General features: G+C 40.5%; 23 protein-coding genes across 37 annotated transcripts in view; 10 read left to right on the forward strand and 13 right to left on the reverse strand.

Annotated features, from left to right (window-relative positions):
* Positions 1 to 724: 724 nt before the first annotated feature.
* On the reverse strand, positions 725 to 27,630 carry LOC6559671 (homeotic protein distal-less). Its single transcript, XM_001986704.2, has 7 exons — positions 27,016 to 27,630; positions 23,967 to 24,142; positions 21,457 to 21,650; positions 1,941 to 2,082; positions 1,754 to 1,858; positions 1,427 to 1,640; positions 725 to 1,282 (listed from the first exon to the last, which is right to left on the reverse strand). Exons 1-7 carry the CDS (start codon positions 27,147 to 27,149, stop codon positions 1,264 to 1,266), a joined length of 984 nt encoding a protein of 327 aa, XP_001986740.1. The 5' UTR covers positions 27,150 to 27,630; the 3' UTR covers positions 725 to 1,263.
* Positions 27,631 to 49,284: 21,654 nt separating this feature from the next.
* On the reverse strand, positions 49,285 to 49,772 carry LOC6559542. Its single transcript, XM_001986705.2, has one exon. The coding sequence runs from the start codon at positions 49,728 to 49,730 to the stop codon at positions 49,371 to 49,373; it is 360 nt and encodes a 119-aa protein (XP_001986741.1). The 5' UTR covers positions 49,731 to 49,772; the 3' UTR covers positions 49,285 to 49,370.
* A 287-nt stretch (positions 49,773 to 50,059) lies between these two features.
* LOC122322624 lies at positions 50,060 to 50,594 on the reverse strand. Its single transcript, XM_043215588.1, has 3 exons — positions 50,489 to 50,594; positions 50,266 to 50,433; positions 50,060 to 50,206 (listed from the first exon to the last, which is right to left on the reverse strand). The coding sequence occupies exons 1-3, from the start codon at positions 50,534 to 50,536 to the stop codon at positions 50,060 to 50,062; spliced, it is 363 nt and encodes a 120-aa protein (XP_043071523.1). The 5' UTR covers positions 50,537 to 50,594.
* A 1,190-nt stretch (positions 50,595 to 51,784) lies between these two features.
* LOC116805117 lies at positions 51,785 to 52,904 on the reverse strand. Its single transcript, XM_043216360.1, has 7 exons — positions 52,870 to 52,904; positions 52,682 to 52,813; positions 52,619 to 52,627; positions 52,302 to 52,457; positions 52,079 to 52,246; positions 51,984 to 52,019; positions 51,785 to 51,919 (listed from the first exon to the last, which is right to left on the reverse strand). Exons 2-7 carry the CDS (start codon positions 52,730 to 52,732, stop codon positions 51,884 to 51,886), a joined length of 456 nt encoding a protein of 151 aa, XP_043072295.1. The 5' UTR covers positions 52,733 to 52,813; positions 52,870 to 52,904; the 3' UTR covers positions 51,785 to 51,883.
* Positions 52,905 to 53,177: 273 nt separating this feature from the next.
* On the forward strand, positions 53,178 to 55,334 carry LOC6560425 (origin recognition complex subunit 4). Its single transcript, XM_001986708.2, has 3 exons — positions 53,178 to 53,745; positions 53,801 to 54,210; positions 54,491 to 55,334. Exons 1-3 carry the CDS (start codon positions 53,554 to 53,556, stop codon positions 55,257 to 55,259), a joined length of 1,371 nt encoding a protein of 456 aa, XP_001986744.1. The 5' UTR covers positions 53,178 to 53,553; the 3' UTR covers positions 55,260 to 55,334.
* A 7-nt stretch (positions 55,335 to 55,341) lies between these two features.
* On the forward strand, positions 55,342 to 56,316 carry LOC6560426. The gene is made up of 2 exons (XM_001986709.2): positions 55,342 to 55,713; positions 55,768 to 56,316. Exons 1-2 carry the CDS (start codon positions 55,387 to 55,389, stop codon positions 56,215 to 56,217), a joined length of 777 nt encoding a protein of 258 aa, XP_001986745.2. The 5' UTR covers positions 55,342 to 55,386; the 3' UTR covers positions 56,218 to 56,316.
* A 1,158-nt stretch (positions 56,317 to 57,474) lies between these two features.
* Positions 57,475 to 64,441, forward strand: LOC6561257 (rhythmically expressed gene 5 protein). The gene is made up of 3 exons (XM_001986710.2): positions 57,475 to 58,082; positions 63,099 to 63,285; positions 63,516 to 64,441. Exons 1-3 carry the CDS (start codon positions 57,969 to 57,971, stop codon positions 64,109 to 64,111), a joined length of 897 nt encoding a protein of 298 aa, XP_001986746.1. The 5' UTR covers positions 57,475 to 57,968; the 3' UTR covers positions 64,112 to 64,441.
* A 586-nt stretch (positions 64,442 to 65,027) lies between these two features.
* LOC6561278 (NF-kappa-B essential modulator) lies at positions 65,028 to 67,668 on the forward strand. Of its 8 annotated transcripts, none has more exons than XM_032734347.2 (7): positions 65,028 to 65,160; positions 65,521 to 65,839; positions 65,916 to 66,018; positions 66,286 to 66,593; positions 66,764 to 66,904; positions 66,962 to 67,324; positions 67,392 to 67,668. In XM_032734347.2, the coding sequence occupies exons 2-7, from the start codon at positions 65,549 to 65,551 to the stop codon at positions 67,518 to 67,520; spliced, it is 1,335 nt and encodes a 444-aa protein (XP_032590238.1). In that variant the 5' UTR covers positions 65,028 to 65,160; positions 65,521 to 65,548; the 3' UTR covers positions 67,521 to 67,668. The 8 variants fall into 8 exon arrangements, with proteins under 8 accessions (XP_032590238.1, XP_032590240.1, XP_032590237.1 ...); XM_032734349.1 differs by having other exon boundaries at positions 65,085 to 65,212; XM_032734346.1 differs by having other exon boundaries at positions 65,092 to 65,160; positions 65,913 to 66,018.
* Positions 67,669 to 67,693: 25 nt separating this feature from the next.
* LOC6561279 lies at positions 67,694 to 69,595 on the reverse strand. The gene is made up of 5 exons (XM_001986712.3): positions 68,765 to 69,595; positions 68,544 to 68,707; positions 68,374 to 68,483; positions 67,848 to 68,307; positions 67,694 to 67,782 (listed from the first exon to the last, which is right to left on the reverse strand). Exons 1-5 carry the CDS (start codon positions 69,457 to 69,459, stop codon positions 67,694 to 67,696), a joined length of 1,518 nt encoding a protein of 505 aa, XP_001986748.1. The 5' UTR covers positions 69,460 to 69,595.
* A 135-nt stretch (positions 69,596 to 69,730) lies between these two features.
* Positions 69,731 to 71,539, forward strand: LOC6560474 (tyrosine--tRNA ligase, mitochondrial). The gene is made up of 5 exons (XM_001986713.2): positions 69,731 to 69,957; positions 70,013 to 70,345; positions 70,414 to 70,988; positions 71,047 to 71,235; positions 71,291 to 71,539. The coding sequence occupies exons 1-5, from the start codon at positions 69,821 to 69,823 to the stop codon at positions 71,449 to 71,451; spliced, it is 1,395 nt and encodes a 464-aa protein (XP_001986749.1). The 5' UTR covers positions 69,731 to 69,820; the 3' UTR covers positions 71,452 to 71,539.
* On the reverse strand, positions 71,473 to 72,409 carry LOC6560925 (uncharacterized RNA-binding protein C365.04c). Its single transcript, XM_001986714.2, has one exon. The coding sequence runs from the start codon at positions 72,336 to 72,338 to the stop codon at positions 71,547 to 71,549; it is 792 nt and encodes a 263-aa protein (XP_001986750.1). The 5' UTR covers positions 72,339 to 72,409; the 3' UTR covers positions 71,473 to 71,546.
* Positions 72,410 to 73,073: 664 nt separating this feature from the next.
* On the forward strand, positions 73,074 to 73,583 carry LOC6560485 (larval cuticle protein 9). Its single transcript, XM_001986715.2, has 2 exons — positions 73,074 to 73,181; positions 73,251 to 73,583. Exons 1-2 carry the CDS (start codon positions 73,170 to 73,172, stop codon positions 73,512 to 73,514), a joined length of 276 nt encoding a protein of 91 aa, XP_001986751.1. The 5' UTR covers positions 73,074 to 73,169; the 3' UTR covers positions 73,515 to 73,583.
* Positions 73,584 to 73,756: 173 nt separating this feature from the next.
* On the forward strand, positions 73,757 to 78,449 carry LOC6560486 (histone-lysine N-methyltransferase eggless). The gene is made up of 8 exons (XM_001986716.2): positions 73,757 to 75,082; positions 75,146 to 75,263; positions 75,320 to 75,609; positions 75,670 to 75,922; positions 76,001 to 76,509; positions 76,568 to 77,317; positions 77,377 to 78,087; positions 78,156 to 78,449. Exons 1-8 carry the CDS (start codon positions 73,784 to 73,786, stop codon positions 78,360 to 78,362), a joined length of 4,137 nt encoding a protein of 1,378 aa, XP_001986752.1. The 5' UTR covers positions 73,757 to 73,783; the 3' UTR covers positions 78,363 to 78,449.
* A 217-nt stretch (positions 78,450 to 78,666) lies between these two features.
* Positions 78,667 to 86,255, forward strand: LOC6559770 (epidermal growth factor receptor substrate 15-like 1). Of its 5 annotated transcripts, none has more exons than XM_001986717.2 (12): positions 78,667 to 78,982; positions 79,085 to 79,321; positions 79,402 to 80,180; positions 80,287 to 80,608; positions 80,674 to 80,763; positions 81,012 to 81,074; positions 81,225 to 81,422; positions 81,486 to 81,929; positions 81,989 to 82,177; positions 82,240 to 82,311; positions 84,485 to 85,013; positions 85,075 to 86,255. In XM_001986717.2, the coding sequence occupies exons 1-12, from the start codon at positions 78,917 to 78,919 to the stop codon at positions 85,824 to 85,826; spliced, it is 3,741 nt and encodes a 1,246-aa protein (XP_001986753.1). In that variant the 5' UTR covers positions 78,667 to 78,916; the 3' UTR covers positions 85,827 to 86,255. The 5 variants fall into 5 exon arrangements, with proteins under 5 accessions (XP_001986753.1, XP_032591347.1, XP_032591346.1 ...); XM_032735456.1 differs by having other exon boundaries at positions 84,770 to 85,013; XM_032735455.2 differs by lacking the exon at positions 81,012 to 81,074.
* A 420-nt stretch (positions 86,256 to 86,675) lies between these two features.
* Positions 86,676 to 88,344, forward strand: LOC6559727 (glutathione S-transferase 1). Of its 2 annotated transcripts, none has more exons than XM_001986718.3 (3): positions 86,676 to 86,751; positions 87,478 to 87,580; positions 87,651 to 88,344. In XM_001986718.3, exons 2-3 carry the CDS (start codon positions 87,486 to 87,488, stop codon positions 88,228 to 88,230), a joined length of 675 nt encoding a protein of 224 aa, XP_001986754.1. In that variant the 5' UTR covers positions 86,676 to 86,751; positions 87,478 to 87,485; the 3' UTR covers positions 88,231 to 88,344. The 2 variants fall into 2 exon arrangements, with proteins under 2 accessions (XP_001986754.1, XP_032590302.1); XM_032734411.2 differs by lacking the exon at positions 86,676 to 86,751 and adding an exon at positions 87,330 to 87,403.
* A 63-nt stretch (positions 88,345 to 88,407) lies between these two features.
* On the reverse strand, positions 88,408 to 90,607 carry LOC6559508 (neuralized-like protein 2). The gene is made up of 4 exons (XM_001986719.3): positions 90,147 to 90,607; positions 89,751 to 90,003; positions 89,386 to 89,688; positions 88,408 to 89,317 (listed from the first exon to the last, which is right to left on the reverse strand). Exons 1-4 carry the CDS (start codon positions 90,408 to 90,410, stop codon positions 89,202 to 89,204), a joined length of 936 nt encoding a protein of 311 aa, XP_001986755.1. The 5' UTR covers positions 90,411 to 90,607; the 3' UTR covers positions 88,408 to 89,201.
* A 60-nt stretch (positions 90,608 to 90,667) lies between these two features.
* Positions 90,668 to 91,100, forward strand: LOC6559509. The gene has a single exon (XM_001986720.3). The coding sequence runs from the start codon at positions 90,668 to 90,670 to the stop codon at positions 91,028 to 91,030; it is 363 nt and encodes a 120-aa protein (XP_001986756.1). The 3' UTR covers positions 91,031 to 91,100.
* A 30-nt stretch (positions 91,101 to 91,130) lies between these two features.
* LOC6560323 (suppressor APC domain-containing protein 2) lies at positions 91,131 to 92,503 on the reverse strand. The gene is made up of 4 exons (XM_032743592.1): positions 92,198 to 92,503; positions 92,091 to 92,107; positions 91,571 to 92,060; positions 91,131 to 91,514 (listed from the first exon to the last, which is right to left on the reverse strand). The coding sequence occupies exons 1-4, from the start codon at positions 92,501 to 92,503 to the stop codon at positions 91,131 to 91,133; spliced, it is 1,197 nt and encodes a 398-aa protein (XP_032599483.1).
* Positions 92,504 to 93,785: 1,282 nt separating this feature from the next.
* LOC6560324 lies at positions 93,786 to 97,012 on the reverse strand. Its single transcript, XM_001986722.3, has 4 exons — positions 96,885 to 97,012; positions 95,029 to 95,348; positions 94,656 to 94,964; positions 93,786 to 94,469 (listed from the first exon to the last, which is right to left on the reverse strand). The coding sequence occupies exons 1-4, from the start codon at positions 96,903 to 96,905 to the stop codon at positions 93,830 to 93,832; spliced, it is 1,290 nt and encodes a 429-aa protein (XP_001986758.1). The 5' UTR covers positions 96,906 to 97,012; the 3' UTR covers positions 93,786 to 93,829.
* Positions 97,013 to 97,488: 476 nt separating this feature from the next.
* LOC6559677 (ubiquitin carboxyl-terminal hydrolase 31) lies at positions 97,489 to 113,299 on the reverse strand. 3 transcript variants are annotated; one of them, XM_032734210.2, is made up of 7 exons: positions 112,548 to 113,299; positions 103,785 to 103,868; positions 101,826 to 102,032; positions 101,490 to 101,759; positions 99,610 to 101,422; positions 98,615 to 99,552; positions 97,489 to 98,555 (listed from the first exon to the last, which is right to left on the reverse strand). In XM_032734210.2, exons 1-7 carry the CDS (start codon positions 113,199 to 113,201, stop codon positions 98,505 to 98,507), a joined length of 4,017 nt encoding a protein of 1,338 aa, XP_032590101.1. In that variant the 5' UTR covers positions 113,202 to 113,299; the 3' UTR covers positions 97,489 to 98,504. The 3 variants fall into 3 exon arrangements, with proteins under 3 accessions (XP_032590101.1, XP_043070787.1, XP_032590102.1); XM_043214852.1 differs by lacking the exon at positions 112,548 to 113,299 and adding an exon at positions 106,329 to 106,347 and having other exon boundaries at positions 97,490 to 98,555; XM_032734211.2 differs by lacking the exon at positions 103,785 to 103,868 and having other exon boundaries at positions 97,490 to 98,555.
* Positions 113,300 to 124,758: 11,459 nt separating this feature from the next.
* LOC6560534 (segmentation protein even-skipped) lies at positions 124,759 to 126,215 on the reverse strand. The gene is made up of 2 exons (XM_001986724.2): positions 125,987 to 126,215; positions 124,759 to 125,898 (listed from the first exon to the last, which is right to left on the reverse strand). Exons 1-2 carry the CDS (start codon positions 126,120 to 126,122, stop codon positions 124,943 to 124,945), a joined length of 1,092 nt encoding a protein of 363 aa, XP_001986760.1. The 5' UTR covers positions 126,123 to 126,215; the 3' UTR covers positions 124,759 to 124,942.
* Positions 126,216 to 134,049: 7,834 nt separating this feature from the next.
* On the reverse strand, positions 134,050 to 135,482 carry LOC6559135 (WD repeat-containing protein 89). Its single transcript, XM_001986725.2, has 3 exons — positions 135,420 to 135,482; positions 134,373 to 135,354; positions 134,050 to 134,308 (listed from the first exon to the last, which is right to left on the reverse strand). Exons 1-3 carry the CDS (start codon positions 135,448 to 135,450, stop codon positions 134,068 to 134,070), a joined length of 1,254 nt encoding a protein of 417 aa, XP_001986761.2. The 5' UTR covers positions 135,451 to 135,482; the 3' UTR covers positions 134,050 to 134,067.
* A 396-nt stretch (positions 135,483 to 135,878) lies between these two features.
* Positions 135,879 to 136,360, reverse strand: part of LOC6559136 (eukaryotic translation initiation factor 3 subunit J) — a 1,909-nt gene continuing 1,427 nt past the window's right edge. The window contains exon 6 of the mRNA XM_001986726.3: positions 135,879 to 136,354. Within this exon, the coding sequence (XP_001986762.1) occupies positions 136,292 to 136,354 (63 nt within the window). The 3' untranslated portion in view covers positions 135,879 to 136,291. The remainder of the gene's footprint in view (positions 136,355 to 136,360) is intronic.

The following is a 136,360-nucleotide window of genomic DNA, read 5'->3' on the forward strand; positions in this document are numbered from 1 at the left end:
AAATAAAACTACGGTTAACCACAAGCACTAAATACCGCTTAAATAATTAAATTACAGCTACAGCAAGCACTACATCAATATATATATATATATATATATATATAGTATATACTATATTTTGTATTTTTAGCTGCTCTAAACTTATTGATTTCTCGCGTTTTTTATATTTATATTTACTTTACATTTTATGCATTTTTATTAAATTTGTTTTGTGTTTTTCTTAAGTTGTCTAGATTTAACATTTTGTTTTGTTCTTTTAAAAATTATTTTAGCTTATGGTATTAAATGTTTTTACACAAATTTACAATACATATTTTTAAACGCCTTTTTCACACAATTTAATTTGTCTTTTTTGATTTATTTTTAATTTATGAACTTGACAGCGGCTTTTTATAATTTTAATTCATTTATTAATTATATTGCACATAACATGAAAAAGTTATTGTTTTTGCTTTGTTATTATTGTTTCCGAGTGCAGTTGGGACATTATTATGAAAATTATATGCGAAAATGTTCCGTTGAGATCTGATTTTTACTGATTCTTCTTTTTTTTTGCTCGTTCTATACAAAAAAAGGTAGCGGTAAATAAACTAAACAAATTAGATACCTTTGCGTTTGCTTGGCTCTAAAAGAAAGGCTTAAGATCAACAGCTGATTTCAATTTTTATATATTTTTTTGTGGTTTTCATATTTTTTATTGTTCATATTTATACAATATGCAATTAGCTATAGTTTACAAAAAATATATAAACAAGGTAAAGGACACGTTTCATACTCGGACAAAACAATATTGAGGAATGTCTGTCTGTGTGTGTTTGTGTGTGTGTAAGTTTATTTTTATTTTATGTATTTTGTTTTAATAGGTATTATTTCTTAAAGAGACTAACTTTAAAACGACTCATTCACATTTTAAAATTTAAATATACAAAATGTTTTACGGCCTATCAACTGCTTCATATTAATTAATATTTTACAATGTTCTGTTATATATGATCCTCAATCAATGCTCAATTAATATTCAATTATTGGCTAAGATTTGTAGTTGTGTGTTGTTTGTTTGTGTGTGTGTGTGTGTGTGTGTGACATTCACTGACCCGTCGCGACCCTTTCGCCATCGCCCACGAAAACCGCATCATTGTGATGATGATGATGATTGTGGTGCAGATTCAGTTCGGCGCAGGGCCTTGCCTCGTAGGATTGCGAATGCGCGGACTGTGATGACCACGCAGCGCAGGGCGGCGGGTGCAGCTGGTTCGGGTGCTGTTAAACCGCCGGCCACACGCTGCAAAAGAAACCATGCCAAAGAAGAGGAAACAATCGGTCAGTTAGAAAGCAACGACAAGTTTTGTAGCACAACTGTGGTGTTTTTTATTTTTTTTTCTTTTCGTTTTTTATGCTTTTTTTGTTGGGGAATTCCCATACTTACGTAAGTAATGATGGATTCGTCTCGGGCTGATACCAATACTGGGGCACATAACCGCCCATTTGGGGCGGCGGATTGTGGTGGTGCGATTGCGGATGCGGCGCCGCTGGATGAGGTGGCTGTGGTGTCATTTGCGGTGGTGGCTTATGATCAATCCAATGCGGTTTCTGATCCCATGGCGCTTGCGTTGGCGGACTAAGACCCGTGGGTGGAAATTCTGACAATATAAAAGAAATCGGGGGAGAGAGAGTTTCGTATGAAATATTATTTAAAATGTATATAAACGCGTTTAATGTTGTGTATATGTATTTTTATTAGCTTTAGACTTACCGGGTGATAACTCAGACACAGGCGTACTTGATGGCGTTGGACTATGTCCGGGAGGTAGATAATGTGAGGGTGAGCCGCTATTTGAGCCACCGCCGTTATTACCGCCTGCAAGACATAAAATATATTATATACATATATTATTATTATCGTTATAAATGTGCGGTGGTAGTACAAAAAACAAACTTACCGCTGTGCATTTGATTAGGACTATGCTGACCAGGATTGGGTCCACCGCCGCCCAGTGGCATGCCGCTGTTGGTGCCCGGACCCTGAGCGGCCTTCATCATCTTTTTGTACTTGGAACGACGGTTCTGGAACCAGATTTTCACCTGTAACAGAAAAGTAATAAATTTCAGTAAGCAATCAAAAGCAATATACATATACACATACACATATATACGTATAAATAAGTGCATTAAACTTTAACAACTAAGCATGATTCTTCATTTTTGTTGTGTATTATCGCAAATGGCGATTAAGTTGTCTACTTGGTAATAAAAAGAGCAATCGTGGCTTTAATTAAGTCGTACCCAGCATCCTTGGTAGCGTCAAATGGTGTTATCAAAACGGATTAACATTCAATATTGAATCGAATGTAAAAACATTGTGATATTGACTAAGTAAGTAACGACGACGACGACGACGGCTTTTCAAACGGCTTTTCATATGAAATTAAAAGTGAATGCCTATGAAAAGCAGCTGGCAGCTAAAATGATTCCAACACTTGGCTTGGCATCCGCAGGAACAGAAACAGAAAACAGAAAACACATTTTGGCAGCGTGTGACAATTGCAAAATGTCTTTATTCGCCAATGAGTATGAGTGTGTGTATTTGCATGAGTATCTATCAGTCGCTTTTGAGTGCAGTATAATTTCTGCGCCTTGACGATGTCGTCATTAGAGTCGCTTATTTGCAAAGCCAAAAACACTTGAAGCGACAGCAAATGAGCCAAAAATGTATCTCACAGTTACTTTCAATTTTCATTTTCGAATCGCAACGAGTCGAGACGTGTATCTACTGTTTTTGCTGTTGTTGTTATGTAGAACTAATTGTGCGCTGAGCTGTGCGCACTTCACTTTTGAAAGCCAACGGCAGCAGCAGTAACAGCGGCAACAGCAACAGCAACAGCAACAGCAGCCACCGCAGCAGCCTCACATACCCCGTAGCTGAATCTCAGACTCAGACTCAGACTCAGACTCAGACTGAAGTGTGTTGTATGTATAAATATAGATACAACAGCAACGCGTATCTAATGCTATTTATGCGCGCTTTTAACTGTATCTACAGTTTGCAATCTTACACATAGACATAACGTACAAATTGTAGCTGTAGCTATATGCAATACATACATATATTCCTATACATATATACGTATATATATCCATCTATAACCGACTTGTTCAAGGTCGTTCTTCGCGGTTGGTTGGATTTTTGTAGCGTAGCATGCGCTCTTTTCATTTTTTTGCTCTTTCAATACCCTGTACACATCAATTGGGTATGATTGCATCATTCTCTGTGGAAGCATTATTTTAATAACTAAAATGACTTATACCTTAACTTATTTATACTTTTAAAACACAAAAAAATATTCAAGAAATCTTTTCTATAAAGAAAAATAGTCGATCTTATTTCAACCAGAATATTTTTTGGTACTTCAGAGCTGGTAACAGGGTATCCCTAAATTGAGTAAGCTTGCCTAGAGCATTTCAACTTGTGTTTTTTTTTTGTGTTGCTGCCCATTGTTGCGCACTTTAATTTTGGCTTTGCTAGCGAATTTCACTGGTTGCTTTTTATGTCGCCCATAAAGAGTTTGGCAATTTTTGAGCTTGGCTTTGGTACAGCGCCTGCGCCTGATTTTTATGTGCATTCCGCTCTGCGATCGGCAGTAGTTGATTCAATTAAGCGATAACTACCGGTATTGACTATAGACATGTGCGCTAATCGCTCTGACCACCGGATTGTCGCCGGATTGTCGTAGCGTCGTCGGATCGTTGACATTGACGACGTTGCCGCTGGGCGACGGTAGCCAAAAAAAACGTTTTCATTTTCGTTTCGATTTAATGTGCAATCGAGCGGCACACAACATTATAATGGGAGCAGGGGCGCACCGCTTCAATTGAGCTACTCTCGAGCATCGTTTTTTGAATAGTTTAATTAATTCTCGCCTTGATCTATGCACCTCTTGAAATATTAGCTATATGCTTGGAGATGCTAAAGACACCATTTAGAACGGATATTATTTTTAATTTTCATCTTTTCGCTTGAATTTTCATTTGTTGCGCTGTTTTTTTTTTTTTTTGTTTGTAGTTGTTGCCGCCACAGTCAACAGTTACGCAAGAGAAACCATGCGCAAAATAAGAGTTCAATGATAAAATATTGTCGACGTACCTCAAAATAACATGCGACAGCTATAGAAAAAAAACAGACACTTTCTCAGTTATGCAGCTGCAAAAATCGACAACATTTTATATTTGGCACTGGTTCAAAAGTATTGGAATTAGAGGTAAAGTCAGGTCAACGCTCTTCAAGAAAATGGGTGAATAAGCTAAACAAATTCGGGAAATTATTGTAAAATCATTATCTAAAGTTTCTTAGTAAATTGCAAACTATAAAGTCCTAATTCAAATCATGGATGTCCCCAGACCAATATAAAATATATTTAAGATAAAGATTCGCCGGCTGAACATCAATAAGTGATTATTATCACTTGTCGTAATATTTGACGCTCAATTGTCGGATTTGTATTTATAATATTAACATGTATTGGCAGGTTTTTTTAAACTAATGCTAAGCACCATAAATTATATATCAACAAATTAAATGCAATTGACTTGAAATTTATGCCAAAAATTTTACAAAAGAAACTACAGAAAAATATGTACATACATGAATTTCTTGCATATTTCTTGAAGAACACTTTACCGCAAACTCTAGATAAATTTATTTCCCCCCACTCGAATTGCTATAAATATTTATGCAAAGCAAAAAAAAAAAAGTAAAAACCACTCACGAGAGTAAAAGTGTAGTCAGACAGACTGTCTGACAGACAGATGGACGAACAGACAGTCTGTCAAATGTCAATCAGCCTTATGTCATGGCAATGGTACTCGGTCTCCGACTCGGACTCGGACTTGGACTCTAGAGTCGCAGCCAGTGTGGTGTCCACATCTGCAGCTCCATTGGTTTTGTGGCTCTCGCATCAATTTGTACCACTTTCATATGGACAAATATGGCAAACAAACATAAGATCAAAACAAAAACAACAAAAACAAAATAACGAGAAATTAGCATGTCACTGTGTCACTTGAAGCAGCCGCAGCAGCAGCCGCAGCAGCAGCCGCTGCTGACGTGAGATCTGTCTTCTTAACCTGGCTTTTTACTTCAGAGTGTATTATAATTGTGTCACCAGCTGCGAGACATTTCTGAACTCATGCAGTGTGCATATATCTTATCAGCAGAACTGGCTGAGTCAATATATAATAGTCTATTTATCCATATCATATATATTATATTTAACTTGAAAAAAGTTATTATTGATGGATGTTTTTGCTCCAAGGAACGATTATATTTAATTTTCATATTTTGCAGCAAAATATTCGGTAGATGTGCGTGGTTATTCTTGTAATAACTGAAGCTTTATCCTTTTCACCCGCTGTCGCTACTGTATATTTATCTACTTCTGCTTTTTATGTCTTCATCACTTCCGCAATATGTCAGAACCACAATTGATGACCAGGCGACAAGCCAACAGATGCACCCCGTGATGCTTTCTAATAGCCAAACAGCAACTGTTGTAGCTGTTGCATATCACAGTCTTGAGTCTTGGGGGCAACTGCATCGTGCACCTGTGTGTGTGCAATGGAAAACTGGTTTGTCGCGATGCTGTTGCCAAAGTGCGTTGTTGGTCTTAATTCAAATGTGAATGCGCCTCGCGTTTGTGCATTTAATTCATTTGACAGTTGAGCATTTAAAACGTGGGAATAGATAACGCAATCGATTATTGTATAACTATATATATATATATATATTCGCATGTTCATGCCTGTGTTTACTTTTGATTTTTTGCTGATTTGTGTGGGAGCGCTGCTGGCCAAATACGAATATGAGTTTCTTCAGAAACTGACAAAACTCGACTTCACTTTTTCCGTTTCTATGATGAATTATCGCACTGCCACGCCCCAGACTGAGGGCCGGGAAATATAACCTGCACGGTCAGTCAGCTGGTCATAAATTTAGGCAACGCCAAGGAAGTTACCACTTTATTAGCTGAGGCTAAAGCTGCTGCTGCTAAGTAAATAGACAAGACAGCAACGCTGCGCCCGGTTAATGATAACAGCAACGCCCAAAAAAAAAAAACTGAAACAAAACCAATTCCTCTTGTTGTTGTTGCATTTTCCATTTTGGCCATTTCGAGCAAGCTGCAAATGTTGTCTGCAAAATGTGTTTATGTGTTTATTTTTTTTTTTTGTTGCGCTCGAGCGTTGCACTTGGCTGTTATTGTTTTATTGTTGGTGTTGTTTTGGTTACTGTTCACAAATTTATGGCTACTAGCAGCAGCAACAGCAGCAGGAGCAACAACAATCCGGCTGCCTGCAGTGTTTTCCCCGCATTGTTCTCAGCATTTGCTTGTTATGTAGCCAACAATAAGCTGGTCTTTTTGCTGGCCTTTTAACTGTGGCACTTGGCTTTGCCTCTTGGCTTTTCATTCATAAATTCCATGCAACAAGATTTTAACATATTTGCTGCACATTTTTGGTGAGCGAATTTGCAATTTGCTGGCCAACATTAAACCACTTCTGCCGGCTTTTGCTTTTTAGTCTGCGGCTCTTTGAATTATCTCATGCCGCATTTTCCAGCCCGCCTGCTGTTACATTTTGTAAACATTTTGCTTAGCCTGATTAATGGCACATTCAAATGCGACTTTACGAAGCCACCAAATTGACAGCAACAGCAGCCTCAGCACCAGCAGCAGCAGCAACATCTGTTGTTCCATTCATAATTTCTTTGCTTTATATTGCACATACGCACTGTTGTTCACTTTCATTTTGATACAATTTGAATAAACGTTGATTTGCTGGCTAACATGGCTTTTGTTTTCCATTTCAGTTTAACGACATCTAACCGCCATCAACTTTCCTTCCAGCCAGCACGCGCCGCGGCCAGTTAGCCACTTGTCGCTCAAGACTGGTAGTCAGGTAGTCAGTAAGACAGTTAGTCAGTGGGTATATGACTGCGACGTGCTTAGGCAGCGAAGTCATCCCCAGCGCTGGCCGGCAAGCTGGCAATCTAATTTAATCGGGCTGCAATCGCCAAGGCAGCGGCAATTTTTAATTTATGCTCAAAGAAAAAAACCATAAAAATTTCAAAAAGAGACAGAGTAGAAGAGCGGAAAAGAGAGAGCGACAGAGAGACAGAGAGCGAGGGCAAGAGAGAGCGTGAGCGCGCGAGCTAAAAATCTGTGGGGCTGCGCGAAATAAAATAAAATTTTGATTTATGATCTTGTCGCTAAAGTTGTTCGTCAACAGCCGGCGACTGCCAGCCGTAGCAGCAACAACAATAACAAGTTGAAGCTGGCGCAACAAGTGCTTTTCGGCCAGCCAACCAGCGGGGATAGGAGAGGATAGAGAAGCGAGGGTAACAGCTGGCGATCATTCATAAAACGCGGCAACTTTGCGACGCGGCCAAAAGATTTTTATCTGCTCAAAAAGTAAAAGCCAAACAATCACAAAATATGTAAGAAACAAAGCAAAAACGCATTTATTATTATTATTTAATGTTTCAGAAATAGATTGCAAATTTGCGATTGCTGTTAGCAAAAACAACAACAGCAGCTACTTAATATTGCTCTTGTCTCAGTTGTTGTTGCGGGCGTTTTGCATGCAGCGCAATTGTGTGCGAGTGTGTGTGTGTGTGTGTATGTATGCTTAAGCTACACAATTGTTGCGTGTGTTTGCTGTGCAAGAGAAACCGCAACAAGTTCCAGCTCCACCCACCCCCCAAACAAAACTAACTAAACAGCAATGGGCACAGCCATTGGGCGACTGGGCGACTAAGATTGTCTTGCCTTAACTTCAATGTTGTTGGTGTTGTTGTTGCTGTTGTTATTGTTGTTGTTAATATTTTTCTCGCTGCGTTGCTCTTTTGACTGCCATGGTTGACGGATTACGCAACTTGCCGGCCGTAGCATTTTCATTTTATTATTGTTATTATTTCTCTGGCTGTTACTGGTGTTGTTATTGATGTTGTTGCTGCCTTTTCATTGTTGGAAAATTTGTACATTGCATGCGATTTTCTGTTGTTGCTGTTTTACTTGCTAACAACGGCAAAATTTGCTTATAACTTCGTATGCAGCCAGCAACATCAACAGCAGCCGCTGCAAACAACAACAACAACAACAACGACGACGGCGCCGCAGGGCAGGCAATGACTTTAAAACGTAGCACAAAAATTTTAAAAACGAAAATGGAAAAAAATGATAATGAATACAATGCCATGTCGTGGCAAAAAAAAAAAAAGAAAAAAAAAACTTTTCTTTTGAAAAGCGTTCTCCGCGCTCCTCACTCCATCCCGATGTCTGTGTTGAGCTGTGCCATGCCCTAGAGTCAAGTGTCACGCACATGCTGTACAGTTGGCCACCACTTCAGTTTCAGCTTCAGCTTTTAAGCTACAGCTCATTAAAAGCCACATGCAAACGTTCTACAGTCAAGGCGAACCGTTTTTTTTTATTTCAAGTTCGTTGTCTAAGTCTTTCGTTTGTTCAGTCGCTTGTTAACGGCCGCTGCTTAACCCCAAGAACAAAAAAACAACAACGACATCAGCATCAGCATCAGCGTTCGCTGAGCAAACAGGCAACAGCAGAAGCTTCAGCTTCAGGTCCAGCTCTGGCCCTGGCTCTGGAACTTTAGGTCTTGGTAGGTGCAACAAAAGTGATTTCCAAATAAAATCGTTGCGGGCTGTTTGGGGCAACGCCTACCCCATGTGCATGCCAAAAGCGCCGAAAACACAAGTAAAATAAAAAAAAAAAAGCAAAACCAAAAAAAAAAACATAAAAACAAAAAAAAAAGTAGAAAGCAACAGTTTCAACAAAAAACGCTCAAGGGCTTCAAGGCCAGTCCAACAACGCAACAGTAACGCCTGGGCAGCCGCAGCATCTCTGTCTGAAATGAAAGCAAGTTAACACCGCTTGGCTAGCTTTGCAGCCAAACAAATTGAAAGCAAATCGATGGCAACCCGTGCTCCATAAGCAGCAGCATCATTATCAGCTGAAGCAACAGCAGCAGCAGCAACGTTCAAAGTTGAAACACGTGGCCAGCGGGGCATATTGGTTGCGAGGTAGTCAGCTATTTGACCCCCAACTCTTTGACTTGATTTTCATGGCACGCACGTGTCTGCAACAGCGGCTAACTGCTGCTCAGTGAAGCTCACTGAAGCTGCGAGCTGTAGTCATGCAAAATATGCACCGAGTTGACCATTTTGGGATTTGTCTACAGCTGAGAGGGAGAGTGAGAGAGAGTGAGAGAGACGCGATTGCGACAACGACTGCGATCGCCGACAACGGTCTTCCTCCCTGGGGAGAGTTGTGTTGTGTATGTGACGTTGTCTCCGCTATGCCATTGATCTTTATCAATGAGCAGCTAGACGCAGTGCAATGAATGGCGCGCGCTTCATTAATTTATGCATATATAGGCAATGCGTAAAAGTGAATGAGACGCAATAACAACAGAAACAGCGACAGCAAAAGCAACAGCAGCCAGGAGCAAGTTATGAGCTTGCCCCGCGGGAAGCTATATTTAATAAACAATAAATATGCAATTAGGCAAGGCCGGTGCTGCAGCTAAAGACTCAAGACTGAAGACTGTGCAAGAGACTGCGGTCCGTTTATATAACGCAACGCGTCTCTAATACAGCAACAACAATTAACAAGTTGATGTTGCTGTTACTGCTGGTTGTTGCTGGCTTTGCGGTTAATGAGAAATGAGTGCACTCCTTGAAGGCAGCCACGTAAAACAATTTATAAATAAAAATAAAGATATTGATCTAATTTCTATATAGGCTGCACTTGCTGCTGCTGTTGCTACGGTGATTGCTTAATAGCTGCCACGCATGAGCATTTCACTAGCTGCTGCTGTTGCGGGTTAGCTTTCAGTCACGTACTTGAAGCGAGCCATAAAATGCGACAGGAGAAAGATGCACACATTCAGATACTTTCAACAAGTTTCGATTGAACGTCGTCAATTGCACCTTGTTTAATTTATGCGCTAATAATGGCTGCAACCTGAGTAAGTTGTTAGCTGTTTGCGTAACGGCCAATCCACTACAAATAACAGTAACTTTTGGGTTTTCTTTCAGCGGATTCGCTCGAAGTCAAGCTCGCAACATGCCAACCACATGCCAATTGCCAAATTAAGAGAAGCTATAGCAGCAAATCGAGCATTTTACTAACTCTATTAGTACTTTAATGGCGCAGAAAATGCGCCTTTTTCCATTTCTAGAAGAATACGGAGAATCAATTAAACAGCCAATCGCGACTGAGATAAATCCCGTAGCTGTTTACATACTGTCTACGGTGACCAGCGGATGATGCGCATCCGGCGTTGCTCGTTGCCCATTCTTAAAGCCGTGTTTGTTGTGCAACAATGTTGTCAAATCCGGAAACTGTTCCCATATTCGTTCCAGTCACAGTCGCTGTGAACTATTGAAAATTGTACAACAACAGCAGTAGCGAGTGGCATGCAATGCGAATTGCGAATAGCGAATACGTTAACGAATACTACTGCGAATTCGTATTCTCATTCGCTTTTGATTCACCTGCAAGGCCTTGAAATTTTGTAATTCTAATTTGTTGGCAGCAACTAAAACTGAGTCAGTATTGCAGTTGTGCTTTTGTAATCCATCAACAGCAACAGCAGCAGCAGCAACAGCAACAACAGCATAACGCACAAAATTATGATGAAAAACAGCAGCAGCAGCAGCAGCTGACGTAAAAATTTTTCAACAATAAATCGGCGGCAGCATTTGATCAACAATTGTCAAGGTGAGATTCTAAGCAGATACAACAGAAGCAGCAGCAGCAGCAGCAACTACCACAGCAACAAAGGGGTCGCGGGGCAGTGGCTGCTGCAGTGCCAAGTTCCAAGTTGACGTCGCCTCGCTTGCTGGCTTGTGAGGAGGGCGTGACGGGGCGGAACGCTCACAGCAACAACAATAACAACAACAACAGCAGCAAAAGCAAAAGCAACAATAAAAAGATTTTTGTCGAACAAAACTCGAGAGCGCGACGCGCATTTAAGTTTTACTTAGTCAACGTTGCTGTAGTACTTTCTGTCTCTGCTTGTTATTGTTTTTGTGTGTGTGCTACAGTCACTGCAAAATATTAGTCATATTTAATTTAGTTTCGGCTTCGTTGCCTGCAGCAGGTGACAGTCAGCTCTGGCTAAAAGTACGTTTCAGCTCGCAACTTGCTGCTTATGTCATGGCAAGTCTTATGTGAGAGGGGAACGGGGTCTCCACCAAATCGCAACTAACTGACAAACTAACAAATAGCATTTTTTTTTTTTTGGTGGGACACCTCTTAAGATACGGCGTCGCAGCTGCTGCTGTTTTGGGAAATACTTTAAGCCAAGTTGTCTGTTTAATATTAATGCGATTCTATTAAAGAAATACTTGTATATCGATTTTTTATGTATAGTATATGATTTATCACGTGTTATTATTGACGTATCCATTCGAAAGTAACGACTCTTATGAGATTTGAGATTTCTGGGAAGTCCCACTCAAGCTGCAAATGTAACAATGACTTAAGGCAAAAATATTCCTATACGTAACTATGAGAACAATGAGAAGTGCTGAACTATAAACTTTGATCAAATGATGATGCTATAAGCAATGCGATCAATGTTATAAACGATTACCACATCAGGATGTTGAAATTTTCGATAAAGATAGAAGTATTAAAAATAAAATTAAAATACTTTTTTATCGATCGTTATTAATTTTAAATACTAATCAAAAATATTTATATTTTATGTCATTAAAATCACTTTGCTAACTTATATAAAACTGACTATTCTTAAGTAATCACCATAACTAGTCGCCATAAATAATCTTCTAGCTAAATATTTGTAATTAATAATAATAATATTTTCTTACATACTCAGAACTTCTTATAAACGAATATCAAGTTGCAATTCTAATGCAATAAATGCATTTTTATGGATATCTGTTTTATATGGATATATTTCAATTTTTCTCCCTTGCCATAGCTGCTATGCACTTAGTCAATTATTTAACCACAACTTTAATTACCGCTATTTAAATTGCTGCTCACTCAAATTCTTTTGCCGCACTGCATAGCCACAAAATTAAAGAGCGCTCATAAAAATGCACTTGAAACATTTTCCAGGCCGCCGCACACAGCTCCACTAAATTGGAACGAGTTAGGGCTAGGAACAAAAAAGAGTCTATACTATGTCAAACAGGCGAACAAATTAAGTGAAAAGGGCAAAAAGCAGAAAACATTAAGACTAAACATTTAAATATGAAGCTAGCATGAAAATAAGGAAAGTATCAGACCAGAATATACCCTGTAAGCAATGTACAATGCTTCGAGCTATTAGGATTTGTGAGTTCACATCTTTGCTTCAATGGAATCAAGAAAATATAATTGTTAAAATATGTATACATAAACTTTGGTCTGGTATACACTATGTTATAGCATGCCTAGCCTACTTCAAATGGGTATTCGGGGAATGCAAATCATATTTGTGGTCAGCACTTCATAATTACGCGATAGTGACGATCTCGTTTCACTTTATAAGATCTTAACAAATAGATAACTACAAAAAAAAAGTGTGGCGGGTAATTGCACAATTTATATAAGCGCATTCTTTGGGGTTTTTCGTTTGTTTTTTTTTTCTTTCTGTTTTGTATTATGTTTTGTTTAGCCGTAATTTAAATAATATTTTTTACCGAGCAAATGAAATCATGGTCAGCTAACTATTATTTGTCGCTTTATTTTAGGTACTGTTGTTGTTGTGCCTAGATTTTTCTATGCATTTTCACACAGCGCAAGCGGATATCACAAAACAGCGATCATGATAATGGAAAAACAGCACGAAAAGTACAAAAACAAACAAAAGAGTGGAAAAATGTACAAAATTAACCAAGCGTTAAAAGTTGTCTGCTATTGTAGTAAATGTTTTTATTTGTTATTGTTGTTGTTGTAACAATTGCTGTCTCTAAAGATTTTCACTGCTCGCATCTCCCATCGAATCCAAAAAAAAATAAAATTAAAAAAAACAAAACATTAATTGGAGTGTCAAAGTACATGGCCCCAGCAACAACAAGATATATTCGAGCAGTTTAATTGGCATCGCATTTACAAGGCCAGTAAGAGCAGGCAATAAGGAGGGGAAGGAGAAGGAGCTGTGAGCTTCTATAAGGGTTGCAACGGCTTCAAATTGCGAACTATTTAAGAAGCACACATTTTGCAAATTTGAGAACCAATTATAACATGAGCTCTCGCTGAGTCATCCTTAACGTCAGCGCCTTCGTCGTCGTCGTCGTTGTGGTTGTCGTTGTGGAGCACCCACCCACAGCCAGAGGGTAGCGCAGCCAAAAGGAGCGCGCACAAATCTCAATGCATCGATTAAAAATACATCATAAAGCAGAACATGGATTTGCGATTTTTTTTTTTTTGTTTTTGGCCCCGACTTCAGCTCCAATTTCTGGTTCTGGCCTGCCTTGGCGGGTGTTGCCAAGTTGGTTGCTGCCTGGAACGAGTGCCGTCAATGCCTCGTCTTCATAAAGTTGATTTTTTTTTGTTGGTTCATAATAAAATAATAATTATTGTGATTATCGCGTAACTGAAATCTTGAGACGCAAACTCAACGGCAGGCGTAGACACAACGACTGGCACGCATCCTTGAGCCACAGTCGGAGGAAGCACACTCAATGTTGTTTACAACTTGTAGTTGTTGTTGTGGTTGATGGGTGTGTGTGCGAGTGCTCGTAATTAACCCGCCAACCTCAAACGCCAGCGTTAGTTGCCTTTAGCCACGTAATATTTGTCAATAGTTTGGGCCATGCCCAAAACTGCGATCAGCGCCAGAGCCAGAGCCAGACACGCTGTCGTCTGCTTGCCTCTCTCCCACTCCCTGGCTCCTCCCTTTCTCGCTCTGGGCACACGCAATAATCATAAAATTTTATTTATTTGAATACTCTCACTTCGCTTCAAGACTTCAAGACAGATCTGCTGTTCAGGCTACAAGTTTCTGCCTAGTTTCTGTTTTTTACTTACTTTATTTCAATTTTTATTGCAACGTTTTATTTTGTAATTTCCTGCGCTGTTGTTGTCTAAGTTGACGATGCTGCTGACCAGTTTTGCACATTTTGAAAGCCCACAAAATATTGTGAATGAACTGGGCAACTTGCTTTTAACGCCGGCGACAAGCGTTAAATCCGTTCAGCTGCCTGGACCACTCTTGAGGCTGCTAATAGGAAGTGGATGCGGCTATCGGACGCCCAGCCACAGGATGTTAAGGCTATGCTACCCGATTGTAAAAACACAAACTTAATTATAAGCAAAACTAGAGCATACAACAGCCCAACTTGCTTTCTATTGCTATTAAGATAGATGCAAAGATATACTTGTAGATAGTTACATGGTATGAAGTTGATGTTGCCGGCAAAGCAGATGAAAAAAAAAAAAAAAACGAAGCCAATGGATGTCAGCCTGTTCATATAACTGGTTATAAACAAGACATGCAAATCTCAAAAGGCGAAAAATTAGTCGGGAACCAAGCGAAAAGTGAGAGGAAACATTCATGTTTAGCAAAGTGTAGTTGTCATGTATAAGGAAAATTTCTTAAAAATAATTTGTAATGGTCTATTATAAATTTCTAATTCTATAACAAAAAATATGTATATATTATGTTGTCGAAGTTACAGTGTAGTCACTACTATTGTTAAAAACAAAGGTGAATATTCGACTCCACAAGTTATAGAACGAGCTTGGAAAAATCCTGTTAAATAATATTGATTTTTGGTTTTTTAACAGCAAACAAAGAACTTTTTGTTTATTGATTATTGATGCCATAAATAATTCCATCCGAAAACTTATTTTTAAAGCATCTAAGTACTATTTTCCAAATGATCATTGGCACACATATTGTGACTGATTTTGAAAGATCTATCAACACCTGAATCTTCATAGCCTTTAGTTGTTTTCGTTTGTTCATCAAATTATGTCAACCACAATCAAGATTGCGCAAACAGCACGTAAGCACTGAAAACTAAAACAATACTACACAAATGTCTAAATGTAATAAAACTATGAGGCATGCTCTTGAAAGATACAAATTGTAACTGTACGAGTTGAAGATACTTTTCAAGATGAGCTGTGCATTAGATTCGCTCAAAATATGCAAATGCGGTCACTTGTCACTCGATGAGTTCAGAGTGGAGAGATTGAGATTGAGAGATGAGGCGACACCAAAAGTGAAACGAGTGTCGAGTGGGAAATTGAGTACCCACCCCACCTGTACCGCCCGACTGTTTCCCCGTTGTTATCCGTCTGCTGTCTGTGCCTCTCGCTGGCTCCGGTTCGAGCAATGCATCATTGTTAATGGCAACTGGATTGTTGTTGTCGCTGCCAGCTGTTGAGCGTTTGATGCTGCTGTTGCTGTTGCTGCTGCTTCTGTTGTTGTTGCAGCTACTGTTGTAGTAAGTACGAGTACCAGCATCAGCATCAGCATCGGCTACAACAACAACAGCGCTGATCAAACTTAATTCAAAGTTCCTGTTACGCGAGCGTACGGTGCAAAATTTCGACATAGGGAGGCGACAACGACGATCAGCAGCAGCAGCAGCAGCAGCAATATCAACTGCTGCTGGTGGGTCACACAAAGTTGTTGCTGTTGTTGTTCTTGCAATGTGCGTGTGATTAAGACGTGTGTTGTTATTGTTGTTGCAGGCTGAGTTACATAGTATTATGTGCCATAATTTAATTGACATTGCGCGCGTAAATCAGGCAATCACTGATATACGATGTGTTGTTGTCATTGTTGCTGCTGCTGTTGTTGTTGCTGCCGTCACATTCATTTCATGCCGCTGCCTGAGCATTTAAATGCGGTCAGCCAGTTTTTCATTTTCATTTTTTTGTTCGCTATACGGCTGTCGCTCCAAGTTAGCCGCTGATACTAACTCGACACTTGTATTATTTAAATCAAGTTGTGCTAGTTTTTTATTTTATTTTGTTTGTATTATTTTTTTTTTTTGTTTAATTTTGTTTTGCACACTTTAATACAATAAAACTATTTGCGCACATTAAACGCAATGCGGTGGCTGTAGAAATTAATTTTAATTTTAATGTTTGCAAGTATTTCAAATCCGTAAATGTTTATAGAAGTTGCTTCGAAATTCTTTAGAATTTTTTTTGTGTAATTCGTTCCTTTTTGTTTTATATATATATATATATATATATATATATATATATATATTCTTTTTTATTTTAGTAAAGTCCATGACCTTTGCTGTATTTCAGTGCCAGTGCTCTTTTTGGGGCTAGGGGAGGAGTAGACTTATCGCTGGCAGCAGCAACAACAACAAGAGTAACAAAGGCTGCTGCGAAGGTGTGCACCGTGGGCGATGCGTCTACCTTTGCGTCTGCGTGCAGCAGCCAACACACAACCAAACACACTCGCACACACACAGGGACACACACTCATGCATACACACACACACACACACACACGCGCACATAAAGCAGGCGATGTTGATTTTTACAGACAGGCCAGAGCAGCCGAGCAAGTCAGTTGCAAAATGTTAGTACAACATACTCACTGATAAGAGATAACTAATGGATATTAGTTCTTAAACTAAGTTCTTAAACTAAATTTGAACAAAAATTTGATTCATATAAATATATCTATATTTAATTGGCAACTTTTGTGGACTATGAATTTATAAAGAATACAATTTATTGTCTTTTTCCCTTTTCCAATCATGCAGACACTTGTTGCCTGAGAATTCATCTCGTATTGAGAATATATAGGACATTCAAGCTTCATTAATCGATCCCTCGAAAGCATTCTCACTTAACATCATTGTGTTTGTATTTGAAATTATGTCTGATAACTACAACATGTCATTTTTTGCACTATTATTCACTGTGAATGGGATTCAGCAATAGTTACTCTTTTATATTATTTTGAGTTGCCTGTCAGTCTTTACCTGTTTAGAGCACGAACATTTTGTATAGAGTCTTGCGTTCTGCAGAGCTTCCACAAGCGCCGTTTTGGCAGTTCATCTGCTAAACATAAACTTGATGTTGCTGCCAAAATCCTCAAATCCTTTGTTTTCGAGTCAACGTGGCCTCCTACAATTTTTCAGCCGTTGCGCCCTTTTCTGCCCGGCCTTTTGTGGTTGTTGTTGGAGTAACCACAACCAGATCAAAATGTGCCGATATGAGCTCATAAACACGCAGTTTAAAAGGTTCTTTTTCGCTTTCCGATCAGCTCGCTGAGCGGTTCGCACGGACTGCAGCGTAGTTTAAAATTTGGCGTTTTTTCTTTTTTCGAATTTCGAAATATTTTTCTTAGTGTTTGCGTTTGTCTCGCGCTGTCAGCTTTGAGTTGAAGTTTTGGGCTTGAGATTTTTATGTTTTTTGGTGAGTTGCTTGATATTGAAGCATTGGCGATCAGCTGCCAACGTTCTATGTAATTATTCAATTAAGCAGTAGCTGTGTAAGCCAATAACCAGTAAAGGCAACATATGAAAACAGTAGCCAGCATTTAGCTTTAATCGAAACTTAAAGAGATCACACACAAATGCATGACTACTTGTTAGTATATGTGTTTATATACATAAACGTATACAAATATGTATATGTATATATATAAATTGATCTGGCGCCCAGCAGCCACCGGATGCACTTTCAAAATCAAACTACAAGTGCGCGTACTTAAAGCCAAGTGAAAGATGCAACTCAAAAGGTGGACGGGCAGGCGGTGCGAAACCGGGCTAGCTGCTGACGACCGGCAACAGAAACAAGTTTATTTTTTTTTAAATATATTTTGCACCAGCAACAGCAGAAGACGCAAAAAATAATAATAATGAAATTACCATAATTATATTTTGCAGGCAGCACCACAAAAGATAAAACAAAACCAGCGACTATAAAAAAGCGATACAGTGAAGAAAAAAAATCGAGTATAATGTGCCATAGTTTTGAGCAAAGTATATTATCGTACAGTTTCTATAACCATATCCATAGTTATAGATATTGCTGCTGCATTTTCATTAGCAGGTGTTAGAACATGTCGCTAGATTGAGGCTATGCCAAACAACAATCTGTCAGTGTCAGCTGGGAGTTGAGGCCTGAGAGCTGAGAGCTGAGAGCTAAACGTTGCCTGGCTGCATTTTAAAAATGCGAATGCGAATACGAGTATTCAACATGCAAAACTTTAGGAACAACAAATTGTACAATAACGCCCCAAAAAACGCAAGCAAACACACAAAACTTATGACGAAAATTAAATACTCTTACATGCATATTCATGAAATGCATATAACTGCTGTGAGACTAACTCAGATTTACTTGAAGTTATGGTAACAAGCTAAAGCTACAGGAGGGAAACACCCACAGCTAGTTGGGCTTTCCACTGGATTTTTTTTAACAAAGGTTTTAATTTTGCAAGGGGGAAAAAAGAATAGAGAATATAATTAATTTGCTGGAAAACCTTAAACTTCAAAATTCCATTTTGTTTTATTTGTTGAATACAGAATTATTATATTTGATTTTCTTAGAAATTTAACTATTTATGTAGAGTATCGTTACATATTCCCTGGGAATTCCCTCTATAGTTACATATTCCCTGGGAAACTTATAAAGCCCAGCGCAAGTATTTAGCTAAACAGCAAAGCAACAAAATAAACTTAATGTTTTGACTTGGCAAAGTTGACCTGCGTCCCGATGAAGGCCATTAAGCCATGGCAGTTGGTGGCCAATGCAGTTGTTTGTGTAACGCATAAATCTTGAGCCAAAGCACAATAGTTTGTTTGCACGGGTCAAACATTGGCGTGGCTTGGGCACTTGGCCAGCACTTGGCTCCGCAGCAACAACAACAACAACAACTACAGTTGCAAGTTGTAGCTATAACTATAGCTCGCGCGCTGGCAAATCAATAAAAAACTTCCGTTGCGGGTGCCGAACTGAAATGCGAGGGCGGTTTTAATTAACACGCGCGTGGACGAAATCGAAAGTTATCCCGGGGCGCCCAGGACAGCCAGACGGGACTAGGGAACTTAGCAAGTACTAGTTGGTCCGAGTGACTTGATCAGCTTGGAGAAACAGTTAGTTTGGGGCAACACCCTTTGGCTCAGTCATAAATTAAATTTGCGTTTAACCCCCTTTTTTTTAATGCCGCAGGGTCAGCAGATAAAGCAAATTGATTGTGTCGCCTGCCTGCTGCAGTTCAGTGGGCGTGGCTGTTTGTTTAGCTAGCCGTTGTTGCTGTTGCTTTTGCTGTTTTCGGCTAGCGCCCAAAACTGCATTCGCTGACAATGCTGACATCGATTGACAGCTGCCAGGTTTGGCTGCCACATATTGCGGACGCTTGGAGTCGAGGACTTGGCACGAGGAACTGAGCCTGGCTTATGTGGCTTTGCCCCCAATGTAAATCAGCGTTTATGGGGTGACTAAGTAAACTGCTTTTGGCCTGGGTACAAATTTATTGCACAGCCGCCGTGTGGCACGCCCCGCCTCAGACTTGGGACTCGACGCTCGAGAGTTGTGTCTGTGGCTTGGCAGCAACGCAGCCGTATTCAAATAACTATCTTGATAAACAACTTGCGGCCGAGCAACACCCACGCAGCAATACACACACATATATATATATATATATATACAAAACCGCAGCAGCAGGGTCTTCAACTTGTTTTACAAGTTTCATTTTAGCTGACTTACAATATGCCTCAGTTGTGCTCGGTATGTGTGTGTGTGTGAGTGTGTGCGTGAACTTTTGTGGCACACTAATTCAATTAGGAAGCCCACGCCCACTATCAATAAATTTCTCAAAAACGAGACTCATTCACATCTACTTTTTATTTATTTTTTTCTCTATTTTTTTTATGCAATAGTTTTTGCAGTTTGTTTTTTGTTGCTTTTGCTTTTCATGTGGAAAAACTATTGTACAAAAACAATGCGCCATTCAGACAGTTTGACGTGGACGGGAACTTGAACTGAAAACTGGGTGGGTGTCGCCAAGCAGCCACAATGGCAGGCCTTGTTTTTGCCTTTTCATAACAATTATATTTTTTTTATTTATTTATTTTTCTTTCTTTTATTTTTTTTTTTTTTTTTTGTGTCTTTCTCTCTTTCCGTGGGCAGTAGCGCGTGCATTTAAAAGATACTCGTTGTTGTTCTTGTTGCTATTGCTGTTGCTGAGTCGTCATACAAAAGTTGACATTGACACACGTGCAAAATGAGTGAAAAAGCAACAGCAACAACAAGAACAACAGCAGCAGCAACAACAGCAACGAGAAGAGCGCACACATTACGTTATTAAACGCAGTCGTTAGTACCCGTCTGCTATCTATGTGTACATGTGTGTGTGTGTGAATATTTGTATGTATGTGTGTGTGAACGCCAGAGAGGGTCACAGGCGTGGGCGGTAGTTTGCGTCTAGCTTGTTATTGTTGCCTTGCTGCGGCTTGGTTGCTGCCTTGCCTCGTTTGTCAGTCAACATTAGAGGCATGTCAACAATTCAATTTGGAATGCATTTACTGCTGCTTAATGTTTTTGCCAGGGGCAGGACTCTATCGCCAGGGAATTGAGTCAGTTGATGCATATAACAAATGCCTGCATACCTAATGAAACTTGCTATTTACAACACTCAACTTTCAGACATGGCTAGCTTTTAAGTTAAGAGCTTGCAAAACATATTAATATCCTTATAAAATAGGAGCTGTAACGATTTCAATAGATAAATATGGGCAAACCCCTTAGTAAAATAAACAGTTTGATAGAAGATATAAAGCTGATTGAGAGCTTGTGTGGACTCCATTCCGAGATATCCTACTCGCTTAAGCCAAAGCATTTTCCAAATAACGTAATGAAAAATATTTGCATTATTTACTATATTATTTTATCAACACATATATACTTATATATTAAGATTTTAAAAACGTACGTTATACAAATATTTTGGCTTTTTATCTAAATACATAGCTATATATCAGCTTATGCAGATCTTATGTCTAACCTATAAATAATAGCTTTAAACAACTATCAACAGGACTGTTAAAAAACGACTTGTAAATTGACTTTATATGGCTTAAACCTATTTTTGCACAACCTATTTTGGCTTTGTTAGTAAACTAACTGGGAAGTCTGATATGGCTAATATAAGTACCACAATAAAGTAAAATACTATGCAAATTATTTTAACAATCATCCTTATATAAATACATAAACGTGGGATAAAATAAGCTGTCGTTTGATAATCAACTTATTTTTAATTACCAACTTCATTGCTAATCATGGATTTTTTTTTGCTCACACTAAGATAATGCAACAAATACTAAAAACTTTATGTATTTATTTTATATCCCTATATATTATGTTTGTATTTGTATTTATAATACTAAAATTCGTATATAAAAGGATTTTTTATATATTCTAGATATATATGTATAGAACTCACCTGCGTTTGCGTTAGGCCCAAACTCGCTGCAAGCTCAGCACGTTCGGGCAGAGCCAGATATTGGGTGCGTTGGAAACGTCGATTCAGTTGCTGGAGCTGCAGTGAACTGTAAATGGTGCGTGGCTTGCGCATTTTCTTGCCCTTGCCATTGACGCGTAGGCCGGAGTCCTCGCATTTGTCGGAGATTGAAAAGTCTGCGAGAGACAAACGAAGCCATTTAGAAGAATAAATAAAGTAAAAAAAAACTAAGAAAATACCAAATGGTAGAGAGCCACAGAAGCAGGCAAAAGCATTTACAGCCAAATGCGGCATATGATGAATTCATAACTATACATAAGAATTATGGCAACAATTTACCCAGTCTGGAACTGGAACTGGCATAACTTCCAACTGCAACCTATGCATATTTATGAGTAGTGCGCCCTGACTTTGGAATGTATAACAGCTGCCCAACTGCAAACCACATCAGCGCTAAAGAGCAAAAGAGTCGACGAGTTGACGACTCTCATTTTGGGATCGCCAAATCGAACGCTAAGTAACTTGTAAGTTGAGTCGTAATTAAGTTTAATTAACAATTACGGCCATATAAACAAAAGCAAAAGTTCAAAGCACTCGCACAACGCATAGCTTTTGTGCACAAGTTCAGTGAGCAGGGGCAAGCGGCAAGCGGTAACTGCAACTCATGACGTTGCGACGCGTCGCTAATTGTTCAAATAAATATCGCGAATCCAGCAACTAGTATTAAGCGCCCATATATAGTTGTAGTATAGTCGTTGCTGTTACCTGTCCAAGTGCATGTGTATGTGTGTGTGTGTGTGTGTCGAAAATATTGGCGCCTTGCAGCACGTGCTGCGGCTTTAATGACAAAATGGCTACGTGCGAGCGAGATGGCGAGATGATTTTATATTTTCAGTGACCACCCAAAGCCGGCATGCCATATGGGCCATTAGTCAGACTGACACCAGGTCCCTAATGCGTGCGTATATGTGTGTGTGTGTGTGAGTGTGTGCGAGTGTGTGTGTGCGAGTGTGTGTGTGTGTCCGAGTGTGTGTGTGTGTGAGAGAGCAGCCATTGGATCGCTGCCACTGCACATGTCTCTTGCGGTAGCGACTTCACCAAAGAATGGTGTAATTAATTACGCCAAACGAAAACGTAATTACAGCAATTATGATTACTGTATATATACATGTGTATGTGTATGTATGTGTGTATGTGGCAGTAGGCCATTTATTATTGGCCATACATTTAGCATTTTTATATAGGAGTCTTCCAGTCTTTTTGGCGCGCAATTACTTAACTTGGCCAACGATCAGCTGTCTCGGCTTTCGTATAAACAGCTGCTCAATAACAATTTTCAAGTGCTGAGAGTCAAGTCAAGGTTAATTGGCCGCCCGCTCAGCCGATGCGTCGTATGTGTGATAAATGTGTGCCAAAAAGTCAAACTGCGTTTCTCATCGCACATCATATAGATATATACTATATTTGTATATATTGCTTTTTGTCTGAGTTGTCGGCAACAATAGCTGGCAAAATGAATTGCTTTTCACTTACGTACAAAACTGCTCAACCAAAACGCATAAAAAAAAAATAATAATAAAAAATCCAACAGCAGCAACGAAAAAAGCAACAAAATTGTTTAACAAAATGCGATGGTTAACAAAATGTCACAGTCAAGCGCGCAATAATGCTAGGCATTTATTATCGAAATAAAAAGAATATATGTGCATTTATCTAATGGAACTACATGTGTCTAAAGGCACAAGAATTGTGTAAAACAAATTATTTATAAATCTATTCACATACATTTTTGATTTATTGATATTTAGAAAGACTATTCGTGCTCTATAAAAATAAAGCAAGTGAACACGTACTAAGCACTAAAAGCTAATTGTCTATGAAATTAAATTTAACCACTTCTGTCAAGTAAAACAGTTTTATATAAGCCAAGAAACAGTTTAAATTAAAAAACTTACTTGCCTACTCTATTAGCTAATGTTAATTAAGTAATAAAATATACTATACTATACAATAAATTATAAAATGTCAAGCGTTTGCTTAGAGTATATTAAAATAAATATGAATTAATAATAAAAGTAAATAAAAATCTAAACTAGTTTTAGAAGCCAGCGTCAAATACCCTGCAAGGTGTATTAATTGATATTCAATTTAAATGTGCAAATAAATAAAATAGAGTTGGTTTCTGAAACTGTCAAAGTCAAGTCTTTTGACACGACAACAAAAGCGCTCGAACGAGCGTTGCCCACTCGAGTTCAAGTGTCGCCAAAAAGTGCGAATTTAAAGAGCTTGAGCTTGAGATCTTGGGATCTTGAGCTGAGGCCAAAGGCTATGCATAAAGAGATGCTCAAGAGATCTTCAGACAAGAGAGGGCAGGCAACAATACCAGATGAACTTTAAATGATGTGTACAGACAGACAACTGTAAGGGGGTTGGCGACAAGTTTTTGTATATATATTTTTTTCTTATTGAATTCAATGAAATTTAGTACTTACCATCCTTGGGCGGACTTGCGCAGGGCGGCGCGTAGCTGCCTAAATGATAGCCAGAGTAGGAATTCTGATGCATGGGCGGGAACGGATAGCCGAGGGCGCTGCGTGGACTCGGAAAACCCGAATCCTGACCGCCCTGTGGACCAAAATGCTGGTAGGTGCTGCGTATGCCGCCGTAACTGCAATGACAAATCAAAATATCAAATCAGAATAGTGCAATTTTAATTAAGGATATCGTAGAAGCCGTGATATTTAAAGTTTTAATTTGTATATTCTTGTAGCTTATGTCTCATATAATATTCATTGTTGGCCTTTTGGCACGCCAGTTTAGGTCAAAGAACAACAAATGACTGAAAACCTAAATCGAACAACAGAGAACAACAAAATAAAAGTGAGTCAAGCAAAGTTTGCGTGTTTTGTCTACACTTTTCAGTGCTGTACAACGTCCATTAAATTCCAGAGCCCCAAAATAAAACCTCAGTTCAACTGAAATATCATGTTTAATGCAGAAAGCGTCGAAACGAAACTTTTTTTCTCACAACAAATGTAAAAGCTGGGAAAAAAACAAAGTTTTGCTAACTTTATTTTGTTAAAGCCCTGAACTTTATATGGAGAAAAAATCAATATAAATGTTGTACTACCGGGAGTGTGGCTACCCAAACAGGTAGTAAATATTTTGTTAACACTTTTTTGGGCACAACCAAGACTACTTACTAGCGAGTAGAAAAGGACTCAAACAGTTGAACAGTTTCCCAGGGGTCGCCGAGTATTGAGAATGCGACAGAAGTCTAACATTTTCGTTGGGCCGTGCTTTCATTTGAACATTTCCAAACAGATTGCCCAATAAAACGGCATGAAATATTTAATGCAGCGGGGCCAAAAGGCAACACGGAAACGGAAACAACACACGAAACGCCGCAACTGACAACTGGCAACAACTGGCAACTGGCAACTGCAACAGCAAAGAGAAAACCGCAACTCAACTCCGCAATATGGCAAGCAGCTAACTAACCAACGAACGAACCACTTTGGAGTTGCACACACGCACCACTACAAAAATGACAAAATGCCAAACCGCAAAACACAAAATACAATGAAATATGTATAATGAAAAATCGAATCGTGCGTTGCAAAAACATACACATAGTGCAAGAGACAGAGACAGAGAGAGAGGGAGAGAAACTGCACCACAAATAACATAAATAATATTTACAGTACCCTAAGAATTTTAACGCACCCCTGCAAAGCATATATATGCGAGTACTTACACTCATATTATATACTGTGCAGTCTAAACTGCACTTAATTGAATTTATTTTTGGCTTCCGTTCATTGCCGCTGGCTTTTCAAGCAAGCAGGGAGCCAAAGCTAAAGCGAGAACAGAAAACCAGCATAAGCCAAACCCGGAAAAGTTGCCCTGATATATACATAAATATGCGAGAATCCAATAACTACATAAAGTGACTTCTTAAATCAAGAAGAAAAAAAAACAACAAAAACCAGGGGAGCTTTTAAAAAAAGGAATTATTTACAAGACCGAGTATATATGTACTTAAATATTCAGATAGATGTTTTCAAAACATGATAAAAACTGATCACATGTGAATAAATATGTTCGCTGGCAATCAGATAATGGAAATTTCGTATGTTTACCATATAGCCAGAGGTCAGCTTTACAGCTATCACAGCGATTTTAGGTCTGATTATAGTAAATATTATGACAGCTGCATTTAATTGACTTGGTTTCTAGGAACATTTTATATATTGTTCAATTTTTCAACTGCATCTGACAAGTTTAAATATGTAAACTAATTCGTGGCTGAAGTGAATATAGTAATGATAGTATATATCAATGAAAGAATAAAGCCCGAAAACAGGGTAGAAAAAAATAATCACAGCTTTTACTTCCAATTGACTGCTAATTTATTTTATCTATCAAATTTCTGGATTGCAAGAAAAAATAAAAGAAGCAAGGAAATAAACTCTAAACTCTAAATAAAAAAATTTATTTTTAGAGAACATGACAACAACAGAATAAGATTTAATCTTCAAATCACTTCAAAATATTTTTTTTTTCAAGTAAATAAAATAAAATATAGAAAAGATTTAACTGAACTTTATTCACTTTTTGATCAAGCCTATTGATATAGCCTATAGAAAAACCAATTTTACTTTAAAAATATAACATTAACATTTGATTCTAAAAGGTAAGTTTTTTAGTCCAAGTGCTGGGATTTTGTTTCTCATATATCTTTTTTTTATAAGTATTTCAGCAGCATTTTAAGCGATCTAGTTTTTTTTATAATTATTTAATAAATATGTTTATCATTGGAAACAAAATCGGCCAAATCATTTTTCTAAATAATTGTATCACATTATTTATTCTATTTATGTGTATTCTGATTTTTCAAACCTATTTTGGTATTTGTTTAATAATCAAAAAATATTTTAAATGAATCATTTTTATATTTATGTATCCTATATGAAGGTTTCTAACTCGAACTATAACTTATGTACTTTAAATAACTACCATTTTTCAGTTAGAACTTCTTGTGAAGTCATTTTCTTCATATATAATATGACAATATTTGAATTTTGCATATTAAGCTTGGATAAGAAAAGGAAATATTACAATTAACTGAGCCAAATTAAAGTATCTTAAAGAGCCGGCTACGCCCTAAAGTCAATTTTTTGGGTGTGTCGTATTTAGAGTTGATGGCGCGGGCCTGATAACAAAAGTAAATCGAAACTGCAACCGAGTCGCAACTGAAACTGAAACTGAATCTGAGCTTTGCCTGAAGGGGCAGGCAGTTGTCAGTCAGTCAGTAAGTCAGTCCGTTTGTCAGTCACTCAGGTCGTTAGACAGTCAGTCAGTCATTCAGATCGTGAGTTGTGTTAGAGCGTGTGTCCTTCATGCGAGCACTTTTGACATTTTTGTTGGTTGATTCTGTGGCGCTGATAAGCAAACAATGAACTCAAACTTTGTATGGCGAACTAAACGCTTGTGGCATATTGCATGTGGCGGCATGCATGCATTGCATTGAAGACTCACCCGGCGGCGGCATGTTGCTGCAGCTCCACAAAGGCGGACTTGCCCGGTATTTGAACGCCGGGCGTGATGCTGGCGGCTGAGGTGCTGCCACCGTCCATATATTTGGGCGTATGTGGTGCGTCCGGCGCATCCATGCCCGATTGTGGGGTGCTGGGAGGCCCCTCGTAGGGGCTCCCTAGATCCGTAAAATTGAGCGTGTTGGCGCCTATTGAGGCCACTTTATCAAGAATTTTGGCGGCTTTTCTTGGAAACGCGCGTGCAGAAAAATTTCAAAACCAATGACAACAACGGCAGCTGTCTGTATGTGTGTGTGCGTGTGTAAGTGTGTGTAGGTGGGTGTGATATGTGGTGTGAGTGTAATTCAGTTTTAATTGCACATTGAAAAAAAGTTTGTAGAGTATTGATTGTTATTTTTGTTAATACTTGAAGACGATCGCGTAAATCCTTAGCTGCACTTGTGTCGAACACTCAAACTTTTCAATTTATTTATCTTTATTTATTTGTTGGTTTACACTCGAAACTGTTGCACTCGCAATTGGGTCAGCCTTTAATAATGATGCTGGATATTGATGATGCTGTTGCAGTTGTTACTGTTGTTGCGGTTGTTGTTGTTGTTGCTGTTGTTGTTATTATTGATGTTGCTGTTGTTGATGCTGTTGATGTTGATGACACCACTTGTAACAATTTGTATTTGAATGCTTTTTGTTGTGTGGTGGCGCATTTAATTGGCATTCAGATGGAAAAAATGCACACACTCCAAGACAAGAGACACTGAACAAGCAATCCACAAATAGCAATCCACAAAGCAACAATCCGATGTGCAATTTGTGCAGTTTGCGCGACGGCAAGCAAAACGCGCAAAACGAGCGAGCGAGCGAGCGACGAGCAGCGCGAAATCAGAATCGAAGAGAATCGCTGAGAAACGGCAGAATCGTAAATCGTAAATCGAGACTCGAGACGAACCCGGCGAACGGCGCTGCGACGAGCGACAGCAACAACGACCAACCACGAACAAAGTGCGTATACGACTAGGTACGAGCTCAGCGCTGCGATTGCGCGCTGCCCCGGTCCGCAGTCGTTGTTGGCACTCCGCGCACAGCCTGTCGCTTTGCGGCGCTGTCGCTGTCGCGTGCGAGCGCAACAGCTGCGCTCTAACTGTGCTGTGTGCGAGCGAGATGCCACTAGCGGCCCGATTGTGCTCACAGCCCAAAACCAATGGCAGGGCTGGGAACCGGTTTGACGTCGCGTCGCTGCCGCCGCACAGCGTCGGTGTGTGCGTCTGTGTGAGTTGTCGCGGCAGCGGTTGGTGTTGAAACCGCACCAATACCATAAATTTCATCAATGAAGAGACGACGCAGGTGGGGGGCGCCCATAGCCTATGCGGTTGTGTTTTTGTTTTTCCTTGTGTTTATTGTTTTTTTTATCGTTTGTAGTTGGCAGTCGTCTAGTTTTGTGGCGCCCCCCTCCAGCCACCCACTTGAGGCGTGGCCAGCAGCAGCAGCAGCAACAGCAGCAGCTTTGCTGCCCTCTTTGGGGGACTTACAACATTATCAACATTTATTTGTATGCAAATTTGTTTTTTGTTTCTTTTTGGTTTTTTTTTGTCTTTTTTTTTTTGAGCAGGCATTCTTTGGGTTTTACGGTTTTTGGACAACGACGACGACAACGGCGACGGCGACGCGTGCTGCCATTGAAAGTGCAAATATTTTGACATTTTAAATAATGTTGATTAAATGCAAAGGTCTCAATTATTAAATTGATTGTTGAACCTGTAATTTCATTTTGTGTGGCACGCAACCAACAGTTGCATTTGAAAGCGACCGCGCTAATAAATTGTGCATTTACTAAGTTAGTAAATATCGACGATTCCAATCGATACAACTGGGAATTTAAAATGGTTATTCCATTTGTACGCATATCGAAACTATATATTTATCAGCTGGAACAAACAACATATAAAATTCAATGGCTTAAGTCTCAGGACATTACTTTAAAATTAAAGCCACTTCAAGACAGCTAGCGCCATCTACTTGCCCAAACTTAGCAACTTGACAGGCAGCAACAGCAACAACAAAAGCAATAAACCAGTCAAACTGGCCAGCAACTTGACGTCGCTCAACTGCACAGGTACAAAATACAAATGCACAATACACTCACACATAACACATAGCATGCTCACCAATACATTTGCACGGCGCTAGCACGCCCACTGCACAACGGCATTCACAAACATCACTCACACACACACACACACACAAACGAATCCATGCCTGCATTGTGAGAGCGCCTGCGCTCTCTCACTCGGCCGCTGACGCCGCCCACTGCTGAGCAAGAAATTCAAAATGGCGACACGTCGCTGTCGCTTTGCTGCGATGTCGGCAACAAAAAAAAAAGGGAAAAAAAACGTGCTCGCAACAAAATGTATTTCATTCACAAGACGGCTCACTTTTTGAAAGAAACACAAGACAAACAGAACCTTTAACAGCGGACCGCGAACTGGCCCGACTCCGACGCAACCCCCGCCCGCTCGCCCAGCGAACTCAACAAAAGTTGTCACCTGTGCGCCCGAGGAGGATTTCCGCTTTGGCTTGACGGGGCTTTTTTTCTTGTTCGTTGTATAGATAGCTACCGTTGCTGGTGCCGCTGGTTAAGCTGCTGATGCATATTCATAAGCAGCCGCTGGGGCAATTAGCGATATCTTATTGTTAGACAAGAAACGTGCAATGATCAATAACGGCTAAAACTATTGGGCACCCGTACAATGATCCAATTCAAGTTGTAATCTATGGCTCAGCGGCTCCACAGCACTAATTTGATGGCATAACGTAAAATGCTTGTAATTGATGCAATTAGTCAATGAAATATTTATTAAATGCAAATTATTATTGACTATTGCCACTGTTTACTTTGCATCTGTCCCACTGTGAGCTCTGTGTTTGTGTGTGTTGTGTGCTTGTGTTTGTGCTGAGTCTTTCCCAAATAATTACACATAAATCGATTTAATGTCGTCACACGTGCAGTGCAAATATTTGATATATATTTATATATAAACGCATTTGCAAGTCAATTCAATTGTCCATTAAATTAATTCATATGACAAGAACATAGTTAACTATACAACTGGTTAACCTAAACAAAAGTTTTAATTCAAGACAGATATATTATCGATTTCAAACAAGATTTGATGATCAGTCAAATTTGAGAATTGTATCAAAGATTTGAGAACAACTTTGAAAGTAAAGTCACAAATAATGTTATCGTAAGCCGCAACTAATAATTGATTTGGACTAAATTCGTATAAATAGATTTCAATGCTCCATTAAGTCGAATATCGTGGCAATAATAAAATAATAAATATTAATAATACATTTACATTCTAACTATAAAATAGTTGTTAATTTAAAAAAAAAAAAGTGAGATACGAAATCAGATAATTTTTTGTGTTATTTGTAAAATCATTCATAAAATGTAGAGTTCCTCAAATCAAATAACAAAACAAATGAAAAGCAGACAAAATCCCTCAATTGCCTATCAAATGCCTATCAAATGCAATATAATTTACATGACAATTTAATTAAAATATAAATGTAAGTAAATTGGTCGTCTACTAAGCAAGTAAGTGGGTCTGCACTTTACCCATTGATGGCTCACTTTCTTCTGACGCCCAAGTAACTAAAGTGGAGTAAAAATCAGCGCTATATAAACGTAGCATTCAAATACGGAAGCCTAATCGATTTTATTACTAAATAACATTAATGCCCAAATTAAAGCCAAGCGCCGCAATGCTGTTGGACAAATGAGGCGATTAATATTGTTAGCGGGCACGGTCGGTGCTGGGCTTATAGGTCTAGTCCAAGAAAGAACACTCAAAGCGACCCCAAAATCAACGGAAAATTTGAAATGCACAGCAAAACGCCCACGTGAAAAGGCAGCAAAGAAGAAACAGCGAAACGTCAAGGGTTCTTCAAAATGTTGTGGATGGATGGATGGATGGCTGGATGGACGAAAAGAGGGGGGAGGTCAACGGTGAAGGCGACCAAAAGAAAACAACAAAAAAAAAAAAAGAAAAGGCAACACGGAAACACCTACAAAGGCGGGCAATAAAAGCAAAGGGACTGAGCGGGGACCCCAAAAAGCCAAAGTTCCCGGGCAACACAATTTATCATTTAAATAATAATGTGCCACAAATGAGTCGACCGAGAGAGAGTGGGAGAGAGAGAGAGAGTGAGAGAGGGTGAGAGAGGGGGAAGAGAGGCGAAGGACATTGCACAAAGTAACTCAAGAGCGCAAGGCAAAAGGGACGAAGTGAATGAGATGGCATGCGTCTATAAATCAATCAAATACTGTGCAGGCAACGGCAACAGTTAGAGCGAGACGGGCAATGTTCATGAGTACACAGGACATAGAATGTTTTTATTTTTGGGGGTTGCTGAATGAAGTGAAATGAAATGAAAACTGACGCTCACTTGTCCAAATGAAATGCGAAACAGCGCGCTCAAATTACATTTTAATGAGTCCAGCTGACCGCGCACTCTTTTACTTGCAATAATTGCACGCTGACCTCAGCAGCAACAACAAACTCAACTAGTAAGGAGGTATATATATAAAACAAAAATAATAATAATAATAATAATAATACAAAATCACATTCGATGCGCCTTTCAACGCCATAAATTTTATGAATGCAGCTTCGAGTCGACTCAAGAATGGAGCTGGCAACGGCTACGACGACGGCGACTTTTATGAATTTGTTTATGATGTACGAGGCGACTGATGAAAGCGCCGCAGCAGGCGCCAAATTGGGTCAGCCAGTGCGCGCACACAGAGCAGAGGCGAGCAGACCGCCCGTGGTTGCGCATTAGCTTTTAGTCCATTGGCGCTGGGGGAGCTGCTCCCGTCTGTTTGCCATACAATTCGAAATAAATCAGACTTTACGACTACGACGAACGACTTCATTGCACGCCGAGCTGAGGCACCGACGCTTGCCTGGCGGCATCTTTCAAGCGAACGTCGCTGGTGGCGTTGGCGCTTCAAGCATCCTGCGTTAATTGGCCGCCATTGGCCGTCACTGCTAATAAATTTTCAGCGCCAACGGCGACGGCAACGACTTACGCTCATTGTTGATGTTTTCATTGAAAAGAATCAATACTGCTGTGGTTTTTGTTGTTGATGTTGTCGTTGTTGCTGCTGTTGTTCGATTTGATTCAGCAGCCGGCTCCGATGCAAGTGCAACTTTATCATGCCCGCACGAGCGCCAATTAGCAAAAAAAAATAAATAAAATAAATAAGTCGACATTATTCCAATTTCTTTCTTGACTAGTTGTTGGCTATATAAATTGATGAAATCAAAAGACTTAGGTAACAAACTTGCTGGTAGCAGAAGGCTGGTAAAGGATTTTTGCTTCAGCAAACACACCAGCACTCCTCGCTCCCCACGCCCCCCTCCCCACCCATACTACTTCAATCTGCTCTTCTGCTTGAGCCTAAATTCAACAACCCCCAACTATCAAACAATTTCACACCTGGGAAACCTTTTAAGCAGCGTCACCCAAAAGGCCATCAACGGCAACGCCGAAATGAAATGTTTTAAAATTTGAAAATAATTGTTGACACTTTTTTGTAGTACTTGTAGTACCAGAGTTGTTGTTGCTGCTATTGTTGTTGCTATTGTTGCTGCCTGGCCATCCACGTAACAAGTGCTCGTGTGCGCCTCTTGACTGCACATGCGCATACGAAAATAGGAAAAACTTCCGGCACACAACGACAAAACTCAGCCACGAAAATTTAGTTGTGTCACATTAAAAAGCAATTATCACCTTAAATTAACCAACGTATGTACAACGTGCCATCAAATATTCAAATTGCTTGGCTCACATTTTTTCTAATGACTTTTCAAAAATAAAAACACCAAAAAAACAAAAAAAAAAAAAAAAAATTAGAAATGTTTACTTTTTTTTGGGTGGGACGTTTGGCTCAAATTAACTTGTTGCTATTTTTGATTGGGTGCGTCACAACTGGCAGCTCTCACACCGGGAATCTAAAACTGTGACCATGCCACCGGGTGCGGGGGGTTTCAAACGGCTGCGCTTTTAATTCGTTTTAAATTATATTGTAGTTGATGTTTTTTGTTCTCCCATTTTTTTTTTTGAGTGATTGCCTTCCTTGCTTGGCTATCTAAAGTTTAATTTAGCATCGTATTTGACAGACTGAAGCTTAAAGCCGAACAGCACCAGCACATAGCTCACTGTGTACTGTGCACAGTGTCAAGCAACTGTCGAAGTTGCAAAGCAACTTGTTTATTCAAAATAATTGGCTGTCATTAATCTTATGATAATTTGCATTCACTGTCAAAACCACATACTAGCTGTGAAATTTTAATAATTTAGGAATTATAAGCATATATGCATATGTTCTACTCAATCGAATAATCATTACTTGTGCTACATATGCATCCGGATCAACGAAAATGGAATACAAATTAAAACCGTTTTTTCGAGTTGCTAAAATACATACTTCATAAAACAATATATAGTATTTTTCGGAATGCACAAATCCAAGCGTTGGTTTATTAACTTTTTAAAGGACTTACGCTCCACTGTGCATTGCGCCCTGTGCTCTATTATCAAACAGCTTAGGCAACAGCTAAACAACCACAACTCAGGTGAAATTGGTGTTTTGACGGAAACATTTGTCAGCGTTTTTTCAGCCATTCATAGCACCCAATGGGCGACATAAGCCTCCCCTCCCCCACTGGGCGTCGCACGGCTGCACAGATACTCAAAAAAAAACAGAACAACAACTCGTTAAAAATATTTGTACAATTTAATTAGATATGCGCCCTCTGTGCAAACACTTTGTGCGAGATGGAAAATGATTCAAATCAAATTATCAAATTATTATGTCAACCGAAGGCGAAAGAAAGACGACACAATAACAAAAACCAAAACAATTGCAGTTTGACTTGTGCGCAGCGTGTGTAAATTTTGTTTTGCCCTTTGATTCAATGTTTCACGGCGATAGTTGTTGCAACTGCAAACGCTTATGCAATGAGCAACCTGGCTGCCAGCCAAAAGAACACAGTCTCCAGCAGCACAATGCAATTGTTCGGTTTCAAGCGTTTCGCCGTGATACTTTGCATGGAGTTCAGCCTCGACCACGCCGCACAGCACTTTTGCTGGGCGACAACATATGTGGCTGTGGTGTTGTCCACATGATGACCCTTGCTATCGTCCAGTAGCAGCAGCAACAGGAACAACAACAGCAGCAGCAGTAGAAACCTAAACGGCAGCATGGATTTAACTCGACTCGAGCCAATTCAAACCAAATATAAAGTTAAAACTCAAAGCCTTTTTGATTGGATTTGAAAAATGGTCTGTCATATTGAATTCGTATATATTTTTACCATTTTTATATTTTATATACATAATTAATTTCTAAGTAGCCAGTCTGCCACACTCAGAAAAAAATTTAGATCACACTGAAAAACTGAATAAATGTAGGTTTTTTTCAACAGTTTTTTGATGTATAAGAAAAATAAATTGCGAGTAAAAACTTGGCCTTTTAACTCAACTTTTCATAGATAATTTATACATTTCAAAAATATTTCTTAGTATTTGAAGTGAAAATCCTTGTATTCTGTGTATTTATTAATACTTAGACTCAAAATATTAATTAAAAAATGTTTTAACAAAAAAAAAAATAATAATAATACATATACAAATAATTTATATATATATAATCAAAAGGATATTTCTTTTTCTGAGTGCAGGATATTAGGCAGTGGGACTGGGTACCCTTTTGGGCCGTATGAGTGATATGATTTATATTGTCTTGCACGGCGGCGCCACAGTCGACGTCGTCGGCATCTTAAAAGTCTGGCTGTATGTGTATGTGAGTGTGTGCGATTGTGATTGTGTATACGAGTGTGTGTGTATTTCCGTGTGTGTGTGGGTTGATGATGATGAGAGGCGGCTGCGCTTTTAATTTCTTTTTCAACCCGTATTTTTAGAATTGGTGCGCAGACAACGCCGACACCCTCAACTGTGCTGCGTGCACAACCTGTACACAACCTGTACAGGTTTCACACTTTTGCGCTCCAGTTACAATACCCTGTTGCTGCTAATCCGCAGCACAATGTTTGTTCGCCTCGTCAATCGCAACGAATCGTATGCGAATTCGCCATGCACTCGGAAGGGTTTTTGCTAATTATAATGAGTTGTACCTGTACAGGTGCAAGCTGTGCGGGCGTTTTCGTTAATGAGCCTGCGCTGCCTGCTCTAATTTGAGCTTGCCGCCGCAGGTTGCCGTATCAGTTGACTGATCCGATCGACTGCAGCAAGGTCATTGCTAGCGCCAGGCTGCAATTGTCTGCTGCGGACTGCCAACTGGGTTATTGCTGATGCGCAGCAAGCAGTTTTTGGCCCAGTTTGCGTTACCATGCAAATGAGGCCTAAGCTCACAAGTCATCTAACGGTTACTGCTGCTGCTGCTGCTGCTGCTGCTGCTGCTGTTAATGTTGCTGATGTTGCTGTTGCACGCCGGCAACGCCCCAGCACTGCAAAGCATCTATCAAGGCAGCGACGACGCCTGCTCCCCATGGCCAAAACATGGCCATGTTGTGTATTATAAAGTGCACTACGGCTACCAGTTAAGTGCATGTTGCTGCCGGCAAAACGGGCCTGACTTTTATTTTGATTTTGGTAGGTGTGTAAACTATGTTGCTGCCGCATGTTGCCGTGCAAATGTTGCTCTGCGCAGGCTGGCCAACAACAAAAATAAAAAATAAATAAATAAATAACGCCACGGGGCGAAAACCTTTTTTATTGCCAGCCTAAGCGCTAACCGAGTGGGCGCGTTAACCTGATGTTGCTGTGTCCCAACCAGCAGCAGCAGCCGCCACAGCAGCAGAAGAGCTTCTGTGCAACATGGCCAACTTGGCTGGCCAGAAGATGCAGCTCGAAAACTGGAACTGTGAATCTCACTGTGGCTACGGCTGTGGCTGTAGCTGTGGCTTTCTTTTCACTCATGTAGCTTGGCGTGCTTTTGTTCCAAGCGGGCTTGGCAACAAGTTGCCAAGCTATAATTACCGCATCCATGTCGCTGCAAAGTTGCTACTTCATAAATTAGCATGCTGCCAGGCCCGCTGACTACACGACGCTCCATTTGCAGTCGCTTTGTCATTGCCATTGCACAGCTCATAGAATGCCAAGAAGTAGTTTTCTCGCCAACGTTTTCCATGGAAACTGGCAGCGGCAGCAGCAGCAACAGCCAGAAAATACCAAAACACAAATCACAAATCACATTGGCAGCAGCCATTAGGCTTCCGTGCTGCCTAGTCGCCCATGTGGCAGCCCAGACGAGGCCAATCCCGACAAGATCCGCCTGCGGCCAGTAAGTGTACCCAAAGAACAGCATCGCCGCTTGCTCGTTTTCCTTGAATTTGTGGTACTGCAGACACAGCTTTTGGAGCACCAACATTGCAACGCCCTCCGTTCACTGCTTCGCTTGTTAGGGCTGCCTAAAAACTCGTCTGCTCCTCTTCTACTTTATTTTTGCGCTTCTTTTTTGTACGCTCTTCTTGGCTGACCCACAAACAATTTGTTTTTGCATTTCGCTGGCGGGGCTTAAACAGCGACCGGCTATGATAGCCACCACCCAAAAAAAAAAGAAGGAGAAGATAAAACAAGAAAATGTCCAAAAAGGGAGTATTAATGCGTTGCATGCACCAAACAAAATGTACTCTAGCTTAAAAAGATCAGCGAGCAAGTATTGTTTTACTATGAAACGGTTTGATGCAAGTAACATTTTTTATGCAACGTTTTGTGTTTTACAAAAATGTATTTGAAAACATTTACAACAGTATTGCTACTGATCATAATATAATTTATTAAATTTGCTAAAAAAAATAGTTAATATTTTTGTCGTTAAACAGTTTTATATTACAAATTTATATGGCAAACTTTTAAGATTTTATATATTTTAAATGACAAGCTGTGTAATTCTTATCGTCTAATTGAAGTGTGTTACTTATAATATTAATATTATTATACATATTTCTTGTTACTTGGTTTACTTGACTTGTTTTACTTGATGTATCGATACTTTCATTAGTCAATTACTTTTACTTTTAGTGTGGATTAATAATATTAAGATCTAGAATATGTAAGTCTTTAAAAAACGAACATTTGAAATTTCCATTTTCCATTTAATATACATATATCTGAAAGCACAACGGAATTTGTCTTCATATTTTAGCTGTTAAGTGTAGGGCTGACCACAATTATAAAGCATCATTTATGTTAATACAACTTTAATTACTTTAATCAAAATTTAAGCATTCATTACATTGTTTATTTAGTCACTCGCTCACTCTTCGTTGAACTACTTTATGGACCAAATTAGCGTACTTTTCTAAGCAAAACAAACATGTTAGCAAAGTGGTTAAGCCCATTGGCAAGTAAACAAGGAGAGACTGTAGACTGGACTGGAAAACATGGGGCTGAACACCACGCACTCAACATCATTATCACGATCGGGGCATGATTTGGAGTCAGGTTGAGTGGGGCGAACTGGTTCCCTGGACGGACTGCTCATTGCGTGACTGCGTTTCAAGGTTTTAGCTTCGGTTGCGGCGCATATCAGTCGGAAATATTGTGCGAAATACTGTGGATTTCAGGAAATCAATCTGCCAGCCATTAAAAATCGCATGGCATTCAACATACGGCATTTGAGACTTTTTAGCATTGCGTATTGGGTATTTTTTATTTATTTTTTTTTGGTATTTCGTTTTTATTGTTTTACAACAGCAGCCAAAGCAGCAGCCCTTAACTTGAAATTTGAGGAACTGAGTCGCGCTCTTAGCCAACAACAGTGCTCTCATCATTAGCCTGGCCAAAACAGACAGCAGCAAGATGGGAAGCAGGGGCATGGGCAGGGGCAGGGGCTGGAGCAGCTCTTTGGCGTATTTGTTCGCTCAACATGACCGCAGGCATGAAGGCTTCAGCTTTAGCTACAGCCTGTTGCAAGTCTTGATCTTGGCTTGGTCGTTTTCCGTGGCCGGTTAACACCCAGTGCCACAGCCCCAAAATGAATGGGATCTGGCCACAAAGCAGCAGACAGGCGGCTGCCACTGCTGCTTTTGCTGCCACTGATGATGTGGATGTGGATGTGGATGTGGAAGCAAACCTAGCCGCTGGGCATCAACTCGTAAGCGTTTTTGAAGACCTCCAGTGCAGCACGCGATTTATATACGACACCCATTTGGGACATGAAAAGGAAATGGCACAAAGACACAAATGCCATCGAGGCCGCACAGCCGCAGCACGAGTCGCTCGGGGTGTTTCCTTACGGTTCTATAAATCTCCACAAAATGAAAAAAAAAATAAAACGAAAATAAAAAAAACTTTATTTTTATTAATGATTTCACTTGAATTTGTCTGAGCAGTGAGCAGTTTAGTTTTTTTTCCTTCATCTTTTTTCTTATTCTTGGCAAATGGCGACCGAGTTTTTAACCAGCGGTCTATGAAAAAAATTATCGATGAAAAATGTACTTTTAATTGGATTAATTGGATTAGTCAAAGTCACACACAGTCAGCACACAACAACTGTATAAAAGTCCAAACAAGTCATTTAGCGCAACACGTGCAACACACTCACAAACACATCCAACACACTCAACATGAGTCTGGAAATGCTAATAAAAGATAGATTTATCATCTGCCGTGCAGCAGGCGCTACCATAATGATTTAAGCAAATACATTCGAGTTGAAGATTTTGGCTAGGGGAGACAACAAAAAAAAAACGCTGCATCATTGCGCATAGCACACAACTACTCAGCATCTGATGAGGGTACGCCGGAGTTAGCAGTTTGCAGTTTGGAGCTAACATGTCCAGAGACAAGCCAAACACTTGCGTGTGTCACTGCACTGACTCTCAAGTTCTCAACGGCACCAGCACTAACTGAGTCCACGACTCCGTCCCCATCATCAACTCTGACTCCATTTCCAACGCCAACTGCAGGCAGACAGCAGGCAACAGTCAGAGGGCACCTGTAGCAGCTGCTGCTGTTAGAGAAGCTTCAGCTACAGCTTGTCGTAGGCCCTCTACAGCCAGCAGACTGAAATGAAAATTAAGTCATCAAGGCAGTCAGCCAGCAAGCCTGCCAGCCAGCCAGCCAGCCAGCTAGTGTCTCTTCAGTTTGAAGTGGGTGCTGTAAGTCCCAAAATCTATAAAGATACAAACAGTTGTAAATATGATAATAAAAAATACACTTATCAAAATGAAAGTCTATTTATTTATTTTTTATTATTTATTTACAGCGATAACTGTTGGAGTTTTTACTCATTGGTAAGCCAAAAATTATATTGATAATATTAATGTTGACGAAAAACTTAAAATAAAAATATCAATAATAATTTTCTGATTTATTTATTTCTTTTTTTAGCTACAAACTTATCTTATAAGTTACTTTAATAGTCTGGCATATGATAATGATTTATAAAACAAACCAAACAATGTAGTAAATAGCATATTTAAATAGCATACTGAATAGACAACCAGTAATTCTGCTGGTTAGAGATATCGAAGGACCTCTAAAATGATCTTTTATGCTCACGGTTGGCCCAACAGCTTAAAAATTAGTTTGTCTACAAAAAAGGTTCCGCTTGATATAAATAAGAAAATTAATTTAACTTAACTTTGCTTCAATCAACATTGTGAAATAAGCATTTATTCCAACTGTAGTAATTAATTCGATATTATGAAACAATAAATTTCTTTAATTTTTTTCATAAAGTTATCAACGATGGAGCAGCCGCTCAGTTTTCAGAGTGTAGATTTAAGCGTGTAGCTTGTAGCTTGATGCAGACACTTCTTGATGAGATTTCAGCTCATCAGCGTTTTGTGTCTGCGAACGTGAACTCGGGACAAGTGTCTGGCGACGGAATATCCGTCCCTGTCCCAATCTCAGACGCAGTCCCAACCTCAGTCTCAGTCGCAGTCTCAGTCTCAGTGTCTACGCCTTGGCGTATTATGATGAATGGGCCAAGTTGACATATGAGGGTTTTAATCGTTATAGAAAACCTACGCATGCGATTCAAGCATTAAACTGAAACAAAAACCAAACACTTTTGGTCCTACAAATCTTAGCAGATACAATAAAAGCTGAAGCTGTTGCTGTTGCTGTTACTTGCTTGCTTGCTTGTTACTGGCCTTGATTAGGGCGTCTCTCACGCTGCCATGTTATCCTGTTGGTGTTCGGCTTTCTCCTTGCTGCGGCATCCTTTTCAACTGGCCGCGCCACATACTTGACTTTGCAACACGTCATGGCCTTAGACGGTGCTGAGCGCCTCATCAAAAGGATAAAACGGCTTTCAACAAGTTTCGCTGCCTTTTGTTAGATGAAATGCCCAAATCGAACAAAGCCTTTGTGCGAGCAAATAACAATAACAATAACAACAACAGCAACCAGTTCAATTCAAAGCGGCAAAAAAGGAAAAGCTGAGCTCTGAGCGCACAAGCAGCGGCAAATGTCAGTCAGCCATTGATTATGATCATCAAATTATTGTGCGCCTATGAGCGAGGCTCCGTCTCTGACTCTGACTCTGACTCCGAGTCTGACTGGGATTGGGTTTGGGATTGGGCACAAAACGCCCCCTTCCGCAACAAATGCTGCCAGGCTGTCGCTGCTGCTACCGCTGATGAAGACAACTTACAACAAGAAATCTATATACATATATAAACACAAAAAAAAAAAAAAAACTGCTGACACAATCGCAGCAATTAAATCGTATGACGCGGCGGCAATGCCAATGCAATCGAAGTCAATCGAAGACGACCAAAAAGACATGGCCAAGATAGAGACAGTGAGGCAGAGGTGAGGGAGTCGGCACAGCTCTCGAGGAGCGGATCTCGACAGCGATAAATGATTTTGGTTGCATCTTTACAACCTTAACAGGTGAGAAAATGCGTTCAACTTCAACTGCAGCAGAATGTTTGTATATATATAGAAATATGTTTGCATGTGTGTGTGTGTGTGTGTGTGTTCATTCATTCATGAGTCCTGCTTCAATTGTCCAGCTTGTTGGGCACTCTTTGGCGCTATGACTGGCCACAAATTAAATGGGCAGCAGCCGGGCAAGTGCAGAGCGGCAAGGGGTAAGGTTCAAGCGAGCAACCAATGATTGTAGTAGAAAAGATCAGATCACAGTCCAGTCTCGTTTCATTCGCTCCAATGGACCATTTATTTGAAACAACACAGCAAGATCTGCATGCCCGATGAGCTCTGCTTTTCAAGTTCCCGTAGATAATTTCACCAATCAATTGAACTGAACTTCCGTTTGGATTGCGTGCCAGCGATAAAAATTGATTTTTAGTATTTTTTTTTTTTTTTGTATAAGGGGGGGTTTTTGTTTTGCGAGGTCGCGTTGCTTTATATGATTTTTGTGAGCTGATTGCTCAATCATTCGCTCTTTAATGTATTTCTGTGCTTTAGAAAATGTTGGCTTATGTAAGTTTTGCGAGGGGTTTTTGAAAACCGTCTTTGTCAACTTTCAATGCTTGCCACAATTGTTTGACCATTTTCAAATTTTAGTATTCCCATACATATAAGATACTAATTTTAATATCTTATTTTTTATTGTTAAACACTTATAAAAGCTAAGTGTGTTTTAGTGCTGTGTTTGTTATTATTTTAATTTTGTTCTTCTGACTGCATTAAAATAAATTATATAAGAACAATCTTCTCCAACTTTTGCAAGACGATTTTTATGACACCAGTGATTTCAATTAATTATTGGAAGTTTTTACAGCAAAGCATTCCTTTGTTTATGCTATTGTATAATTATTGAGCATAAGTGCAAAAGGCGTAATAATAAAAATTCGGCTTGGGCTAGTCTGACTTTGATCCAAGAGTCCATGAGCTAGTTGCTTGAAAAAGTTTCCACGCTTCGCAAGGCTGGCGGCAAATTGGCAGCAATTTATTAATTCACAAAACCAAAATGGCCTGCACAACAAAACAAAAAACAATCATAACATTCAAATGGAAATGAAAATGGAAAATAGACAAAACGCAAATCCTATTTGTCAATTTATTTGCCCAAGTATGCGTGCAACGGGCAACGGGCAACGAGCAACAACAACAACAAACAAACAAAATGTCAATTGCTTAAGCAAATTGCGCATAATTGACTTTTTTTTACCCAATTGCTCAACGGGCATTGTTCAGCTCCTACACGGAGGCCACAGTTATAGCTATTATAGGCTATAGTAGAGATTCCCGCTTAGAACCAGCGACTGCTGCCGTTGCCGCCACCGTCACGGGCCTGGCCCATAAAACTGTCCGCGGCAATGATTTAATTTCCCAAATATGTTTTGGGGGCATAAATCTTGAGTTAGCTGGGCTGCCTGCCACAAGTGTCAACAGACGTTGTAGGTGGGCTCAAAAGAATCTTTGCCGCCGCAGCAGGTTGCATGAGATGCAATGTGGCACCTTTTTACATCTTTTATGGTTTGTTTTCGCTGTCGCTCATTAGTTGGTCCACAAAGGAACGGACTGCGAGAGCATGAGTGAAAGAGAGAGCGAGAGAGAGAAAGAGATACTGAGATAGAGTACATTGTTGCTGGCAGCCACACCTACAGATTTGTGGCTGTGTCGCATTGTGTGTTAAGAGGCACTAACAATTATGGCCCTTTTGTTGCTCAATCTGCCGCAACACTTGTGCGGCATTGTCCTGTTTCATAATTTCCACCTAAAAGGATTTCACAGTTCACAGGCATTATGAATGCGATTGTCTATATATATATATATATAAATATATGTGTGTGCGTGTGTGTGTGTGTGTGGTGTCCATAGATAATCCCATTGGCATTATAATGAGCCGCTTTTGTGTGACTCTAAGCACTTATGTCATTGCCAAAGCCACCCAGTGCTGGCCAACTTGTTCTCCTCTGACCAAAGACACGCAAGAGCCCGCCGAATGCCAGCTGGAGAGTGGGGCGGCCAAGAGCTGAGTGGGGCTGAAAGTGTCGCCATGTTGGCGTATTTGAAACGGAAGCGTTACCCAAAAATACGAAAAGACGAAAAGAAATACTTGTTGTTGTTTTTGAGGCAAGTTAACAAATATACACACCATACACACACACACACACACACACACATGGCGTGTTGCGTGGCGGCAAAATTGGCCCCTATCATTATAGCTGTCGTCTTAGCTACAATTTTTATTTTTTTTTTTTTTGGTTTTTGAATTGGGCAGCAACTTTGTCTGGCGGATGCGCTTCCAGACGCCGCTAGACACCAGCTCAGCAGCTCAGCAGCCACGCTCTCTCACAGATTTCTAGGCCCAAACAACAAAAAAAATGTTGCATGTAGTTTTTGTTATTTTTTTTTATGTTTTGAGTGGGGGTTACTCGAAAAGAAAAAAATTGATTTACGACTTCCGCTGGTAATGAAAATTCACTTCAAGCCATTTTTTGAGCTACTTCATTTTGTTGCTCGGACCACTCGAATTTCAGTGTTTGGTTTTATAGACTCATTTAAGGCGATTATTTAGCAATTTTTAACGTTTGCCATACAAAATTTATGACAACAATGGAACATTCTGTGAAAGAGCCTTAGGGGGGTGGGTCGGGGGTTTTTTTTGATGGGGAGGAAGAACGCGAAGCTTGCAGATTTAAGGCAGCATCTCAACGCCAGCATCGGCTCCAGTTAGTGGCGAAATTTATGGGGCAGAAAGTGAATCATTTAAGTTAATGACTTTCAAACGTGATTGCCCGTTGTTGCTTTTTGATGCCTGATCGACTTGGACACGTTTTCTCAACCAACAGCCAGAATCTCCGAAACCGTCTGCAGCTGGATGATGCTGTTGCTGTTGCTGCTGTTGACGCACTGGCCAAGACAAGTAGCTCAGTGATTGATAATCCGTTGATTGAATTATGAGCGCAACTCTAATTTGGCCAGACTTTGCTGTGTCTGTGTGTGAGTGTGTGTGTGTGTGTGTTGGTGAGTTGGTGTGTCGGTGTGTCTGCCAAGAGTCTAGGCAATACTAGTTTGTACCATCTAAATGTTGGCCCGATCAATTCGGATTTGAGCCCTTTAGCGCTTTTGGCGGCAATTCAAACTAAGACTTAACCAAGTCCAAGAAATTGGCAAATTAGCTTTTGGCAGTCGGCACAACTTGAAACGTTAAAACGTTGCCGGCCAAAAGAGCTGCTCTTGCTGTTGTTATTGCTGATATGCTCTATCAAAAGGTATAACACTTTTCAGTCATCGCAACTACCCATCAATAAACGAATTTTGTATGAAAAAATATGGGTAATATATCTTCCAAACAGCTCTAACATAAAACAATCTGCCGAAAATTAACTAAGTGTTATATGTTAACAAATTTTATAAATTGAATCCTTTTAAATTGAATCGTTTGTATTCAAACTCTGCAGGATCAGTCGAAACGTCTTTTACGATCGGCTAACAATTTTTAGCTGTTAAAGATATTTTGACCAAATCTCAGAAATAATAAATATGTATTCAATTTTCTCCGTGTAATTAAACTTATCCCAATAGAACTGCAAATTATTAATCTTAAAAACTTGATGTAATGATGAAAGCAACTTGTTCATTTTGTAGTTTGGAAAGTTATATTCTAAAATAAATGTAGAAAATTTATAAAAACGGTAAATGTAATCAATGACCAAGCAACAACACAATTTGCACCTAGAAGAATTTTGGTAAATTATTTTGAAATATTGCCTCAAATTTTCTGATTTTGATTTTGATTGAGCTTCCAGATGAATAGTTAAAAAGAAAGCTTAATCACTTTATCATTATTAATCTAGTAACTTAGTAGCTTACTGTGATGGACAAGTGAGTATCAAAATGGCTTGCATAAGAAAAATCTGACGAAGATTGAGTTCTCGTTTAAGAGCAGCGCTGTGTGGCCAAGATAACAGGCATATCTACATATAATTGATATATGTATCCAAAGGGTATTCAATTCTCGGCAGCTCAAAGAAATCTGCTTATTTTTTATTGTTGATGCTTTTGTTGTTTTTATTGTTGTTGTTCTTATGACTGATGAGCGGCTCCACGTCTGCGTCTGCTTCTGAGCCTGTCTATGCGTGCCAAAATGCCAATGGCGTTTTAATTTGAAGTCACATTTGGCCGTCAGCTGCTGCTCCAACTATCTTGTTTTTTGTTTTTTATTATTTAACATTTATGAGCTGCCGCATTTTGTATATATATATATATAATATATTTCTTTTATAATGTTCAAGTTTGCCCGGCAGTTTTTTGTTGCTGCTTTTATTCGTTTATTTGGCTTTTCCGGGAGAACGAGAAACCAACGGAGAAGTTGATCAATTTTTGAGGCAGCATTTTCGACACTTGTTGCACAGGCTACCTGCTGGCCAAGTTAAGCAAAACTGGATTAAGTCCCTTTTCCTTCTTTTATTTTATATTTTTGTGTTTTTGCCGGACGGTAATCCGCCTTCGTGTAATTGCGCGCAGACATGGCGCCAGTCAGTCAAGGGCTGACCATTGTCATTGGCATTGCACCGGCTAATAGGATCAGCAATGCTCTCTCTATCCTGATCCTGGCGTGAAATCCGCAAATGTTGTTTACCTTTTGCAAAAAGGGGTGCGCACAGCCAGCCCAATACCCTCAGTTCAGGCGTCAAGTGCAGTTACCAATTCCCTCTCTCTACCTTTGTGTGAGTGTGTGTATGTGTTTGTTTTGGCCAACTGCTGATTGTTGCCTTTGTTTTTACAGTGCCAGCTCGAGCGACACCCACAGCAGCAGCAGCAGAAGCAGCAGCTCGAACTTTTTGCTTGTACTTGTACTTATTCTTGTTTTTATTTTTGGTTCATATGCTGTTGCTGTTGCTGCTACTGCCTGTGCCGTTGCTTCTTCTTCTTCTGCCACTACCTCGTCTTCATCTTCATCTTCATCTTCATCTTGTTCTTGGCCATGAGTCAACAAAAAAAGTTCGCATCGATGGGAAAATTGTGCAAACAATAAACCGCAGAAAACAGGCACATCGAAAGCTCTCAAGCCAAATCAAGATATAACCGACAAAGCACAAACACACACAAGCATATAAATATATGTTTGTATCTACATATAAATACACTTACACACATATATCTACATCTACCCTATAGCCATTATTATATTTCACTCGATAGTAATTATTGCTACCGTTTAATTGTGCGCATTGCGATTTTGTGGGACGCCGTCGATGATTTTTCACACGCATTTGTCTGCCGCTGTCGCCCCGCATCCCCTGCCCCTGCCACTGCCATTGCCCCTGCCACCGCGTGGCCACAGTTGGCACATCAATGACGTAGGCTGTGAATGCAACCACGTGGCTAATGAAACGGAAATGTTTCACGCACACTGCCCAAAGACGATTGGCACAGAATTCGAAATTTGCATTAAAGTTTCATTGATTACTGCACAACCCCAAAACGAAACTTGGTCTTTACGGCCAAAGCTAAAGCACTTGCTCGCATTTTTTAACTCAAACAACTTTGCGCCATAATTTGCATATAGAACTTATTTTCAAACGCGCCCACGACAATCGATTTACCTATATTATTCGTCTAGCCGGAAGGTAATACTCGCACCTGTCCAAGCCCTGTAATCATTTTCAGCAGCTGCTTGGGCTACACATATATAAAAGAAAACTCAGAGGAAAACCACTGCAATATATACTAAATAAAATTTAAGTTCCGTTAGATTGGATTTAATCATAGAGTGCATCACTGCAAAAGTGATTTCAAATGTAAATTATTAAAATATAAATACATTTTTGCAATGGATAATCTCCATATAGAGTAAGCCCAGAGAACTTTATATATTTTCTAGAAAACCCATTCCAAAATAATTATATTTTTAAATATGAGAATGAATAGTATTTATTCAAGGGTTTTCATCTGATCTACTGTTGATGTTTATTTCTCTTTATAATTACATAGAAATATATCATATTAGAATCTACATATTAAAGTAAATCTAAAACTTTGAAGAATATTTATTAAGTTCATAAACTTAAGTCCAGCATACTTTTTTAAAAAGGTCCGTTGAATAAATATTTACATTATTCTAACACGTATTGTTTTGAATACATAGTTATATTTTTATCGGTAAGTAATCAGGCTTAGTTACAAATCTTTTCATCTTAATTTTCTATTACAACTAATTGTTGAATAGTCAATATTTTATTATTATGAGTCACATATAAATTAAGTTTATGTATATGCACATCTATTTAGATTACTTATGCTTATGCCCAATGCTCTGAGCTATTTTCTTCTATAATACTTATCTCACATCTGTGCATAAAAACTGTTTTCGTTTACATTTGTCGAGTCATCGCGGGTGCTAAATAAAAAGTGCAACCAACTCGCGGTCGCAGGTAATTACCTGTGCGAACCTTATAACTAGTAGACATACTGAGAAGAGGCAACAGCAACAGCAACAGTAACAACAACAACAATAACACAAACACGATATATGTGAGAGCCCGGCAGTGTTACAGTAAACACTTGCTGTAAGTTGACTATCAACTGGTTACTACTGAACTGACATTTTCACCTTGTTAATTATGCGCACGGTCATGCAAATCGAAGTGGCTAAATGAAGTGTCCACTCAAAGTTGCATTGTCAGCGATGTCGAGCATTGGACGCTGGACGACGCGCCGGCATGATGATCTCTTAATTGCATAGCATGAGTGAAAACTGCCAACTGGAGATGCTCTGCTCTGCTCTGCAGCCTGCTCTGACTCCAAGCTCAACAGATGTCTGGTACTGTAAGTGATGGATGAGCAGCTGAATTTTCGCAGGCGTTGCCAATAGATGGATAGACCTACTTGAGTGGACGCCATTGCCAAAAATTGCTGACCAGTCCGACCTGATCCAGATCCAGATCCTGGTGACAGGTGTATACGTAGCGATTACGAGATGTGTGTGTGTGTGTGTGTGTTCAAGTGTGGACATTGTAGTTGTAGGCGTTGATAGCAATACCAGCACTACAGCACCGTCCATTATGCATCAGCCATAACAATCGCTGGCCACTCAGTGACATGTTCCTGGGCATCGGAGCCGACGCAGCCCATAATGCAGGCATATTTACATCAGCAGTAATATGCATAACATAACACTGCAATTAATAAGTGATGTATACACTCACCACGATCATCAACACAATAAAATTTGTAGCAACCATCATCAGCCAACAAACGCGCTTCTTGGCAACCAATCCGGACAACAAATAACAGCATCACAGCATCCCAACCAGTCCAAATGGTCGGCTATTTGCTGGCCGCGTAATTTGGATGTGTAGCGGCTTCCATGACATAGGCGTTCCCAGCATTCACCATATTGGCTACGCATCCACCAGCAGCCAGCCTAGCTCCGTTTGCAAGTCCTGCTGCATTAGCAACAAATCTCTGAGCTAACTGGCAATCCAGCCATCAACTCAATCTCAGTTCTCAATCTTAATTCTCAATCTCAAATCTCTGTCTATCTGAGTATAATAAGTAAGTCAGTTAGACAAGATAATAATAAGTTTATTGGCGTTATGTAACTAATGGCAAATATTACAGAAATAAAATTTGAATTCATCAGATTCGTTTCAAAAAATCATATATTTTTATTATAACTATTGATATACCCCATTGCATTTTCTAAATACAATCACTCAGAAAGATATCAATCTTAAATCATTTTTATTCCTATTGATGACAACCAATTGTTTGCGGTTGTCGTAATTATTATAAAATAAATTTTAAAGTAAGAACGATTGTGTGATTTAAATTATTTGTTGACCCAATATAATAACACACATATCTAGTAATAATGATCCTTCGATCGATTGTTCCAATTGCAGCCTTATAATACAGTGCACCATTTACCAAGTTTCTAGTTTCAAGTTGTAATGCATTTGAATCTGAGCGCCCAAATAACAGAACTGGAATATTTCGTTGGAATATTTCGTGTGAGCTCAATTTTGTGTTGTACTTTCGTTAAGTGTGGAGTTGTTTTTATGGAACCGTTGCACAGCAGCTCCACATCCAGAAGACTAGTTTGATATTTAGGCTGCAATTTTCGCTCAAAACGATATCATTAAACTACTGGAAACTGGTAAGCCCTTGCAGATGATCTTATTTCTTTGTCGTTTTGTGTGTACCGCATTAGAAAAGATGTTTTTTTTTTCGATATCAAAAGTTGCCAATATGTGAGAGCCATCTGGTGACACATATGAGAAACTCACCACATGGAATTTCACTCTAATACAATTTTAATGTAGTTATAATTATTTTACTTTTAGTTATAAATTTGATATTCCAAATTGGTCATTAGCAATAGTGTCTTCGTGTGGGCTTAAATCGTCCATATTCTCCGTTCTCAGTAGGTGGCACTTTTGCACCACTGTTCACCACATCTATACTCTCTTTATCACTCGCCTTGAGTGCCTCCGCATTGCTGAAGCAATGTTTCCCATTCAGCCGTCGACGACGAGCATATTTCATGAATGCCTCCTCGCCATACCGATGATAGCTATCGCAGTAAATCTGAGCCACACGATTAAAGTCGATGTTCTGCCTGCCCGCATACCAGCTGAAAGCCTTTTGCCAACGATCCTTCGACGCGCCATCCTTGTTGGCCACCAGACGATGGTACTTCAACTGATCCGTAGTTATCACATCGAGTGGCATGGTAAAAAAAAAACTAGTGAATGTATATTTGCTCTATTTTTCGTTATAATGTTACTTTTATTATAATGAGAACATAATTTATTCTCTACTACTGATGACTTTGAACGGCCTACCTGATTTGCAATAAATTGAGGAACAATTAATAATGTTTTTAGAATAATAAAGCTTTATTGACGCATTTAATAATTTATCTTAATAACTTTAACAGCCATTAACGTATTTTGATTGCACTATACAAATCGAGTGACAAGCTTGATTAGATATATATAAATTTCTATACACAGAAATACATAATTCTATCTACAATATAGACATGCATATTACAATCATTATGATTTGGTAAAATACGTAATGATTTCACCTCTGAGACGCTTATTTGAAGTCCATAATAGATGAAAAATATATCGACCATTAGGTAGTACCGATATCAAATTACTTACATGCTGAACTGGCAGCTTTTCCAAGAAATGGTGAGACTAAAAAAGTCAGACCAAATATATATTTAAATTCGGATTAACACACAAAAAGCACTCACCTCAGTAAATGGACACGTGTGATTGAAATTTGTGTAATCCTCAAAAATGGAGAATATAAAGTTGGCTATTGGATTTCGTCGATCTCTCATGAATCTGCAGAGCTCCACAGAACCATTGAATCGTTCAAAGACATGTTGGTTGTCTCGCTTCGAAAGCTTGAATGTAACCTGTTAAACAATAAATAATTAGACGAGGAGACAAATGAAATTTAAACGCTTGTACCAACGCATAAGTAATCGGTAACTCATAAATTTGGGCCCTTATAGACATATACTTGTAACTGCGATTCACAGATCTGAGAACGCACTTTTCAAAAGTGATAAAATTTGGATCCCGGACTAAGCATTTTACATTGTTGAACTCGACTTCGGCATATATCTAGAAGAAAAGTTTAAAAAAATAGGAATGTTTCAGTCGAACCTTACCGATTGCGTAATACAAATGGCAAATGACAGTAAGATGCAAAGTTTTCGCAATTATAGATCGGTTATCGGTTCACTTTTGACTGACGAGTCCATAACCATTCATGCGTACATTACCTTCGTTATCTGAGTATAAGAAGTAAATCAGTTCTAAGAGAAATTTATAAATTGTTGACTTACTCCAATAAGAGTGATTATTCCAAACATTATGGAAATGCGTTGTAAAATCATCAGAAGGCCGTTTCAAAAAATCTTCTGTTTTGTTGTAGCTCTTGATCTGAACTGCGCCAGTAAAAACATTGCTTTATTTGCCTGATTGCAGTTTCATTTTATTTTCACGTAATCTCAAATTAGTATTATTTGCGTTGAATACCAATTATTAACCAATTATTTTCGTATTATTGAGAAAAACCAAAAACAAATAAAACTGATATTTTAATCACGTCGAAATTTATATACCTTTGCTGAACTAAATAAAATAAACTAAAGTACACTATGAATAATAACTTTATATGAAAACTGTAGTTCCGATGGAAGCTATAGAAGTCCAATTTAAAAAATAATACCTCACATATACAGGGACTTTAATATCGATAACTTAGTAAACAATTAGTTTTTCGTATAAGATTTTTTCAATCGAACGATTGGTTCAATGGCATCGATATTGTACAGTGATCCGAGTTTCATCCGTATAACTTAAAAACTAATTTTACGAAAAGCTTAAAAAATGTGCTGAGTTTGAATCTGAACTGCCAAACAAAGCTCTTATTAAGTGTGGTCAAATTATGAGCTCAACTTTGAATAATACGCTCGTCAAGTATAGAGTTATTTTTATGGATCCGTTGCACAACAGTTCCACTTCCAGAACACCAGATGGTTAATATCGATATTTCATGATTGCCTCCTCGCCATACCGACTATAGCTATCGCAGTAAATCTGAGCCACACGATTAAAGTCGATGTTCTGCCTGCCCGGACACCAGCTGAATGTCTTTTGCCAACGATCCTTTGACGCGCCATCCTTGTTGGCCACCAGACGGTGGTACTTCAACTGATCCGCAGTTATCACATCGAGTGGCATGATAAAAAAAACTAGTGAATGTATATTTGATCTATTTTTCGTTATAATTCTATCGACAACCTTGATAATATATACACATATATACATATACATATTACAAACATTATGATTTGGTTATATACACCATGATTTCACCTTTGAGGCGGTTATCTGAAGTCCATAATAGATGAAAAATATATCGACCATTAGGCAGTATCGATAACACATTACTCACATGCTGAACTGGCAGCTTTTCCAAGATATAGTGAGACTAAAAACGTCAGACCAAATATATATTTTAATTCGGATTAACACACAAAAAGCACTCACCTCAGTAAAGGGGCACGTGTGATTGAAAGTTGCGTAATCCTCAAAAACGGAGAATAAAAAGCTGGCTACTGGATTTTGTCGATCTCTCATGAATCTGCAGAGTTCCACAGAACTATTGAATCGTTCAAAGACATGTTGGTTGTCTCGCTTCGAAAGCTTGAATGTAATCTGTTAAACAATAAATAATTAGACGAGGAGACAAATGAAACTTAAACGCTTGTACCAACGCATATGTAATCGGTAACTCATAAATTTGGGCCCTTATAGACATATATTTGTAACTGCGATTCACAGATCTGAAAGCGCACATTTCAAAGTTGATAAAATTTGGATCCCGGGCTAAGCATTTTATATTGTTGAACTCGACTTCGGCATATATCTAGAAGAAAAGTTTAAAAAAATAAGAATGTTTCAGTCGAACGTTACCGATTGCGTAATACAAATGGCAAATTACAGTTAGATTCAAAGTTATTGCAATTATAGATCGGTTATCGGTTCACTTTTGACTGACGAGTCCATAACCATTCATGCGTACATTACCTTCGTTATCTGAGTATAAGAAGTAAATCAGTTCTAAGAGAAATTTATAAATTGTTGACTTACTCCAATAAGAGTGATTATTCCAAACATTATGGAAATGCGTTGTAAAATCATCAGAAGGCCGTTTCAAAAAATTTTCTGTTTTGTTGTAGCTCTTGATCTGAACTGCGCCAGTAAAAACATTGCTTTATTTGCCTGATTGCAATTTCACTTTATTTTCAATAAACCACAAATTAGTATTATTTGCGTACATTACCAATTATTAACCAATTATTTTCGTATTATTGGAGAAAACCAAAAACAAATAAAACTGAAATTTTAATCACGTTGAAATTTATACACCTTTGCTGAAATTAACAAAAATAAAGTAAAGTAAATTATGAATAATAACTTTATATAATAACTGTAGTTCCGATGGAAGCTATAGAAGTCTAATTTAAAAAATAATACCTCACATATACAGGGACTTTAATATCGATAACTTAGTAAACAACAAGTTTTTCGCATAAGATTTATTTCATTCGAACGTTTCTATGGCATTGATATTGTACAGTGATCCGATTCGGCCGGCTCCGACATACATATGTATTTTCAGCAGCAAAACAAAAGCAAGCCAAGTTTCATCCGTATAACTTCAAAATTAATTTTACGAAAAGCTTAAAAAATGTGCTGAGTTTGAATCTGAACTGCCAAACAAAGCTCTTAGTGTGGTCAAATGATGAGCACAACTTTGAATAATACGCTCGTCAAGTGTGGAGTTCTTTTTATGGATCCGTTGCACAACAGTTCCACTTCCAGAACACCAGATGGTTTATATCGATAGTTATGACTATCGTATAGTAGGCCACCACTGCACAGCTGATATTTTGGCGGCAATTTTTATTCAAAACAAGTTAAATACACAATCAAAGCCCAGTGATTAAATTAAAGCCATTATGCACGACTCTGTAGATGAGGTAATAAAAACGCGTCGATTTTTAAAGGAGCGACTGCAGCGTGACTACACCACACTGCGTGGATACCAAGCGGAGCGCTCCAATGTGCGCCAACTGCTGCGGCGCACAGCAGAAATGGGTGAATCGAATTCCCTGCTTTTGATTGGACCCCGTGGGGCTGGAAAAACGACAGTAATACAATATACATAACAGCCTCCGATTTGCTGACTAATACTTTGCATTGCAGCTCATAAATGCCGTTCTCACGGATTTGCTGGAAAACAAATCATTTGTGGACAACACGCTCATCGTACACCTCGATGGAAATTTGCATACGGACGATCGCTTGGCTCTCAAATCAATTACGGTGCAAATGCGACTTGAGAATGCAGCCGATGGTAAAGTGTTTGGTTCCTTTGCCGAGAATCTCGCCTTTCTGCTGCAGTGCCTCAAGGCGGGCGATAAGAAGTCCAAGAGCGTGGTGTTCGTGCTCGAGGAATTCGATCTCTTCTGTACACATCACAATCAAACACTGCTCTACAATCTCTTTGATGTCTCACAGTCGGCTCAGGCGCCAATCTGTGTGCTGGGCGTAACTTGTCGCCTGGACGTCATTGAGCTACTCGAAAAACGAGTCAAATCGCGATTCTCTCATAGGTATGATTTCAATTCCTCAATCAATTCTTGCAGCAGGCACCCAATAGAACATCTACGACCATTTGCGGACTATATACTTTATGGTCATATTTTAGAGATAAGTTGAGATAATCATGTCATTTATCCATGTCCATCTGTACAACTGGCTGTTTCTAACCAAACTAGTCCTTCAGTTTGAAAACTATCTTGATCGCCGTGGTATAGATTAGAGTATTCAGTCCTCGGCAGAATAGCTTGCTGTTTCTTGTTATAATAACATGTCTGTTTATTTCGTTTGCAGACAGGTGTTTCTGTTTCCCAGTGCCCATAAATTTGAGGAGTATGCAGGACTCTTTCAGCAACTGATGAGCATACCCAGCAGCAAAGATCTGAAGTCTGCTGCTGATCGCGTTGACAGCCTAGAGCTACTTAAATCGGATGCGTTCACCTTCCAGCGAAATCATTTTGACGGTGTTGAGTATAATTTTGATAAGAGATATGCCGAGAACTGGAACAAACAGATTGCTATGATTATCAAGACACCAGCAGCACAGAAAACTCTGCAAATGCTTTACGATTTCGATATAAGCGAGGCATTTCTGAAGAACTTTATATATCGGCTCGTGGCACAGCTAAAGCCCGATGCTCCACACATTACAGGCGAGCAACTTACAATGCTGGCCGCCCAATACGAGTCTGATGATAAAGTTGAGCTGCTCTGCGGACTCTCTGTGCTCGAACTGTGTCTCATCATTGCGATAAAGCATCATTCGAGCATCTACGACAGGGATCCGTTCAACTTTGAAATCATATTTGCGCGCTTCACGAAGTTCGCCAAGGTGTCCACAACGATGCAGGGCGTGGAACGTGCTATTGTACTCAAAGCCTTCGAGCATTTGCGCATTGTGGAGCTCATCATGCCGCTTTCGAGCAGCGGTTTGGGCAAGGTGCAGAAGGAGTTCGAAATGCACAAAATGGCTCTAACATATGGACAAATACAGCAAGCGGTTCAACGCTATCAAGCACTCCCCACGGAGGTGGCGCAATGGGCGCAGAGTTCGTTAATCTGATGTTGGCTATCATTCCTTAAATTTAAACCTTATTTATTTCATTATTTAAATACACTTATCGACCAACGTCTGTAAGCTTTCTCAATTGTGGTTAGTTTTAAGTTATGCAACTGGGTCAATTGTGCTCATGATCGATAATGCAAATACTCGGAGCAGCTGCTACCCGCATTCGTCTAAGCAGTTAATCTCTGGCATGTGGGTCGAAGTTTTATATAAATTCTTACTAATTGACATATGCCTGTCACAGTACGACGGCAACATGAATTCTGCCACTATCCTGTTGTTTGCTGTGCTGCTTCTCGCTGAGCTGTGGTGCCCTGGCCAGGCCGATGAGAGTCCCGGCTTCTTTCTGAAGATCACCAAGAATGTGCCACGACTAGGCAAGCGCAGCGAAGGTTTCCCCATGAAGAATATGAAGACCATACCACGCATTGGTCGCAGCGATCCAAAACAAGTAAGCAGACCACACTTTGCCAGCAATTCTATTTCTAAAATCGATGTATTTCAGGCTTCTGTTACTTCCTTACTGGCCTGGCTATGGAATATGGACATGGACTTGACTCAGCCGCAGTTGAGCAAGCGTCGTCTTGGCAACAACAATGGCGTCGCCAATGTGGAGCGGGAACTGAACGTTGTGCAGCCGGTAAACTCGAATACGCTGCTGGAGCTATTGAATCGAAATGCTATTCCCAGCGAGCATGTCAAGTTCGTGCATTGGAAGGACTTTGATCGTGCACTGCAGGCCGACGCGGAGTTGTATGCAAAAGTTATACACCTGGGACGCGATCCGGATCAGCGATTAAAGCATGATCTCAGCTTTAGCAGCTATGTTCCTATCTTTGGCTCTGACGTTGATGGGCAAGGCAACGATTTCATGCTGTATAACAAGGACGATAGGGATTTGTATACCAGTTCAGGTCGTTTTGATAGCAACTTTATGCAATATAATCGCTTGTAAGAGTAACTTGTACTTGTAACTTTCAAATATGCTATGTACATTTTGTCTAATGTCAGTCTTTGTGACTTTGTGTGCGCAATGGTTAAAATAAAGTCAGGATTAAACCAGATATTAAACGTCTTACTTTTTAAGCACCCCATTGCATTAGTATGATTAAGAAATGCGAGAGCAGCTGCTGCCTGACAGATTGCAATGCATTAAGGAATATAACTGATTAACGGTTTTCGGTGGCTTTTCATATAATCGATTGATATTTGTCTTCATCTGTGTCAATAATTTAGCGGTCGTTGCTGGTGACTGTACCTATCGAGCCCCCCATAAAGACTTGTTAAAATACAATTGATGTTTAAAAATATTGTTTCCATAATAAATTGCAGTGCATTGACTTGTATGAATTTCAAATGAATTAATTTACGCACTCAATATGAAATATGAAATGTAATCTTTGGATAATTAGCAATAATGCGTATTCATAAGGTACTGAAACAGGTTTCCGTAATCCAAATACCCCAAAAGTCTTTATGTGGCACAAATACAAAGTTATTTGTGTGTTTGTTGGTAGTTCTTTGGTCATTCTTTACTTATCAATTAATTCAATTTCACGAAAATTATAGTTCAAACAGAAACGGAGGTCCGGCTGGCGCCATATGCTATATGTTTTTATTAGGTTTAATTAGCAATTGATTGTTAAACATTTCGCATTTTGTTTTGACAGCATACAACAGAAGCTTATGAATTGCAATTTTTAATAAGTGACATCAAATATGCATTCTTTTTAATTGGTTGTATATAATATACATATATATATATATATATATATATATATATACATATATTCATTCTGAAGCTCAACTGCTTTTGATTAGGCACGAGATCAGACCTAATGTTGCGATGCCTATAGACTTGACTTTGAAATTTTTGCAATGTATTTGCTTTTGTTTTATTCAATTTCTATTTTAACTGCAAGCGTGTAGAACAAGTTTGCCGTGTGCGTGTGTGTGTGTGTGTGTCTGTGAGTTTTGTCTAATACGAGAGTTAGAGCTAGAGAGGATATCACCAGTTCGTGCTCTCTGAGCCTCTTCCACTACTCACTGCTCTCAGTTGGAGCTGAGCGCGTGTCTGAATGGAGTATGTAACACATACACGATGGAACGTCTGTGTGTTTGTTGGCAAAATACGATAGATCGTCGTGACACGCGCTCATCGCCAATTTAGCCGTGCTCAGAGCTTAAATACGTGTGCGTTGCTGGCTGTTGCTTCATTTGAAGACGAGTCGCAGTCGCAGAAGCAGACAAAGCCGGCAATTTATCCAATTGTATGTGTGAGCGCGTATGCGTGTATATGTGAGGAATTTTAACTGTGGGCGTGAAACGTGAAACGAGCTTTTGCGTTTTAAGCTGAGACACAACAAACAAAAATAAAAAAAGACACAAAAAAATAAACGCAAAATCAAATAAAACGAAATTAGTAAAGCTTGTTGTTAACTTAAATTTAATCAAGTGCGAAAACAAAGAGCACAATTTCAAGCCAAGCCAGTTGACAAAAGAAAGTTAGTTTTTGGCTTTTGGTGTTAATTTCAAATGGGCCAACAAAGCGTTTTCTAATTGAGTCAAAATAGAAAGTCTGGCAACGCGCCACAACGTTAACGTTAACGGTGTGCAATTGACACAGGTGACCGGTTGGATCTTAGGTAATCAAGCAACCTTTGCCATAATACAACGACAACCACAACAGCAACAACAACAACAAACATGACGAACGCTGCGAGACTAATCTTGGCCAGCTGCCTGATCAGCGCCATGGTTATCCAAATGAGCTCAGCATCGTCAATACCAATTTGGGAGTTTTTGTCGCGTAACGAAAAGGCAAGTTGAAACATATATCAATTTATTTATACATATGCATTTACCACAGCGAATAGTCGGCAAATCGAACGTAAACCCCAAGCTAGGCTTGGCATTCATATTCCCGCTCATCACGCTTACCCCCCACGTACGCTCCAGTTACAATGACAATGGGGCTGTGCACTCGTCCTTGGCATTGAGAATCAGCTAAAAGTAGCACAGTTTTTCGCACATTTACGTACATAATTATCAATATTTTGATGAGATCTGCATTTTGATATTTTGATAACATGTCAATGAACATCATAAATACTTAGAAATGCCTGAATACTCATGCATATTTCTGCACATAATTAGTCGTTGTTGATATTTGTAAGTCTTAACTGCGCTTTTTGTTATATCTATCGTTTTGAATTGAATAAATGAATATACTGAATATGCATGGACAGCAGACATTAATGCCGAACATCGGTGAGCGGTATTTGAGTCTCATTTGCATAACTGTATCGCAGTCGTAGCCAACAGCCAAATAATAGTTAGCTGATTCACAACTGAACAATGAATACTCAAGAAAATAGCAAAAAATCAAACAAGAGAAGCTGTTGCCACTTTACTACAGTTATGTATTCACATAGTTGATATGAATATATAAATCAGTTGAGGAACATTGGTGTTTGCCATCCTTGGCATAAATATGAAAATCAGATACCTGAACTTGACATTGTCAACTTTAACAATCGTAACACTTCGGTAAATCGTTGTCTCAAATGGTTTCAATCCTTCGGAAGCGACATGTATACAATACAAAATGTTTTGTGTTTTATTAAATACCGGCTCAGCCGGTCCATATTGTAGTTAACTCTTATCGATTGGTAAAACGGTCTTCGCGACCGAGCCTACTATTTATTTTCAAGTGTTTGCATGTTGCAAATACATTCCCAAATATGTATGACTAAAGACACGCGCAAACAGGCTTCATTTAATGTGGGTTTCATCAGAAAAGCTCGAGACTTTTATGGAAGACTCCAAGAAGCGGAAATTTAGAAAGGCCACTGACCAGAAACTTAAAGCTAGCTAGTGTAAATTAGCCAAAAGCTTAAACACAAAAAATATAGATAGAGAATATTTATTTATATTTGACTGGCGAGTAGCAGAGTTTACTAAGAGTCTGTTTATATTACAAAAAAGATAAGCGAGGCTTTCAAGCTATGTAAATTATTAAGTTCAGAATCAATGTGAAATTAAGAAATAAAGATTTCTGCTTAAAAAAGATGTGAAAAATAATTGAATTAAAGAATAAGATGGGTTGACAATGGACTGCAAGAAACAGTTTCAATTTTCTTCACAGTGTACAATAGATCATTTAGGTCTGAATATATAGACTCCCCAAATAGATAAAGATAATATAAACTTTTTTAACTAAGAACCAGTCCTCATAGCTAAGCATACGAATTGAAATTGAGCGTTTCCCTGCACCATTAACTAAATGCTTTTCACCGACTCTTTTAGAGCTACTTGAACACTGCCATAAATGGCTACAACAATTTCCCAGCATAATGAAAAGCAATTATCAAATGTGAACAATAAAACCAAATGAGCTGCACTGTGGCCAGCGGAGCGCAACGATGGCAACAAGACAAATCGTTAAATTTCGTTTATGATAAACAAAACAAGAAGGAAAAAAACAACAGCTCTTTTCATTTACATGTACAATTGCTTTAGAGTGCGACGAGCGGGGATTGTACATAATAATAAAAAATACAAACAAACCAAAAACAAAAAAAAAAAAAAAAAGAAGAAATATTTAAAAAAAGCTTTTCACTTTTTTGCGCAACAAAGCGTGACATCAAAGGCGCCTGCGCAAAGTCTTTGGGCTTCGGACTCGGATTCGGACACCAATGTGGCATCTATTTTTTTAATGTTGGCAGTTCGGTGCTCGTTACACGCTCGTAAACAGTTAATGAACTCTACGGCCAGTCAAAATGTTGTAAAGTAAAATGCTTCACATACATACATACTTTACATACATATATTCATATTCGTGTATTATTAATGATCGTCAGGCAGGGCGAGATTCTCATTTCGTTTAGTTGACAGCCACATCCTACATAGAAATGTATAAATGTGTGTGAATTTTGGCAGCGCATCAATTTTAACAGAACTGCGAACTGCGCCTTAAAAAAAACCCCCCACAGCTTTGTTATTGTTATTCCATTCTAAGCCACTTATATAATAGTTAGAAGAGAACAATAGCAACAAAGTTGCTTTTGTAATGCGATACTGTACGTTTGTATGTACGTTTGTATGTATATAAGCATGTATGCATGTGTATTGTACATCCGGTACCCGCATATATACATATAAATAAATGAGAAAATAATTTCCAAAAGCTAATTAATTGCAAAAGTTCGAATTCTAAAGCGCAATTCGCAAAACGAAAACGAAACAACAAATAAACAGAGAAGAGGGCAACACAAAAATGTGTTTGAAACTGCTAATTGAACTTAAAAATTACACGCAGAGGCTAAAGCTTATTTTATTTTACTGAATGAACTTATTTATTTATATTTTAAGGAATTTAAGTAAGCTAGATAGTATTATAATTATTTATATAAATTAAATAGATTTATTTATAGAACTGTGTACAGGGTATTGTCTCGTCCAGCTAGGTTAGACTGCAGCACCCTTTTTTTAAATTAACATTTTGTTTACCGTTGCCCGCATGCCTCATCGCATCTCTAGCGCTTTCGATTTTCGATTGCAAAAACAAGCAGACAGTCCAATGATTGAACAATGTTATTGTTGTTTTTCATTTTACTGTTTTTTCTTTATATCTTTTTTTTTGGTTTTTTGCCCTTAATGCTTAGGGGCAAACGCGTTTGGCCGGTTTTGTCCCGAACTTTAATAAATAAATTATGTTCGCATTACTTTTTTACGTAAAAACAATATTTATATATATTATATATAAGCAAAAATGCAGCATCGTCATCATTATATTATTATGAACGCTGAACTTATCCAATGATAATGGCAATCATGTTGAGCAGGTCTGTGCATGTATTTATATACATACATTATATGAATGTATCTGTTTTTTGGTCTGTGCCCCAAACGTCGTTTCTCTTTAAATTTTTGTTGAAATTTTTACCCTTTTTACGTGTTTTTCTGTTTTTTTTTTTGTCGATCGTTTCATAATATGTACTGCGCAGATCAGCAGGTTATTGAACCAGACATAACATAATAAAGTTCACCAACAAAAAAATACTTTGCGTTTTTTATAACACTTTAGTTCCGGGCTTGCACCAAATTGTCGATAATTTATGATTTCAATAATTAGAATCGTTGTTTACTTAATCTTTTTTACAAAAACTTGGAATTTCCTCGAGCTGTCATTCATTATTACTTATTAGCAAGCGCAGATACTTTATTATTTTTAGAATAACTCATAAGCATAATTATTCATTTTAAGGTCAAGTACGATTCTAACAAAACTTGCTCAACAGTTGTAAATTATCAAGTTGTTTTGCCTCTTTATTTTTACACATTTCTCAGCTTTCCCACACAAAATCATATATGCATATTTGCATTCTAAAATTTCAATTATAAATCCGAGTGTGTTTTGTTCTCTTAATTAATTGCAATTGATGTCAGGTTGTTAATCATTTAGAGAGCTGCTAATAAATTACAATAAGCCAGACAATCGGCAAGTGCGATCTCAGTCATTTGCCGGCTTTAATAAAGTTAAGATCTGCTTACATATATGTACATATACATACTATATTATGTATGTGACTTTGACAACACCCGCCATAATTTATTGTGGTGCTTTATTTTTTGGCAAACATTTTATTTATTTTTTAATTCTGGCTAAATATTTGTGTCAGGGACTGGACCATAAAAAAGGCTTACCAATCAGATAACGCATTATATTAAATTTGCTGACGATCACATGTAGACTTATACATGTACATATATATATATATGTATGTAAATATACGTATATACAGCCTACACGTACAAATATCATCAATTTGTACAAATTGTGCTGGGTAAATTGAGTAATTTGTGTTGCACACGAATTGCTTTACAATACAAACAACATTTGGCTTTAGAGTAGTAGCTGTAGTGTACATACATATATATTTTGGTCTCAAATTGCATTTTACAGTTTGCACACGTTTTGTGGTCAATAAACATATGCGCCACAGGTTGTTGCCATTGTTGTTGGGGTCTTAACGGTAATTTGTAATTTGAGACAGCGTTTTGTGTATATCGGGCATGATCGTTATGCAAACAGCGTTAAATTGTAAAACTCGCAATCAGAGCCAAGAAGTGAAGTCGAAGTTTGAAAACCAAATGCAAATCTAACCAGATCAAGGTGCGATATATAACCGAACCGAAGACATTGGGTATACAAACATATACCATATATTAAAGTATGTGACACACAAAAATTTCTACAGACTGCTACAGACTTTCTTTGTTTGCATTTCAAATTCACAACAAAAAAAACCCCAACTGCCAATAAAGAAGAAATGCCGGATTTGGGAACTTCTACATTTGATTATCATAAAGTGTCTCCTTTGATTAGTATGGCTGTCGCGTAGCTTTACGTCAGCGCATCTTGAGCATGTGTCATCCGGCGTAGAATGTTCTGTCGTAAAAACAAAAACAAAAACAACAGTTGAAAACAACGCTTCGCTGAGCACAAAGAATGGCAGCAAATTAAACACAAATAGCAGATAGATAGACTTGGGGCATGCGCTGCTTTGGCTGCTGAACCGTAGAGAAAACACATAACAAAAAAAAAACTGGAGCACAGTTGCGGGCACAACCCTTCGGCCCACTCCCCCTACATTTGTCGTCCACTCCCATTTTTAGCGGATTGCTCAACGCGACATACTTTTGAAATGCATTTCATTTGAGCGCATCACTCACACGCACTGTTGCCGCTGTCAGTTGCCTAACACTGTCTCTAATCTATCTCTAATTTCGCCTCTCTCTCTCTCTGCTTCTCTCTTTCTCGATCTCTTGCAGATGTCTTACCTATACTCGACGTTCGCGCAGTTGGTTAGCGTGCACTGCAAGACGACAGTGGGCGGCGGCCTGCCAGTGAACCAATGCAAGCACAATCTGCTCAGCTATGGCTATGAGAAATTGCAGACATTCTCCGATGCGCAGCTGGAGGCACTCGATCCATATCAGCGCGATGCCAATGAGCTCAGTGAGTATTGCACATATGCACATTGTACACACACCAATATTTATGAGTAGCGATCCCAGTCTCAGTCCCAGAAAGCAGAAGCGTGGGAATCCACTATTAACTTCCGCATGCGATAATATGCTAGTGCATCATAAGCAGCAAGCGAAACGTGTTTTCAACTTTTAACCCATATGAGCGCATATGAGCGATAAGAGTACGTGATTTTGATTGTTTACCATCTTTTTCCGCAGTCTGGTCATCGATTATGCGGGATCATCCCAGCGCAACGCTGATAACCACACGCAAGCCAACGCAGCCAGTGCCGACACCACCAGCCTCCTCGCTTATCATACTCACCCATCAGCAGCAGCAACAAAATCCGCTCTTCGAGAGCGCTAGCGAGCATAAACACAATTATGCCATGGATATGGACATGGCCTATGGCTATGGCAGCGAACAGACACCGCCAGCAGCAGCTCATCAATCGAGTGATTTGCCCGTTGCTGCCCCCCTCACTGCGGAGCCACCGCAAAGGTATCTGAGTGGACCGCTAGTGATGCGCCTGCGTCCGGATGGCACACCTGTCGACGAGGATAAGCATCGGCCGCTGCCGCGTGACGATGACCTGGAATCGTATCGGCTGGCCAACAGCGGCAATCTGCCGCGTCCCAACAGACACCGCAAGATAGCCACGATCAGTGCACTGAAGCAGCAACACTTTGCGGCCATTGCACTGCAGCGGGAGCTGCAGCCACCACATCTGCAACAGGTGCGACGCCAATACCGTCAGACGCAGTCACAGCCGTTGATCAGCGCCGGCTATTACTACGGCAAAGGGCAGGCGTAAACTGTCCAATGGGTTCCATATTTACTCTTCAGTAGATCCTAGTTAGATTTAAGCATAATGATTGAGTGTGTCGTGTGCCTGAGAGTTAAATTGAATGGAGGAGAGTTTTGAATGTGATATTTTTTGGTCGTGCATGAGGAATCTTTTTGTTTAACTGTATAAATGGTTTCGATGCACTTGAGCTTTAATTGAATTTTGTATATGTACAATTTATATAACAACGTTTAAGTTTTCTATAATTTTATTTATTTCTGTGCATTAGCTTTAAGTTGAAATAGAGATTCTTACAAAATAAAATACATATTTCATATTTTTATTGAAAAAGTTAAATTTAAAACGAGTTAAATTTGATTATAATTGGTTATAGTCGTACTATATGGATGTTTATGCAATTAAATTGGCGATAAAGAAAGCATTAACAGTTGTACATACATATACGGAATCCAGTTCCTTGATTTAAGTAATCAACACGCGATCGCCTCATTAACCCATATTATAAAAATAAATATGCATGGATGTGAGAGTACTTTGAGACGAACAATGGAAATGTGCAAAGAAAGGCGAATCCGGTTCTGAAAGCCATTTATAATCCTTAATAATTTCAACTCAGAAAGTCCAGCAATTTGAATTGAATTTGGAAATTACAATCGCATGTAATTTTAAATAACTGGCCTATCCGGTTTCCCCATTGCTTTGTTTCATGTACATATCAAAATAATTGTATAAAAAAGGCTTGTTATTTTTTTTTTATATCTAAGTAATAATGTATGTACGTTTTTATTCAGATTAAAGGGACAAGTTAAGTGCGCTTAATGTATACAAATATACATTGGAATGAAGGCGCGTTCAAATGCCAACAGCCTGCCATGTTGGAGCAGTGTTGAATAATGACACTTAACTTCTTCATTTTTATTGTGCATTACTTAAATTTTGTTTCAGAAAACAGCTGTTCGTAAATTTCGCTCTGGGCACACTACAGAGAGACTACGAAATACACAAATAAATAAATTACTAATTGAACACTTACCCGAAAATACTCGAAAAAAAAGGTGTGTAAATTTAGTTTAATCAAAGGCTGGTATAGACAAAAAAACAGATAAGGTTTGCACATAAATTTCTATGAGTATTACTAACAATATTTGGAATGACGCAGCAAGCGGGGAAGCCTACAAATCGTATCTGAAATGAATCACAATAGATAATAAATATACAAATACTTACACGTATATTTATATGTATGAGCGTGCATATGTGAATACGGCAAAGCAACAAACGTCGGAGATGTAGTTGAGCGGTAATCGAGTAGTCTGCGTCCAATATTTTCTCCCAGTGTCATTCAAATTTAAATAAATAACGGGGACTCCCCCAGTAAATCTACTCCACAAGACTGATTATTTTCTTTTGTTTAGTAATATAACTGAAGTGAGTCGATGCACAATGTCCGACGAAGAGTCATTCGTTATTTTGGGCAGTTCGCCTTTGTCTTCGCTCCACTTTTATGCTAATTCTCTTCACGACGGCCTGGAAATGGAAGAAAATGGAAGCGTTGTGGAAGACGGTCCGCAAGCTCAAAGTAATGTAGATTCACCAGCCAGTCTGAGTCAGCTGAGCACTTTATCGGAGCAGACTAAATCTGCGGAGGGAAGTCTACCCACAACATTGCCCTCTCAGCAAACTTCTTTGGCAACTGGTTTCCTTATGGGCGAGGTCAAGCCCGATGTGCTTAAGGTATGCATAACATAATCAAATATGAAACATTTGGTAATTCTGATTATTTTTTCCATTTAATCCTTATTTCTAGCAGAACAGCGTGTACTCGCAGTTTCCCAGCCTTTGTTCGATGCAAGCCTGCGCTGAGGATGTCGTTAAACTGCAGACTATGATGACCGAGTATATAGGCTTAAAACGTGTGTTCAGTATTAATCAGATTGTGCTATATAAAAAGTACACATTTGTTTTAATCTAGGGAAAGCAGTAGACAACCTTTGTAATGTAAAGAATTACAAGATTAATTCTTATCTTATCTTTCCACAGATGTGTACTTTTATTTTCAAATTTCAATTTCAAACTTAAGTAATTATTTTCAAACCTTTCGGCAAATTACTCTATTTGTAAGACCATTGATATAAGAACATTTATCCTAATCCCAACATTTTCATTATCTCTCTATGTAGAAACATTAGATAAGGTCAACCATACGATGCAGGAATATTATAAAATTACACAACAATGGCGACAGGAAGCTGCTATCCGAGAGCAACAATATCAAGATCAACTAAAGCAATGTCAGATGCAAATTGAGAAGTTAACCGTGGAAAATCAGCAACTTAAAAAGGAGCTCGAGACAAACTTAGAGCAAATACGTTTGGTTGAAGACATGCACCAGAAGGAGCACGATGATCTTAGGCAAAGTGTGTCAGAGAAATCATCTCTAATTAATAATATGCGTGTTCAAATTGACAAGCTACAACAGCACCAATTGGTAAGTAGTACTAGTATTAGTTAAATATATTTGGACAACTGTAAATCTTATCACGCTGTGATATGGCTGCTAAAGGGCATGATAAGAAACAGTTTTTAATGTAATACAATATGCGTAGTTGCCATTAATCGTAATCGGAATTATAGAGTAACTAATTTCAAAATTGACAGCATTCTTACGACTTTGTGCCTGATGTTGACAATGCGGAACCTGAAATCGATATAAAGCGCGAAAAACATGAAAGTCAAGTCAAGGATCTTCAGAGACAGGTCTCTGAATTACTGGCCGAAAATCTAGAAATCAAAGACATGGTTTGTACAATGTATACAAAACTCACCAAATTATATAATCAATCTGCTAAATTACAGAAGAAAACCTATGTCGACGAAATAAACTGTCTTAAGGTAAACTTAACCAGCGCAGAAGAGCTACTTAATGCAATGCGTGTCGATGTCAACCAGCTAAGGGCAAAGGATGCACAAAAAGATGAGGAGATTGCTTATCTTAAAACCCAGATTGATATATATCGACGTGATTTCGAAATGGAGCGCGCTGATCGGCAAAAGAATGCAGGCGAAAAGGAGCAATATCTGGTGGATCTGCGCGCGTTGCAGCGACGCAATCAAGAGTTAATTGAAAGCTTAGCTGAGGTGCACAATTCCAAAAAGGTCATCCACACAGCAACAGGCGCCGTTCAAAGCAGTCTGAGAGCTGAGCAGCGGCCAGTAAGAGTATGCAATCGAATAAAAGATACAGATACATTGAAATTAATGCATTGGTTTCTTATTCCATTTATAGGTTTTAGATCCAACTGGAGCAGCAGCCAGGACATCGGATTCCTTTATGCGCTGTCCCATTTGCTTAAAGTCGTTTAGCTCGCTGTCTGTCCTGCAAAGTCATGTTAATGATTGCTTAGATAAGAATTAATCCCTTATTATTCAGAGCACACAATTCTGTTGTTTTAAAAATGTATCTATACATATATATTACATATTGATTATTTTAAATACACAAACCTGTTTGGTTAGAATTAGAATTACATCAATACATCTTACAATACATACATATATTACAAGATTGGAACATTCTGAAAACCCATATTAAAGTTTGCTTTGTATTAGAGGCATCTCCAACGACCAGACGCGGCACACATCTTGATTTGCGACAAGGTTGTTCAGCACCTTAATATCTAAAATTCAATGAAATCGCAAAAATGTAAAATGATTTATATAGCTTACGAATCCTTAAACTCACCACTTGTTTTTGCAAATTCCTGTAACGTTTGCCGTATATCGAATGTGGGAATGGCGGTATTTATGTTAGGGTACACAATATCCTCGTGTTTAATGTTGGAGACGCAAACACCGAGAATGCTGCCGTTTTGGTCAAACATTGGTCCTCCGCTTTGACCGGCCTGTACGCTGCCGTCGGACATTATGGCGCCCTGATCACATTTTATGATGCGTCCTTGGAATATGGAAGGATTGAAGTCGTACTTAAAGTTAAAGTTCACATAGTATGGAAAGCCAGCATTGTACACAGTCTGGCCCAAGGTAGCCCGATTGCGTGACATCCGTACACAATGATGCTCTGGTATATTTTCAGGAGCGGTGAGCAGGGCCAAATCGTAGGGACGACTCTCATCCGGATTGCACCAAATTACATCTGATTTGAATTCTTGATCGATAGCACGACAATGTACTTGTGAATTGGGCTGCAAATAAAATATGTTCAGTTAGCAGATATAGGTTTCTTGAAATTTATATAAATGTATACATACTTGACCAACTACATGGGCACATGTTAGAATGAAACGTTTATTGTACACTTTGATGAAAGTTCCGGTGCCTTGCTGACCAGCTGATCCAATGACAACAATTGTGCGCTCCCCTACAATAACAAATGGAAATTGTTAATATACGCATTGGCAATAATATAATTGTTAAATACAGGCAAAATTTGATGGCTCTCGCGGTAGGTTCAGCATGCTAATCGGCGTGCCCAACTGTGCTATAAAATCGCGCAGCAGATAACCAAAATTGGCAGCCAAGGTCAGATTAACATTCTCCTGGTCTCGCTGGAATGATGTGCATATAATAATGCCAATGAGGCGCCTGCAATATATGGTTATTAATGAAACTGGTACTATCATCATTCTCACTAACACTTACAGATTATTGTTGAAGACGGCTGCCCCCTCGCAACCCAATGGCAGCGCATTCGATAGGCCAAACAGCGAAGCGCCCATCACATTGGATACTTTGCCAATGCTAATGGTCTTGTAGAAGTTCTCCAAGCCGAAGGGCGAGCACATAACAAGCACATCGTCAAGTGTGTGAATTGGTTGTAAGTAACGCAAATAGCTGGCAATATGCTGAAGGAAACGCTTGAAGGATTCACGCTCCTTTAGTTCCCGCATGGTTAATACTAGAAAACTGGAACGCAGCACATTTTGCTCATCAGAGTCGGCGTTCATCAAAATCTTGTGCAGATTCCTGGACACCTCAGCAGCACAAAAGACGTACAAAGGCTGTGCCGTATAGCGAGTCAGTATGTGGGAGGTGGAATTCTGTTGGGCACTGCGATCAGTTAGTCGCCGGCGTTGTCGATCAAAGGTCACCAAATAATGTAAAGTGCGCAGCAGTTTACCCTGGGCACAGTTCTCATCCTGAGCATCGACAAGCTTACACTGCTGCAAGCTCTGAATAATTTTGTCTCCATCTCCAGCTAAACGAATATGGGGCTGCAATATGTTGCTGGAGCTAATTATGATCTCATTGTTGATTATAATCGCCGATTGCTTTATTGACTGCTTTGCTGATTGATTGGTCACTTCAAGCAGTGCATGGCGTATTTTCAGCAGCATTGTCAAGCGATAAAGTAAACAGTTGCCATCACAGGACAGAAAGCAATTAAACACTGAGCACTAATATATTTCTTTGTTTTGAAATACAAATAAACAAAAAAAAAAAACACACACACACACAATAAAGGTTACCTGCGAGAGAGCATTTCATTTCATGGCGTCAATTCCGATATGTAGCTGTTGAGCATACATGACGTCACACGCTTTTCCTCAGTCTACAACCTTATATCGCAAGGCAGCAATAAAACAGCTGTTGCCTGTCAGCTGTAGTCGCGAATTGCAAGACACTCAGCATAACCTCTTCTTTGCGTTCCTTATTTATCTGCGAGCACAATTTTGAATATATGTTGTATTTTGCATAATGTTAATCCTAAAATCTTGCCTGATACGGCAGGTGCACAGCCGCTGTACTAACTTCAAACGCACTTTCACACACAAAAATTTGTTGGAGTTGTCAGACCGCGGTTTCTTTCAGAGCATTTTTCCAGATACTGCCGGGTAAGTTGTTATTGAAATACAGTCGCATTATGTATTAAAAACAGTGACTTTGCAGGCCAAAGATGAAAGAGCTCTTTAGGAGCGCACCTCAAACTGTATACGCTGGATTTGATCCCACCGCCGACAGCCTGCACGTTGGAAATTTGCTTGTGATCATGGGTCTGTTGCACTGCCAACGAGCCGGGCACCAACCGATTGCGTTAGTGGGTGGCGCCACTGGTCTAATTGGTGACCCAAGTGGACGGAAAACGGAACGCAATCAAATGGGAGTATCAGTTATTGAGTCGAATCTGCAGGCAATTGAACTGCAGCTGCGCAAAGTGTTCAAGAACCATGAGGATTGCTTATGGGATGCGCGAAAGGACAGTTCTCCGTTCGTTCCTCTTAAGTGAGTAGTATATCCATATGTTATATATTTTTGATATTATAATATATTATATTATCCATTTACCATAGAATTGTTAACAATGCCGAGTGGTATGCTAATCTAAATCTAATTGACTTTGTTGCCAATATGGGTCGACATTTTCGTATGGGTTCGATGCTGTCACGATCCTCCGTGCAGTCTCGCTTGGAGTCAGAGGACGGCATGAGCTTCACGGAGTTTACGTATCAAATCTTCCAGGCGTACGATTGGTTGCATTTATTGCGTAAGCACAACTGCTGCTTTCAAATGGGTGGCTCCGATCAAACGGGTAACCTAATGACCGGCCACGAATTGATTAGTCGTGTTGAAGGCAATCGAGAAGTGTTTGGCATGACACTACCCATAGTGACCAACGAGGAGGGAGATAAGTTCGGCAAATCAGCTGGAAATGCTGTATGGCTAGACGAGAAGAAAACATCGCCATTTGCTCTGTACCAATTCTTTTTACGTATGCCTGACTCCGAAGTAGAGAAGCTTTTAAAACTGTTCACATTTATTCCCCTACCCGAGGTGGAACAACTGATGCGGGAACATGCCAAGGAGCCAGAAAAACGCAAGGCACAGACGCTGCTGGCAGAAGATGTCACCCTGCTGGTTCATGGCGGTAAATGAAATAGCTTCTTCAATCAGTTAAGCTATTTATAAATTCTTTTGGTCCACAGAACATGGCTTAAAGCAAGCGGAGCGTGTTACCAATGCGCTTTACAAAGGCAATGTTGATGGTTTGGCCGAATTGAACTATACTGAAATCAAACAAACGTTTCAAGGTGCTACCGTCGTCGATATACTGACCGAGCCTGGCATGTCAATCCTTCAGCTTGCAATGAAGGCCAAATGTTTTCCCACAGAAAGTGAGTTACTCTCAAACTTATCTCACTGTTGTATTAACTATACCTTTAATTATAGCCGATGCCGTGCGTATTATCAATGCCGGTGGCTTCTATATAAACCAGAAGCGTGTGCAGAACATCGCAGAAGTTATTACAACCGGCATACATATACTCCGTAATGGAGTATCCCTATTACGTGTGGGCAAACGTAATTTTTACATTGTGCGATGGCAATAGACACAAATATACACATTGAGGTTTTATATTTTGATTAGGTATATATATTAAAATAAATTGTTTCACTAATGATAAGATATATTATAGTACAAATCTTAGTTTTTCCTAGGAGCAGGATGCTTGCGCCAGCGCTTGCGTGCCAGCAGTTCCTTTGCCTTTTCTTTTTTCAAATCCTTATCGAAGAATTTGCCGCTCTTTGTAAACGTTTTCTGTTCGTTGCGCATCTCTGCCAGCTTGCGATTCTTCTGTTTCATAATGTTCTTCTTGTTGGCTGACTTCTTTTTGCCAGCCTCCGATATTTGCACTTTAATTTTTCTGCCTTGCAAATCGGTGTTGTGTAATTTAAAGCCTTGCTGGAAGCCGGCCAAGTCCACCATTTCCACAAAGGCAAAGCCGCCACGACGCTTTTTTGGGATGCGTATTGATTTAACGGTCCCTGCAACTGCAAAGTGAGCCTCCAAATCATCCCTTGTAGTCTCAAAGTTCAGATTTGTCACGTACAGCACGTGCCGGTTCACCTTGGAGGCACCACGCAGCAGAGTATTTAACTGGTCGCTGGTGATATGACCATCTTCGTTTGATTCCTCCTCGGACGCGGAGTCTTCGCTGTCAGCTCCTGCAGCATCAGCAACTTGGTCAGCTTTAGCATCATCGTCGTTTTCATCTGATTTATCTGCCTCATCACTGCTGCCTGAATCGCTTGGATTTCCTTCAATTTCTTTGTCTACATAAGTACCCTCAAAAATCTCTTTACGTTTCTCGTCGTCGAAGTTACCCAAAAGATCAGCAGTGTCATCGTTGACTGTGCGACGCACTCTTTTAGGTTTTATATGTAATTCCACCTCATAGTCACTGCTAGAGTCGGAATCTCCGTCATTTCCCGACATTACTTTCAATAATATGCAGAACAATCAAATACAATATTTAAACAACTTCAGCACGTGTCAAAATAAAGTTTCGTTGTGAATGTCTAATTACAATCATTTTTCCTCTTCTTACTAAAGTATTGATAAATGCAATATTTTGCGCGAAATTCAAATTTAAATATTTTATTTAATTAACTTATCTTAAAATTATTATCAAATTGCACATTGGCGCTAATATGAAGTGTAAGCGCTGTACTTCTGAAAGCATCTGATCATATTATTTATTAACTTTTTTTGCTGCACAACAATCTGATGGATCCGGTTGATTAGTACTATCTGATGCATTTGGATAGCAAGAAAGTTTAATCAAACCGGTCGTCTTATACAAATATTATGCAAATTAATTTTTTTAGCAAAATCATCTAATGATTTCATAATCAAGAAATTGGTTTATCTTTAAATTCACATAATCATGACCTTTAAAGATTTCAGCAATTGGTATTAGTTTGAGTATTTAAACAAAGAATTTGATTTATAAAGTTTTTCCTCGATTTATTTATTTGTTGGAAAAAGGCGTGGTAACAAAAGTTAAAAAATAAAAATCGAATCAGAATAAAAAACCACTGAACATAAAGTAATAGTTAAAATTATTTAAATGACTGTGACAAAAACAATTGTATAATTGAGCAAAAACGTTCAGATCAAATTTAATTTAATTTATGTCAGTCGTCGAACAAGTTATCAAATGTCAACCTATGAATGTACGAATGACTATAAAAGCATAGCGGAATTCTGGATATCATCAGATCTGTTTTGCAGTTCGCTGACCAATAACTGAATATCCCTTTCAGCATGAAGTTTGTGGTGAGTACAATTATTCAAAACTTTCAACTGGATACATTTTTACATTACTATTCAACATTTATACTTTAGATTGTCCTCGCATGCCTTTTGGCCGTTGCTTACGCTAATGATGCCGTTGTCACTAAGGAATTCAGCGAAGTCAATCCTGACAGCTTCAAATATGAGGTGGAAACTTCCGAAGGCATCAAAGTTGCACAATCGGGACATCTGAAGGATCCTGAGACAATTGCTGTTGAGGGATCATACGAATACGTATCGAAGGAAGGAAAGCACGTCAAGGTTACCTACACTGCCGATGAGCTTGGTTACCATCCCGAGGTTTCTCAATCTTAAACAATCTTTTAAAACAAAATATCAAAGTCAATAAAATCTTATAAATCTCGCAAACTAAACTCGTTATTCAATTCTTTTATACGCAAGCCAGGAAAGTTGTTAAGAATGAGTTATCGTGCTTCTTCTTGCTACAGTGTTGGCAAACGCACTACAAAAAGTTTTACAGCACCGATAAAGTACTTGCTCTTGTTCTTTCCTGCATAATTTTTTAAACACCAATGTTTTGTTTTTTTTTTGTAAAATAAAAGTAAATTATCGCAAAATACATAATGGCCTCGGCATCTGCTAATGTGAATTGCTCGCAGCACGAAGATGCGACATCGGTTGACGCCTTGGCCAAACCAGCTGCAAGTGAATTGGCTTTGCCGGTAACGGAGACAGCCGCTGAGGAAAAAACTATCACAATGGAGATGGAGAAGGAGAAGGTCGAGGAGGAGAAATTGACTTCTTTCGAAGAAGCTATGGAATTAGATGATGTACCTTCTGATCCGCCGATAGTGTCAGACTCTGAGAAGAACATTGACCCATCCACCTGTGAAAGTAAAATAGATGAAAATAAAGAATCCAAAGCGAACAACCTCTTTGCCGCAGATGCGGATGCTCCCGAGTTAGAAAAAAGTATCAGCGAATTAACAGCAATGGAAAATTCCAAAAAAGATACAGACTGCTCATTAGAAAAACTTAATTCAGATAAGCCAATCGAAACTGATTTGGACAGCAGCATTGAACTAATCAGTAGTCCCATTATCGATGAAACTGGTCCTCCTGACAAGGAAAAGGAGGTGACTGAAACTACAAGTACAACAGATAACACTGGTTCACTCAAACCAAACGAAATCGATTTGGATCGCAGCATTGAGCTGATTGAGAGTCCCGCTATGGAAGAGTTGCGCTATAAGGAGAGTTCGAAGGATACTGCAGTGGATAGTGACAGCAGCATTGAGTTGATTAGTAGTCCTGACAAAGATATAGACGATGCCAACAAAAACGTGTCCAATGAAGAAGCACAATCTAATTTGGAAGATGAGGAACAATCAAAAAGCATACCCCATGACAATGACGTAGATGACGCGAAAAAGCAAATTCAAAACGAAGACATCACAGAAGCTAAATCAATTGATATGGAAGAAGCGAAGACCACAAGTCCGTCGGATGAAGCCACTCCTTCAAAAGCCATAATTGAAGAATTTTCCCACACTTCCCCCAAATCCGCAGAAGACATTCACACAGAAGAACAAGAGATGCCAGATAATGCAGCAAAGTCTGTGGCCAATGAAGAACCACAAAATTCGGAGTCTATGGAAGTAGATGAGCTGCCCAAGACTAACGAAAACAGTTGTCTGGTCGAGCTAAACACCGACGGTGACACGAAAGAAAACCTCGAATATGAAATGGATACTGAAATCTATTACAAGAAGGACTGCCTCAATTGCAACTGCCAGAAGATGCATAAGCAGTACATGCTGGCGACCCTGGCAGCGCTCAACTACTATAAGGTGCCTAGAAAGGCACACAAGCGACAATACATCTGCGTGGGCTGCTATGACACAGCAATGGATATGTACGAGGTTTGAAGCTTCACTGTACGTATTAAAATGCTCTAGATATAATGTTATGTCAATATGTTTCAGGACTTTGCTGGTTTCCTAGTGGCCAAGCAGCCTCTGCTATTGCGGAACTTCAAGCAGGAACACGCAGACTTTGTGGCCCTGGACAGCAGTGACGAGGAGGAAAACTGTATAGAGCAGGGTATGCGCAAAAACCGGCCTAATATAACATTTTAAAATATTGAATTCCATGCGCAGAAAAATCGGAATTTTCGTCAAATGATTTGCAACTGATTGAAGATGAACTGGAGGATGCCATCAAAACTGTTATGGGCAGAGTGGAGATAGAGGACCAGATGGCTTGGTCCAAGACTATATTACAATCAAAAACACAGCGCATAGGGCACGAAATCGAGTTGGCTAACCAAGAGCTGAGCAAGCTACAGAATATGGCTGACAAAATGCATTTCGCCCTGTACAGCTCTTGCCAAGTGGTGCACAAGCACATGCCTGCACTTGACCTCTACCAAAATATGCTCGATTATGTGGTAGGTGTGACTGATCTCCAAAACAAATAGTGCTATTATTCGGATTTTGACTCCTTGCAGCAAGTGCCACCAGCGGGAGAGATCGAGCGACCCCCGATTCAATTGAACGAGACCTACTACGCTGTGAAGAACAAAGCCATTGCCAGCTGGGTGTCGGTCAAGGTGATCGAGTTTACAGAGAGTTCAACAGTGGGCGGCATTATGGTAAAGAGCTATAAGATTAAGTATCTTAATACGCCATATCAAATGGTTAAAACGATAACAGCCAAGCATCTAGCCTACTTCGAGCCGCCGCCAGTTCGCTTGACTATTGGTAAGTAAAGCAGTTCATAAGTTAGTTACAACTATTAAACATATTATTAAATTTTATTTATTGAAATAAACTATTCAGGCACTCGCGTCATAGCCTACTTTAATGGCAGCACGTTATCGCGCGGCAAGGAGAAATGCGTCGTACCCAGCGCATTCTATCCGGGGATTATAGCCGAGCCACTGAAACAGGCCAATCGCTTTAGGTATTTAATCTTCTATGATGATGGCTACACACAGTATGTGCAGCACAGCGATGTGCGTTTGGTTTGTCTGGCATCGGAGAAAGTATGGGAGGATGTGCATCCCGGCTCGCGAGACTTTATACAAAAGTATGTGGAAAAATACTCAGTGGATCGACCAATGGTGCAATGCACACGTGGCCAAAACATGAACACCGAATCCAACGGCACATGGCTATATGCACGCGTAATTGACATTGACTGCAGCCTGGTGCAGATGCAATTCGATGATGACAAGAATCACACCGAATGGATCTATCGTGGCTCCCTGCGCTTGGGGCCAGTATTCAAGGAGACGCAAAATGCGCTCAACAGCGCCAATGCCATGCAACAGCATCGTGTTCCGCGCGTAAGTTGCTTTCAAATTTCCTTACGGATATTATTTATAATATTTGTTTTGTTGGCAGCGCACCGAACCCTTCATACGCTACACTAAGGAGATGGAGACGAGCAGCAGACAGGTGAACCAGCAAATGCGTGCAATTGCGCGCAAGAGCAGCTCCGTGCCACAGAACGTTAACACGTCATCGTCATCCTCTGCTGCTGCGGCAGCTGCCAATGCTGCTGCTGCTGCAGCAGCGCGCAACACAGTTCGTCATTTGAACAACTCAACCATCTACGTAGACGATGAGAACCGGCCCAAGGGTCATGTTGTCTACTTTACGGCCAAGCGCAATCTGCCACCCAAAATGTACTCGCCCCACGAATGCAGTCCAGCCTGTTTGTTTAAGATTGTGCATCGCCTGGATAGCTACAGTCCGTTGGCTAAACCGCTGCTTTCTGGTTGGGAACGCTTGGTGTTCAAGCAGAAGGCAAAGCGTAATGTCGTTTATCGTGGACCTTGTGGCAAGAGTTTTCGTAATCTGGCCGAAGTGCACATGTATCTGCGTGCCACGGACAATGTTTTAAATGTTGAAAACTTTGATTTTACGCCGGACTTGCGCTGCCTGGCAGAGTACTCTATTGATCCAACTATTGTTAAGGAGGCGGACATATCGAAGGGTCAAGAGAAAATGGCCATACCACTGGTAAACTACTATGACAACACATTGCCGCCGCCCTGCACCTATGCCAAACAGCGCATACCCACAGAGGGAGTGCATTTGAATCTCGACGAGGAATTTCTGGTGGGCTGTGACTGCGAGGATGATTGCTCGGTAAGCTATCGATGGCGATCTTTAAAATGATCATTCTAACTCCCATTTTTTGTTTGCAGGACAAATCAAAATGCGCCTGTTGGCAGCTAACTGTTGGCGGTGTCAGGTACTGCATTCCCAACAAGCCCATTGAGGAGATCGGCTATCAATACAAGCGTCTTCACGAGCATGTTCCCACCGGCATCTACGAATGCAACTCCCGATGCAAGTGCAAAAAGAACTGCCTAAATCGAGTAGTTCAGCATTCGCTGGAAATGAAGCTACAGGTCTTCAAGACGTCGAATCGGGGCTGGGGTCTGCGATGCGTCAACGATATACCAAAGGGTGCATTCATTTGCATCTATGCGGGTCACTTGCTCACCGAAACAATGGCCAACGAGGGCGGATTGGATGCGGGCGATGAGTACTTTGCCGACTTGGATTACATTGAAGTGGCCGAGCAACTTAAGGAGGGCTATGAATCGGATGTTGAACACTCGCCAGCGGAGGAGGAAGAAGACACCTACGCCCCAGATCCGGAGGACGATGCTGATTTCACACCCACCAAGTATTATCAGCCGCGCAAAAAGGATAAGCTGCGTGCATCGCGAAGCCACTCGAACAATTCAAATGAACCGGATTCGCAGGAGCGGGCAGTTATAAACTTCAATCCCAATGCCGATCTGGATGAAACAGTGCGCGAGAATTCAGTGCGTCGGCTCTTTGGCAGAGACGAGGCGCCCTACATTATGGACGCAAAGACAACTGGCAACTTGGGTCGTTACTTTAATGTAAGTACGTGCGTAAAGTGTTACAGCCAAAATCTTTAACTGCGATCTTTTCTTGTTTTTTTCAACAGCATTCTTGTGCACCCAATTTGTTCGTGCAGAACGTGTTTGTGGACACACATGATCTTCGATTTCCCTGGGTCGCGTTCTTCTCGGCAAACCATATACGGTCCGGGACAGAGCTGACATGGAACTATAACTACGAGGTGGGCGTGGTGCCCGGCAAAGTTCTCTATTGTCAATGTGGAGCCACCAATTGTCGAATACGTTTACTTTAAGCGATTTACTCACGTATTTATTTCTTTATCTAGCTGCAACAGGTAGTTAACAAGCTAAGCATATACAAATAAAAACTGAACTTTATTATATATAAATTTAAATACACAGAAATAAAAATATTACAATTTTTTGGGAATTTAAAAAATTCAAATCTTTTCCATATTCAATTGCTCACAAACTGTATATGCTGCAGCCCTGTTTGCAGTGTTGGGTAAAGTAGTGGTTGAGTGTGATTGTATATGTTGTTCAACACTAGTTAGAGGCCGATGCTGAAAAAGGCAAAAGCAAAAATTAAATTTCGAGTGTGTAATTAAATTGTAGCCATAATGTGCCCAACTGGAAAACAATAGCTGTTCCAGTTATACGTGAAAAACGTTACGTTAAAAAACTAGGACACTCGCACCACTAGCCAGCGAGCAAGCGAGCGAGTTCCGCCCTCAACTTACCCCATAAGAAAAAAAATCGATTTTGTGATAGTGATAACAGAGCGAGGCAGTGGCCGTTGCTTTTCTGTATTCAATTCGGACACTAAATACGAGAAACGGGGCCCATCATGAATTTGGATTTTGCTCGAGTGTGTGGCAAGCACAACCTCATCTACGAGGCATACTACAAACAGGTAACGAGTCCGCTGCAATTTCGTGTGTGGCGGGTCAATTTTGCAACCCCCTATTGATTTTTTTTCGGCTTGCGCTTGTGCCCAATTTCTTGATTTTTGTAGATTGACCCGAAGGGCACGGGTGCCATTGAGGCGATGACGGCGGCAAAGTTTTTGAAAAAGTCTGGCCTCAGCGATGTGGTGCTCAGTCGTATTTGGGATCTGTCCGATCCGAATGGCAAGGGATTCCTGGACAAGCCTGGCTTCTTTGTGGCCCTCAAGCTAGTCTCACTGTCGCAAGCGGGCCAGGTGGCCAACATGAACAACATCTACATGGATACAGTCAATCCACCAAAAGTGGTAAGAGTCAATTGGCCAGTGGCCGAAGCCGATTACACACCCACATCCACAAAAAATAACTGTGTCAACCACTTTGTCAGGGTGAAATACCAAAGGCGATACCTTCGCGCATACAATCGGTGCCAGTTGCTGGTCCCGGCGCCGGGGCCGCCAGTGGTGACTGGACCATCAGTGTCATCGATCGGCTTAAGTATGAGCAGCTGTTTGAATCGCTGAATCCAAGCAACGGCATGCTGCCTGGTAACAAGGTCAAGGGTGTACTGATGGACTCCAAGCTGCCGATGAATATACTGGGCACTATTTGGGATCTGGCCGATCAGGACAAGGATGGCAATTTGGACAAGCATGAGTTTATTGTGGCCATGCATCTCGTCTATCAGACACTTCAGAAGCGCACAGTTCCCAGTGTGCTACCGCCAGAGCTGCGCAAAGCGCCTAAGCCCGCCATGCCACCGCCACCGCAGCCAGCGGCAGGTTCTGGTGTTGGCGCGGCAATGCCGCGAGCACCCAGTGGCGAGGGTTTCGGCGATGGTGGCTTTGTGGCCAACTTTCCAAAAGATATTGCACCGCCGGCAGCCATACCACCACTTCCCGTTGCTGTGCCGCCCATGACGCGCATTCCACCGGTTGGCGCAGTCAGCTCACAGCCGCTGATACAAACTGAGCCACTGATACCAATTGGTGCGCCACCATCGGTAACAGCCAATGCAGATTGGGTGGTTAGCACTGTGGAGCTCTTACGATTCGAAGAGATATTCCGGCAGTCGGATTTGGACAAGGATGGCCTGGTTTCCGGTCTCGAGGTGAAAGACATATTCATTAAATCGGGTATACCACAACGCAGCCTTGCAGATATCTGGTTAGTTATTAAAATTAAACTATGATTAAGATTATGATCCTAGATTGTGGATACGTTTGACTAGATACAAGGCTGACTAATTTTATTTAAATGCATCACTTAACAGGGCACTTTGCGACACCAATCAATCGGGCAAACTGACCGTGGAGCAGTTTGCTTTGGCCATGTGGCTTGTTGAACGCAAGCAGCGCGGTGTGGATCCGCCACAAGTGCTCACTGCCAATATGGTGCCGCCTTCGATGCGTGCAACCGTCTCTGGTGTCGATATGCAGCCGCAGGAAACGAAGCCAACTTACTCGAATCCCGAACTGGAGATGATATCAAAGGAGATCGAAGAGCTGGCCAAAGAGCGACGCGCTCTTGAAACGGAAATCGCACAAAAGGAGGCCGATGTGCGTATCAAGAATGGGGAAGTGCGCAGCTTGCAGGTTCGTATTGCATATAGACCACAATGTACCTAGTTATTTGCAATGGTTTGGTGCGATTCTTGCAGAGCGAATTGGACACGTTGACGGCAACACTGAAGCAGCTGGAAAATCAGCGGGGCGAGGCACAGAAGCGTCTGGATGATCTGCAGGCTCAAGTAGTTATAATTGCATGATATTGGTCTAGATTTTGCTTAAATTGCTTTTATTTTGGGTTTAACTGCTGCTGTTAACTTTTAATTTAACTTTGACTTGGGTTTAATTTTAATTTGATTTCCATTTCCCTTTTCTATTTATTATGTTCCCCATTGTTAACCCAAATTGGTACGCAATTATTATTCCAAACACAAATTACTCATACTAAACTGGTGAATGCACATAAATAAAACTATATACGTTCGTTAAGGTTACCCAAAATCTGGCCGTGTTGGCCAACGTAAGTCTTGACATAACCCACACCAATGTTCAGGTTTGTTTATTATGTATTTTTCTTTACATTGTCTGTGTTTGTATGTTTTCGTTCATTCGTGTTATGTGTTAATGGTTGTTTATTGATTGTGCTATAAAACAATTTAAGGGATTTCGCATCTTAATCAGCTTATTGTCTATATTATTGTAGGTCAACAAGATACGCGATCAGTGCCACATGCAGGAGGAAACCATCAACGAGCAGGAGGGCGAACTGAATGCTAAGCGCTCGGAACTGCAGAAGCTCAAAGATGAGGAGTCGGCACTGCAAAAGGAATACGATGACAACAATGGCGAACTATCTAAGCTCACCAGACATCTGCAAAGTACGCAACTGCAGATTAGCTCCGTAAGTGTACAATACTCGTATATTTATAAACATTAACATATTCATTTGTATCGGAAATTACAGGTGCGCTCCATGGTTACGCAGCTAATGGAAACGCAACGTCAGATGACCGATGCGCTACTTATTTGTCGCGCCGCCATGGAGACTCAAAATGCTGAACTAGTCTCCGAATACCAGCTGAAGATTGAGCCCGACTTTGATGATGCGCGCAAAACGTTGCAAAAGGAAATCGAAATACCCACAGATGATCCATTTGGAGAGAATAACAGCGGTGCCGCCAACAAGGCAACCAATGGCTTTGACAACGATCCCTTCCGTGGGCAGGTCAGCAAACCTTCTCCTGTCATCAGCAGTGGCTTTGACGATAGCTTCAATATGAGCTCTGGCTTTGACAGCGGCTTCGATGCATTTGGCCAGAGCAACACAAGCGGCTTTGGGCAAACGCAACGCGATCCATTTGGTGCTGATGCATTTGGTGCTAACAAGTCCAATGCTATAACGCCGGAGGTAGGCTCACTTTAAATGATTTGTAAATATAAATGGCTCTATATGCATAAATATTGCAGCCTGGCAAAGATGACTTTGGCAGCGATCCCTTTGCGGCGCTGCACGCGCCCACTGGCCAGGGTCAGGTGCTTAGTCCCAATGCCCAGCGTTCAGGCCCACCACCAAGACCGGAGTCACCTAGTCCAGCTTTGCCCCCAAAGAAATCGAAGGTGCCGCCTCCCAGACCAGCCCCACCTCGCGCAACACAGGTATAATATTTGTGAGAACTATTTGATCGGATATATTTAGCTAATATCTCCATAATTTGTAGCCATCGAGTGGTTTCGGCACCAGCGGTGCCGGCGGCGGAGGATTTGCTGATTTTGACGACTTTGACAATAAGGTTGGTAGCAAGTTAAATGTACATTGGGATCGGTGGTAATGCATGTACACCGCACAACAGCATTAACCATTATTTTGTTACTTAGATTAGTTAAAACGATCACAGCTGTAAATTTTCTTGTTTGCATTAACATAGCTATATATATATAGTATAATTTTTACTTATTATTAATATCGTTATTAATTATTTTAACTAACCCATCTTTGAAATTGTTGTAGTTGTGTTAATTTCGATTTGCTAAAACCCACTTTAATAAACTAATCTGATGCACCTGTTTATTAAGTAGAACTTTTAATTTTTTATCGATAAATCATATATGAATTCAACGGCTTTTTGATTTGGCCAACAATGTAAGAGGTAGTTGACCCTTATCCACATTGCGTTAACTCTGCTGCCCGTACGAAACTAACTATTTGCTTTCATCTCTTGCAATTCTCTACTTTCAGTGAACATCTTAATAACTATCATATTTCAATAAATGCATATAAATATATATAGATATATATATATATATATATATATATATAAACATAATATAACATAATTAATATAATAATACTAACACACAACACACACATACTCAGTCAAAAATTGAGCCTAGCAACATGAAGAAAACAAATTTTAAGCGTACAAAAATTAGTTGCATATTTATAATCATTACATATATACTACATATATCAGAGTTCGATTCGGCAGCCTATTCGTATTCGTATTGCACACAGGCCGTTACTCGCAATTTCATGCCTAATTATTAGATAAATGTACTAAATCGAATTCGAGAACTTTAAATCAATTGAAATCAAGTCAAGAAAATGCCCCAAAGAAAACGTTATGTCGTGTTTAATGTAGTCAAAGAAGAAAATTTAAATTTAATGAGCGTCACTTTTTGAAATGTTGTGCAATAATTGTATTTAACTTATTATATAATTACAAGCATTTCATCATTGAGATTGCGTTTCGCAATTTCGTCGTTTCGTTTAATGACCAATCAATCATATTATCATATTACATATTTCTTAAATAAATAAGTGCACGCCGAAATGATTAGTTTGGAAGAATTGCTGGTCTCAAAGTGAATGATAGAATGATATATGTTTAACTCAAATAAGGAATTTAAATGCAAATTGTTGTTGTTTCTGCATATGATACTAAAGTTTATAACAATTTTACATATATAATTGCTGATCCACATCTAAATAGGCGCATTTACAACTATGATCCACTTACATGCAGAAATACATAAATAGTTCGAATTTCCTTGGCATGTAGCTTCCAAAATTGCTTTACCGTCTATTGACTAATTTTACAGAAACAGAAGTTACATTGAACTCGAACTCGTATTGCTTTCCAACTTGAGCTATGGAATGAACTATCCAACCGTCGGTTAGAATCAAATTATTAATACCTTAAAGACAATGCCATCGACTAGGAAAGTGGGAGCTTAGCGAGAATTCGAAATGGATCGAAAAACGTTTGCTTATTAGTAGGTAATCGTCCCTATTGATAAACTAGTCCTTCACAGAACTATTGTTTGTATGTTATGGAGCAATTATCCGATATTTGTTTGAATCACATACATATATATACATGGTTATATATACTACTTACATACACACCACAAAACTGTTCAGATACCGAAACATAAAGCTTCCCGTGCATTGATTTTAATGTTTAATACATACATACTTATAATACATATAATGGGAACCCTAATAATGTGTAACAAAAAAAGTTCTGCATTAATTAAAACAAAAACCAAAAACAAGAAAAATATCTATGTTCGACATCATTAATAATAATAATACATATAACAAGTGAGTTATAATAAATTAAATATAGCCATAACGATAATAAAGAAACATTTTTGTCGCATCCGGTTAAATCATCTTTGTTTTACGCGTGAGCTCCACCTCCCTCCCTCTCACTCTCGCTGCCTCTCTCTTTCTCTCCACAGCAGCTAATCCAGTGTATAAATAAATAAAACAAAGCTTTATTTTTTTGGTTTATCGTAAATTCAAATCCCTAATATCTAGTATATTTGTATATATGAATATTTTATTTATTTTATACTTCATCTTTTTTTAAATTAATTTGTTTTACATTTATTTTTATTTCTCCCACATACACACACATATATGTTTTTTTTTTTACTTATTTCACCCATTCGACACAGCTACAAAACATTCCAATCAGTAACCCAAACACGACCACGCCCATACCAGCGCTAAACGCCACGCTGCTCGATAGCTTTTCGCTGTTTGATGATCCTCAGAAACAAAGCCAGAGTCAGAGTAAGGCAGTAGCCAGCACAAGCACTCCAACACTGCCACTGAACCCACAGACTTCATCGCCATTGACATTGACATCAGCATCTTCAACTGCATCCGTATCCGCATCAACTGTGACAGCAATCAGCACAAATAACAATGATTTGTCGCGTTCCAATACACCGCTGCAGACACAGGCAACAACAATTGGAACAGGCACAGGAACGGGCATTTTTGATGCATTTGGAAGCACGAAGGCAGCAACTCCTGTGCCAGCGATTATAAAAGGACCCACGGACTTCAAGGATGATCCATTCAAGGATTATCGCTATGAAGATCCATTCAATATTAAAGATCCCTTTTCAGATGAAGATGCAGACACGACAACATCAGGTGCTAGCAAAAAGACCTTTGCCGAGGACTTTAGCTCTGAGGGTAGGATTTAAAGAATTAAGGAAATTGCATGTGGTAATTAATAAATGTATTCCACTTGCAGATGAGCTAGCAGCCAGACCCTTTAATAACAATAATAAATCAAAGACCGCAACGCCGCTGGATAGCCAATTGATGCAACAATTCGATGGCTTCAACTTGAATGCCAGCCCAGCGATGTCCCATCACTCAAACGCATCGATTCCAAAGCAATCGCTGGATGCATTCGCCGACTTTGATGATTTTGCGCCCAGCAAGGTCGTAACAGCAACTGATACCACAATTACTCAATCCTCAAGGAAACCGCCTAGCAATGCAAATGTTAACAAACTCAATGATTCCTTTTTCAAAGCATTTAATGACAACTTCAATGACAACAACCTTGACTCGATTAAAAATAAACCGCAAGAACAACTAAGCACTATATCGCAATCGGCCGCTTTTGATGCTTTCGCCGTAACCGGTGGAGGCAGCAGCTCGGCAACGGAATCCAAGCTCTTTGATGCTTTTAATGACAACTTTGAGGATAGCTTTGGACACAAAAAGCAGGCGAATTCAACGACTCTAGATAATAATTTTGCTAAATTTGATGCCTTCGATGCTCACAACTTTTCGAATAATTTTGGCAACTCATTCGATGACAGCAATGCCAACAAGAGCAAGAGCAAACACAATGGTGGCGGCACTACCGGCGGCAAGGAGAGAAAGGAACCGCTGGCCAAGATAACTGATAAGTTTGAAGCGGACTATTCGAAGGCGGAAAGCTATGATGCCGATTTGGAGGAGGCGCTTAAGCGTAGCATGCTCGACAACTAATTTAACCCATCAATGCAGTAGGAACAATAGAATTAATGTGATGATGCACACTAACAATCTCTAAATAACGATGTGCATGTCCACATAACCCAGCTGTTGATTGTATATCTTGTATAATGCTCCCTTTAAAGTAATTTTCCAAATTGTAAAATATTTGCTTTCCAATCATTATATTTAGTTGATGTGTTTTGTGCTCCATGGTGACTACCATATGACAATAGTCATCATATTTTTAATATTCCATTGATTGTCTAAGGCGAAAGCAAACCCCGAAATGCTGGTATTATATTCATTATTATTATTATTTCATATTTAATAGTTGTATATGTAATCACCTACTCGTTAACGTGATTATAATATCTCGATTACACATGTACCAAAACTCTATGAATAAACCAAGATGAATACATTAAACTTTTTGCTCACCAATATCAAGACCAATGATGTACTTGTTGTTCTTTAGCATTCGGAAGATTTGAATTGCTGTCTTTAAACTCTTGTTCAATGTCACATTTATGAATTCGAAAAGTGTGGGCTTAAACATAGTTGTACCTTTCACATATTTGGTACAAGCGTACCAAAAAACGGATTATTTATTTATTCGATGGTGCTTTGCATGTTTGCTAAATAACTAGTATTTTTATTTTAAATATACAATTAAAATGTAATAACGATATCCGAACAGAATATGTAATTCTTACATACTGATTGAAAATGGTACTTTTATTTTGTATGTTGGTGCACACAAATTTCTTTCAGTGCCAAATGTGATCTCAGATCTAAGCTCTGGCGTCTCTCCCACTCCCACTTTTTGTCATTTGGTGAGTGCTGCTCGCGCTAATTCGTTACGTTTCGTTTTTAGTCACGTTTCCGAGTTCACAGCGAGCGGTCATAGAAACAAAACTTGTTGCCCCTTATATTATATGTAAGTTGCATATTGGATGCGCAAAATCCCTAACAGACATATTTATATAAATATGTATGTATGTGTGTGTGTGTATACATAGAGGTGACTCCGCTAAATTATATACTACTACTGTGTATTTGCTTTGTTCTCACGCCAGTCGAACAGACACCCATACATATGAGCATAATAAAAACAACAAATCGCCGGCAATGTTAATGGCAAGATCTGGCTGTATTTTTCCTATTAGTTTGCGTACTTTGTGTGTGTGTGTGTAAGTCTGGCCCCACACTAATTAAATATATATATTGTGTGTGCCGCGCTCTGTCGCTCTGTGTAGATGTATCTATGTATATGCAGTTATATTATGTCGGCCATATATATATATATATATGTGTGCGTGTGTGTGTGCATGTATATATGCATACAGATAACATGCCTGCCCATCGCATGTGTAGCTGTTTGCTAGATTTGTTCAGGTGAATGCATGTGTGTCCATGTGTCCATGTATAACATAGAAGTGCTGATATCGGCTTATCATTTACCTTTGGGTTATCTGTTATTGTTATTGTTGTGCGGGCATGGGCACATCTAGGACTGAACGACGCCCATTGAGTGGCACACTGAATCCCAATTACTTGAGGTATGAGCTAAAATTCTAGCGATCTAAATGGTATTTACAACGTGTTGGCATCATAACTTGAAATTTTGAAATCTAATTAACGTGTTTAAAATCTAATCACTTAGCTGAAGCCATGTCGAAGCCAGCACTTTACTATGCCACACTGAGCCCACCCTCGCGCGCCGTTATGCTGACGGCCAAGGCGATTGGACTTGAACTTGAACTGCGGTAAGAGCAACCCCAGCATCAGCCACTCACAATGCATTTAGCCAATTAACAACAACACCAATTTTTGTAGCCCAATTAACCTACTGAAAGGTGAACATCTGACGCCCGAGTTTTTGAAATTGAATCCACAGCACACCATTCCCACGTTGATCGATGGTGATGCTAGCATCCCAGATTCGCATGCCATATGCGCATATCTTGTTGACAAATATGGCAAGGGGAAGGAGTCGCTGTATCCCAAGGATTTGGTAAAGCGCGCCCATGTCGATGCTCGCCTTCATTTGGATTCGGGTCATCTGTTTGCGCGTTTGCGTTTTCTATATGAGCCTGTTCTCTACTTTGGGTCCACTGACTGCTCCATCGATAAGATTGCCTATGTTCAGAAGTGCTATGAAATTCTGGAGGGTTTCCTTAAGGATCAGGCATACTTGTGCGGCGATGAGCTGACCATAGCTGACCTCTGCTGTGTGGCCACCTTGTCATCCGGAAATGATGTCGCTCCCATTGATGAGTTCAAGTTTCCCAAGGTGCACGCCTGGCTAAAGAAACTGGCCGAGCTGCCTTATTACAAGGAGACTAACGAAGAAGGAGCCGAGGAGTTGAAGGCACTCTTCAAGGCCAAACTGGCCGAGAATCGCTCCGCCAAGTAGTAACAAATACCACTAATCAATTCATACATATTATATACTACACATATAAATACACAATGCCCAACAGAGATGTACACAAGAGCGGTGCTTGAATAAAGTTAAGTTTTACGAAAATCCAATGATTTCCTCTTTTATGTGATTGTTTTGATGTACAAATACAACACAGGTCCTTTTTATATATATATATTATCATGTCTTTATTACATACAATGCACGTACACTTTATCCCTTATTATATTATGTCGTGTTATTACATCGATTTTTACATACTACACATTGTAATTATACTCTTATTTTACAATTAGCAACAATAATCTTAAAGGTACATAACGGAAACGGAAATCGCCCTGGGATGGACCGAAACGGCTAAAAGGCAGATCGGTGCTTGGTTGGGAGCTTCTCGCGTAGCGGCTCGGCTTGCATTTAAATAGGGTTTGGCTATTTTCATAATGCAATGCAATCAAAGCGCTTTGTACATATTTCGAGGTATGTACGTATTGTGAGACGGGGGAAAATTGTTCGCTGGTTGTAGTATAACAGTGAGTAAAATACATGTGATGCTTTCAAACATATTCTACATATATAAAATATAAATATAATGAACTGGTATCACGGAACCAAAGTATTATAAGCTATATCTACAGAATGAAAAATACAAATTCGTGTGAAATCCATCAGAAACCGCAGTTTCGTCCCCACTAGAAAGCCGCCTTTCCGTAACGTGCACAGGTCTAGGCTAGGCAGGGCAGGGCTCTTTGCGTGAGGGCGGGCAAGCAATGAGAACGCCAACCGGCGCTTGTTGGGAATGAAAAGTCAATGAACGGCACTTCAGTTGCCTACAATGCGTATAAAATATAAATGGGTAAACAGGCTATCACGACGCACGCTCATGCACAACAGCACCACACCAACACAACACTCTATTACATAAAGTGCTTATGTATGTGTGTGTGTGCGCCTTGTCTCAGTTCCTAATCTCGACGCAGCAAGAAGCGCTTAATGCTCTCCGGCAGTGGAAGTCGCGCAATAGCGCCTGCTGCGATGTGCTCCAGTATGACATTACGACAAGCGCTTTGCAAGGACAGAACTAAATGGAAAATTAAAATAAACATTAACATATTAAGTTGAGTAGTTGGATGCAACATCAATACTTACTGCCCTCCAACTGGATAATGCGTATTTGCTTTGTTGTGCCATAAACATCGATAACAACGTATAGGGGTGACCTATTTAATGGTATTTCCTTTGAGACAGGGCCCTTGTCCACGCCATTAATGATAAAGTGCAATTCACCCTTGGACGCATCAGTCTCTGTGGGCACATATATAATGCCAATGCGCGAGCCCCTGTCAGTGAGCAGAATATCTGAGTTGCCATTGTCCATCGCGGGTCGCAGAAGTCTCTTCGGTAATAAACCGCGCGGCGTTCGCACATGCGTCGCATCGCCCAGAAGATTACCTGCGAGGATTGAGTCATTTCAATGCTCTTCAAGGAAAAGTCTATTGTGATGTGATACTCACGATGTGGAGGTTCATTTGGAATGGGCTCCACACTATCTCCGCACTGTTCCTGTCGTTGATTCATCTCAAATTTAGAGATTGGATATATCCAGCTATTGCCCAAATTGGCCAAGTCGGGTAAGGCAAAATGTGGCAGTCCTTCGCTGCGCTTACCAATAATATTCGGTGTGAGCTCCGTCAGACCCAGTCGCATGTGTCCCGACCAGCCTCGCTCGATTTTCTCAATCTCAACTAGGAAAATTTCACCAGGTGCCTGAAACATTGCATCACCTTAATCAATTTGCTAATTGGAGCTTCGCCTGGTCACATTTACATACATATATGTGCATATATGGATATATTCGTATGCATACAGACATACATATATATAGTTTGTTTAATGCAATTGAAACTTACCAGTGGTCGCTCGGAGAATGTGAGTGCGTCCGCGAAGCTGGTGCGGCGAAAGGCGACTGTTGCATCGTCTTCTAAGCGTATGTTGGAGCCGTGGTATTGATGAAACCGAAAGAGCTGACGTTCCCACGCACCACCAGCACCATTTGTGGAGAGTTTCGCATCATTCATGATGTCTGCGGCATCGAACTGTTCTCTGTCCGCCTCATTATTGCCGGCAAAGTCGGCTAGATGCGGCGCCTGCTGGTTGGCATCAATGGCATCCATGTTTTGTTGTATTATTTACTTCTACCATATGTATTTTTTATTTGTGTAATTTTTTAGTTGACCAGAGTTTGACGTGCGACAGTGTTGCTTAACGTCAGAACTGATGTCATTTAGTGTTGGCAAACGCTCAATTTTGCTTTTGACGTAACATCGCACAGCTGATTGCAGCGGCACGCACTCATTAAAAATAAAAGAAGGTAATTTACAAAAATTCGTGAATATTGAAAGAAAATCTGTATAAGAAAAATAATTGACAGATGCGTATACCAGGAGCACTGTTTGCGGCACGCGGTCGTGCGCCACAGAACGAGAAGGAGGTGCCGTTCCAGGAGATATTGCCACTGCGACTGAAAAACACAGTCAGTGGCAAGGCGGATTCCGGTTCGGATGTGGCATGCCTGCAGGAGATGGGCGTGCTCTTTGCCTGCCTTAAGGATAACGAGTTCGTGGAGAAGTATTGCAACAAGGAAATCAATCAGTTCCAGAAATGCTACAAATTCTACATGGACCGCAAGTTCGAGGCTAAAAAGACCGTTAACCAGGGCGTCGTGCAACCCGGCAACAATCTCAACTACAAACAGTTGAACAAATACATGAGACGTTTTCCAAATCCAAATTAGACTGGTTGACATTCTAGAGTACCTTTTGCATTGTTGAGCCACTTAATAAAATATGTTTCTATTTACATAATGTTTAAAACGTATCTATTTATAGTCGGATTCAGTAAACGACGTCCGCATCGCCAAGTCCGGCGGAGGATTGGCTCACTGGCGATGGCTGGCTAAGTACAAAGTCTGTCATATTTCGCGTGCGTGCGACACGCAAATTGTGAAACTGTGAATGCTGTTGCTGATGCTGATGCTGCTGCTCGTACAGCTCTGAGATGAGCGCCTGCTTCTCACAGACCAGCAGCTCGGCGTCATTGGCTGCATAGGACTTGAAGTTAAGGTGCTGCAAGGACTTGCGGGGCAGCGCGAGATTAATGTGAAGCGGATAGCCGCCATGCTCCCAGGTGTCTGTCAGTAAATCCAAACTGCGATTGGCTTCCAGAACGCGTGCTCGCTGATAGTTCAATCTTTCCTGCTGCAGCTCCGACCATTGTTCCTGGAGCACAGACAAGCGTTAACAAAATATATCTATTTATATAATTTGGTACTTACAAATCGTGTGCCTAGTCGTCCAAAATACTTGATCTGCTCCTGAACGTTGAGCACCTGCTGCATGTAAAAATCACGCGCCTTTTCCACTCCATCCAGTCCGAACAGCAAAAGTTCTCGTTGCTCCTCCAGCTGCTTCAGTCGCTTCAGCATGTTGTAGTCAATACCATGCTGCAATGTGTGTCTCCTTGACTCCCGCCGCTTGTTGTTAGCCTTCTTGAGTGGCAAGGCCAGCGTTAAGCCGCTTAGAGCATAGTCCGTTGCCGATGTCGAGGAAGAACCGCCATCCGCTGAGCCGCGATGCTCAAATTGCTCGCGTGCCGTCTTCAAACTCTTCTGTTTGAGACTCTCGCTGTGCATCAGACTGAGCTGCCAGTTCTGCAGCGCGTTGCGTATGTCCGCCTTGGCCAGCGGCGGGGCGGTTGCCGACTGGCGCGGTGGTTTAGGTGGTGGCGTAGGCGTCCCATACTCGACATCCGGTTCCAGCTCGGGACTTACTGATGGCGGCGTGCTCAGTGTCAGCTGTGAACGTGGACGCACCTTGGCTGTGGGTGCACTGATCTCCAGATTCAGACTAAGCAGCTGTGGTGCCGATGGCGGTCGAGGCGGCTTGCTCGGCTTATCATGAACTGGCATCAGATTTTGTGTTTGCTGCTGATTGCGCAACAAGCAGAGCTTCAGCCCAGCACAGAAACGGTCAAACGACAAAAGTCCACTGGGCGGCGTCACACGATGCAGTGAATCCAGCACGCCCTGCGGCAGCCCCTTGGAGCCATCATCCTGCCAGCCCTTCTCAATATCCGTATAACGCACATATCCACTATGCTTATCGTCCAGTATATCGAACAGCTTCTTCATGGAGAGCACAAACTGTTTGGGCAGCGCGTCCAGCGAGCTGAGGCTGCCGCTCTTGTTGCAGCTGCCGTTGGAGAGCATCTTCTCTTTCTTCTTATAAATCTCAGATGTTTGCTTAGAAATTAACAAAATGGAAAGTGTGCATACATTAAATTGATGATATCAAAGATTTCGCCCACATTCTGTGCGCTCAATACATATTTTGGATATATCCATTTGCATAAATACCACAACGAAAGACTTTGGCAACAAACTCGCAACTAGCGCGCAAGAACAAAGATGGGAAACTTATGCTAATTAATTCTTAATTAATATACATATTCAAGATATGTAATATTTTCGCAATTAATTTTCATTACACAACAGAAAACGAAAAAAAAAAAAACTATAAACATAAAATTTGGCATACTAACAAACCAAATTCCATGTTAATATTCCAATCTAATCGCATATGAATAAATAAATATATTTTTCGTGAAATTCGATTGCAACTATTCTAAAAAATACGTTGCTTTTTTTATTTGAATCAACATAAAATAAACACATTTAAAAAGTATTCAAGAAGGTTAAAGTTTTAGTATAATGGCATAGCAAAGCTTGCAATTGCTTAATCTTTGTTTATAAACAAAGATTTGAGCAATTTGTTCTTTTAATTACTCACTTGCAGCGCGAACTGTTGATGCGGAAACCCGATTCTATGGCAGCCTTTTGAGGCCGTTCGTCAAGGCTTTGTTTGCCTGCCTTGGCTTGGCTTGGCTTGTCTTGTCTTGGCTTGCACAACTTTTTCGCAGCAACAATGTTTATATTATTGTGGCTATGTAATGCAGCGCACTGTTAGTCGTCTCAAAGAGCGGCACAACACCCAAACCCAACCGACTGGTTGGGAAGACTGCAGAGACCAAACAGCGCACGCATGCGCAACTGGTTGAGTGGCTGGCGGGACAGGTTTTGATTTTCCTACATCATACACACATACACTCACAGACGAACACACACAGATACACAAAATACCAATACAAGAACGCGTGCCGTAGCCTAGCTGAAGCTGGAGCATCGTGAGTATCTGTAGCTGAATCCCCAAGCATAAAATACACAGTGGTACAATTATAGCATAAAATATTTATTAGTAGAAATTCAATGCGATTCGCCTGGTATTCAGTCAAGGAAAGCTAATTGCTCACTTTAACACACATACAAACATATATATATGTTAATATATATGTGTGCATTTGTATTCATGCTTTTTATGTAGTCATTTTTTTTGTTTGATTTTATTTTTGTTGTTGTTGCAAGAAATGCAAACTCTGCGCGTTCCTTTTTGGCGGAACGCTAGAATGAGCATTTCATGCCCCACTCTTGCCTCGCTCTAAATACTATGATTAAAGTTTAAATATTTTTTGTTTTTTTTTATAAGTCAGCCACCGACTTTCGGCGCACGTATTTGGCAAAGTAATCCGGACGCCAGCACTTGCAGCTGCCGGGTATCAAGAACCAGTCGTAGTAGAGCCGCACCTGGAAGCAGCCCAGCTCGTCATGACCATCGCAATGTGCATCGGCCGGCGCATGCTGGCTGCCAGCAGCATTTAGTGCATTGGTGCTGCCATCGGAGGCGTTGGCCACGCCCGCTCGCTTCTGCAGATACTGCTGGTAGGCCTGGAAGTCCTGCACGGATGGTGCTTGTGTCGTCGTGCTGCTGCTCGGCACTGTGTCCTCCGCATTTGGATAGAAGATCTCCGCCACCAGCAGGCTAACCCAGCGCGGCGAGGACAAACAACCGCCGTCCAGGTAATGACAGCGCGCCTGGATGCAGCGAGTCACCTCCACCGTCTGGGTGAAGTAGCCCTCGTAGGGTATCTGTACCACATAGCGCCAGGCGCCCTGATAGTTCTTGGCGAACACTGGCGTCGCATACTCCACCTTGGCTGGACACGGTGTCGGTGGTCCCTCATAGCGGATTGGGCCAACTTCCTCGCGACGCTCCGCTGTTTGAGCAGCGGCCACAGCGGGACTGGTGTCACCCTGAATGGCGCGGTACAGTGTGCAGAATCTGCCAATTAAATAAATCAATATTAACATAAATCCCGTATGGATTCGAAAGGTTTACATTGCTAAATCCCGAATGGATTAGAAAGATATACACTGATAGAAATCAGGATTAGAAACTGACTCGAGTTTTTTGGAAAATGTGATTCTTATCAATAATTAATTTTGTTAATCCACAATTTGCACTTACACTCCGCCGCCATCACAGAATTTGCGAGGCTTGCGTTCCTCGGTGGCGCGTCGCTGCTCTTGGTGCTGCTGCTGGTGCTGATGCTCCTCATCCAGGGCGGGATCAAAGTAGCTGTATTCATTCGATTGGACGCCATCGGGCAGGCTGCGTGTGACGCGCGTGGCATAGTGCCGATCGATGTTATTGTTGTCCAGCTGTTCCACAGGCTCGTCGCGTATGATTTGCGTTACCTTGGGCAGCGTGTCGTCTGCCTTCAGCACGGGCAGCGTTTTGGACAGAAACTTCAAAGTCTGATTGCGTATCAGCTCACTGAGGGCATGGAATTAAGATATTGGAGTTTCAGCCGGATGATTGGCAGGCAATATTAACTTACAAGGGATATGGCTCGCCGAGCACATTTTGACCAAGAGGATTTCTTGGTATTTGGCCCTTATTCAGATCACCGCAAATATTGTGCACGGACACCGCCGACTTCTTGCCCGCAGCCACATCCTTGCAGTCGGCATTGATGAAGGTGTAGGGCGGTGGACGCACACGGGGCGGCACTGCATTCGGTGACTCCACAAACGCATAGTAGCCCTCTGGTGGCTCCTCGCCGTAGTCTGTCTGCGCCTGTGCCGCCGACGGCGATGGCGAGTGTGGCAACTGTTGCGACGTCGCCAGCTGCGAGAGCAGCAAAAAGCTGAGTATTTTCTAAAAATAACAGAAAATAAAAACAAGTTTAACATTAATAGTGTTATTTACATCCATTTCATTTTTTTAATGGACATAAAGAACGGTGATAGCATAAATCAAATTAATTGCTAGCGCTGTGACGTCTCTGAATGGACAGCATTGTGGTTTTGAATGTGGCATTGGCCGCAGCCCAATGGGCACAAAGACGCGCTCTCAGCTAGCTGGCTTGTTGGCGAAAGCGCGAAAGTTGTTCGACCTGCGGCGCCGTTTGCAGGCATCAAAATAAACAAACCTAAACAACACAGCAATAACAAGAACAACAACAGCAACAACAAAAACAACAGCCAGCAGCAATAACAGCCACAACGAATGGCACTGACCGGAGAGTGTTACTTTTGCATCTTAATCTCATTATCGGGTACTTGAGGAAGAAGAAAAACTTTCCCTGAAATTCTGTCTGCCACTTGGTATTTTTTATTTATTTTTTATTTATTTTAATGAAATCAAAAGTTTCAAAATGGTTTGAGGTTTTCCACAGATTTAGAGTGTGTGATGGGTCGGGGATTCAGGTCAAGTGGCGGACTACTCGAAATTGTGGGCGTTTCGAGAGCGCGACTTTTCCAAGTCGCATTATTTTTCCCCTCTCCCAGTTGTAATTAGGCCAGCACTTTTGAAAGAAATTTCTCAGACTCCAGCTGCGAGAGTTTCGGCCATGGCTCAGCAATTTCAGTTTGGATGCGGGTGCTTGTGGTGCTTTGCATCTCGATCGTGACATGATTCACCGCACAATTTTCGGAATTCCAAAACAGCGAAATTGGGTCAGTCGCAGCTAGTGTTGATTTTTTGTTTTCTTTTTATTTATTCTAATGAGGCAACGCTTCGCGTGAAACCCGTTCTGCTCTCATTTTCGAAATGTGTACCCTTTATTGCTCAGATTGCTCATATATATATATATATATATATATATATATATATATATATATATATATATATATATATATATATATATATATATATATATATACATTTTTTTCAGTTTATGGGACGTTTGCAATTGCTGTCTAATTGCAGCTACTGCTGACCGCATTTACCGCGACCTAACAACTGCAACTACTACTATGTCTGTATCTGGGCGATGCTATTACTGTATCTGCAAAGTTAATGACTATATATTTAAAGCAGAATAAATACAAAGCACCGCTGGACAACGGGGCCAGAATTTGTCGTTAGTTTATGCGTGAGTGTGTGCTTTTAAATTGTTCTAAATACGCGAGGCAGGTAACGGGAAAGTTGCTCCATGCCAGGCTAAAATTATACACACACAAACACACCCAACAGGCGCACACAGAGTGTGTGTGTGTGTGTGTGTAGCAAAGCCGACTGGCTCGCCGCTTCAATTCATTAGCATGTCTATATATGTATATCACACATTCATACATACATATGCTGATGCTCCAGAATTTGTGCTAACAGTAAATGCCTGGACGCAGTGCAAAACAAAAGACTTAAGCAACAAACTAGCTGTTAGCTAAACATTTAAACATTTGTGCTTACCACCAGTAGACGATAATCCATGTTGGCACCAAACTCCAAAACGGCCAACTTTAATAGCTCTTCACTAGTCTCACCAGAATTGACCTTTATTCCAAACGATTCGTGCGTTTCACAGAACTCGACGCGGCAAGTGCAGTAACTGAACTAAGTCTCTGGATGCGCAAGCAGCAGACATTGAACCTCTGTTTTTAAAGTTGCCCAACAGCAAGAGAAAAATAGTGAGAGAGAGAGAGAGAAAGAGAGGCTGAGAGAGAGAGAGAGCGCAAGAGTCGAGTGGCCATGGCCATGACCACAGAAAGTGTAAAGAAAGCTTTGCCAATGAGTTCTGCAGAAGCCCGAGTCAAGTTCGAAGTCACCTGTGCGACAATTATTGTTGCATGCTTTTAGGATCAACAATAAAACTCGAATAACAAGTATGTTGACCCCCAATAAAAAGAGAAGCAACTTACATTTTAAAGAAATGAATTATACATGCCATTCAATTCTCTGCTAAATGAGCTCATCAATAGCCCGATTTAAAAGGCGCCAAAGATTTCTTCGGAATGAGCTTCAAATGATTCGCTGTTATCATTTTCCGATTCTTTGTGATTTTATTTGAAAATCGAATTTTATGTCCAACAATTTCACGTTTATTCATGAATACAATGCACATTACACACATCGTCAACTAATAAACATGCTCTTAACATACAATAGTTGAATCATTCATATTCATATCATTATGTATATATTGATGTATATAATAATAAAGTGTACATTATGAAAAAAACAATGTTTCAAAGTCTTTCAACATTTGTTATCAATATAATGTTTTGGTTTAATGCTTTCCTACACATACGTATACATTACAAATGTATAACTCTTATAATGTATATTATATTATATCAAGAAAAAGTAATATGCAGCTGTGCCAAGTTCTTTTTTTTTGTTGCTTTTTTTTTTAATATACATAAGGTGTGTTGCAAATATTAAAATACAAATACTAGTCGTGTAATGAAATTAATATATACACATATGCATACACAAAGGATGAATGCATAAATACGTAGTTTGAAACTTGGTTTCGTGTACAAATACAAAAACTAAAGTTTACTTTTACATGCCATGCACTTTCCTCGTTAATTCCAAAAATTAATATATAATTAAAACTATTGCCTTGTTGTTGCATGAAAAGAAACTGTAATCAAATCATATTGTACTCTCATATTTCACTAAATAAATAATAATATATATGCGTAGATATATATAAATAATGCAATGTCAATAGTGAAAATTCTCAGTGTTTTATGTTGTCGTGTCAGGATTTTCGTTATTGCCATCAATAAATTAACTTAAGACGATATTGAAAAGCTGCTCAACTTTTGAACTGAATGCAATATTGCAAATAGCTTACCTAACATGTTATATATGTATATATGTTTTGAAATCGCAAATTGTTAAAGTAAACGTTGTTTGTATAACATCTTTTTGCTTATAATTTATATATGTATATGTAACTACATCAATCGTTTGTTATGTATAGAAATATTCCATGTATATATGTAAAGTAAACTTTAGGCTTATAGCTATAGTGCGTTTGTGTGTGAGAGTCTGAATATAAATCAATTATTAATATCTTCACTAATTCTTGGGCGAGACGGTAATTAACTTGTGTGGTGTTACGGGAGAAATCTGAGGAGAAAGTTTCGATTAGTTAGTGAACTCCGTTTAGAGTGTCATACAACACTTACCCAAAGGGAGCGACCCATGTACGAATCATCATCGTCCTCGATCAGACCGTTCGTGTGATGATGGCTCTGCTGATCTATAAATAACAGCGTGTCCTTGCTGCATGTATTGGCTGAGTTGCGCAGCAGCGAGGACAAAGTCTCGCTGCATTCACGCAACTTGTAATTGGAGCTGGTGGAAAAAGAGTGCCGCAGACTGAGACTAGCTGCGGCGGCCTGTTGCTGCTGCTGTTGTTGCTGCTGCTGCTGCGTGGCACTCTCGATGGCCGAGACGCTACTGCGCGAGCCTTGCCAATTGTGATTGCAGTGATTGTGCAGCGCATGCCGCGACAGTTGCAGGCTGGAAGACAACTGCGGTGTTGCATTGCCATTGAGCAGCGCCGCAGCTGCTGAGGCGACATTCTTATGGCCATTGAATTTGTTTTGCAGCGTGGAGGCAGCCGTCACCGAAGTGCTCAGCGAGCGTGGCGAGGAGCGCGACGACAGCGAGCTAACCGATGATGCCGAACTGGAGGCCGAAGAGCTGCCTGAGCTGGCCGCATGACCATTGGTGGCGGCCTCAGCAGGGGTAGGTAGTTCGCTGGCTATCACTGCGGCAGTTGAGGGTGTAGCGAGTTCACATACAGGTGCCTCGCGCTGTGTATCAGAGCAGTCTTCGTCCATGGCAAAGATCTGCGTTGCATCCGCATCAGCAACAGCAGCTGCAGCAGCAATAGCAGCAGCAGTAACAGCAGCGTTTGTGACATCAGTATTCGGCGTTGGCTGCGGCGTTGGAGGCGCGGGCAAAGAGTCCACGGGCTCAGCACTCGACTCTGGCAGTGCTGGCAACTCCGCATCTGCATCCGGATCTGCGTCAACATATGCCAAAGTTTCAATGTTCAGCACCTCAGGAGAGGAGCCCTTATCGGTTGCGGCAGCCTTGGGATCTGCTGCAGCGACAACTACAAAAGAGTAGAGATTAGCATATGGATTGCGAATGTAATCCGACCTGAACTCACCATCGCCCTCTTCAATTTCACAAGCAACAATGGGTATGGGTATTGGTATGGGTATAGCAACTGGTTTGGCATTTGCCTTCTCCACTGCAGCAGCTGCAATGGGTTCCGGCGTTTCAGTGCTCGGGTCAATGAGCTCCTTCTCTTTGCTGACAGTTGTTGGCGGTGCAATGCGGGAGACCCAATGATCCCCCGAATTGGAACTGGAGCCAGAACATTCGGCAGAGGCGTCAACGCTGCGTCGCTGATAGAAGAGCATATAGGCCTCATTGTTGATGATGTCCTGCTCGATGTCCAGCTCGGGCACTTTACTCACGCGCTGATCATCAAACTTGTACCACTGGCGATCGTAGGGATTCTTACAGGCGGCCGTATAGTGGCCAGTTTCCAGTGTATCACCCTGGTGATAGCACACGGCATACAGATCATAGCGCGTATCCTTGGGCTCAGCACGTGAGTTGAGCGTGGAGGAGCGTGAGTCGCCCGAGCGTGATTTCTTGGTTGCCGGCTGATCCATGGCATGGCCCAAGGTGCTGCAACTCTCACGTACTCCGCGTGCCAAATGTGGCGACATATCGAATGCAGTGAGTGGAAACTTAACCATCGTTGTCAGTTTGGCCGCCTGCGGTCCCTTGGCCTGATGCTGGCGGAAGCGCTTGAAGTGCACCACCAGAATGTCTGGGAGCGACCACAGACCCAGCGTCTTGACCACGGGCAAATACTGCTGGCAATGCGGACAGCGCCAGGCATCCTCTGCGCTGAGCGTCTCCGCCTTGGTATAATGTTCCAGACATTGTTCCAGCGTCAGGGCAGCGGTGTCGTTGGGCTTACTGGCGCTCAAACGCGCCACACTTTCGTGCTCCACGATTGCATCGGCGTCCGATTGCAGTTTGACAAAGTGCGTTTCGGGCGAACTCCATTCCAGCAGCAGCTTTATGTGCGTTGGTCCCGCCTCCGAGGAGAGCACCGATAGCGCCATGTCAATCATTTCGGTGAGCAGCGGATGCTCCACCTGCTCTAGATACGTGTCCGGATCAGCGGATGGATCCTGTAGGCGTATCTTAAACATGTCTGGCAGTGGCGTTGCATATGAAAATACCTCTGGCTTTAGCAGTGAAGACATCTCGCGCAACATGCGCTTCTGCAGATCCTGGTAGCTGCAATCCCTTGGCGCCTTCATGCTAAATGGCGCTCCAAAACGCTTGCAAACAGCCTTGGCATCGCCTTGCTCACCAGCCGATGTTCTGTGCACATTGGCCACCAGCAAGAGTAGATCCGTAGAATGGGCCGTTGCTGTTGCTGGTGGCGCTCCCAAAGGTTTCTCTGCCGCATCAACGGGGTCTGCATCCAAGGAGGCCTTGGGCGTTGGGCTGACCTCGGGCACCTCAATGCAGTAGATGTTCTCGACGCTGCTCAGCGTCTCCACCGGCTGAGTGTCGTAGAAAACGCGCGTGAATCCCTCCGAGCTGAGATCCACCAGCACCATGCGATTGGAGGCAATGCCCGTTTCTTGGAGCAGTTCGCGTAATGCAACAATTGGCGAGCCGGCGGGTACACGCAGACCCATCTTGAGCTGGCGCGGCTGTTGCTTCATGAAGACGACAGTCACAAAGATCGTCAGCTGGGTGAGCTGAGGCAGCTGCACGGAAATGCAGTGGAACGGATCGAAGGTATTTGACTGCTTCTGGCAGCGTGGGCACGTAAGAGATGATCGGAATTGCGCCTGAAAAACGGCCTGCACGAAGCTATTATTACAGCGTATGTGATTCGCTAACGTTTCAGCGGCAATAATCTCATCCGAGCGTCCATAGGAGTTCTGCAAGGGAAGCGGCAAACAGTTACAATTGGATACAATAAATTGTTAACAAAAAGAAAGAACGCACCTTAATGCTCTTGTAGCGTCGTTTGCTAGCCGTGTTCAGATCCTCGTGCACCTTGTCCAGCAGCCAGAAGAGAAACTCCTGCGCATCATGCTGCGTGGAGCTGCGAAATTGTGTGCCATAGCGATCGACGACCGCCTTGAAACTGGTGCTGTGATCGCTCTCATTGCGACATGTCCACAACGCCTTCAGCACATTGGCCAGCTGCTCGGTAAGTTCGCCTTTCGTACCGAACTTGCGTGAGTTAATCTTGTTGCGACGCTTTAGATCCGCCTGCAAGTGATAGGAAAGTATTAAAATCGAAGTTTATGCGCGAGTTTTGTTTGGTTTCGGTTCTACCTTATACTGATCCAGCACAAAGTACTCGGCGAGTATGTCCGTGTGGCTGAGGCACTGCAGCACCGCGTTCATGAAGCAGGTGTTGCCATGATTCTTAAGACCCATGACGCCGGGCGTCTGATCAGCTGGCCATTGATAGCCCCCAATGGGCGGCACACGTTCCATTCCATTCACATTTCCCATGCCAGTTTGACCATGTTTATTCGCCTGTAAATAAGATGGGAGGGGTTGGGGTATATTACTCACTGGAGACTACAAATTGATGACTGCGAAAACTCGTTTATATAAACGGCAAACGGACAACGGCTTTATGGGAATATTTTGGGGGGAGGGGAGATGTTTTGTGGAAATTGGGTTTCAATTTCGTTGCCAATTAAAAATTGTTTAGAGCGGCACCAATTTGCGATAAGTGAAGAAATATTTTCAAAATAAACTGAAAGCCAATAACTGTAGCAAAAAGAAAGCATAAAAACAATTTGTTGGTCTGCTGCCTATCAACGGAACAATCATATTAAAATGCACACAATCTGCGAAGCGATGTGCAAATATTTATTGTTCGAATTATAGGTGATAATGATATATACACATGTGCAAATCTAAAAAAATATTAGAACAAATCGATTCGAGGTTTAAATGGGGTGATTTCAACTGATGGCAAGTGTTAGGCTAGTTCAACTGAAAATTTCTAAAAATAACTTAAAACAGAGTGATCTGACTTTCTAGCAACTATTGGAAATGATATGCGGATTTGAAACTATTTTTTATGAGTTCAAGCTCAACAGTTACGTGACAAAATTATAAAATTACAAGGCCATGAATGGAATATAATATAACTCACACAAATGCATAGCTAAAGCAAAAAAGGGAGTGTAAAAAATAAAAACTGAGTGCTGTGCAAGTAAATTTCTGAACTAACAATAAAAAAGGGAACAAAATAAGTATGAAAATGAAAAAAACATTGTAATTGGCAATTGTTAAAATATATATGTAAATGCGATTAAAGTGGAATAATCGAAGGATGATTATTCTGATAATTAACCACTCAATTAAGCCGCAAATTAAAAAGAGTACACCACTCACAGTACTTGGAAAACATACATATTTTTGTATATATATATATATATGTATAATTAAACACATATGTTTGTTTGTATATGGAGCGATGGGGTGCACGTGTCGTTGAAAATAACGCGCAGGTCGAACGGATTTACGATATTATAAACACGCTTTTGTGCACTTTGCATACACACGAACAGCGATTGCCCCACTTGCCCCAGTTGCGAGTGGTGCGACTGGTGCAAGTGGATTGAACGCATTTCGTGTTGCAATGAAAATTGGTGAATTATGAAACAGCAACAAAACAAGCAAATTAAACAAAGTAAGAAACAAAAAAAAACACACACACACACACATACAACTAACGGTCAAAGGTTACTTGTCGACTGTGAGGTCAATGCTAAGTGCGAGTGTGTGTGAGTGTGTGTAACTATGTGTATGTGTATGAATTGGGAAATGCAGCCAAAATCAGATGAGCCAAGCAGCCAAAGTTTTATTGGTTAGCCGGCAACTGTTAAAGCTTATAACGTCATAGAGCAGTCGATTCAGTCAAAGGAACCAATAAAGGCAACAAAATAAAGACTGAAAAAAGAAGCGCTTAGCGAAATCAAAAGCCGGTTTCTTTTTTTCTTTCGTACGAAAAAAACCCACGCAAAACTCTGGGCCAAAGAAATCAAAATAATATAGATAAATGAGAAAAAAGACAAAGGAAAAAGAAATAAAAATATAAAACTGGTGCCAATAAAACTAAACACATAGTCCCAATTGGCCGGGCCAAGAAGCAGTCGCTGCTAGTTGTTGAAAGTTGCATTTGGAAATGTACTTGGCTTTAAGCAATACACACATACACACACATACACACACACACAAGATAACTATAGGGTATTCAGCTTGCAGTCATACCTCTTTTCGGCGCCAGCATCCGGTGTAGAATGGCACGATTTCTATGAAAGTTGTGCGATGCGCCGTGTTGTTGCTCTCTGGCGACTGTTTGGATGTGGCACAGATGCAGATAACAGATGCAATTACGAGTTACAGATACAGAAGGATATAAAGAGTGAGAAAGAGAAAGTGCTATAAGTTAGAAGCAGTCAGCAGTTAGGGCTTACACTATATTAAGAGCAATACTTATACAAATTCAATTGTTTCGATTTTTATTCAATTTTTATCTAAACATTTCAAGCAAACCTCTTTGAGCATTTAACAAGTCTTTTACGTTAATACTTGCCAACAGTTGTGAGCTGCTGACTGATCATAATCCCACCCTAACCCCTGAAGCCTAAGACGCTGTTAAGTAACGTCATTGGCATTTCATTGTAAATTGTTGCTAACTGATTGTGACACCAATTCCAGAGCCAATTGCACTCCAAGCCATTCACGTTGTTGTCCGTCTGTCTGTCCGTCTGGCTATCTGTGTCTGTGTGTCTGTCACCTATTTCTCCCCTAGCTGGCGGTGTGAATACATCCACGAGTGTGTCAGCAACAAGTTATTGCTATTGTTATTGTTATTTTGTTTTAGAGCGAACCCGGCATCCGTTGCTTTATCTTAATTGACATTGCACTGGCATTGAACGGACTGCATTCGACAAATGGCATTGGGTATTCATAAGCTGCCCGCTACTTCCCCCCCCCACATAGAAAGAGGTCAGCAACTATGAACCACAATATCCTAGCTGACAGTTCAAAGAGATTTATGTGTCCTGCTGAGTGAAGGTCATCTGACAGATAGAGCCATGCATATCTATTAAAGTTGCATGCCCCATATTTAAGTTGTTCACTCCAGAAAACAAGCTACCATAAATTGCGGCACATCCGATTGGATCACTAATATCTATTTTGTATGATTCTCAAAACTTTTATTACGCATTGGTTCGTTAGTTAATTAAAGCATAATTCGATTATTGGGCTTGCGATGAGATTTGAAATTAAGCTGAAAATGTTTTACATTTCGAGGCAATCGATTGTAAGCAGCTTAGTCCATTAAATAAAGTCCAATTAAAACCAAATTGTATAAGTCGGAGCTTAAGAAACAGATTAAAGAGATGCGGCAACATTGAAAATGGGCAGAGCACAGTAAAATTTGATCCGATGCTGTTGCTGAACCAAAGGCATTTCAAACGCACAACTGGTCGACAAATGGTCGAGCCTCAATAAGTAAATTGAGTGGAATTCGCTTTAAACGCATGTTCAGTTATATATATATAAATATGCACATATATAAATCTGTACACATATATATGTGTATATATATTTGTATATACATCTGCGGTGGCTAGTGACCTAATCGCTGCGGCCAGAGCCGGGCAAAATGTAAAGCATTTCTCACACAGCTGGAGACGACGGCGACGTTGTCGATTCTCATTGCTCGCGTTCTGGCGTTGCGCATACGCCGCGTTTGCCGGCCATCGAAACCGGTGTGGCAATATATCTTAATGCATACATAAATACATTCGTATATATATTTGAACTAATATGTATGTAAGTCGTAGGTGCCACACAGATATACCACACGTCTGCTTTAATCTGTGTTTAAGTTTTTGCGCAAACAGATAAAACTTTTTTTGGTTGGGCCTTTTCAAGTATCTTATTTTCAATATAACTTTATCGTCTGATTATCTACCTATACATCCTAAGATTCGATTATATACTTACAATATAGTAAAGTTTTTTTTTAATATTTAAGAGTATTGTTGTTTTACTTAATATATATACAATATTTTTGATGTCATATGAGTCCTTAAGTGGATACAGGGTATTGTGTGCTGGATATGACAATATTTGCACAATATTTGTTTTTGTTAATTGAGCAGAAAAGTCTTAGAAGTCACCGTTGACGTCGCCAGCGTCGTCATCGTCTACGTTATTGTAGCCACTTGTCTCAATTTACTGTAGCAATTTTATCATCATTATTATTTATAAATTTAGCGCATTTATCTTTGTTTTTGCATTCGCTTTTGTTTTGTTTATTTGTATTAAAATGCGAGCCGAGTTTCAAGTATCGACACTGCAATATATACAAAAGTACACACATAAATAAATATATAAACATATATATATATATGTCGATAAATACATATATCCATTTACTTATCTTGGTGGCACTGTGTGTGTGAATATCATTTCATTTGTTCACATATATCGAAACATTCGATTTGGTTGTTCACCGAATTTTGAACTGCAATACAATAAGACATGCCACAGACGTATATTCTTTTATTCGTCAGTCTGTACAAAAAATTCCACTGTCCAAAAAAATAAACAAAAAAAAGAATGTGTGTCGATAACGCCAAAAGCTTCGATTACTTATCTGTTTGCTACAAGTAATCATTCTACTACTACGAGTATTTTGATTATATTTTTTTTTACGTAACTGCAGCCAGTGGCACTTGCATGCACCGCTGCAGCAACTGTTGTTGTTGTTGTTGTTGTTTTTGCTTTTATGCTTACGTTTTTATTAAATAATTGTAAATAATTGAAGATAATTGTTGTTGTTGCAGTTTGCTGTTGTTATTATTATTTGGTACCGAACTGCTGGGCTGGCAAGCCAGCATGAATGAAATAACTGCTTTGACTACGAGTCGAGATTGGGCTTGGCCTAGACAGCAACAGAGCCACAGACTGATTGCCAGTTGTGTATTCTACCGGTTCGTCAACTTTGTTTTGGAATTTATAAATTATATACTACTACTAACATACATACGTAGTCAGAAGTTTACTTGTAAGTGTGGATTTTGGTTTGTTTGTCCGATTGCTAAACAATAAACTCAGATGAGTAACTTCGTTCGACTATTACTAATCAGCTTTGTTTTGATTGCGATGTTCTAACGTCATAACACATATATTCATTCAACACGTCATGCAAAATTTGCATTAATTAATGAATCTGCGAATGATTGGTTGACCAGCTCATACCCTGCATTTGCATTTTACATTAGTGAACTTCAGTGATTTATTAGTAATAGCTTTAATTCAACCAATATTATATATGCAAAAGTGTGTTTACACCTGTATAGCTCCGTATACACTATATTCGATCTGAGTTCGAATGACTACAGGGTATAAGTACAAAACAAATACTCCCCTCAAACGTTGCACTTACTAATTATGCCAAGTTCAGGTGTTAAGTGGAAAGTGATCACGTGACAAGGCATTTTCGTCATTTAAATTGATTACTAATTAATTATAGTGCTTCTCTGGCACAACTTGTTATAAGCGTTTGGTTATATCTCTGATGTGGCCATTATTATGCAGAATGTTTTCAAGTGCTTTAGGTTTCCGATTGTTGTCGCAGTGCAATTTATGGTCGATAGAGAAATAAAAGCAATTGTCGCTCTGTGGGATTCGGGTTAATGCAATTAATTGTACAACTTGATGTACGATCGTTTCCAATTTCAATTCCAATTCAATTGAATTGATGCAAACGGCCGATCGAACAGAATACACTTGACACTTGTAAGACATTTGATGAATGCCTTTGCCACTTGACAAATGTTTCAAGTCGCTCATTCCTCTGGTCGAATGTTATATTATTATTACTGTTGTTGTTGTTGCTTTTATTGTTGTTAGTTATGTAAGCGCATGCAACACGTGGCCAACATACGCCCACCTTTTGCTACAGCCCAGCATTTTACCAAGGTTCTCTAATCAGCGACACCTTGACTGTGTGAATTGTGCGCTTATCAGTGGCGCGATACGCAAAACGAATGTGAATGTGAATGCGAGTGTGAGTATTTGTCAGCTAGTTAGTATTTATTCAGTTCTGGCTTATTGCTGTACTGTATATATCACAAGGACAGCGATCCGGTTAGTTTGGCAAATTTGCACATTTTATACTGTTATCACAGTCGATTGCATAACGCACACAAGTTAAGACTGCGACGACAATTTTAATGACAGCTAAAAGTACTCGTACAAATGCATAGTTTGCATATGTATATAGTGTATTAAGTGTATCTCCTCACTATATATTGTAGGTGATACAGTTTGAGATTTATGATTGTGCAATTAGCTACATTTTTGCCAGACATAAAGAAATCACACTTTAATTATGCCTATATCTAGGCATAATTAAAGTATATATATATATATAAATATATATCTATATATATAAATATATACTTTTATATAATGTACACGTGAACATTAACAGTTATGACCCAGCAACAGATTCAAGTGTTTTCCTTTCGCTGAGTCTATGGCTGTGATTTATGTTTTTTAAGACCAGAGGCTATTTCAGGCATATGGCCTTTGTTTGCAATATGGAATATATATTTAAACTTATCAAGAGAGTTCAGGGTTGCATTTTGGTTGTTCACTTAATTATTGTTATGACACACTGAGTAAACACAAATTGTAAACATCTGACAAAATAATTGTAATTCCAAACAAATTTCCAAGAAATTATAGTCAATCAGTTGAAATCAGTTTAGCAGCAGACACAGACTAATATCAATGTAGTTTAGTTAACTGATAGCTCAACCATAAATAGACAAGTTGTATGCATAAGCAAATTAAGCTTTAGTTGCTGATTAACTTAGTTCGCCTAGCAACACTGACAGTGACAACATTTCAGATCACTCTCCAGCTTTGATTGTTGCTTAAGTGAATGAACTGCGTCTGCTAATCAATTCGCCTTGCTCTCTGCTAGTTTCTGGTTTAGCTAGGCCAAAAAAAAAAAAAAAAACTAGTTTAGTTGAACACTGTTTGCGGTTGTTGTTGGCGCTGCAAGGCAACTATTTTTACATTTGTTTATGAAAATATGTTGCTACAAAAATACACACACAAAAATAAGCAAAAAAAAAAAAATATGTACAAAAAAAAACACCCATACTGAGAACATTTTCAATTAGTTTGATCTCAATTGATATTACCTTGAAAGCGAATTCAAAAGAGCAAAAGAGATCGACCGACCCGAGAGAGAGAAAGATATACATATGGATCGAGAGAGAGAGTGAGAGAGAGACCAATAGAGAGGGAGCAAAAAACGTGCGCACGGCGGCAAAACCAACAACAGACAATAATTTGCACAGTATTTTGTTGTACAACTGCAGCAACAACTACAAAACAAAAAAAGCGCAAAACTTACGTGTTAGCTTTTCCTGGCGGAAATACGCGAAATACACACACACACACACACACACATATGTGCACGGCACGGCACTTGAACATCATAGAAAATCAGCAAACAGTGGCACACACACACACAAATACACCTACTCACACAAGTCAGGCACACGCTGTTACGTACTAATCTCGACCATCAACAAGTGCAACAATAACAACAACAACAAAAACATTTGCTACACACAGCACACTAATACTTAGCATTACACATCTAACTGTGGGTGGCCCAAACCTTACGGAAATGGCTTGCAAATGACAAACACCCCAACTAGCCCCCCTCTCTAGCAACTAGCCCCCCACACAAAATCACGTGTTGTTATTGCGGCGTGTGAATTTCATGTCGCACGTTTCATTATTGAGTGTCACTTTTAGTTCGTTCTTTTTTTTTGTGTGTTTTCTTTTCGACTTGAGCTAGACGAGAAATGCTAACAGAATTCCTTGGCTACACCCCTTGACCACCCAACCCCTCCCTGCCTGACCTTAATATTCAATTTGTTGGCGTTTGTGGCTGCCGCAATTTTTTGTTTGGTATGCATTTTTTTTTTTTTTTTTTGCACAATAGACGGCGACAGCGACGACTACGACAACGACGACGACGAGCAGCGACCCACGCGCAATGCACCAATTGGCATTTTAATAAGCCAAATTGAATAGTTGCTGTTGTTATTGTTGTTGTTTTTTTTTTTTTTTTTGAGGCTGCTGCTATTGCTGGCTATTCACAATATTCACATTGCACTTGCTGAGGGGCCGACGACAATTTGAATAAAATCAATGCGAGATGCTTGAAGCGTGAATCATAAATCAACTGCCGAGGCTCCCAGCTGGAGCGTGAGGTAATCAGCAGCAGCAATAACAAGAATTTCAACAACAACAACAAAAACAACAAGCAGCACCAACAGCATCATCAGCACCAACAATGGACAATTGCCTCATCTCAGCAGCAGGCAGCAGGGAGGCAGGCAAGCAAGCAACGCTGCCAAGATGGTGAAAGGTGCCAAAGTCGTAAGTCGGCTAATGATACGAGGTCTTTACTTGGCCAACTTACAAAAAAAATTGTACGTACAGCGCCTGCATAACTGTATTTCATATAAAAAAGTAAAAATAAACCAAAACTTACAGTGCGCTTCATCCTAATAGCTCACATTCCATTTATAATCAAATTTCTATAACTGCCAATAATCAAATAATTAAATTCCACAAGCTATTAATTGTTGTTTTTGATTTTTATTGACAGCACCAACTATTTAATCGCTTTAACTATTTAATGGTTTATCAATGGGGTTTGGACAGTTTGACAGTGTAAACTGGGCTAACACTGTGAGCAGCATTGTATTTTGTATTATTGAAGTCGCCTCCAATTCGAGTTCGTTTCGTGCATTTGAAATTACGTTTTCTGCGCTGCTATCGCCGTTATGGAATTCGTGGCGCGTAAGAGGTCAGAGCAGCGTCTAAGGTCTTGCACTCTACAATTAATCAACACACGCTTATTACAACAGTAGCAATATCAAATAAGTAATATGTGCCACACACACATACACATATATATATATATGTATATATAGAGAAGTGTGTGTTGCTTCTGTCTGTGTTTGTGCATCACTTATTAGATCAAATTCAATTCAGGGAGCCGAGGAAGGGGCAGGCTCCGCAATGTGAGTGTAAACAACTGTCGCTGTCATTTTACGCCCTGCACTTGCCTTCACTTTAAGCGCACTCTCTCCCGTTCTTTACCTCTGGTTGCCTGTGCTGTGCTGCTGTCTTGGGGCAGAAGCGTGGCACACATTTGTCAATCTGCCGCGAGGAGTTGTCTCAGGACTGGAGTCCAAGTCCATTGTCTGCCAACTGGCGACTGACAGCTGTGCGACGCTACGCTCCAACAGCGCTCGACCTGAAACTTTTGTCTCTGCTTGCTTTGTTGTTATTGTTTTTGGTATATTGCATGTTGCTCTTGTTGTTGTTGCTGTTGTTCTTGTCGCTGCTGTTGCTGAGGTTATCGCTGGCAGTTTTTTCTTCTTTTTTTGTTTGTTTATTGTTATTATATGGCGCGAACAGCGCCAACAAATGTTGCCAACATTTACAGTTGTTGTTTGAACAATTGCTGGGCCATGAAACAATAGCACAGCCTCCCCCTGTCACCTGGCCACAGCGACCCTCTCGTCCACCCTCGCACACCTGCAACAATTTTAGGCTGGCCGTCAGCGCAGTCGGCTAAATAAATTATACAAATAATAATGAGACAGCAATTGTTTAAAAATAACATCAATTTCCATACGCTGTCCGCAAGGTAATTATACTGAAAAGTTCTATAAAAAATAAAATAAAATGAAATACCCAAATAGATAAAACAAGTCGCACCTGATATGCTCTATCTCTCTCTCTATCTATGTTGGAAACTTATCTAATTGGCTTGGATGATGATGCTGTGGCATACAACAAAATAATTATTATTTGGAGTGTTTTCTTATTTCATATGCAAATGCTCCTTTTCAAAGAAATCTGACCTACATATTTATGTCTGCATATTTACATTGCCTTTAATACAATCTGCATGTAAATTTCTTATTGCATTCCACAGCCCATAGCACATTGCACATAGTTAACATGCTCGCTCTTTCCCTCCTCCGTCTGTCTGTCTGACTGTCTGGGTTTACATAGTACATGACCATTTCAGAAATGTAAATGCGTATTGTGAAAGAAAGCAACACCGAATAAGTCTCTGTTATCAACACGCATTTTCAGTATGACTCAGCAGACGGCATATTGAGAAGAAACAATCGCGCTACATGGAAACGTGGCAAATGCCGATTTGGTCAGCGCATTGCGCACCCAGTGGGTGGCAACAATAACAAGAGCAAATAGAATGGCATGCAGCAATGCAGGACACAAAACTTGGCGTATACTTAAGAAGAATGTGTGTAATGTAAATAATAAATACATATATATTTGTATGTATGCATGTATTCATGTATGTGTGTCAAACTATTCAAACTTTCAATGTAATGCACACAAGAATGAAGGCAACAAAGTGCAGGAGCAAGAACAAGAACAAGAGCAAGAGCGAGAGAGAGCGAGAGACAAAGAAGCGGCGGCAAAGCGGAGCAAAACAAAGGCAACGATAACGCCGACACCAAACGATGATGTTTTTATAAATATACACACATACATACACACTCGCACACACGTATACATAGCACTCCCGCTTCTTATCAGAAGGGGGCGAAAACGCTGCTGAGATGCGACCGCGGCTGCTGCTGAACAAAGAAAGAAGTGTGTACACACTTTTGTGCACTATGCAGTTGACAGTAGTAGTTTACCCACTCACACACACACACACACATGTTACATATACATGTGTACTTACAATTACAACTCTGACTCAAAGGTGATGATTTTAAATTTCAAATTTAGTACACGTAATTTCAACAACCAATTAATCATTGCTTTATGCCCACTTTAAATTTCAAAAAGTGGCAATTAGCGAAGGTTCACTGTATGCATGTGTATACATTTAAAATAAACAGTAGCATTCAACGTTGCACTTACCCCAACATTTACCGTTGCACTCAAATGCTGCGCAATACGATTGAGAAATTTCCTGAAGGACGAACGACGCATCGCACGTGCATGTTTGTTGCTGCTGTTGTTGGTGTTGTTGTTGCTACTCGTGTTGTTGCATTGACCAATTGTGTGGCTTTCGTTGCCCATGGGCGCATCGGAGGCCGCCGCTGCCTCGTAGCTGTTGAGGGACACAATGCTGCCGCTGCGACCGCGTCCACCGCTGACACAGGACGAAATGGCTGTGCTGCTGCAACTGCTGCTGCTGCTGACGTTGGCGTTGCCGGCTGTCGCTGCTGCTGGTGAGCCGGCTGTGGCAGCGGCGATTGTCTTGAATTTGCGTGACCAGCGAAACGGATTGCGTGGCATGGAGAAGGCGCGCCGTATCTTTTTGGCGGCATTTGTGGCTAGCGTGGATGCCTGGGCGGCAGGAATGATTACCACTGTGGCATGTGTGGGCAGCGTTTTTGACTTTAGCTCGCTGATTTGCGTTGGTGTTGTTGCTGCCTCTGCTTCTCTTGTTGCTGTTGTTGTTTTAGTTGTTGTGGCATTGGCGTTGGCGTTGCTGTGGGTGGCGGCCGCTTCTGCCGCTGGCGTTGCAGCGACAGCGACATCGTTTTGTTGTTGCACTTTCGTTCCCATTCTCGATGCTTCAACAATTCGTCACATAAAGTAATTGCCTCGTTGCTTATTTGTGTATTATTTTGTAAATCACGTTGCGACTATAAGAAATTGACTTTTTAACATTAGATTTCACTTTCTTTTTTCTTTTTTTTTTGGGCGCACTTTATTCCGATTTTTTCTTTCGTTCGTTTCGCTTATTTGTCTGCTCGACTGCTGCTTTTCGTTGCGCGAAAACTGTGGAGACGCGTTGGAAAAACTGAGCTGTGAACTCAAATCGTATATTTTCCCTGTATTACCGCTTATTTATGCACTTAAATTTTAGTTTTTTTTCCGCAGAAAAAAGTCGTGTGCTATCCGCGTCCAACCCGTCCCAATGTTTTTTCTGAATATAAATGTTAATGTAAATGATGATTTTACCACGAATGTTGTGCGGTTGTTGAGCTCAAATGGTACGGTTAGCCATCGCACGAGACCGCATATCGATAAACTTGCTAAGCAACCGTAAGCGATATTTGATAGTCGCAAATGCAGCTTCAAATATTTACTACGGTCACACTCGTTGCTGGAAAAAAAGTATCTGGCAGCATCAGGCATTGCGCTAAATTTTAAGCAACGGCAACGTTGGCTCCGTGGCTTGCACAAGCTGACTGCTATACAAGTAATAGATGTACTAAAATTATATTTGCTTCACGTTAAATTTGTATACGTTACAATTGCAAATACGTTATAATGTTGTTACGTTTTGATTGATTTAATGAAGAATTTATCTCTAAGCTGGAATGTAATATAAAGATTTCAAAATGTGAAAAGTATTTGAGTTTTGCTGTTAACCCCGACAGTCGTTTAGTGCAATTTACTGTTATTCGAGCTCCCCAGCTGAGCTGCAGTCAATGTAAAACTTTTTGGTATTCATGGTTTTAGCATTAACGACTCCAATTATGGCAGCATTTTATTTCATTTTACTTTATTAGCTCTAAGCAGCAGCCGCAGCCGCAGCAGCAGCACCAGCAGCAGCAGAGGCAGTGGCAGCATTGTCGCTAGCAGCATGTTGGGGGCGTGTCTGCTTACAAAATGGTGCAATGGCTCCACATCCCAACAGCCAATCAGCAGGCCTCCACTGGCAGTGAGTCGACGCAGTGAGAGCAAGCAAGAGAGAGTGGGAGAAAGTGAGAGAGAGAGAGGGAGAGAGAGTGCGCATTTTGAATACTCTCCAAACAGCTTTTCAGCTGCTGCTGTTGCTGCTGTTGTGAGTGAGAGCGAGAGAAAGAGAGAGAGAGGGAGAGGGAGCTTGGCTGTTTTATTTTTTGGGTGGCGCATAAAAATGGCCGTCGACAAAATGCTCTAAAAGTCACAATTATAGTCACTTATTCATTGCGGTATATGATGCAAACAACGATGATGCTGCCGCTACCGCTAACGTTGAAAATGCTGTTACGTTGCTGCTGTCGTCGCTGCTTTTACCGTTACCGTTACAGGTGCGGCGTCGTCGTCGTGTTTAATCAAAACACAAAAGCAACAACAACAACAACAAATAGAGTTGTATTTGTTGTTGCTGTTTCTCCTTTGACGTTGACTGAGTTGAGTTAACAGCAATTAGACGCCTCAGCTTGACTTTATTGCAAGTTTATCGTGTGGAATGTTCACCTCCGACCCCTATCCCGTTACACTGCTTGCGCTGCGTTAATTGTCTTGCTCATGGGGTTGGCCTCTGACATTAATTGGCTGTGTTGCGAGCCAATTTGGCGTTGGGAATCGAGTAAAAGGCGCAAATTGATTGCCCTGCGGTTTTAATCGATGCACATTCATTCCAAATCACGCACATTTATCACCCACGCTCTTTACCCCCCGTCCCCCGCCTACGCTCTTGCTGCACATCTGCGCCGTTTATAATTGCCAGCAATTGCAATTAACGTCAATTTCACACACACACACACACACAGAGTGTGAGACTGTGAGAGGGAGATAGCGATAGATCGACAGAGAGAGGGGGGAAGAGAAATTGTTGTCTTTTTATGTTTCGAGCTAAAAACAAGCGTTTCTTTCTTTTAACTCTTAGACAACTCTTGCTGCACAGAAACCCGTTATATAAGCGAGACTTGGTTGCGTGTTTATTGCGAAATATTGTCAGCGTTTTTTTTCGTTTTTTTTTCGCATTTTACCTGGCAATTGTTGTATTGACTTCATCAGCAGTTAAGCGGAAATTAGTCGCTGTTTTTTAGCCAACGGATTGGCAAGAGGTAAAAAGGATACAGATTGGCATAGGCATAGGCATAGGGCTAAGGATGGCTGCCTTTTTCGCTGGAAAAATGCGCATAGGGTTATGAAATTTTACGTAAGCAGCAATCAGCAAGCAGCAAGCAGCATGCGTCAAGGTCCTGGCCGGAGACAAAAGGGGTGCTCAAAGGATTTAGCGTGAATCGTAAATGCAATTTTGCATTGTTGTTTTTGCTTATTTCATTTTTATGCATGGCTCGGCAGGAGCAGAACACAATAATTGCGCATAATCAACGCATAATCCTCGCATAATCTGCAAAATTTGCCAAGAAAAAATAAACAGACGGGGAAAAAACAAGCAAAAAGGCAGATAAAAAGTTCATTTGACTTTTTGACTTTTTGGCCTTGACGTGCACAAAACAATTGGTCAAGTTGTTGTTGTTGCTGTTGGACTAAGTGACAGGTATGGCGGGCAGGATTTGGTGCACACGCCCCCGGTTACGGCTCCGCCTGAAATAGGCGCAGCAAATCGCCAACTTAATTGCCAGCAATTCTCAAAACAAACGAAAACAAACAAATAAACAGAGCAACTGCAGCAGGAGCAGCATCCTTAACTTGATGCTCGGATTTGGTAGAGTTTCGCTTTGAGTTGCTGGCCGCGCTGCAATTAGGGCCCTGAACAGCCGATTGACTTCTGCGGATCATCTGGAGTAATCGGAGTTAATCCCGTTAGTAGCAGGCGCAACCCGTTCGCTTGCCGGATTAGGCGCAGACTTAGTCCAGAAGTCAGCGCAAATGCGAAAGGATTAAGCACATCTCTCGACGAGGGGGCGTTCCCTCTGCTGCTGCTGCTGTTGCTGCTTCTGCTGCGTGGCCGGTGCAGGTCAAAGTCGGTGTCCTCGGCGGTTTTCCGGCTGCGGGTAACGCCCCGAGACGACGCCCTAATCCGTTTACGCCTCGAAATTAATGCAAACATTTAGAAGGATTATCGGCGTGGCCTGCAAAAGGGGTGACGACGGCCAACCAGCCAATGAGGTAGCTGGCTAGGCTGAGTATGCAAATTCATAGTTCGCCCGAAACTGGCCAAGCGAGGTTCGCGAGGAGCTGGGAAGAGTTGCGGGCTGTCATAAAAGCATGATAGGATTGATAATTCGCCGCTACTTGTTGTCCATTCTGTGGGCATTGTGTGTAGCAAGGATTTGGCACTTGGCTGCGGGCAAAAACTGACAAAAATTGGCAAACCGTTCAAGCTGGGCACAGGTCAGAGTTCAGAGAGCGTATCAAAAGCAATGGCACAATTATGCGCTTCAATGGAAGTGATTAGAAGCAGCGATTAGAGCCAAAGAGTTGAAAATATTTGTGGATTACAGCTGGACTTAGGACAGGCCAAAAAGGACACACACACACACACACATATATATATTTATAAATATATATATATATATATATATATATATATATATATATATATATATAGAAATGTATGTCGCAGTCAAGGGCAGGAAATGCAGGACTCTGAACTTCCGCAGCGTTCAAGTGGCTGCTGCTGGAAGCTACTTAAAACTCAATTAGCAGGCATCGGTTGCAAGGAGCTTGTGGCGCCACAGAGCCCACCAGGGCAGCCAGGGACAAGCCGCAGCGACATAAAAGATACAAAAGGCACTAATAAATATGTATCTAGATACATATATGGAGCAGCACTAAGTGTTTGCTGTGGCCATGTCGAAGTCATCAGAAAACTGTGAAGTGAACGAGCAATTATGTTGTCGTCGTCGCTTTGATCTGCGGCCACTTACAACATGCATCTGAATCTCTAACTGTATCTGCATCCATAGCAATGTGTGTCCGTATCTGTATCTGCATCTGTATCTGTATCTGTATCTGTGCATCTGTTTGCGGGCGCTCGAGTTGATTTCCTTGTTTAAGCATTTTTTAATTGTATGCTAATTGATTGCATTGTCAATGGCAGCAGTGGCAGCAAACGCATCCACAAGATACTCAGCTACTCAGCTACTCAGATACTATTTTTGGTTGCTCAGTTCCGGAACAGACATTTAAATGCCAGCTGCTTGGCGGATTTTTATTTATTTATTTATTTATTTTTTGGTTGGGGCAGTCGATAGAAACGCTGCTGAAATTTGGTGTTCATTAAATAAAAATGCAGATATAGAAATTTGAAGATACATTTACAGTTGGAGATTAGCGGAAAGCGCTTAGCGTTTTATTGCCTGCATTTTGGGCTCGGCGCGAATACCATAAAATGCCTAATCCGGCCTGAAATTCTGGCTAAGATGTTGCGATTTTTAGCAGCCTAAAAAGGACAGCCGCAAAACAGGCAACAGGCAACACCAGCAACAGCAGCAGCAGAAGTCAAAAGTTGCCTGTGAAAAAATGCAAGCAACAACGACAATAAAAGGTCGAAGGTCACGGCTGCTGTTAACGTAACAGGCAACACGGCCGGGTAGGGCATGGCGGCTGTCTAATGGGCGTGACCGCTGCATCAATTAATCTGCGTAATTTGCATGTGGATGCCACTGTGAATGCATCTGTGGTTCCATCTGAAACATGTCGGCTCAGTTCAAAATAACATCTTAGATGGAATTCGCGCCGGCGAACAACATTTGATGTTGAGTTTGGTTTCAGATTTGCATCCTGCGGTTTTCCACGTACAAATCCAACTCCTTCAATTATGCGTAACTTACAGAACATTACAACACTCCTAAGATCTCTCAAACTTATAACATAGATTTTTGAAAAATCTATTTTAAACAGGAAGAACCAGTGCAAGCTGTGATAGAAGAAGTTTATTCAATTAAAGTTGCCTAAGTGGCAATTAGCAAATTATATTTTGGGTAAATAATATTATAGATTGAGCTACAATTTGCTGGAGATAGATTTTGTAGTTCTACTATTTGTCTGTCTGAAAACTTATTCCTTAAATATATGAAAAGAAAAGATATTCAAGTTTTAGTAGCAAATAGAAAATGTATTTAAGAACAAGTTTCTTCAACTAATTATTAGTGAAAAATACTTGAAACTTGACAGATGTTCTGTGATTCTACTAAAAGAATACAAATTAACAGCTATATTTATATAAAATGTATATTTTATGTACAAAATCGATCGCTCTTTTTTCAGCCCTTTTTTGCGTTCCCTGGGGAAATTATTTATTCGATAAAGGAAAGCCAAATGTTTCCCAATCCCATCTTCAACTAATTTCCATTTTAGTTTGTTTTTTTATTTTTATTTTTTTTGGTAACCTTGTAAATAATCGTTATATCACACATTATTTCCAGGCCGTCTTCGTAGTGACTTTTTGGCCATTGCATTGTTTAACGTTTTACTTTTTTAGGCCAATAATAAAAAAATCATTTCTGGCAACGGTATATTGATCTTTTTTTATGATGAGCTCAGATCACAATTGACATTTACGAAAGTCAGTTCTAAAAAATATTTCGCGCACCGCAGCGAGTCAATTTTTGTTGTTTATTATTTGACAAGGTCAGTCAAGGATCGTTGTTCCGCTTCCGAATTCGGCGAAAAAAATATGAAAAAAATCTGCACTGCAAAACCTGAAAATCTGAAAACCTAAAAATCTGAAACTAGAACTAGAATTCCAATGCAGTTTTTTTATGCCACCTAATTTTTATGGCCTAAAAAACAGAACCGAAACCGAAACTGAAACCGAATATAATCGCTGCCATTTGTTTGCCCATAAAAATCGCTAGGTAAAAAGGCAAACGACAAAAAAAAAAGAAGAAAAAACACAGAAAATGCGAAAAAGGACATTGGCCAGGATAAGGCGCACATTCAAAAACAATACGCTCGAACCAAGGATCGTTGCTGAACGAGCCGCCGCCACGTGAAAATTTCATAAAAACTGATTTCATTTTTTAGAATCAGTGCGCGAATCGACTGCAACTGCAACATCAGCTTCGACTTCGACTTGGACGTCGAAGTCGAAATCGGGCCCACTGCGGCTTTACGATGGCCATTAAAGCCCTAAAAAAATAACGCGAAAAAAACGAGCGCTGTAAATCATGAAGGCAAATAAAATAAAGAGGCGACCAAACTAACAGAAGGCAAAACATGTCAGTTGATGTGTAGTCAAATAAAGTTGAGGGCTCTGACTTTTTGCAGCAGCAAAGTCAAACCACAATAAAATTGACACGCTCAAATGCGCAGGGTCGGTAAACAGGACCTGGACCTGGTCCTGGTCCTGGACCTCAACCTGGACCAGGAGCTGCAGAGTAGTCCTCGTCACTTGTACTATATAGTACATAATGTATGCCAAGCCATGCTTACATCCCCATCTCTGTGTGTGTGTGTGTGTGTTTTTGGTTGGACTCTCGTCATGCGCATTGCATGCGAGCAGCCACAGCCCAGTCCAGGACTCTCATTGTGGCACGTTCCACAGCAAGCTGACTGTGGCTGTGCTGGCTACTCGCCACACCAGTGATTGCCGCAATCATTCTAGTTTCATTATCTCAGCTGCAGATTTATAGCCCTCCCCTCCTCGACTCCTACTGCTGACCCAAACTCCAAATAGCCGCAGCATCTATCAACAGCAATTGATTTTTATTTCGCTTTATTTTACCAACCCTCGTGCCTCTCTCCTCTCCCCCTGCCCACTGCACGGTCTCCCTCCCCTCCACCTCGCTGACTGGTCAGAGATTTTATGGCAATTTGGGTTTTTGGTTTTGTGTTTTCTGTTTTTGTTGTGATTTGATTGCAATTACCCGGAGCTTATCACACAACCCGCTACCAATTGCATTTCGTAGCGCAGCGAATCGCATATGGAAATGTGAAAATTCCCAAAAATTGCTGACATCATTTTCCTACACAACACCCTCAATAACCGACCACTACCCCCTCCCACTCCATCACAATTGGCATTTTGTTTTGGCCCCGTTTCGATGGTTCGCGATTATCAGTTGTTAATATCCATGAAAATGATGAGACCAACAGAAAATGCTGCGGACGCAGTCAGATAAGCGGCGCATGGTCCCGTTAATGGACAGCGTGCAAATTGGCCAACTGCCAACTGAGGAGCCCCTCACAGCCCAATCAAATTATAATAAGTTGTGTCTATGAATATGGTTTATGCTTATGTCTGTTTCACACACAACGACGACAAACTACAAACGAGTGACTAATGGCCAACAGACTCGCTGACTGTTTGACTGACCAACTGACTGACTGATTGACTGACTGACTGACTGACTGACTGATTGAATGACTGATTGAGTGAGTGACTGGTTGGCTGGGGTGCTGTGTATGCTGTGTTGAATGTGTGAAATTATTTGGTGCGCCGGCATCATCATTTTACAAAGATGTTTATTCATCCATTTTGGGCCAACAGCTAAATGTGTGTATGTGTGTGTGTATGTATCAGTGTATCTGTCTGTGTATGAGGAAACCGCAAATGGTTACTAAAACCAAACAAGAAAAAAACAGAAAAAAAGCAGAAAAAATACAGAAAACAATACAAAACTCAATTGGCATCTGCATAAAATATCAAATGTGCGATTTAACCAAACACTGACCAACAAAATTATTTTTAGAAAATGCCAAATTACACATTATTACAATTTAGTACTGCTATGTGAAAGTTCAATTAGAATAACTTAATTCATGTGAGTTTTACTAATGTTATTAATGCCTCTATTATTTTTAATGGCACACTTTTATTAGCTGCCATTTTTCTGTTAAACTTTTCTAATTAGGAATTCAATTTGTACTTTTACAGCAGCTTTGTTTCAAGAATTTAAAAACCTTCAAATTAAACTTATTTTTGTATTAAATGTTATTTTTCTTAACTTATTTTCATCATGTTTTACTTTCTCACATTTTATTTTAATAACTTCAAACATTTATAGATTTATCAGAGTTTCTCCAAATATTTTTGTTACTTTTTACACATTTAAATAATTATGATATTTTTGAAAATAGCTTTTTAATCGTCTCATAAATTTTAAATATTACAATTTGTGTTTATATTATGACATCTTCTGAAAATTTGAGTCGACTTTATATGGACTACTTAAAGTAAATAAATAAATAAAGAAAACGATAAATTTTAATGTTCCCCTTATAAAGTGATATTATAGCATTGTTAAAAATGGATTTTAATATAAAGCCCACTATTTAAAGCAATTTACATTGGCATTTATGTCGACCTTTCTGTGATTTCATAAAATCCATTTGAAAACCGAATTCCAATTCTGTTGTGAAGTGCTTGAATTATGATTGGCTGTTAAGGCGTGTCTCTGTAAGCAATGATGCTAAAAATGAATGAGACAACTAACCGACTAAAGCCTGGGAATGAAGTCAGTTGTATAACACACTCAAACACACACAAACATTGAGGGAGAGGACTCAGATCTTGCCGATCTGTAAGCGGTCACTCCACAGATTCGTGTCAGCGAGGAATTGACTGTGATGATAGTATAGTGACTGTGACTGTGCCATGATCACTTTATATTCATTGACACTTAGTGTGAATTTCGTACATCATAAAGTGGATTTGCGGCTGGAGGGGAGGAGTGAAGCAAAGCTGTGTAAATGTGGATAGCTAAATTGCGGTCGACTGGGCACACAAGCCGCCTTTTGTGCAAATGCCGACGGGGCCCAAAAAATATCAGAAACAACAAAAAAAAAGAGGCAACACAAAAACGAAATGTTTTGTTGGGAAAGTGGGCAACGGCAGCCCAGCAGACAAACAGTCAGCCAGATGATGGCCATAAAGCCAAGTCAAACACTGGGCCGACAGTGCGAGGTGCTAATTCACTATTAAAAGAAATCAGAGAAGAAACAAACACAACAACAACAACATAACACAACACACATACGCCAAAGAAGCACAGCACAAAGACATGAAATGTAAGGAGTAGGGTTTTGATTTAGGGTCTGTGGTAGGAGTAGGCTAAGAGGGGAAGGCGGTGGGGCGAGGGATAGGGAAGGGGGAAGGGTGGTCTCAGCTGCGCTCAATTTCCCACTCATCATCTCCATCTCTCACGCATCATCGCGGCGACTGCGCACCAATAAAACTTAATTTTGTTTGTACATCGCACACAGACAACAGGCCGCAGGGAGAGGGTGAAGTGGCTGGCAGGGGAGAGGGGAAGGGGGGGTTGGACTTTAGCTCCATAAATGCGTATGGACTGGGCCTTGAAGCTATTGAATTATGCATTGTTTTGTGTGTTGATTTCTATGCTGCTGCCGCTGATGCTGCTGCTGCTGCTGCTGCTGATGTTGTTTGTGGGAGAAGTTCTCATGAAGTGGTCGCCATTCATTCGAGTGCCAAATGCCATTGATTGAACGCAATAAAATCGACTCACAGTTGGAATTAGATACAGCCGCCTAATTGATAATAATACCACATTTATATTGCTTATACACCGAATTCTGTTAGCCAACTCGCTATTCCCCTGGCAGGCGCAGGTTTCCTTGTTTGCTTGCGCAGCTGCTGCTTAACAGATTTCACTCGCTAATCCACAGCAATTCGCTTGTAATTCGCTTGTCTCTAAGTCTTTCTCTCTCTCTCTCTCCCTCTCTCTCTCTCTATGTTTTTATAGCGCATAATTTTTCAATAAACCTGCTTGATGATGTTTCTGCAAGTTAATCCCCACATGATTAATTATCAACAACAACCTGCAAATCGGGGCCAGTCACACCCCTAAACAGAAATTAATCGAGTTGTTTACCCCGCCCTGGCACGCCCCTGCCCGCACTTGAGGCCAAACGTTCCGCTTCCGCTTTTTAATTTACTGTGCTCTGCTCTACCCAGCAGTCAGCACCAAGGTCCCCAGGGCAGACTCTGAGTTTTTTGTATACCCTGCAACTGTTTTTCACATGGGTCTCATGAAATTACAAAACACAAGCTGATCAGTGGGTCTCGATAAGTAATGATATTTTTTTTAAATATATCGATATTTATCGATTTTATAACCACTCTTTTGGATGTGAAATAGGACATCCCCGACTTTGTTAAGTATTTAAATGTGAGCTTTAAAAATCTGTCGATTAATTTCGTTTAAATTTCGTATGGTCATTTAAGGGGTAACCAAATAGTCGTCCACACCCGCAACGAATACTGTGGCCTGTCTTTTTTTATCTACTTGCTCTGCGCGTATCTGAGCATTATCAAATCATAAAATGTTGCCACTTGGCTGCATCCCCCAAAAGAGTCGAAAGGGGTGCCCGAACATTTTTTATGCGCTGTCAAAACATGTTTTGATAGAGCGCACACACAAGCACATCAACACACACAGATACACAGATACACGTGCATATAGTATCTATTTAAGGGTTCAGAGGATTGGCTGATGTTGATAAGCCAAGCAATTGACACCCTTTTCGTAGCCCGGCAGTTGAGCAATTTGAAACACATGTTTTGGTCCTGGCAATTAAATACAAATTGTGATTTTGGGCACAGTTGTTTTGTCATCCCATTTTGCCCTTTTGGCTTTCTGGCTTTTGCGTCACTTCTGGCCCTGGGTGTCCTGTGTGTGTTCTGTGTCCTTGTGCCTCTGATGATTTCTCAATTATGACAATTGGCGACACAAACAAACAAACAAACAAAAAGACAGAGAAACACACGGCGACAATTAATTAGGCAACACTGATACGCATTGACAGGCAATGGCTATTGAATGCAACCTGACGCGTGGCAGGGAGGCATGCCCCGACTCGGCCTGCATGCTGGCTGTGGCAAGGACACACAGTTGGCACTGCACTGCACTGCACTGCGTGTGACAATCGCCCCGAGTCTCCTCGTGCTCGATTTCGTTCTCCTCGTTGTCCTCGTTGTGCTTTGCTTTAATCGCATTAATAACTGATTTGGCTTGTGCCACACCATCCTCCTCCTGCTGCAGCCTTGTGGGTGGGCCCCGTTCTCGGCCCGAAGGTCAGGCTGCCTTTAGGCTGCCTAAGCGTGTGCCACTCTCAAATGGCACTGAAAAATAGTTTCTAGGCTCGAGGTCAATCAGCAGGCTCCGCAAAATGTTGCAGCTGCAGCTCTCTCCCTGAGGGATAAAGGATTCTCCACACGATCCATAAAATTGTCAGCATATTAAATGCGCTTCAGCAGAACAGGTAAGTCCGCTGCAGCTGTGAGTGCCCTACATTTTATGGATCGAACCCATTTCCAAATTTTCCATTCGTTGTCAAAATAAATTTGATGAAAAAAATGTCTGAATTTAAAGTTGAAAAATTAGCAAATATCTTTTTTAGGAAAATATTTTAAATGTATATTTGTTTTGTTTGAAAGTATTAAATAGTTGTTGCATATATTATTTAAATATTTATCATTTTATTTTAGTTTTTAATTCATTTAAACTTAACTAAATTACATGTTTGTACAACTGATAAATTAATTTGACTTTATGCGATTCTACACACTGAGAAAGAGTAGACGAGGGGGGCTGGGCGGAAAACAACACAACAATTAATGCTAATTTGTACAATGGATGGAGCTGGCAGGGGTATGGGGAATGGGGAACGGGAAGGGGGTTGAAAGGATTATGAGATTGGCGCGGCTACGCCTACGCCTCAGTCTTGTAGGGCTTGAACAGCTTCGGTCTTGGCTCCGCAATGACTGTCGTCCCCGATGGTGGCGGCGACATATCCGACGCTGGTCGCTTGCCACTGCTGGCCATCAGCAGCCCAGGAGCGGGCAGTGGGCAGCTGGTGGTGTTGCCGGCGGGCGCGGAGCGCAGCGGACTAAGACTGCGATCGAAGACCTTGGTGTGATCAGAGCCGACGGGACTCAGCGAGAGTGTCGAGGAGTGCGGCGACGATGACGATTGCAGATCCAGCGGAGGTGTTTGCGTCTTTGGCACCTGCAGCTGACCGGCGTAGCTGGGCGGCATGGCGGCAGCAGCAGCGGCGGCGCCCAACATTGCCGCCGGATAGCCCATGGGAGCAGCGCCCTGCATCGAGTGCGAATGGGAGTGCGGATGCGACATCGAATGCGAGTGTGGATGCATGTGCGGAGCAGGTGGCGCTGGGCGTGCAGGAATATGATAGGGCGCATAGCGATACTGGGCATAGGGTGAATGGCCGGGCACCGGCATTGTGGGCATGCCAGTGGCCAGCATCGGATTCGCAGCGGCAGCAGCGGCGGCGGCGGCAGCAGCAGCTGGTGCATAGGGTGGATACGGCATGCCCACGCTATTGGCAGCCGCTTGCAGAATGGAAGCAGCGAAAGCGGGATCCGAGTAGACGGCGGCATATGGCCAGGCGACGGCGATGCGCTGGCGTTTATCCTTCATGCGGCGGTTCTGGAACCAGACCTTAATCGTTGATTCGGGCAGATTGAGTTGGGCGGCGAGCTCGCAACGGCGAGGACGCGACACATAGTTCTCCTTGTAGAACTCCTTCTCGAGACGGCCCAGCTGATCGCGTGTGAAGGCAGTTCGATAGCGACGAACCGACGGATCAGCGGGTATCTCCGAATTGCGACTGCCATTCAGTGAGTTGTCTGGACTGGACAGGCATTCTGCAAGTAGGCAACAGAGAGAAACGGGTTTGGTTAGTCAAATGTTAAGCTCCAGAGAGATGAGATTGAGAGTGTGCTGCGAACTTACCATTTGGTGATGGTGGCGGCGTTTGTGGTTTGCCATACTGTGTTGATATCAGATCGACGACCAGCGGCTTCTGGTCAACGGCGCTGCTGCTATCATGATGATGGCTCTCCATGTTGTATGTGCGGTATCCGTGCATTTTGATCAGCTGCTTTCCCTTTAAATAACTTCTCTCGACTGGACTCGAAACGGATTCGAAACGGAACTCTCGATGGAAACGATGTTGACTCTGCGATGCTTACAGCTCAAGTGTGCCTCTCTCAGCTACCCCGACTCGCTTTTATACCTAGCCGCTGAGCAATGGCCGTCGCAGGCACTTCGCGCAGCCAATCAACGCTTGCTTCGCTGTGTGCGAGTGAGATGGCGATAGTTGTGTGTGTGCCTATTGCCGCTCTTTCGCACTGCCTGCCGCGGTGCAATGAACGATGGTGCTAATGTTGTGGTGCTGCTGCCAGGACGACTGCTGCTGCTGCTGCTGGTGCTGCTGCTGTTGCTGCTGACTGACAATTATGCGACGATGAAGGCAATTACGATGCCGGAACAATACACATAAAAAGCAAACAACTGCGAGGATGAGCCAAAAAGCAGAAGCAAGAGGAAAAGCGCAAGAAAAACGCAGACGAGCTGCAGAGCCATAATCAAGTTATCATGGAGCACCAGCAGCACCAGCAGCAGCAGTAGAAGCAGCGGGAGCAATAACAGCAGCAGAAGCAGCGGGAGCAGCAGCAGCAGCGGGAGCAGCAGCATCATTTTGCTCTCTTTGAGAACTGGCGACTGGCTGCGATTTCATATATTCATAGCGTATGAGCGAATCTTTTGTTTCGCTTGTCCGCAAGCGGGCGACGCCACGGGTGTGAACGAGACGTGAGTGGCCCCCTTAATAATGGGATTTTATCGGCTTCATCAGGCAAAAGAATGATATGGCATAATGCACAGAGACGACGATGGCGATGGCGATGGCGGAGTAAGAGAAGCAGCAGAAGCGCCACTGGGTGTGTTTGCTGGTGGAGTTTGCCATATCGATCGATGTTGCCAGCCAAATAATTTGCTCTTTTATGAAGTCTTAATATTATGCCGCACGTTTAACGGCCTCACACTTGCCCCTTGCCGCTGGAGTGGCAGAGGGTGGCGTGTTGTAGTAGCTAGCAGCTTCAACAGTAAATGAAGTTTATCTGTGCTCATAAAACAAAAGTTTTGGACAACGCCCACAGAGACCACCCTACGCACACACACACAAACACACACGCACACACACACATGCATAAACAATGAAATACTTTTTGGGGGCGCAGTTGTTGAAACTTAATTTGAAAAGTTTCAGTTTAGTTGCGGCAAACATTTATTATGATGATATAATCATGTTGCCCAAAATGCGCAACTGTACCCAGAGAGCAGTTACTGGCCGGGAGCAGTTACTGGCGCTGAAACTGAGTTGCTGCCAACTCTGAAATGTTATTATGATATTTTCTTTGTCTTTTGTCTTTTTTTTTTGGCTTGCGTAAGTTGATACCTGCTCGGGTTTTTTGGATTGGCCTGATGCAGTGGCTTGGGTTTAAGCTGGGGCAGACCAACTACAATAAAAAAAAGGGAAAAAATAAACCAATTTGTAAATCCGCTAATTAGGTTATGTGTAGGTATGTGAGCTTAATCCCCCTTGTCATCATTATGCGTTTGTGTGACTTTCTAATGAAAAGGCGAGCAGATCAGGCATCAGTCTAAAGCCATTGGCCCCTTTTCTCTAATCTCTAAATCCGCAAAACAAACAAATAAACAAAAACGGAGGCATGTGGAAACTCCGCCAGCAAAGTCGAAAATGGAGTTGAAGTCGGTTTTGGTAATGTTAAAGTTGAAAGTTAAACTCAAACCTAGTTTGAGGGTAACCCGGTCGGCGATTCAATGACAATGCCAGGACAGCGGAATTCTGCCTAAAAATCACCAGCTAAGAGTGAGGAAATGAAAGCAAAACTAGAGCAATGACAGCAAACAAAACCCAGCATGGTTCCAAAACTGCACATCCAATTCCGAGTTCGCGTTCGAGTTCGAGTTCGAGTTGAGGCGATTGTTCAAGATGCTGCAATAAAATCTAACTCGTATCCGCAGGCGAAAGTGAAAATGGAAAATGAAAATGGAAATGGATATGCAAACGGTTGAGAAAATGTTCAAATTTTAGAGAGAAATGGAAAATAGAGTAATAATGTCGCTGATGGCAAAACGGATTAACGCACAGGATTCTGAACCAGTCAATGCCGATGAGAACCCTTGGAAAAACGTTGTGGCTGAAAACCTTCGGCAAACAGCATTTCAGTCTCAATTTCAGCCTCAACTTATTGTTATGCATTACTAAGTAACTCTCCCAGTTGTTGTTGCTGTGAGTTAGTTCAAATTATTGGGTTATATTGCGCGGCAATTTGCATTAACTCGCCTCGAGTGCCTCGACTACCTGACCAACTACGCTGACCTGGCCAAGTCGATCTGCCCAGCCCAAGTCCAAGCCTTGCCCAAAGCCCCGACGAACCCTACCCACAACCTTGCCTATTGTGCATGTTGAGGCGCTTTTGTTTCACGCCGCTCGCAGAATGAGCAACCTTTCTTTCTGGGCCCAAAAGCAAATAAACGCGACACTGCGGCAGCGACAGTAAATACCCTTTATGGCGGCTCAGGCCAGTCAGCACCTTTAACCTTTCACTTAGCGTTGACGAAACTGAGTTCCTGGGTAACCTGATCCTGTCCTGCCCAGCCCTGACCCTACCCGATCACCGCGAGCATTGTCGCGATTTGAACACTTTCGGCATCATCGGCTTGGCCCAAACCTCAATACTTGGAAGCCCCCTTTGTATTGGTTGTTGTTGCTCTTTTGCTCTTTTATTGGCATTTTGCGCGCACAAAGCGCCGATCTCGCTGATTATGCTGATTATGGGAAGTACACACACACACACACACATACACATATACATATACAAGCCACATATAAAACAGACCCATTTTACTCAAGCATAATATTGTAAGAAACTTCTTAATATCTAAGGCCAGAATTCGTGATAAGAAATTCAAAGTAATCAGCATTTTTAATTAGACTCTGGAAACTTTAAATAAATGAGGGACACTGATAAGATTTCATTGTATATTTATGTATCAAATATTTGAAAGCTTTAGGTTAAGATATATTTCTCTGAAGGCTGATAACCAAATAATATTTTCGCAAATTGCAAAAATATAATTATGCTACAGCTTAGAGTCAGAACTATTTTAAGAACACTAAACTACTAATCAAAAAGGTCCTTTCCAACTATTTGTATTTATTATATTCGACTAAATTCCTTAATATATTAATTAGTAAAGATATTGCTAGAAGTTCTTCAACTGATTTAACCTAGCCCTGAATTTGAAACAGAAACTAACTAAACAATTTGATATGAATAATGTAATATATTATCTATCTATCTTTCTATATATCTATTCATTGTTAAAATAAACTAATTTAAAAAAAGACAAATTAAGCTTGTATCCATTGGATGCTTAGTTTCCAAGCAACTAACAACCCTTAGATAAAAACCCTCAATTGGTGGATTGCCATCGATTTTGGTAGATTCACAGTTTGAAAGATTTACGATCGTTAACAAATGGGCAAACAAATGGACACGCCCTAATAAAAATATGGATGGATGTTGAGAACTGTGTTAAAAACACTGAATTATGCCCACAATTAACAGGTAAGTAGAGCGGCAGCGAGGCTCTCTGGCTATATTGGAATAAATGGTGCTGAGTAACCTTGTGAGAAAACGGTTCAGTGAGTTTTCGTTGTTTTCCACTGTTTTTCCAGCGATCGTAAAAACCCGTGAAGAATTAAAAAATTAGAGCAGTCGCTTTGGCTTCGGGGAAAAAAAAACTAGGGCAGCGAAAAAATGCACAATGGAAACAAAAAACATTGATCTACATTCCTAATACGGTCCTCGGAATGCACGACAGGACACGGCCGAATTTCCGCGAAGCCTCAACAGCGAAACACGGTCCATAAAAATCTGCATAAACTGCCATAATTTTTGAACCATTTCTTTGCCACACAAACAATGAACGAAGCGGGACCAAAACGTTGCAGCCATAAATTTAAGACACAATTTTTGTCATTGCCGCAAACAATGCGAAACGGGACCAAAACGCAACAAGGACCCACGCATATTTTTTCTAATATATATTTTTTGAATTGTGGCAAATAAATACAACAATTTAAAAGCATCACATCTGGCAGACGCAGCGACAACGTATTCTTAGAGCCTTTGGAGCATTTTTATTCGCAGGGAAATTATCACATCATTTTTAAGCTTAAGTTATAAATATTAAAAATAATCTTTATAGTCGCGAATAAACAGAAAGTTTTCGATTAAGATTTTATGCCAGCAAATCGATGAAATCTTTATGGGCTTGTAACTATAACTGTAACAATCATTTTTTTATTGAATGCAATAATTTTTTAATTATTTTTTATATGTATATTTTTTCTTTACGATACAGAACAGACTGCGAATGAGATGCCAGCTCGCAGGTCACATCGATGCGAAGGACTCGCTGCTGGACTGCGGTTGTTGCGCTCCGATTTTCGCCGAAGGTGCACCAATAAAAAGGCGCGTTCGTCAAACAACTACCTAAGGACTTGAAGAACAAAAAAAAAGAAAAAGAAATGGCACAATTTTTAGTGGAAATGCGAGCGCGCAATAAAAGAACTCACGAGGCGACGTCTCAGGACACCAGGCACCAGGCAGCACAAGGACTCTAACAACAACTAACTGCCGCAATTAGGACGTTTGTAGAGCAGCGAACACTGGTAAAAATGCCTACAATGGAAAAAACTCATAAAAAGAGAAACAAATCGTTTAAAAACTGGCTCGCTTTTTGTCGAGTGTCGGACAAACAACAAAAAAACAAAAAAACATGCAACAGACAATAACAAACAACAAGAGCCACCTACAATTGAGCCAAATAATTAGGTGAACCATTGTCGGATATTGTGTGGTTGGTCGCATAATTAGTGGTTTCTTTTTTTGTAGACCAGGCACCCACACTAAACTGCTCCGATTCGCTGAATGAGTGAGTAGCGAAACCAAAATGATATCAGACAAATGAATGTGCAACGCGTGTTGCTGCAGTAAGTGTTGTGTTGCATGCATTTATAAATTAAATATTTATATTTAATGTGGATACTTCTTTGCCTATGATAAGCATAAGCGAGTCTCAGCAAATGCTTATCAGCTTTTAAGACATGCAAAAGTATCTCAAAGAGCTAAAAGCTTTGTCGTTTCAGAAATGAAAAACAATTTAAAGAATCTAAATATCTGAATAAAAAAAGAATCTAAATAAATATAGAAATCAATACACAAATTTTAAATATATATTAAAAATATTACAATTAACATTTTCCATTTTCTTTTTAAGAATAACTAACATTTGCTAAAGACTATAATTTTAAGCTTTGTAACATTATCATTATGGAATCAAAGCAATTATTTTAGCACATTTATATAAATATTATATATTATTTGTCTGCCCCCACAATCAGCAAAGCAACTAAGTTTTATAACTTTATAGAGTTTTTTGTGTTATATACAACTATTATTCAGTAGCTGCAAAGTAAGTCAAAATCAATTACCATTGAATCTGAAGTGTAAATCATATCATACAACTTAATTTTTGAGTAGACTGAAGAGGCAAATATATAAAATATATATTATTTTTGCTTTTTTAGTTTTATATTTCTACTTCAAAAATTCTTAGTCTACATATTTATATTTACTTATCTATTAGTCTTGAGAAGCTTTCTGAATCTTTTCCGATATTTTGGAATATCTACATCCTTAAGATAAATTAGGTGCGAATAGGATAGGATATACATATAAACAACACGTTCATTAGTTCACAGGAATCAAGTGTAGTCAATGTATAAACATAAACACATAAAACGGGTCTACCTTAAAGCTGAAGCAAATCTTATCCTTCTCTGTCTATATTTCTCGCTACTCCTCTCTCTCGCTCTCTCTCTCTCTCTTCTTGGACTCCTTGATATGCTGGCTAAGCAGAACCGCAATTGATCGGCTACGTTTACTATAAATACAGCGCATTGCGGTATATGACCCACTAGGGGGTTCCATGGCTAGGCCAGGGATGACCCATGCCGAGCCTGACGAATGCCACTCCAGCACTGGGAACAGCAGAAGAGCAGTGGAAACAAACAAACAAACAGACAAGCGACTGGCCGACACAGATTCGCCAACAAACGCTGCTGGGCATCCGCACAAGATGTGCGCATCCACAGATCTGAGATCGGAGACAGAGACAGAGACGAGAGTCGGTAGCCGGTAGTCCACCGCATTGACGAATCACATCAAAGTGGAACACACAAAACTCAGGGTCAAGCGCCCTGCTAACAAACATGTCAAATCACAGCACAACAGCCGACGACAAGAACCAAAAAAAGAAGAAGAAAAAATGAAGCCCAAAAGGACTCGCTGGCAGACCCAAAAACAGCATCGACTTACCGCAGCAAATTCGCGCTGGCTGTGCGCTAACAGCAGGGAACACCATAATATTTTGGTTGCTCGACGAGACTCACAGACAAACAGAGCGAAAGAGAGAGAGAGAGAGGGCGTGAGAGAGAGAGATGGAATCGGAGACTGGTCTTCGTTTCGGTCAGCTTCTAGCAACGCATTTTCAATGGAATTCAAAACAGCACAAATTTATTCATGAGCAAATTAGGCACGGTGAGTGGCTCCAGAACAAGGAACGGGCCTCACCGATCCTGTATGCGCCGCAGGACCAAATTGCAACGGTGGCGGCAACCGTTGCTCGTCCAACTCGGGTTTTCAATCCCGCCGCTTGGCGTAAATTTGTGAAAATTATGTCGTTCCGGTTAGTCCTTTCGCTGTTCGCTGCTACGTTTTAGGTGGTACTTCTGTAGCAATTTTATTTGTATTGTATTTGGATTTGTATAGTAGGTGTTGTATTTGTCAACATGTCAGCATTTAGCCAGGACCTCGGCCGGTGGCACAGGATTACTCGATTTGTGGGCAAGCATTCGAAATGCCTACTGCAGCACTAATTGACACACTGAAATCAAGAATTTCACAAATTGAGAAATTGAGAAAATGAGAATTGAGGCTGGCCATTCGTCTTAAGGATGTGCTAATTTTTTACTAAGCTCAGCTAGCTGACACCATTTGGAACGGATGAGGATGGAGAGATAGAGAGAGAAAGAGAGAGTATAATATCATTCTATCTTTTTTTTACTAGGCTATTAGAATCATCATTTGTGGCTCTGAGAAGATTTTTATACGGTAACTGAAAGTTGTAAGAATTCAAATTTATATTCCAGGCATATTTTCAAATCGTAACTGATAGTTATGGAAACTAAAATTAGTATTCCAAACACATTTTTAAATGGTAACTGAAACTCGTATATTTTAAGATCTTTCATTTTTAAATTGAATTGCTGAATTAATTATGTAATTAATTTTTTTGGCATCATTAATAATTATATAATTTATTTGATTTATAAACAAATCTAAGCTATAATTATTCATTGTCAAATATTTCAAAATAAATTCCTTTTTTTAATGGAAAATTTAAACTATCCTTCCCATTATACTGGAAAAAATATTATAAATACAAATAAAAAACTGCTGGCATTTCAAATAAATTATTTGACTTTGTCTTTAAGTGCTACATAAATATGGCACTTTAAGCATCGATTTTTTAAGTTTCTAAAAAAAAGTCACCCATTTTGATATGTTGAACATCCACCCCCAAAAAAAATTTAAAGAGCATTCACTTCTGCCAATACGTTATTCCACCGCGCTTACGTTTTAGATCACACATAACGTTATGAACGCAAGCAGCCTTTGTCAGCGAACAACAATGTCTTAACTTGGTGGCAACATGGGCAGCATAGCGTGTGGTAACATCAAGTACGAAACAGCTGGCAACAATAAAATGGCGCCAAATTTAAAAAGAATGTACTTGAAATTGTTTGCGTTTTAACATGGATTTTTATTGTATTTCTTAGATGCTACAAAATTTGATTTGAAATTGTTTGCGTTTTAATATGGATTTTTCGTGTGTTTCTTAGATGCTACCGATTTGCTCTTTAACTTATTGTTGCTACTCTTGTTGCTCGCCTCGGGTGTCCAGATGGAGATAATGCCGCTTTCGCCGCCAGTTATCAGCAAATTGCGCGTGGCATCGAAAATACTTTCGCGCACAATTTGCTTGTTGCCCACAAAGTTTGTGAGCGGTTTCAGCGTATCTTTGGCCGGGGCAGTCACCGAACGCAGCACCTCGCTAGAGAAACGAGAGCAAAATTAGATAAATACTACGCTATTTAATAAACTTAGGTTCAATTCACCCGCGATTGAAGTTGGTGCCGGCAAGCAAAAAGACGCCATCGTCTTGCATGTTGTGGGCATTGATTAAATTGAAATTGCCCGCATTTTTGCGGCGTATTCCAGCTGTAATTGCAGCACGATCAAATGAAATGATCTCGTCACCCTCCATGCACTCGTAGCTCCTGAAATCGTTGGTGTGCGTGATGCACGAGATGATGTCCTGCTCGTAGACATTCTGGTGCCAATTGAGGCGATGCACACTGCTCTCCGTATTGATCGTGTTGAGCAGAGCCTCATCCTCATCCGGCTGCTTGATGTCGAACACATTAATCAGCCCATCCGTGCCGCCCGTGCACACCAGATCCGGATTCTTGGCATGGAAAGACACCTGCGTCACATCATCCTCGTGACTCTCCTGGTAGACGCCCAGCTGCCTGCGTTCGCGCACATCGTAGAATATCAAGTACACATTGCCCATGTGTTGCTCCGTGCCGCTGCAGATGATGCGGCTATTCGCATTGCGATCGAAACAAGTCATTGATTTTGGTACGGGTGGCAAATGGGAATCCGCATCCGGATCAGCTTTGTACTCAAACCGTGCCTGTTCCCCAGTTGCGCGTAAATCAAACAAACGCACTTGGCCATTGGTGGTGCCCACAAGTAGTGTATGTGGACTCTCGTCCAGAAAACGTACGCCACAAATGGTGACATCCTGATCCGCACTGGCGACAATTGGCACTCGTTCCACGTGAACTGGTGTCAAAGCAGCCGCCGCACTCAGATCGTAAATCTTTACGGCTGTATTTGAGAGACCCGCTGCCAAGCATGTGTATCCTTTGTCCGCACACAGACCCAGCACGTAATCCCGCTTTAAGGTGAGCGATGCTTCGTCCTGTGCATACTGAAATTGAAATGCTGCTGCCAATTCTTGCGCGCTACAGGTGTCCTCGTCCCCAATGTCCTCCTCATCCTCGGAGCTGTGCAACTCCTTGGCGGCGGCCTCTGCAATGCCAAGTCGGCTTAGAGTTATATGTTCGATATTTAATTGACAATAATATTGATAATACCGGCAAGTAATGCATTGATGCTTTCCGTCATGTTTACCTTTGTTGTTGAATTCGACACACGTGCCTGGTGGCCAGTGTTGCCATACAATGCGCAGAGTTGCTTTGCCATGCCATGCAAAATAAGATTACATCCCTAAATGCCATGTCTCTAAACGACTGACGTCACAAGCGCCAACCTATCGAGACTGGATTTGAATGTATGGCACAGTTTACAGATCGACAAATTTCGGTCGGTCGGCTTGATGAATCCATTTTATCGGCCTTACCGCGTTTTTAAGTACACTTTTTTTCTTGAAGATTAAAATCATTTTTCATTATCGAAATTGTTTTTTGATCTGTAAACTGTGATTAACTAAATGCGAAAAATCGTATGATTATTTGATAAATTTGTAACTTCTTTGGAGTAGGGGAAATCAATCAATCTTCAGCTTCAAAATATGCACAAAATAAAAATCAGACTTGAGCTTGTTTTACATTTAATATCGCTTTATATTATACAAAAGTGAATTTACAAGAAGCCATTCATGTACCTAATTTATTCTGTAGTTTCTATTTCTGTGTATGTGTGTGTTTTGTAAATTGAATAATCGTTGAGGTTTCTTGATTGCTAGCTTGACTCGACTTTAGTTATTCTATATATATATATGTATATATATATTATTTTACAGATGTAATGGTGTGTGCTGTCATACGATTATTTATAAATATATATATATATATTTATATCAATATGGCGCCTGCAATCAGCAATCAACAAAAAGGATTTAAATTCCTGCGCAATTTCTGTAACAAGAACTCTCTTCTCTCGACATCAACAAGCAACTATATATATTCAGTTATTATATATATACGAGTGTAAGTATTGATTCTATTCACATGAAGTCGTCGTAATCGTCGGTAAAATCATCTCCATACTTCTGGTAGACATCAATATCCTGTAA

This window comes from Drosophila grimshawi, unplaced genomic scaffold (assembly GCF_018153295.1).
Source record: "Drosophila grimshawi isolate 15287-2541.00 unplaced genomic scaffold, ASM1815329v1 contig_1367, whole genome shotgun sequence".
Lineage (NCBI taxonomy): Eukaryota > Metazoa > Arthropoda > Insecta > Diptera > Drosophilidae > Drosophila > Drosophila grimshawi.

Excerpts from the sequence above, each read along its gene's own strand:
- LOC6559727 (XM_001986718.3), top strand. The coding sequence starts at position 87,486 with ATGTCGAAGCCAGCACTTTACTATGCCACACTGAGCCCACCCTCGCGC. Across the intron at positions 87,581-87,650 it reads GGACTTGAACTTGAACTGCG|CCCAATTAACCTACTGAAAG; the intron begins GTAAGAGCAACC and ends CAATTTTTGTAG.
- LOC6559671 (XM_001986704.2), bottom strand. The coding sequence starts at position 27,149 with ATGGATGCGCCGGACGCACCACATACGCCCAAATATATGGACGGTGGC. Across the intron at positions 1,859-1,940 it reads TCCTAATCAAATGCACAGCG|GCGGTAATAACGGCGGTGGC; the intron begins GTAAGTTTGTTT and ends TATGTCTTGCAG. Across the intron at positions 1,641-1,753 it reads TGTGTCTGAGTTATCACCCG|AATTTCCACCCACGGGTCTT; the intron begins GTAAGTCTAAAG and ends TTATATTGTCAG.
- LOC6560323 (XM_032743592.1), bottom strand. The coding sequence starts at position 92,503 with ATGCTCTCCAACGGCAGCTGCAACAAGAGCGGCAGCCTCAGCTCGCTG. Across the intron at positions 91,515-91,570 it reads GACGACTAGGCACACGATTT|GAACAATGGTCGGAGCTGCA; the intron begins GTAAGTACCAAA and ends TCTGTGCTCCAG.
- LOC6560474 (XM_001986713.2), top strand. The coding sequence starts at position 69,821 with ATGTTAATCCTAAAATCTTGCCTGATACGGCAGGTGCACAGCCGCTGT. Across the intron at positions 70,346-70,413 it reads TCTCCGTTCGTTCCTCTTAA|AATTGTTAACAATGCCGAGT; the intron begins GTGAGTAGTATA and ends CATTTACCATAG. Across the intron at positions 71,236-71,290 it reads CAAATGTTTTCCCACAGAAA|CCGATGCCGTGCGTATTATC; the intron begins GTGAGTTACTCT and ends CTTTAATTATAG.
- LOC6561257 (XM_001986710.2), top strand. The coding sequence starts at position 57,969 with ATGACGAACGCTGCGAGACTAATCTTGGCCAGCTGCCTGATCAGCGCC. Across the intron at positions 58,083-63,098 it reads TTTTGTCGCGTAACGAAAAG|ATGTCTTACCTATACTCGAC; the intron begins GCAAGTTGAAAC and ends GATCTCTTGCAG. Across the intron at positions 63,286-63,515 it reads GCGCGATGCCAATGAGCTCA|TCTGGTCATCGATTATGCGG; the intron begins GTGAGTATTGCA and ends CTTTTTCCGCAG.
- LOC6559542 (XM_001986705.2), bottom strand. The coding sequence starts at position 49,730 with ATGCCACTCGATGTGATAACTACGGATCAGTTGAAGTACCATCGTCTG.
- LOC6559509 (XM_001986720.3), top strand. The coding sequence starts at position 90,668 with ATGCGTATACCAGGAGCACTGTTTGCGGCACGCGGTCGTGCGCCACAG.
- LOC6561279 (XM_001986712.3), bottom strand. The coding sequence starts at position 69,459 with ATGCTGCTGAAAATACGCCATGCACTGCTTGAAGTGACCAATCAATCA. Across the intron at positions 68,708-68,764 it reads GCCGTCTTCAACAATAATCT|GCGCCTCATTGGCATTATTA; the intron begins GTAAGTGTTAGT and ends CATATATTGCAG. Across the intron at positions 68,484-68,543 it reads AGAGCCATCAAATTTTGCCT|GGGAGCGCACAATTGTTGTC; the intron begins GTATTTAACAAT and ends TTGTTATTGTAG.
- LOC6559677 (XM_032734210.2), bottom strand. The coding sequence starts at position 113,201 with ATGGGAACGAAAGTGCAACAACAAAACGATGTCGCTGTCGCTGCAACG. Across the intron at positions 103,869-112,547 it reads GTGCAACGGTAAATGTTGGG|TCGCCAGAGAGCAACAACAC; the intron begins GTAAGTGCAACG and ends ACATCCAAACAG. Across the intron at positions 101,423-101,489 it reads GACGCTACAAGAGCATTAAG|AACTCCTATGGACGCTCGGA; the intron begins GTGCGTTCTTTC and ends CTTCCCTTGCAG.
- LOC6559508 (XM_001986719.3), bottom strand. The coding sequence starts at position 90,410 with ATGGATGCCATTGATGCCAACCAGCAGGCGCCGCATCTAGCCGACTTT. Across the intron at positions 89,689-89,750 it reads TCCAAATGAACCTCCACATC|GTAATCTTCTGGGCGATGCG; the intron begins GTGAGTATCACA and ends CAATCCTCGCAG. Across the intron at positions 89,318-89,385 it reads CATTATCCAGTTGGAGGGCA|TTCTGTCCTTGCAAAGCGCT; the intron begins GTAAGTATTGAT and ends TTTTCCATTTAG.
- LOC6559770 (XM_001986717.2), top strand. The coding sequence starts at position 78,917 with ATGAATTTGGATTTTGCTCGAGTGTGTGGCAAGCACAACCTCATCTAC. Across the intron at positions 80,181-80,286 it reads CGCAGCCTTGCAGATATCTG|GGCACTTTGCGACACCAATC; the intron begins GTTAGTTATTAA and ends ATCACTTAACAG. Across the intron at positions 85,014-85,074 it reads CGAGGACTTTAGCTCTGAGG|ATGAGCTAGCAGCCAGACCC; the intron begins GTAGGATTTAAA and ends TTCCACTTGCAG.
- LOC6560925 (XM_001986714.2), bottom strand. The coding sequence starts at position 72,338 with ATGTCGGGAAATGACGGAGATTCCGACTCTAGCAGTGACTATGAGGTG.
- LOC6560534 (XM_001986724.2), bottom strand. The coding sequence starts at position 126,122 with ATGCACGGATACCGCACATACAACATGGAGAGCCATCATCATGATAGC. Across the intron at positions 125,899-125,986 it reads GCCGCCACCATCACCAAATG|AATGCCTGTCCAGTCCAGAC; the intron begins GTAAGTTCGCAG and ends GCCTACTTGCAG.
- LOC6561278 (XM_032734346.1), top strand. The coding sequence starts at position 65,549 with ATGTCCGACGAAGAGTCATTCGTTATTTTGGGCAGTTCGCCTTTGTCT. Across the intron at positions 65,840-65,912 it reads TCAAGCCCGATGTGCTTAAG|CAGAACAGCGTGTACTCGCA; the intron begins GTATGCATAACA and ends CCTTATTTCTAG. Across the intron at positions 66,905-66,961 it reads ATCTAGAAATCAAAGACATG|AAGAAAACCTATGTCGACGA; the intron begins GTTTGTACAATG and ends GCTAAATTACAG.
- LOC6560324 (XM_001986722.3), bottom strand. The coding sequence starts at position 96,905 with ATGGATTATCGTCTACTGGTG. Across the intron at positions 95,349-96,884 it reads TGGATTATCGTCTACTGGTG|AAAATACTCAGCTTTTTGCT; the intron begins GTAAGCACAAAT and ends TGTTATTTTTAG. Across the intron at positions 94,470-94,655 it reads TTCTGTGATGGCGGCGGAGT|ATTCTGCACACTGTACCGCG; the intron begins GTAAGTGCAAAT and ends TTTAATTGGCAG.
- LOC6559135 (XM_001986725.2), bottom strand. The coding sequence starts at position 135,450 with ATGACGGAAAGCATCAATGCATTACTTGCCG. Across the intron at positions 135,355-135,419 it reads CATCAATGCATTACTTGCCG|AGGCCGCCGCCAAGGAGTTG; the intron begins GTATTATCAATA and ends TTGGCATTGCAG. Across the intron at positions 134,309-134,372 it reads GGCACCAACTTCAATCGCGG|CGAGGTGCTGCGTTCGGTGA; the intron begins GTGAATTGAACC and ends TCGTTTCTCTAG.
- LOC6560426 (XM_001986709.2), top strand. The coding sequence starts at position 55,387 with ATGATCGATAATGCAAATACTCGGAGCAGCTGCTACCCGCATTCGTCT. Across the intron at positions 55,714-55,767 it reads GTCGCAGCGATCCAAAACAA|GCTTCTGTTACTTCCTTACT; the intron begins GTAAGCAGACCA and ends GATGTATTTCAG.
- LOC116805117 (XM_043216360.1), bottom strand. The coding sequence starts at position 52,732 with ATGATTTTACAACGCATTTCCATAATGTTTGGAATAATCACTCTTATT. Across the intron at positions 52,247-52,301 it reads TACCGATTACATATGCGTTG|ATTACATTCAAGCTTTCGAA; the intron begins GTACAAGCGTTT and ends ATTGTTTAACAG. Across the intron at positions 52,020-52,078 it reads ACACGTGCCCCTTTACTGAG|TCTCACTATATCTTGGAAAA; the intron begins GTGAGTGCTTTT and ends TGACGTTTTTAG.
- LOC6560486 (XM_001986716.2), top strand. The coding sequence starts at position 73,784 with ATGGCCTCGGCATCTGCTAATGTGAATTGCTCGCAGCACGAAGATGCG. Across the intron at positions 75,083-75,145 it reads CAGCAATGGATATGTACGAG|GACTTTGCTGGTTTCCTAGT; the intron begins GTTTGAAGCTTC and ends AATATGTTTCAG. Across the intron at positions 76,510-76,567 it reads AACAGCATCGTGTTCCGCGC|CGCACCGAACCCTTCATACG; the intron begins GTAAGTTGCTTT and ends TTTTGTTGGCAG.
- LOC122322624 (XM_043215588.1), bottom strand. The coding sequence starts at position 50,536 with ATGTCTATAAGGGCCCAAATTTATGAGTTACCGATTACTTATGCGTTG. Across the intron at positions 50,434-50,488 it reads TACCGATTACTTATGCGTTG|GTTACATTCAAGCTTTCGAA; the intron begins GTACAAGCGTTT and ends ATTGTTTAACAG. Across the intron at positions 50,207-50,265 it reads ACACGTGTCCATTTACTGAG|TCTCACCATTTCTTGGAAAA; the intron begins GTGAGTGCTTTT and ends TGACTTTTTTAG.
- LOC6560425 (XM_001986708.2), top strand. The coding sequence starts at position 53,554 with ATGCACGACTCTGTAGATGAGGTAATAAAAACGCGTCGATTTTTAAAG. Across the intron at positions 53,746-53,800 it reads GTGGGGCTGGAAAAACGACA|CTCATAAATGCCGTTCTCAC; the intron begins GTAATACAATAT and ends TTTGCATTGCAG. Across the intron at positions 54,211-54,490 it reads AAATCGCGATTCTCTCATAG|ACAGGTGTTTCTGTTTCCCA; the intron begins GTATGATTTCAA and ends TTTCGTTTGCAG.